The sequence below is a fragment of the Medicago sativa genome, chromosome 7 (genome assembly GCF_051527215.1).
Source record: "Medicago sativa cultivar Bolivia chromosome 7, Bolivia_mono, whole genome shotgun sequence".
NCBI lineage: Eukaryota > Viridiplantae > Streptophyta > Magnoliopsida > Fabales > Fabaceae > Medicago > Medicago sativa.
Window position 1 is genome coordinate 53,944,154 of NC_140755.1, and position 144,179 is coordinate 54,088,332.

At 34.9% G+C, this 144,179-nt stretch overlaps 8 protein-coding genes across 8 annotated transcripts; 1 reads left to right on the plus strand and 7 right to left on the minus strand.

Annotated features, from left to right (window-relative positions):
• The first annotated feature begins 12,928 nt into the window (after positions 1–12,928).
• Positions 12,929–15,240, plus strand: LOC146906793 (uncharacterized). Its single transcript, XM_085728959.1, has one exon. It carries the CDS (start codon positions 12,929–12,931, stop codon positions 14,258–14,260), a length of 1,332 nt encoding a protein of 443 aa, XP_085585085.1. The 3' UTR covers positions 14,261–15,240.
• A 2,188-nt stretch (positions 15,241–17,428) lies between these two features.
• LOC146906794 (uncharacterized) lies at positions 17,429–17,900 on the minus strand. Its single transcript, XM_085728960.1, has 2 exons — positions 17,751–17,900; positions 17,429–17,647 (listed from the first exon to the last, which is right to left on the minus strand). The coding sequence occupies exons 1-2, from the start codon at positions 17,898–17,900 to the stop codon at positions 17,429–17,431; spliced, it is 369 nt and encodes a 122-aa protein (XP_085585086.1).
• A 13,179-nt stretch (positions 17,901–31,079) lies between these two features.
• On the minus strand, positions 31,080–31,862 carry LOC146906795 (uncharacterized). The gene has a single exon (XM_085723378.1). It carries the CDS (start codon positions 31,860–31,862, stop codon positions 31,080–31,082), a length of 783 nt encoding a protein of 260 aa, XP_085579504.1.
• Positions 31,863–34,528: 2,666 nt separating this feature from the next.
• On the minus strand, positions 34,529–35,311 carry LOC146906796 (uncharacterized). The gene has a single exon (XM_085722605.1). The coding sequence runs from the start codon at positions 35,309–35,311 to the stop codon at positions 34,529–34,531; it is 783 nt and encodes a 260-aa protein (XP_085578731.1).
• Positions 35,312–37,954: 2,643 nt separating this feature from the next.
• LOC146906797 (uncharacterized) lies at positions 37,955–38,737 on the minus strand. The gene has a single exon (XM_085727153.1). It carries the CDS (start codon positions 38,735–38,737, stop codon positions 37,955–37,957), a length of 783 nt encoding a protein of 260 aa, XP_085583279.1.
• A 17,270-nt stretch (positions 38,738–56,007) lies between these two features.
• LOC146906798 (uncharacterized) lies at positions 56,008–56,832 on the minus strand. The gene has a single exon (XM_085728961.1). The coding sequence runs from the start codon at positions 56,830–56,832 to the stop codon at positions 56,008–56,010; it is 825 nt and encodes a 274-aa protein (XP_085585087.1).
• Positions 56,833–76,787: 19,955 nt separating this feature from the next.
• Positions 76,788–78,630, minus strand: LOC146906799 (beta-glucosidase 10-like; the record flags this gene model as incomplete). Its single annotated transcript, XM_085728962.1, has 4 exons — positions 76,788–77,123; positions 78,129–78,222; positions 78,333–78,435; positions 78,535–78,630. Coding segments are annotated over 4 exons (474 nt in total), but the record flags the coding sequence as incomplete, so codon positions are not given.
• Positions 78,631–78,720: 90 nt separating this feature from the next.
• Positions 78,721–93,759, minus strand: LOC146906800 (furostanol glycoside 26-O-beta-glucosidase-like). Its single transcript, XM_085730589.1, has 6 exons — positions 93,598–93,759; positions 80,208–80,285; positions 80,004–80,091; positions 79,634–79,871; positions 79,111–79,226; positions 78,721–78,985 (listed from the first exon to the last, which is right to left on the minus strand). The coding sequence occupies exons 1-6, from the start codon at positions 93,626–93,628 to the stop codon at positions 78,736–78,738; spliced, it is 801 nt and encodes a 266-aa protein (XP_085586715.1). The 5' UTR covers positions 93,629–93,759; the 3' UTR covers positions 78,721–78,735.
• Positions 93,760–144,179: the final 50,420 nt, after the last annotated feature.

The following is a 144,179-nucleotide window of genomic DNA, read 5'->3' on the forward strand; positions in this document are numbered from 1 at the left end:
TTCTCAGTATCAATGAATTGTACATCTAAAATTCCTTTTTGAACATAATCTCTGATAAAATGATGTTTGATTTCAATATGCTTAGCTCTTGAATGCAAAATTGGATTTTTAGACAAACAAATAGCAGCAGTATTATCACAATAAATGGGAATACTATTAGCAATAATCTGATAGTCTTCCAATTGATGTTTCATCCAAAGTAGTTGTGTATAACAACTTGCAGCTGAAATGTATTCTGCTTCTGCTGTAGACATAGCAATAGTTGTTTGTCTTTTGCTAGCCCAGGATATAAGATTATCACCAAGAAATTGACAATTGCCACTGGTTGACTTTCTTTCAATCCTATCACCAGCATAATCAACATCACAGAATCAAATCAACTTATAATCTGAGGATTTCCTATAGAGGAGTCCAAGATTAGTTGTTCCTTTCAGATATCTGAAGATTCTCTTAACAGTTGTTAAATGAGATTCTCTAGGATCTGATTGGAATCTTGCACACAAACATACGCTGAATAAAATATCTGGCCTAGATGCAGTGAGGTATAACAGGGAACCAATCGTACCTCCGTACAGCTTCTGATCTACCTTTGCTCCTTCATCTTCTTTGCTTAAGGTGCATGTAGGATGCATTGGAGTGTTCATCACTTTACAATCTTCAAGCTTGAACTTCTTCAAAAGCTCCTTTGTATACTTTGTTTGATGAACATAAACTCCATCTTTGCATTGATTAATTTGAATGCCAAGGAAGAACTTCAGCTCTCCCATCATGCTCATTTCAAATTCATCCTGCATTAACTTAGAAAATTCCTTGCAAAGAGATGCATTAGTAGAACCAAATATTATATCATCAACATATATTTGAACAACAAGAATATCTTTCCCAAGGGTCCTTCTGAAGAGTGTTATGTCAACCTGTCCTCTTTTAAAATCATTTTTGATTAAGAAATTACTTAGTCTATCATACCAAGCTCTGGGAGCCTGTTTCAAGCCATACAGTGATTTCTTCAGTTTATAAACATGATCAGGATGCTTAAGATCCTCAAAACCAGGAGGTTGTTTGACATATACTTCTTCTTCTATGACACCATTAAGAAATGCACTCTTGACATCCATTTGATATAATATTATGCCATGATTAACTGCATAGGAAAGAAGTAACCTGATTGCTTCCAATCTTGCAGCTGGAGCAAATGTTTCAGTATAATCAATGCCTTCTTGTTGACTGTAACCCTATGCAACAAGTCTTGCTTTGTTTCTAGTTACTTCACCTTGCTCATTCAGGTTGTTTCTGAATACCCATTTTGTTCCAATAATGTTCTTCTGAGAAGGTTTGGGTACCAGATCCCACACATAATTTCTTTGAAATTGATTCAACTCTTCTTGCATAGCTAAGATCCATCCATCATCTGAAAGTGCTTCATCAACTGTTGTAGGTTCAATCATTGATATCAGTCCAATCATTGAATCTTCTTGTCTGAAGTATGATCTTGTTCTTGGAGGACTTTCTTTGTTTCCAATGATTTAATCCTCAGGATGTGAAGACTTGTATTTGAAAGTGTTTCTGGAGGAATCAGCTTGATGTGAGCCATCTTGTGCTTCATCAGAAGCAACTTCTTCTTGAGCTCCTGATGTGGGTTCAACTTCTAGACTGTCTTCAGGTTCAACTATCTGATCAGGTTCTGGTGTATCTTCAGGAACCTGTATCTCTGCAAAACTTTCATCTTGCTCTGGAGTTTTACTTCCAGGCTCTTTTTCCTCAAATTTAACGTGCATTGATTCTTCAACACATAGTGTTTCTGAATTATACACTCTGTATGCCTTTGACCTTTCAGAATAACCTAAAAAGATTCCTCTTAGGGCCTTGGCATCAAATTTCTTTAGGTAGCGCTTATTATTCAGAATGTAACATGTACATCCAAATTGATGAAAGTAAGAGATATTGGGTTTTCTTCCTTTAAAGAGTTCATATGCTGTTTTCTCCAGGATAAGTCTGATATAGATCCTGTTCTGGACATAACATGCTGTATTCACTGCTTCTGCCCAAAAAAGTTTTGCTAAATTGTTTTCATGGATCATGGTTCTGGCCATTTCTTGTAAAGTTCTATTCTTTCTCTCTACAACCCCATTTTGTTGTGGAGTTCTAGGAGAAGAGAATTCATGGACAATTCCATGTTTTTCACAAAAAGCTTCAAATGGCTCATTTTCAAACTCTCCACCATGATCACTTCTGATTTTCAAAATCTTTGTTTCTTTTTCAGATTGTATTTGATTGCAGAAGTTACTGAATACATCATATGCATGATCTTTACTTCTCAGGAATTTCACCCAAGTCCATCTGCTATAATCATCAACAATGACTAATCCATATTTACTTCCATATAAGGATGCAGTACTAACTGGTCCAAATAAATCAATATGGAGTAGTTCTAAGGGTCTGGAGGTTGAAACAATGTCTTTAGTTTTAAAAGATGATTTCACAATCTTTCCTTTCTGGCATGCACCACAGAGTGCATCTGAATGATAATCATAACAGGAAGGCCTTTGACAAGTTGTAACTTGCTAAGCTTAGAGATTAATCTCCAGTTAGCATGTCCCAACCTTCTGTGCCACATCCATTTCTTATCATTCATTGACATAAGGCAAATGACCTTCTGGTCAACCAGTTCAGAAAAGTTGATTTTATAGACATTTTCCACTCTCTTTCCCTTTCCTTGTTGATTACAGTACAATTGGCTTTTTCAAGTAACACATCATAACCATTGTCACAGAATTGACTGATGCTCAATAGGTTATGTTCAAGCCCATCTACCAACCACACATTATTAATTGAGGTAGAGGAATTACCAATAGTTCATGTACCAATGATCTTGCCAGACTGGTTGCCTCCAAACTTCACAGTTCCTCCTTCTTTCATTGTTAGGTTAAGAAACATGGACTTCTCTCCTGTCATGTGTCTTGAGAAACCACTGTCTAGGTACCATGATTTATGCTTTGGCATTGCTCTTAGACATATCTGTATTTTTCACAAGTTTAGAGTTAGGTACCCATTGTGCTATGGGTCCTGGAAGGTTAGTACTGGAAGTTTTACTCTTCACTTCTTGTACTTTAGGTTGTGCTTTAGGTTGCCTCTGATTAACCATTACCTTAGGTTTAACACCTTTTGGTTTTAGTATTTCAGAGGTAGAAACTATTTTGTTCTTCTGAATACCAGACTTCAGGATTTTAGATTCTGGTTTCAACAGACTCTGAGGGACAGATTCTGATCTCTTCAGAATCCTGATCTTTGAAGTTTTGGATTCAGAGTTAGTCACAACCTTAGACTTAAGGTTCTTTGGTTTTGATGCAATCTTAGCCTTAGAGCCAGAAGCTTCAGGTTCTGACTGAACCACAGTTCCACCTTTTACACCTTCAGGTACAAAAACTGTTTTCAGTCCTTCCTTGATTCATTCACAACATGATTTAAGATTGTTTTCATTAGTTTTTACTTCTGAAAAACCAATTCCTCTGCCATTGTTCTTGTAAATGCTATAAATCATAGAAACAACTCTGCTTCTGTCAATGCCAGACATGATAAAATCTTCAAGAACAATCTCATGGTTGCTTAAAGGTTTTCCATTACACTTTTCTTATAGCTTCTGACACAAGAACCTGAGCTTATCTTCTTAAGTTTTACAAATGAAGTCAAAGCCTCTAAGTCCTTCTTCAGAAGCCTTTAGATCCAATAGAGTTGATTCTTGTTGTTTCATTAAATCAACATATTTTTCTTTTAGATCCTTCAACTCATTGGTTCTTACTTCAAAATGTGTAAGGAGTTCTTTAAGAGACTCAATCAACTCTTCTTTGGGAATTTTAGAATATACCTCATTTTCTTCTTCTGAATTTGATTCTGATCCAGCTTCTGAAGTTGCTGTAGCTACTAACCCAACAACTATCTTTGCACCTTCATCAACTTCCTCTTTATCAGATCCAGATTCACTTTCCAAATCATCCCAGGTGGCCATTAAACTCTGTTTAATCTGTTTCTTGAATTTTCTTGGTTTGAAAGTTGACTTCTTTGACTTGTCCTTTGACTTATCTTTCTGAAGATCAGGGCAATCAGCAATGAAATGTCCAAGCTTCTTGCAGTTGAAGCAACCCTTCTGATCTTCTCTCTTTGAGATTCTGAAGTTACTCTTTCTGGTCAGAAACTTTCTATTCTTCTTGGCCAGATACTGCAGTCTATTGGAGAGCATAACCATCTCAGCAGCATCTTCTTCAGAATCTGAACCAGATGGTTCTTCTTCTTCATATTCAACTACTTTGAGAGCTTTTGATGACTTGCCTTTGGATGGAAGAGCTATTGATTTACTCTTCTTAGTAGACTCATGTTCAGTAAGACTTAACTCATGAACTTTGAGAGAACTAACAAGATCTTCAACACTTAAAGTGTTTAAATCTTTAGCTTCCTCAATAGCAGTCACCTTTGGTCTCCATCTAGCAGGCAAGCTTCTTCGTATCTTGCTAACATGATTAGAAGCAACATAACTCTTCTTCAGTATTTGTTGTCCAGAGACTAAGGTTTGAAACCTTGAGTACATCTCCTCAATAGTTTCATCATCCTTCATCTTGAACAACTCATACTGATGTACAAGCATAAAAGCCTTTGCTTCTCTAAATTTCTTGATGCCTTCATAGTTAGCACAAAGAGAAGCGAACATTGCTTTAGCAGTTGACTTGTCACTCATCTTCACGTACTCTGCTTTAGGAATAGCAATGACAAGTGCTCCTCTGACGATATGATGCTTCTTGTAAATCTTCTTCTGAGCAGGAGTATGTTTCTTTCTATCAACAGCAGCTCCTTCTTCATCAAGAACCAAGTCACCAACTCCTTCTTCAAGTATATCCCATAGTTCTTCATCTAAACCCATGACATAGTTGTAGAAGTTAGTTTTCCACCAAGAAAATTCTTCAGGATCTCCATTGAATTTAAGAACTTTTCCAGAGTTGGACTTTTTGTTGTCACTATAATCATATGAAACAGAAGTATGATTATGACCAGATCCAGAACTAGAAGTATCACCAGACATATTTTTCTCAGATCTTTTTCTGTTACACTGTTAAGTGTTAAGACAACAGACCAAGGCTCTGATACCAATTGAAGGGGAGAAAAACACAAGAAGGAGGGTTGAATTGTGTTGGACTTTTCTTCTTTTTCTCTTAACAAATTAGGACACTTGAGTTCAGAAGCAATGTTGAGCTTCTGAAGTGAGATAATATGAGTGTATGCAGCGGAATAAAACAGAGAGAAAGAGAAGAAGAAAGACACAAGCAATTATACAGATTCCTTCCACAAACCAGAAGTAGTCCTGTCCCCCTTGCACTTCCAAGGAGAGTTCACTATAATGTAATATCTGATTACAACTGCTCACTGCTAAAACTAGCAAGAGACTTCAAATGCTCAAGCACAACTTGCAAGAGTCTTCCTATGCTCAAGAACACAATCAAGAGACTTCTATGCTCAAGCACAACTGCAAGAGACTTCTAACCAAAAAAAATTACAACGAAAAATGTTTGAGATTGAACACTTGATATACAATCAGTGGTGTTCACAATACAAATCAGATAAGACTCTTAAGACTTAAGAATTTCTAAGATATGAACTTGAAAAACAGAAATTCTAAGTGAACTTTTGGATGAGAAATGATTTCAACAGAGTTTTGACACTTTCACATTGTTGTTGAGTCTTGTATTGTTGTGTATGTTTTTCAAGTATTCACTCCTATTTATAGAGGTGTGAAATGAACGTTGTAAGTGCCAACACATCCAAAAAGAGTCGTTGTTGAAGCTTGATCTTTCACCAATGATTCTTTGCCTGATTTAGTTATTGTCCTATAAAGGATCAATTTCAAATCCATTCCAGTTGAGAGGGAACATTTCTGCAGGCTTGGTTGTATATTCATAGTTGTTATCTTGTCTTGTAGCAGAGACACAAAACAGAGTAGTGGAGAAGGTGGTTGTACAGTTCGTACATAGTACAATGTCAACGCTCTTGTTCCTTTTGCAAGCAAATGCCTTCAAATACTTTTGAAATGACCGTTGCAAAGTTCCACTTGTCTTCTGCCATCTTTAGACGAGTTTTAATCCATGAAACAACTCTTGAATCCTTGAATTCCGCAAATTCAGTTGATCTTCAACTTCTGGTGAAAATAGCTTCTGATAAGGCAGCTTCTGATGAGGCAGCTTCTGATGACGTGGCACTTCAGGACCTCTAGTCTTCAGGAGCACTAGTCTTCAGGAGCTTCTAGTCTTCAGGAGCACTTTGCCTTTAGGAGATCTTGTTGATTCCTTTGATCTTTATTTGCTCATTCAGAACCTTTGTAAGATATAAATTTTTGTCTATGGTCCTGTACACTTGAACAAATATTAGCAATTCTAATTGTCAATTTTTAATACCTTGTTATCATCAAAACTCTAAAGGTTTATTGTTAAACACATTTTGTTCCAATAGAGTGTTCCATGCTTTTACATTTCTAGAACTTGCATTGTTTCTCTATTGTCGATTGATCTTTGTCATTAGCACACTGAGGCAAAAGTGCTTGGTCCTGTGGGCCTTTTTGAAGCCTACCCTGATATTAATTGTTATGTTTATCCTTTTCTTAGCCAAATTGAGCCGGTAGGTTTAGAACTTTTTGTTCGGTGACAAACTACATTACAAGCTTAGAGACTTTTAGGACTTGTCCCATATTGTTTTTCTGAGTTAGGCATTGTAGAATGTTGCTAAATAATAAGTTTGGGGTTGCTTTTGGAATTTGCAACCAACTAAGTTTGGGGTGGGGGTACTAGAGAACTAAGAAAAAAAAGAGAAAATTGAATGAAAAAGGGACAAAACATTGAAAATCCGAGTAACCTCAAAACTCGAGTGTCCCAATTGTTATAAAATTAATCTCTAGTACCCTTACAATAATTGTTGTTCCAAATGTGAATGATGGATTGAATTTGTGCTTTAATTTCCGTAGGAGTGTCTAACTCAAATTTTGTGTAGCCTACTTATCCAAATATTATCCCACCTTCACCTAACCCCGTTATAACCCTTTAAAACCTCAAAGTGTGCATTGACATTGATTTTGATTGACGTTTAGAAACTTTTCAAGCGTATGGTAATATGTAGATAACATGTCAACTGTGTGTGAACCATTTTCATATTGTTGCGTGGAGTTGTGTATTGGTGGATGCGAACAAGTCAAACTAGCTCATCTTTACCTAGTCGGGGGATGAACTTTTTGGGTACTATCACTTGATCAGGTTATTGTTATTTTACTGTTGACTATCAATGTTGCAAATGAATTCCTTGAGGACAAGGAATGGTTCAAGTTTGGGGTTGTGATGACATGTTGTCATTACGTAATTTTTAGGACTTATTCTGATGATTTGATAGAGTTCTGAGGAAAATAGAAGGATCCAGAAATGTTAAAGAGCAAGAAAAAACCAAAGAGCTTAAAACAACAAAACGCGGCGTGATTGGTTAAATCGTGACGCGATTTTTATGGCAGAGAGGCATGCTTTTGAGTTGCTTAAATCGTGGCGCGATTACTTGTAGCGTGTCACGATTGTAAAGAAGGATTTGGAATAACTCTAAGGTTTTACGGCATAGCGACGCGATTGGAAACAGGCGTGGCGCGATTATTCACTCATAAAAATATTTCCTATTCAAACAGAAGTCAGTTTCCGAAACAAGGGTTACGATTTTGGAGAGTAAAAGTGCGATTTTGAAGGGCGATTTCATCCTCCTTTACTCAGTTCATGTATGTTTTAATTATTTCATTGATTATGCTATTTGTAAACTCGATTATGAGTAGCTAAATCTCTCAGAGATTAGGTCCGAGATGAATCTATGTAACCCTAATTGATCCATGTTGTTGTGAAACTCTATTTATTATGAATGACAATCCAGTTTCTATTCAATTCAATTGTTATTATTGCTTTTTATATCTTGATCACATATAAACCTAGTGAGATTGAATGACTACTGACCATAACTTTCAACTTAGACCTAATTGAATTGTTCTAATAAACAGGGTTAGTCTAGGAATGGATAATCGTTTGTTAGTGATATTAGGTTAACGTGCTTAAACCTTCGAAGATTATTAGACCACCTAAGGAATTAGGGACTGTAGTTTAAGAAGAGGGTCCTAACTCAAGGGATTGATTAGGACTAACTTGTTAACTATCGTGAAACTAGAGAATCATTCATAAGAATAGGTGCAATATACCAATTAGGGAAACATTAGAGGATTCGACAGACCTGATCTCATCTCTTTCCATATTTTCTTAATCAATCTTTATTTTCTGTTACTTGATTTCATAAAATCAAACCAAATCTACTGCCTAGTGGCAAAACAAAATAACCTTTACACATCCTATTTAATAACGCGATTGAATTATTGAGATTAACACAGTCCTTGTGGGAACGATATTTTTTACTACTTCGATAGTTATTGGTACACTTTCCAATTATCTATCACAAGCTTATAAGCTATTCGCTATTCAGTGCATGATGTTTGGTCTTTATTAGATAGAAACCGGTCCCCTCAGTGCACTCTAGTGATTAAAGCTTGCCTCATTAATATCATTAATATAATTTGGTTTAGAAGGAATCATATCAGATTCCAAGACAAATCTTTGTATTGGAAATCTGTTATAAGTCTCATAATTTCGCAAACGTCTATTGCTGGTAACAATACTAACAAATCTGCTAGAGGAGATATGCGGGAATTTAGCATCCTTAAGGCTCTTAAAGTTACTATCAGACCCCCTAGAGCTCCCAACATTAAGGAAGTTATTTGGTCACCTCTTATGGTATCTTGGATAAAAGTAAACACTGATTGTGCAACCACAAAGAATCCTTTGAAAGCTTCTGCATGAGGTATTTTTCGAAACTCAGAAGGCATTTGCAAATGTTTTTTTTCTCAATTCTTAGGTCCTCAAAACGCCTTGTACGTAGAGTTGATAGCTGCCATGACGACAATTGAAATTGCGCATCTCAAAGGCTTTCATAATGTATGGATTGAATTTGATTCCCAATTGGTTATTCTGGCTTCCAAATCTATTTCTGTGGTACCTTGGAATCTAAGAAATAGGTGGTATAATTGTAAAGTTAGATTAAGAAATATGAGGTTTTTTGTGTCCCATATTTATAGAGAAGGTAATGTTTATGCAGATGGCCTTGCAAACCTTGGTCTTACTTTGCCTTCCTCTGAATTATTTTGGTCAGATACTATCCCTGATTTCATTAGGGGAGAGTACACTAGGTTGGGAATGCCCAATTTCAGATTTAACACCTTTTGAAAAGGTTTTAGTATAGTCTCCATTTTCTTTTATTTTTTTACTCTTTTTTGGTTATATATTGAATGATGCTCTTTGAATCAGTTAAAAAAAAATATTCGCTATTCGTTATAAGCTCATTTTTTGGCCTTACCAAACAGACCCTTAGTCTATCAAATTTTTAACTTAACAATGATATTTTTTAACAACTAGAACCATGACCCGTGCTGACGCACGGGTCTTATTTTCATGTAGAATAAGTCATAATAAATTTAACAATAAGCCGTAAAACATAAAGAGTACAAAATTTATGATGCATTCCAAGCCATGAATCATAGGAATAGTAGAACTTTAATACTGTTAAATAATTGAAAGTACACAACCTAGGGAAAATTGTCAAGCATAAATAGTTAACAATGAAGAATATTAATTTCGGTCAATCCTTCCAAGTACACAATTTAGGATACATTGCAAAAAACTTCGTGATAAACTACATTAGAAGTTACATCAGTGTCTTCACCATTGATAAGTGTTTAAAAGTGATATATTTCATATAGGAGTTTAGGCATTTTAGTGACTTGTTTTTCAAGATTCTCCATGGAAAACTCCAAATATTATGCAAATATGTCATATATGCTTTTGAGCCTTATTCTACCCAATTTATGCAGGAAATGACAAGCAAGGTACAAGAAAGAAGATTTTGAACCAAAGGTAGGACGCTTTCGCGTCCTATGGACGCTTAAGCGTCCACAATGTCGTATGCAACTCATTGCACGCTTTAAGGACGCTTTAAGGACGCTTTTCATGATTCAAGTAGGACGCTTTCGCGTCCTCATCACGCGAAAGCGTGCAAGCTCAAGAGGCAAACCGTCCTAGGACGCTTTCTGCACGCCATTAGCACGCGAAAGCGTGCTCATCTACTTATGCCAGAAGATATTTTCACTGCATACGTGGCAGCTTGCTATTGGTCACTGGGAGATTTTTGTGAAGGACGCTTAAGCGTCCGTAGGACGCGAAAGCGTCCAACACGAGTGCAGCCCCTTTTAAATAGATTTTTTACCTCTCTTTTAGGATTAACTATTATTCCATTGTTATTTTTCATACATTCTAGAGAGAGGTTAGAGCTATTTCAAAGAGAGAAACACAAAGCAATTGGTTTAGGAGTAGATTCAATTCAAGATCGCTTTGGACACGAAGGATCTTGACATGGAATCTTCATCTTTCTTCATCTCTTGCATAGTTTACATGTCTATGTGTAGCTATCATCTACTTGTAGTATTGAGGTAATCAAACAAGCTATTATGTAATCTTTTGATCTTTTAATGTATAAGGTTCTAGCTTAATGATTCAATATTGTTGTTATTCTTGTGTTTAATGCTTTCAAAGAGATTCAAGATGATTTGGACACGAACTCTTGAATCTAGAACTAGAATAACAATCTATCTTATGTTATATCACTCTTGACAAGTTTGTAAACCTTTGATAATTACTTTTAATCAAGATTTTAATGCTTTCGAATACTTAATCAGGCTGGACACGGTCGATTAAGTTATCCGATCGACTTTGTTATCGTTTAAGGGATTTGGACACGAATGTTTAAACGATAATTTAGAAATAACGATATCGCTTTGGACACGAAGGATGTTGTAGAAATGATTGTGATAATATTGGTTATAAAGCTAGAGTCTGTTAATCGATCGAGAGATTGCTGCTGTTATGCTTGCTCGTTATCTTATACCGCAAGCGAAATAGTTCGATCTCATCTCGTTTTTACTTTTATGTCGTTTAGGAACATAGTTTTACAAACAAACAACTTATACTCGATACCTTAATGTGAACTATTGTGAAGACGCTTATGATATACGCAACTCCCTGTGGAGACGATATTAAAATACTTACTTTGTTTGATGCAAAATTACTACATCAAAATGGCGCCGTTGCCGGGGAGTAGCGGATAATTTCATAAGTATCGAAACAATTTTGTCATGTTAAGCAATTTTGCACAAAAACTGGTTCTTGTAAATTTGTTGTACATATATACACCGATACTTTCTTTAATGTTACTAATCACTTGGTCAAGTCGATGTGTCCAATCGAGAATTCAAAGGAATCTTAGAAAAGAAGGTCGTGTTGGCATCACGAATAGATTGGTCATTAAAGCTTGATGAGGCATGTGAAAGTCGTGCCACTTGCCCGTTGAACTAGAGCACAAAGAGTTTTGTGCGCACAAAGCTTTTTGATTTTTTAATTTTGACCAAGAGTAAGTGGGCGAATAGAGGAAGGTTCAAATACAACAATGCGGAGAAATGCGCGACAAGCGTTGAATCCTCTAAAGTGTACAAGGAGAAGGTGAGCGCTATCATGGCAAGAGGATTGTGAAACAAAACTTTGAGCCCGGACAAATGGTGTTACTGTGTAACTCATGATCTCGGTTAATCCTGGGAAAGTTCAAGTCTATGTGGTCTAATCCGTTTACAATCAAAGAAAAAAAGGCCTTATGGAACAGTAGTGTAGAAGTTCCAATGACAAAGTCCGACTGGACGGGGAATGGGTAAAGATTGAAGCCCTACTTCGGTGGTGAAATTGATCGGAATATGTCGACGATTTCACTAATCGAACCGTGATTTCTTCAAAGATAAAGGCGTCGAGCTCATGACGTAAAACAAGCGTTTGCTGGGAGGCACACCCAGTTTTGTAAGTATTTTTATGTTATGCATTTAGTTTTAGTCATTTAGCAATCAAAGCAAGAATTGTAAAAAGCAAAATTTTGAGCATACTTGGGAGGACGCTTTCGCGACAGGAGGTCGCTTAAGCGTCCTACGCATTGGTTTGAAAAAAAAAACATAACGTTTTCCAAGGGGATTAACTCCCCTTAACCACACACACTCACCCACTTCCCTCTCATTTTCGGTTACACAACACAAAAACAAACTTCTCACTTTTCTCTCTTCACAAACACAAACCTAATTTCATTTTGTCAAATCCAAGTCACTCACTCAAAGATTTGTGCATTCATTCTCTTTCATTTGAATCTCTTTTCACAAGATTTGACAGGTTTGTTGCTCCTTCCCATTTTCTTGCTCTTAATTAGAAAACACATACATGCTTCATGCATTTGTAGAAAGGCTAGGGTAAGGCTAGATTTTTATGATTAGAGACTGTGTACTAGGAATCTAGTGGTGAAAAGAATCAGTTTTGAATCAAATTGCCATGAACATTCAATTTTTGGAATGGTGACCCATTTTGAATCTTTTGAAAAAATTTAGGGTTTGAATGGTTCATGTGCAAATTTCTTGATCACTAGTGAGTTTTAGAGACTTAGGAAGTTTAATGTTGTCAAAAATATGCTGGATTGGTGTTGTGTTGGAATTTTGGGATGAAATTATGCAGGTGCAGATGGAGGACGCTTTTCATCAGTTCTGAGGACGCTTAAGCGTCCAAGAAGCGTGCAAATGGCAGAGTCTTCATGATAGCACGCTTTTGAGGTCGCTTAAGCGTCCCAAAAGCGTCCTCCCCCCAGTCATTTATTTTTCTGTGCTTTTCAAATCTGTTTAACTAGGTTGATTCCATTTGTGTTCTAATTGAATTTTATCATATGTGTATGGACTTTCCTGGTTGTTTTGCAGATGGCACCTAAAAACAAAACCACCGGCACCAAACGAACTAGAGGTTCCACTTCCGGAACCATTGAGCGTTCCATACCCGTACCACGTATTTTTGACCGTAACCGGTACTCTTCCGGGAAACATCTCATGAGGTACAATGAATTGAACAAGGGCACCTGGCACGAGAAAACCTTCAACATCAACCCGGCTGGCAATTATGCCCACATCCTTAACATGATAACATCTAGGAAGTGGGATAAACTTTTGACACCTGAAACCCAAATCAACCCAGACATTGTGCGAGAGTTTTACGCCAATGCTTTACCCAATTGTGAGAAAACGGATATGGATGCTAGGTTCACATACACTAGTTTTGTTAGGGGTACCAATGTGAGGTTTGACCGAGACACCATTAACACATATCTCGGTAACCCCCTAGAGCTTGACCCACCCGAGGATCCTACTATCCCCACCCTTTGTGCCTATGGAGAGATGGAGCGAGACAAAGATTACAGCTTTAGGCAAATAGCCAGAGACATACTCTTACCAGGGAAAACTTATAACAAAGGAAAAAAGAGCCACGAGTATACAACCGCTAATTTTAGGGGCATGAAACTTGAAGCTGGTATTATGTTCCAATTCTTGGTGCATAATGTCGTGCCCAGGAGTCATGTCACAACCACACCTATGGCTGCCCTACCTTTGCTTTGGCACATTATAAAAGGAGGACAAGTAGATATTGCCCGAATTATTTCTGACCAAATGAAGCATGTAGCCTTGTGTGGTTACATAGGCAAGCTCTCTAAGCTATCTTTCCCCGGATTTCTTATGGGTCTACTGAAAGACCAGGGTGTAGAAATTCCTGAGCCCCGAGTTGAAAAGATCAAAGAAATGGTTGATGATCGATACATTTTCATCCACTCCCAACGACTAGCTGGACTGTTACAACATGAGCCCGAGCCAGAGCATGCACCAGGCCAAGAAGAGGAGCACGAGATACCTCAGGAGGAGGAGCATCCGCATGATATACCACATCAGTCTGCTTCTTTTGATTTTGCAGCTTTTCAGTCCTACATGGCTCAGTACGAGCAGCGAGCCGTAGAGAGAGCTCAGAGGCAGGAACAACGGGACATTCATATGATGGACCAAACAGCTGCTGTCTTTCGCAGCAATCAGGGTATATATCAGCATCTCTTGGATCCGGCAGGTTTCACTCTCACTTCTGCAGAGTATTTGGAGTATTGCAGATGGCCTGGGGACAGGCCAATTTACCCAGGAGGGGGCAGTGGTGCAGATTTTGGTGGCACTCAGGGTGATGATCATGACATGGATGATGATGATGCGGCAAACTGACCGCATCAGCTTGTATTTTTAGTGATGCTTTGATATTTCTGCTTTGACTATTTATGTTTATGTTTTTATGTTGATGTTGGAACAATTTAAATGCTTTTGTACTTATACTTTTTGAGCACGGTTTCGAGTGTTCAACATTTTGGTTTAGTTAAATTTCATTTTGGGTTAAATAACTTAGCTTGTTGTTTGGTTTTTAACTTAGTGCTTTGGATGAAAATTTTTGTTTAATCTTGCTTGTGTTTCGTCAAAAGAAAGAGTGCTCATGAACATCAAAGTTTAAAGTGCTCCAAGGAGCCAATGTTTGAGCAAAAGCAGGTGAGTGATAATGTTATTAATTGTGAGAAAGCGCAAAGCCAAGGTATTAGTTTCCCGTTATTCTAGGTTTTTACTAAGAATTTGAAACTTGTACTTTGCACACAATGTATCTCATTTAATTCTTGTCATAAACATAAATATTTATGAACCACTTAGTACTTAGCCTAAATGTGAGGTAACTTCAAACTGTTGTATATATATGCTGGAGACCGATACTCACTGTCTAACTTGTTTTAGTTATGTTAAATCTGATAATTATTTTGAATTGTTTGAAAGCATGGAAAGGATCAAGGCACTTTTTGAATTGAGAGTAACCTACTTGACCACATAAATCCTACCTGTGAGAAGAGCGAGTATCTGATACCCCAATCTGAGCCAAATGAATCAAGTCCTCAAACATGAACTGTCAATATTCATAAGCACAATGCTTATTGAATTTGCCTGAAATTTTTCAAAAATCCAGTTCATGGTTGAATCTTATAGGACTTTGATATTTTTACTTTGTTGAACCCTTAACCTTTTTGTACTTTGTCCCTTGCCTTAGGATAGGGGAACATTCAATTAGAGTTTTGTTGTATTCAAGTTGGGGAGAAAAAGGAGGCATTATATGTCAAGTTTGTGGTGAAATTGTTAGAATAACCTGACAACATAGAATCAAAGAAAAAGTTGTACATTTGATAAAGAAAAGAAAAGAAAAGAAAAAAGAAGAAAAATAAAGTACAAAATCAAAAATAGAATAAGTTGTCAAGGTTATTAGTTTGATTGTTAATCACCAAAGGTTGTAATTATTGGTAGGGAAGATATTGGATTTCAAGTTGTATTACAAAGAATGTTCCTCTTTGATAGGCTTTCTGATCAATTGCCCCACATATGACATTTCTTTTGTAGCCCGGCCAAGTTATAACCCTTGCAAGACCTTTTGATCCATGCTTTTATGCTTTTTGAGACGATATTTGGATGGACACCTAACTTAAATAGGATGTTAGCATGATTGTTGGATGTGTGTTCATTACCTCACTTATTGTTATCATAGTATTGCATTTACTTTTAAAGAAGTGTGTTAGGTGTGGTTCATAGATAGTTATGTTTATGTTTTGAAGTTTATGATGTATAGTTTGTGCTTAGGACATATTTCGCATTCTTAGTTTGCACCTAGAGTAGCGGAGGACTTCATGCTTGCCAGCGCGATCATTTTTGAATCACCATTTGTTTAAATTTTTGTTTTGAATAGTTTGACACCATGTTAAAAACCTTGTCCAAAGCCTTGTTAGTTTCCTTTTCAATTGATTTGTTTGAGGACAAACAAAAAGCCAAGTTGGGGAGAGTTTGATAAGTGTTTAAAAGTGATATATTTCATATAGGAGTTTAGGCATTTTAGTGACTTGTTTTGCAAGATTCTCCATGGAAAACTCCAAATATTATGCAAATATGTCATATATGCTTTTGAGCCTTATTCTACCCAATTTATGCAGGAAATGACAAGCAAGGTACAAGAAAGAAGATTTTGAACCAAAGGTAGGACGCTTTCGCGTCCTATGGACGCTTTCGCGTCCTATGGACGCTTAAGCGTCCACAATGTCGTATGCAACTCATTGCACGCTTTCAGGACGCTTTAAGGACGCTTTTCATGATTCAAGTAGGACGCTTTCGCGTCCTCATCACGCGAAAGCGTGCAAGCTCAAGAGGCAAACCGTCCTAGGACGCTTTCTGCACGCCATTAGCACGCGAAAGCGTGCTCATCTACTTATGCCAGAAGATATTTTCACTGCATACGTGGCAGCTTGCTATTGGTCACTGGGAGATTTTTATGAAGGACGCTTAAGCGTCCAACACGAGTGCAGCCCCTTTTAAATAGATTTTTTACCTCTCTTTTAGGATTAACTATTATTCCATTGTTATTTTTCATACATTCTAGAGAGAGGTTAGAGCTATTTCAAAGAGAGAAACACAAAGCAATTGGTTTAGGAGTAGATTCAATTCAAGATCGCTTTGGACACGAAGGATCTTGACATGGAATCTTCATCTTTCTTCATCTCTTGCATAGTTTACATGTCTATGTGTAGCTATCATCTACTTGTAGTATTGAGGTAATCAAACAAGCTATTATGTAATCTTTTGATCTTTTAATGTATAAGGTTCTAGCTTAATGATTCAATATTGTTGTTATTCTTGTGTTTAATGCTTTCAAAGAGATTCAAGATGATTTGGACACGAACTCTTGAATCTAGAACTAGAATAACAATCTATCTTATGTTATATCACTCTTGACAAGTTTGTAAACCTTTGATAATTACTTTTAATCAAGATTTTAATGCTTTCGGATACTTAATCAGGCTGGACACGGTCGATTAAGTTATCCGATCGACTTTGTTATCGTTTAAGGGGTTTGGACACGAATGTTTAAACGATAATTTAGAAATAACGATATCGCTTTGGACACGAAGGATGTTGTAGAAATGATTGTGATAATATTGGTTATAAAGCTAGAGTCTGTTAATCGATCGAGAGATTGCCGCTGTTATGCTTGCTCGTTATCTTATACCGCAAGCGAAATAGTTCGATCTCATCTCGTTTTTACTTTTATGTCGTTTAGGAACATAGTTTTACAAACAAACAACTTATACTCGATACCTTAATGTGAACTATTGTGAAGACGCTTATGATATACGCAACTCCCTGTGGAGACGATATTAAAATACTTACTTTGTTTGATGCAAAATTACTACATCAACCATCATCATCAGATATTAATATCTTCAAACCTTCTCTTGAAGTAACCCTGGAAATTTGACGCTGACAGGAAATAAGTAGAAATATAACAATGTTTTATAATTTAATTAAAATAAAAAATCCCTACCAATAACCTTCTCCTCCTCTGTGCAACTCAATACGTCCTTTGGTGAATTTTGAGTGACCCATCATAGTTAACTTGTGCTTATGACTTATAAGCTTAAAGGGGCCATCATTGAAACCAACAACAACACTGTCAAGAACGTATGCACATCCTTCTGTCACCATTTTCTGGAATTTGGACACCAAATCTCTTCGTACAGTTGCCTGCATCCGATCACCCTAGAAAAACCCCAAAAACAAATTAAAGCACAGTTAGCAAAAATGCTTATCGAAACAATTCAGGAGCGGTTTCATAACACTTGTAAGGAGACACAAAACCAACCTTGTCATCAACCAAGAGGATGTTCATGAAAGTGATGTCGTTAGGATCCTTCTTAGATGGTATACACCATACATGAGAGACGCGCACTTTCATCTTAAGATCTCTTTTCCCACCAGTTACAGCCAAAAGGTTTGTGTAAGCGTTGGCCATAACTGCAACAGACAAAAGCAATATACGATTTCTTAATCTATGGAATGTTGCAATTGAGAATTCAGAAACATAAGTTATTACTTACAGGAAATCATCCACAACAATCACGTAAAAATGGGAAGCAGCCAATAAATACAGGTTTCCTGAATTTGTAATGTTGACTTTGCATAATCAAAGAAAATTGAAGGTGGCAGCATCAGTGGCGCATCAGAAGGGGAATGTGGAGTGCGTTATTTCACGAAACAGATTTCAATGCACACAATGAAAATGTGTTATAGTGGCTTACAAAATATCTCTTATGGTGGGAGAATTATTTCAAACGATAAATTAATGAAAAATTAGGTACGTTGGAAATTTCCTCAAGAATTATGTTAGGATTAAATACGTTGAGTTAAACGGTAATTCCATTTAAATCATGGTCCCATCGAAAAAAAAGAAAATTGTGTTATAGTGCGAAGCCAATAATTTTTACGGCGGTATACTTATTTTTAACATTAACCATTATGAAAAATTACTTGCTCTTAAATTTAATTTGAACACGGTGCTGTTTTTTTTTTATTATGCAATCTTGTGGCCTTTTTTTTTTCTAAAGAAATTTTCAACCGTGTGGTTTTAATACTATTTAATGTATAATTGATTGGTTCTAATACTAAAGAAATTGTGTTATAATGTTAATAAATATACAATTGATTGTGTGTTATTTTATTTCCATTATACAATTTTCTGTGTTATTTATTCACATTTCAAATTTGGGATGGCAATTAATATGCAATCGTGTGTTATTCTATTTCAAAAATTAAATTAATATGCAATCATCTTATAAATGGAATTTTTCAACCGTGCGTTTTTATAGCTAATAAATATACAGTTGATTGTGTGTTATTTTATTTCCATTATACAATTTTGTACGTAATTCACAGGTCTAATTTTCAAGCTCGTGTTTTTTTTTTGTTTTAATGGTATCGTGTGTTATACTATTTTCAATGTACCTAATTCACATTTCAAATTTGGGATGACAGTTAATATGCAACCGTATGTTATTTTTATAGACTAAAATTCAAATAATATGCAATCGTGTTATAATGGCGTGTATTAAGGGTGAGGAGGTCAAACCTACACATAAATGTGTTATTATGGCTTGTATTAAGGGTGAGGAGGTCAAACCTACACATAAATGCTTGAGAAAGAGCAGGAAAAATCTAGGTTAGTTTTAGAGTTAGGGTTAGCTTGACCTGACAAGCTTTAGTAAGTAAGATGAACAATATAATTTTTCAATATAGATGATTTTTATAATATTATTTTAATTTATAATTAAAGTTCAAAAGTTTAACCCCCTAACTCGTGATCCGCAAGTTGTGATTTTCTTTTGTAATATTCTTTTTGATTATTAAAAAAAAAAAACTTAATAAATCAAAAAGCAACCTCTTCTAGGGAAGCATAGCTTGAAAGAAAGAAGAGGGTCGAGTGAGGCCACCATTGCCTTAGGCCCACCCCTCCCTTTGTTTTTAAATGTGATTAAACTAATTTGTCCGCAATATAAATTAATCGATGGATATCACATGAGAAGCAAGTCTTGAAACAACATAACTTTAAATAAAATTATTTTGATGCACACATATAAACATTTAAAAGAAAAAATTACTTCGTTATAAATTGATTGAATGATTTGATATTTTACACAGATTAAGAAATTACACATTTCTTGTCTAGAAGGTGCTTGTGCTAACACTTAACTTATATATATATATATATATATATATATATATATATATATATATATATATATATATATGTTTTGCTAGGAGACACCTTTTATGAAGGTGTCTTTTAGCAAGTTATTCTATGAGCATTTGTTAAAAGACACCAACTAATTTTTATGAAGGTGTTTTTTAGCAAAGTTATAACTAAAAAATGGAAATCACACCTTGAGGTGTGAATTGCTAAAAGACACCTTCATGGGTGGCTTCTAGCAAAGTTATAACTAAAAAGTGGAAATCACACCTTGAGGTGTGGATTGTTAATATCTGATTGGCTTTTAGTGCTAGTGGGATATTGTGGGAGTAAGCCTTAATAGTCAATATGTATTGATTGAATTTAACTTTTATCATGATAATAATAATAATAATAATAATAATAATAATAATAATAATAATAATAATAATAATAATAATAATAATAATAATAATAATAATAATAATAATAATAATAATAACAACAACAACAACAACAATAATAATAATAAGAAGACATTTTGTTATTGGTTTTGTTTTGTTCCAAAATAATAAAGTCCATAGAAGTCCTAGCTCAACTGGCAAATGCCGAAATTGTAAGGCCGAATGTCGTGACCCGGGTTCGAACCCAGGACATCATAGTTGTGTGTGAGTTTAATTTCAGTGGATTAACACTTCATCTAAGACCAAAAAAAAAGTCCATAGAATAATTATTCTGTTTAATAACATGAAGTGTGACTTAATTGTGAGACCCCATTAAATATAAGGACATTATTTTTGAAGCATCTGTAGTTCAAAAAGACCTCTTAAAAATTCTTTTTAGTAGGGTGAAAAAAAATATTTGTAGAAAATTGATGATTCAAAATTTTGTATTGTTGTAGATGAAGCACATGATGAGTGAAAAAAAGGAACTAATGGCTATGTTAAGTAATAACATGAAGTGTGACTTAATTGTGAGACCCCATTAAATATAAGGACATTATTTTTGAAGCATCTGTAGTTCAAAAAGACCTCTTAAAAATTCTTTTTAGTAGGGTGAAAAAAATATTTGTGAGAAAATTGATGATTCAAAATTTTGTATTGTTGTAGATGAAGCACATGATGAGTGAAAAAAAAGGAACTAATGGCTATGTTAAGCTTTGTTGATAAAATTGGTTTAATACAAGATTAGTTTTTTGATGTGGTGCATTTTCAAGACAATCCTTCCTTTACTCTTCAGGAGGAAGTATGTGATAGTTTGTCTCTTCATAACCTCCATGTTTCTAAAATTCATTGCCAAGGGTATATGAGGCAAGAAATATGAGACGAGAATGGAATAGTTTACAAGCACTCTTTATGAAGGATTTTCCTTCCTCTTACTATATTCATTGTTTTGCTCATCAATTACAACTTGATTTAGTTAATGCATCAAGAGAAGTCAAACAGATTCATAAATTCTTTGAGAATGTGACTTTCGATGTCAATGTTGTTTGTTTTTCTACTAAGTTCCATGATGAGTTACAAGCTGTAAAATCAGAAGAAAATGCATATTTGTTGGAGATTGATAAGATTGTAACTAGGAAAGATACAAGTCAAGTTGGTACTTTGAAACAAGCTATAGATACTCGTTAGAGATCACATACAATTTTATTTTTAATTTGATAAATATATATGGAGCAACTTGCTCAGATTTAAAAAAATTTCAAATGAAGGGTAATTATTGTCCAACGTGGGGATGCTGATAGTTCTTACAATTACTTAGAGGAATTTAATTTATATTTTTCTTGCAAGAAATTATGGGGATAGAATATGTGCTTTGTCAATCCTTGTAAAAACAATCTTAAGGTGTAGGTGATACTTTTGGTTCGTTGAACAAAAAATCTTATCTAAGATTTGAGAGAAAATGGTGAGGACTTAGGATAGGTTATTTACTAGTGTGACATCTTTTGTGAAAAGTCTGATATTGACATTTATGGCCTCAATGATTTTCATTCAGCTACAAGATATGAGACAAAGTCTTGAATAGGATTAAGTCTCAATTGAGCATTGTTTAAGAGTTTAAATATCTTTTACGACAAACAATTACAAGAGGTGAACATAAGATTTAGTGGTTAAGAAATACTCCATCCGTCCTGAAATATAAGCAAAAATAAAAAAACACACTTATTAAGAAAATCAATTATTCTGCATTGATTACTCTAAATTTTATCAAATAAAATTACAATTTTCCTAATTTACCCTTAGTCACATTGAAAACAAAACCACTTCAATACCGTAAATGTTGATTCCAATACACTTAACTATTGTAAAGTGATTCCAATTCCCTTTGGATTTCAATATTGTTTGGAACTCCAACACCAATACTTCTTAAACACGCTTATTCTACTTGCAATCTTCATGCTCCATAAATGTAAAAGGGTAATTTTGGAACCCTAAAATAAAATTGGTCAATATTGATTTTTTTTGCTTATATTTTGGGACAAAAAAATTGGCTTTTTTTTGCTTATATTTCAGGACAGAGGGAGTAGATTTGTTAACTCGAAGTTATTCTCTAATCTGCTAAGGATATCTATGAAGCATTTAACATTGGTACTACAAGAAATTGGCCAATTTTCTAGAAGGGAAATCCTAGGCAAACAAGCTAAATGCCCTGGAAAGGGAAGTTTGACAAGAGTTTTGTCAGGGGCGGAATCCCTAGTAAAACAACCCATCACAATTTTAAAGTGAGGGGTTTAACTCCACTGAAGTTTAAGAGGGTGGAACCTTGTGTACAGTGATGGTCGGATTAGACAAGTGTACCAAATCGTTTACCAAGTAATAAAGTGTAAGTAGAGTATCGTATTCACATGGATTGTCGTTTCGTCCAAACAATTCGCGTTACTTATTTCTTTTGACAAAATATAAATAAAAGAGTTGAGGGTTTGAGATTCAAATTTTTATCTGTTTGCAACAGAGCAAATTACCTGTTTGGTTGCAGAAAAATAGGCAGCGACTAGGACTCTTTGAATCCCCCTATTTATTTGTTGGAATTAAATAACATTCATGTCGCGTTTAGTTATCTTAAGTAGACTATAGAAGTGATGAGGTCGTTGGGACATTCTAACCTAATCGATTCGTCAAGTTGCACCTGCTTATGACACGGTGATCCTTATGTGTGGAGCCTTACTCTCTCAGTTGATTTAGGTATATCCCTCCAATATTGATTGGCACCTGCTGGTCACACGGTGATCCTTACGTGTGATGTAACACCCCAATCTTTAATATTAGTTTATTAGTATTATTATTAGATGATATTAATATTAATATTATTAATAGTATTGATTTGCTTGATATTATTAATCTAATTATTCATATTTACTAAGAGAATGGGTAAGGGGAAAGTAGATGGATTGATTAGTCGATTAAAGAGTGAGAGAAAATAATATTTAGGAAGAAAATAGAGTTTTTTTAGGGAGAATAAGAAAGTAGAGTGTGAACGGAGGTGGATTAGTAAAATTGGGTAGAAAAGAGGTGTAGTTAGTGAGCTGAGTAGTGCTTTAATGATTTAAGCAGAGGGGAGTGTGAATAACAAGACAGTGTAGTTACAAAAAGAATAGTAACAAATTCGAGAGGTGCAGATAATAATCTGAAAAGATTAGTAACAAATTTAGCTGATGATTAAATAGATGAGAAACATTATAAAAATACGGTTAAGACAGAAAAGATTAGAGATCAAAGGAAAACTAGGGTTGTGGAGAGAAAAAGTAAGGTGGCATAGAAAGAAGAACGAGAGATTTCACCGTAGGAATTCATCAAATTCTCCAAACTAGAGGTAAGGGGGAGTCTATCTTCACCATAAGAGCTGTATGAACATATGGATAGTGAATAGTGTTGTTTCCTACTGTTTTTCATGATCTGTGAAGGGTGTTGTTTCCTATTGTTTTTCATGATCTTTTAACGAATTCATGTTAAATTCGTGCTCTAATTTGCTGCTGTGATTTTGGTTATATTAATGTCTTTGTATTCCTTATTTTCATGTCCTAAATTCGTGATTCAAGTGTAGTTATATTGTGTTTTGAAATATGTAAACAAAAGTGAGTTACTCAGATTCTAAAATTAATTATTTATATTTGTGGTTTTTGTAGTTGTTGGTTGAACGTGGTACCTTCTTTTTTCTTTGTTGTTCGTATCTGATATATATCCATCTTTGGATACAAATTCTAACCAAAATGAAAATAGGTTCAGATTTATTTAGTTAATTATTTTAGTTTAAATAGAGGTGTAGCTGTCATGTAAGCTTTCTAAATTAGGATCTTACCAATGAATGATCATGAAAGTTTGTAGGATTGGATTATAGAACCAATCAGATTGAGTGAAAGATAATTATCCTGATTAACTATTGTGCATATGCTTGTAATCCTTTTATGATGCCTTTTCTGTGGTATCTAAACAACATGTTAATGCATATTATTGTTCTTTTAAAAGGTTCTAGATTAATTTATTTTTTAAAATTCTTGCTAATGACAAAAGCTGAGTGAACGTAATATATTTATTCATTTGGATGAATTGGCTCTTTTGTAACTTTTTTGGTCATTATGTCAATTTTGTTATCTTGATGAATTATTTGATAATGTGTTTGATGTGTTTTTTTTATATTTTAAAAAAAGAGGTATAATTGATGTGTTATTTAATGATGCGAAAATGATAAAAGTATTTGAAGATGTGTTATATAAATATGTGTTATTTGAAGAGGTGTGATTTAAAGATGTGTTATATAAAGAAATGTTATTTGAAGATGTATGATTTAAAGATGTGTTATATAAAGATGTGTTATTTGAAGATGTGTGATTTAATGGTGTGTTATATAACCCTTAATAATTTTAGGGTTCTAAGGTTTTCGCGAAAAAAAGAGTTTTGAGAGTGAAGGCTTGAAAATAGAAAGTGTAGGGAGTGAAGTGAGAGGTGCGTGTTTTTGTCTAAGTGTTTTTGATGAAAACGGTTAGAATTCAGACATAGACAAAAGTAAAACACATTAATGACAAAGGAGGCGTGAGACACTACATTTGAAGCATTTTCATCATTGCCCAGCAATTAATACCCAACAGTTATAAACCACGTTAGAAAAATTATCAAAATAACTGTTTTATTAGTTGGCTAGGTGTACAAAAAGTAACTTTCACCTTTTTCACTAACAAAGCTATCAGAGTCTAGAGTCTGGAGTTCAGAGTCTGATAACTTTCAGAAGCTGAAGTTCTTCAGAGTCTCGGTTAATAGAGTCTGATAGACCTTTGCTTATGAACTTCTTAAGAGTCTGAATTCCAATTCAGGGGCAAACATTAAACAAAAACATGATGCATGTTCAAATTTTTCTTTATAAAATGAAATCTTTCCACAGTTAAAGATTTTGAAAATATATCATCTCATTGATGTTCAGTATAAATGAATTGTATATCTAAAGTACCTTTTTGAAAATAGTCTCTTATGAAATGGTGTTTAATTTCAATGTGCTTGGCTCTAGAATGTAGAATTGGATTCTTTGACAAACAAATAGCAGCAGTATTATCACAATAAACGAGAATACTGTTTTCATTAATTTTCTTTCAATCTTATCACCAGCATAATCAGTATCAATGAATCCAGCCAACTTATAATCTAAGGATTTCTTATAAAGAAGTCCAAGATTATTTGTTCCTTTCAAATATCTAAAAATTCTCTTAACAACTGTAAAATGAAATTATCAAGGATCTGGTTGAAACCTTGCACACAAACATACACTAAATAAAATATCAGGTCTAGATGCAGTTAGGTATAATAGTGAACCTATCATGCCTCTGAATAGCTTCTTCACCTACATCTGGGGGCTACTAAGCCAGGAAGGAAATTCACTATAGTAGTATCAATTTAAAGCATACATTGTTGGATATTTGTATGTTGGCCTCATTTTTGCTAAAACAAATATACATGCAAGATGTTGAATACAATGTTTCAACATGTTGGCACGGTTCATTGTGCCCTGATTATGTGCCATGATTAACGCGCACTTCATCTATTTAAGGAATCCACGCATATTTACTTGTTGGCCAAGACGCGTGCTTTTAGTCCATAATTAGCTGTGTGATTATTTCCTAAAGGAGTGACAATATTTTAGGAAACTTTGGATGTGTATTTGTGGTTTCTAAAGATGTTCCGACAATTTAGGAAACAATTGTGTTTGTTCCTGATACTTGTGAAGCAGATCAGCTCTTGGATCAGTAGTGTATCTGAAGCCCAACAAGTTTATTCAGTCCGTACTGCTTTAGAGTATTTATACAAGGACGTAAAACCTAATTCATTCATTCAAGCCGTCATCTCATATTAGTGCTTTTTAGGGTTTTGAGTCATTGTTAATTGAGAGCCTTTCCTGTATTACCTTGATGCAAGTATAGGACTGTGTTATTGAGTTGTAAGCCTGTATACTACTCCTAAGCTTTGAAGCACGGAGTTAGTTTATGTTTGAAGGTGTCTTCATCATTTTGTTTGTAATCATATAATCGCAGGGCATGTGATTGAGTGGAAGTGAGATGGGATCTCAAATCTAGAAGTTCCTAGGTTGAAGTTAGTACGGGTGGTCCTAGGTGATAAGTTGTAAACTTGGAGTTTGCTGATGACTTAAAACAAGGACTACACTAGTGGATTTCCTTCCTGGCTTGGTAGCCCCCATGGTAGGTGTGTTTATCACGAAACTGGGTTAACAAATCTCCTGTGCCATTCACTTTTCTGCCCTTTACTTTTATCTTGTTCTGTTTGGAACATTACGTAAAACATTATAGTTCTAGTGTGCCATAATTTTAATTGGTATCATTGCAGACACCCTACCTGTTTTTTGGGTGAGCTCTAGGGAAGTTACTTTCTGGCATAATGGACAAGGAAGGGGGATTTGTGAACTGACCTCCTTTGTTGGATGATTCCAACTATGACTATTGAAAATCTCGCATGAGTGCTTTCCTCAAATCCATAGATAGCAAGACCTGAAAAGTAGTTCTGAAGGGTTGGGAACATCCTGTTGTTCTTGACAAAGACGGAAACAAGACAACTGATCTGAAACCAGAAGAAGAGTGGTCCACAAATGAAGATGAATTAGCTCTTGGAAACTCCAAAGCATTGAATGCGTTGTTCAATGGGGTAGACAAGAATATGGTCAGACTGATCAAGCAATGCACTGTGGCTAAGGGTGCTTGGGAAATTCTCAAAACTGCTCACGAAGGTACAACTAATATGAAAGTTACTAGAGAAGTAGAAGAAGACCATCAGTCAACTGCAGGATGAAAAAGTTGATCATCTAGCATAAATCTTTGGTCTCAATGATGGGTAACTCAACTAAACTCCCAACTTGAGCATGTAAAGAAGCAGGTGAGAATGATGACCACGGGAACTGATGTGCTGGAAGAAATTTTAGAAGGCCAAAATAAAGGGAAACCAAAAGGTATAAGCTATGAGTATAAAGCTCTAAACAAGAAACAACAAAACATGAATTTTGCATATGCTTTAGAAGATTATGGAATTGTAAGCAAGCAAAAACAAGTTCAAGATATAAAATTTGTTGCTGCAGAAACATATGACCCCACTATAAGTAAACCAATGTTGCAACATCCAGAGGAACATCAGAGTTCTAAGAGCAAGAAGATATCTCGTCCTTGGGTTTGTCACTATTGTAGGAGAAAAGGTCATATAAGGCCGTTTTGTTTCAAGTTGTATGGATATCCTAAGCGATCTCAACAAAAACCACCTGAACCAGAAGTGAGTAATGTCAAGAAAGAGTGGAAACCAAAATGTGATAATGTTGGGTTAATAGTTCACACCTCTCTAAGAGCATCATCTATGGAAGACTGGTACTTTGACAGTGCATGCTCTAGACACATGACTGGAGTTGATAAATTTCTTGAAGATGTGAGACCTTATGCTAGCAGCTGTGTTACTTCTGGTGATGGAACTAAAGGGTATTGGTAACTTGATCAATAATGGATTTCCAAGACTTGAAAATGTGCTATTAGTGAAAGGATTAACTGCCAACTTGATTAGCATAAGTCATCTATGTGATCAAGGGATGGAATTGAATTTCAGCAAGTCTGAATGTCAGATTACTGATAAGAAAGGTGAAGTGCATATGAGAGGTACTAGGTCTAAGGACAAATGTTACTTGTGGGAACCTCAAGAAGAAGCTCACATGTCCACCTGTCTAGTGAGTAAAGAAGAAAAGGTTAAACTGTGGCACCAGAAACTTGGCCACTTAAACCTGAGAGGAATGGAGAAATCCATTTCTGTAGAAGCAATTAGAGGATTACCTAAGCTTAAAATTGTTGAAGACAACATATGTAGGGAATGTTAGATTGGTAAACAAACTCGAATGTTGCATCCGAGGTTGGAACATCTGGTAACTTCCAAGGTTCTTGAACTTCTACATATGGACTTAATGGGACCAATGCAAGTTGAGAGTATTGGTTGAAAGAGGTATGCTTTTGTAATTGATGATTGTTTCTGTAGGTTTACTTGGGTAAATTTCATTAGGGAAAAATCAGATACCTTTGATGTGTTTAAAGACCTTTGTACACAACTTCAAAGTGAAAAGGATAGTGTCATTGTAAGGATCAGGAGTGATCAAGAGTCAGAGTTTGAAAATTTTAAGTTCAATGAATTTTGCTCCTATGAAGGAATCAAGCATGAATTTTCTTCTCCTATAACACCTCATCAAAATGGTGTAGTGGAAAGGAAGAACAGAACCCTTCAAGAGTTATGCTTCATGCTAAACATCTGCCTTACCATTTTTGGGCTGAAGCAATGAACACAACCTGCTATGTGCACAATAGGGTGACCCTAAGATTTGGTACCACTACTACTCTGTATGAAATATGGAAAGGAAGAAAACCTACTGTCAAATACTTCCATGTTTTTGGAAGTAAGTGCTACATTCTGGCAGATAGAGAACACAGAAGAAAAATGGATCCCAAAAGTGATGAAGGGATATTTCTTGGATAATCTACAAACAACATCTTGATGGCGTATTTTGCAAGTGTACGAAATCGTTCAAGTAGTAAATTTAAATCGGTAAGACCGAGTGTCGAACTCGAGGATCGCGTTATACTATTGAATTGTATTTAGGACTTAATCGAACAAAAGGTTACGAAGTTGGTTTTTATCGCAATGATGAAATTTAAACAAAGTAAAGTGGTTCAAATTAATAAAAGAAAAGTGTTGGGGATGAGTTTTACTGGATGACTATTTCATGTTAACAACCTAATTATCGCTATTGAATCGACTCATCTAATTGCTACCGAATCCTCTATAAAATTTGTGCCCTAATTCCTTAGTGACAGAAACGTTAATTCTAAAATAAACACCTAATTCCTTAGTGAATTTTAAGATTAGAATTAAGCATGAACGAACAAGGATTCTCGATTGGTTCCAAGGGTTTGCATCTATTCCTAGATTACAAAGGCAAGGATTTCTTATCTCAAAGCGTTTATAAATTCCACTTCCGTTTCACAAAATAAACAGTAAATCAATTTAAAGGTGATCAATCAATAAAAGCATTAAGAACAGAGATAAGAAAAGCAATTCAATGAGTTTCATCAATAATAAGAACTAGGTCATATGACAATCATGTTCATCTAGGGTTACTCATCCCCAACAATGGAGGGTTTAGTTACACATAACAATTAAACAAGAGAAAGGGATAAAAGAAAGATTACAAGAATAATTCATGAATGATTCTTGCTCAAAATCTCCTCCAATGTTGCTCTAGATCTCTCCTTGTGTGTTTCTATGCCTTTTAATCTCCAAAAACGTGAACCCTTAATTCAGAAACACACTTTTCTATAAATAGGCCACTCAAAATCGGCTCCCGAGCCCATAAAATCGGCCACCGATGTGAAAAAACGCGTCCTGCCGAATGTGAAATCGGCGCCCGATTTGCTAAATCGATGGCCGATTTTATCAGAAGTATTTTGGCTCAAACTGCAGCAAAAATCGGTGGCCGATTTGTCCAAATCGGTGGCCGATTTTCAGTTTTTGAAAACTTCAATTTCTTCTCCTTTTGTAGCTTGTAACTCCATGAATTGCAATGAATATGACCAAAATGATATAAAAATGCCTAAGAAAAACTAAGATGACAGAGTGTCATCACAACCCCAAACTTGCATCGTTGCTTGTCCTCAAGGAACACACTAAAAATGAAAAATAACAGTAAAATAACACTTACTCCACCAAGGGTCATGTCAAAAGTTCACTTCTTTGTTAGCAATTGATGAGCTAACTTGCTTGGCAACACATCCAATCCACAACTTCTCGCAACAATATTGAAACAAGGTTCACACAGTCGACATGCAAACTAGTATATTACCAAGACTTGAAAAGTTTCTAAGCATCAATCAAAGTTAATATCATGCACACACTTTTAAGGACCTTTTCGGTTATAACGGGGCTTAGGTTCGAGGTGGGATAATTTGGAAAGTAGGCTCAAGAAAAATGACTTGGAGTTAAGCATCATCCTACGGTTCTAAAAATTGAAAAACAAAGTTTATACCACAACAATTTTCAGGGACTAGAGATCATCAACATTAAATAAAAACAACTGATCACTTGTTGCCATTATGCATTCATTCATTTTTTTTGAGCTGAATTTTTGACGTTCCATCTTATTTTCAACATGCTTTTTTGCAAAAATTTTTTTTTTATAAGACAACACAAGATGATCTTCAATTCTCTAGTACCCCTACCCCAAACTTAGAGTGTTGCTAGTTCCATGAGCAACCCCAAACTTGAATTTTTTATAACATTGAAACACAAACTATGCCTAACTCCAACAAAATTATTGGGATAATCCTATGGTCTCTAGGCTTGTAATGTGGTTCGTCACCGAAACAAGGGGTCTAATCCTAATGGCTCAACTTGGCTTAAACAAAGGAATAATTCAATATAAACTCAGGTTGGCTTCAAAGGCTCAAGGTACAAGCAATTTTCCTTAGTGTGTACACAATATAACCAATCAATAGCAGAGAAAAATGGAAAGCCCTAGAAATAGCATTCACAAGGAAACACTCATATTTGTAAAAATTGAAAAATAAAATTTGGCTATGACCTTACAAGATGAGGTTTCTGGAAGTTGTGTCTACTTAAGCATTCCGTCCGGCCGTACACTTCCCATTGAAAGATCCAATCAAGCAACCACCTCCTTTGAACTTTTGACAAACCATTGGCGGAATCTTTGTTACTAAACTGGTATATTTCAAGAAAAGTGAATTCATTAATAATAAACAAACGCATATGCATTACAAAATAGGGGAACAAATCCATAAGCACCAAGACACTACTCAAGTTTGACTCAAATACAACTGAAGCAAATTACAGAAGAAAATAACTGACATAACAAAAAAAAAACTAGAAAATTGCTTACTGACGTGGGTTGCCTCCCACGAAGCGCTTTTTTAATGTCATTAGCTTGACGCATCAACCACTGTTAAGGTGACATATATGATACAAAGAACACATCATCCTTCTTCTTCCTTTTGTTGGGTAATAACTCCATGAACATGAGCAATAGATGATGTTGCTTCCATATCATTTTCAAGTGGAGAACAATGAACAAGGCATAAATGGCATCTAGGACTTCATCAATCTCTTCCCTTTTCCCTGCCTTGTTGCTAAAAAAAATTGGAGAAATGTTTTGTTGAGGAATTTTTGGTTGGACACCTAAATCTCTCCAAAGTTGGGACTTTTGAGTTTCCTTACCAACAAGACCATCCTTAATGTTTACCGATTCCCCCTCATCTTCTTTCTTTTCCACAACACTGAATTTATCTTCAATCTTCAGCTTCTCAAACTCAACCACTTGCTCAAATAACCATTCACATTGACTCTCAAATCTTTCAATTGAACCTTGATTATTATTCATGAATTCAATCAAAATATTCTTGATGTGAAATTTCCTGTCATATGATTCGTTGGGAAGAATTTGAATAGGTAGCATTTGCTCCCAATTAATTTTTTCCATGAGAAACTCATCTTGTGCTTCCAAAACCAATAGATCTTCACCTTTTGGTGGTGGGACATAACAATCAAAAGTGTCACTCTTATGCCCTTCTATACAAAAATCAAATCTATGAGGTAAAAACCGAAGAAGGTCCTTTTCAAATGTATCTCTCATGATCTGCCCCTCCAATATACGACACTGTGCAGTTAGAAGACAAGTTTTAGTTTCTTCCGAAAGTTGTAGAAGAAGATAATCATCAAATTCTTCCATACTATGCGGTGGTTAGTTATCTCAACGGAGAAGAAAAAAATCACTAGAACTCGACATTAGAAAATTTAACAAATAAAAATAAAATAAAAACCAAAATTTTATTGCAGAGCAAAAAAATTTCAATTAAGCAAGAATAAAATTCAACAGTGATTTAGCAATCCCCGGCAACGGCGCCAAAAACTTGATGTCGTATTTCGCAAGTGTACGAAATCGTTCAAGTAGTAAATTTAAATCGGTAAGACCGAGTGTCGAACTCGAGGATCGCGTTATACTATTGAATTGTATTTAGGACTTAATCGAACAAAAGGTTACGAAGTTGGTTTTTATCGCAATGATGAAATTTAAACAAAGTAAAGTGGTTCAAATTAATAAAAGAAAAGTGTTGGGGATGAGTTTTACTGGATGACTATTTCATGTTAACAACCTAATTATCGCTATTGAATCGACTCATCTAATTGCTACCGAATCCTCTATAAAATTTGTGCCCTAATTCCTTAGTGACAGAAACGTTAATTCTAAAATAAACACCTAATTCCTTAGTGAATTTTAAGATTAGAATTAAGCATGAACGAACAAGGATTCTCGATTGGTTCCAAGGGTTTGCATCTATTCCTAGATTACAAAGGCAAGGATTTCTTATCTCAAAGCGTTTATAAATTCCACTTCCGTTTCACAAAATAAACAGTAAATCAATTTAAAGGTGATCAATCAATAAAAGCATTAAGAACAGAGATAAGAAAAGCAATTCAATGAGTTTCATCAATAATAAGAACTAGGTCATATGACAATCATGTTCATCTAGGGTTACTCATCCCCAACAATGGAGGGTTTAGTTACACATAACAATTAAACAAGAGAAAGGGATAAAAGAAAGATTACAAGAATAATTCATGAATGATTCTTGCTCAAAATCTCCTCCAATGTTGCTCTAGATCTCTCCTTGTGTGTTTCTATGCCTTTTAATCTCCAAAAACGTGAACCCTTAATTCAGAAACACACTTTTCTATAAATAGGCCACTCAAAATCGGCTCCCGAGCCCATAAAATCGGCCACCGATGTGAAAAAACGCGTCCTGCCGAATGTGAAATCGGCGCCCGATTTGCTAAATCGGTGGCCGATTTTATCAGAAGTATTTTGGCTCAAACTGCAGCAAAAATCGGTGGCCGATTTGTCCAAATCGGTGGCCGATTTGTCCAAATCGGTGGCCGATTTTCAGTTTTTGAAAACTTCAATTTCTTCTCCTTTTGTAGCTTGTAACTCCATGAATTGCAATGAATATGACCAAAATGATATAAAAATGCCTAAGAAAAACTAAGATGACAGAGTGTCATCACAACCCCAAACTTGCATCGTTGCTTGTCCTCAAGGAACACACTAAAAATGAAAAATAACAGTAAAATAACACTTACTCCACCAAGGGTCATGTCAAAAGTTCACTTCTTTGTTAGCAATTGATGAGCTAACTTGCTTGGCAACACATCCAATCCACAACTTCTCGCAACAATATTGAAACAAGGTTCACACAGTCGACATGCAAACTACTATATTACCAAGACTTGAAAAGTTTCTAAGCATCAATCAAAGTTAATATCATGCACACACTTTTAAGGACCTTTTCGGTTATAACGGGGCTTAGGTTCGAGGTGGGATAATTTGGAAAGTAGGCTCAAGAAAAATGACTTGGAGTTAAGCATCATCCTACGGTTCTAAAAATTGAAAAACAAAGTTTATACCACAACAATTTTCAGGGACTAGAGATCATCAACATTAAATATAAACAACTGATCACTTGTTGCCATTATGCATTCATTCATTTTTTTTTTGAGCTGAATTTTTGACGTTACATCTTATTTTCAACATGCTTTTTTGCAAATTTTTTTTTTTATAAGACAACACAAGATGATCTTCAATTCTCTAGTACCCCTACCCCAAACTTAGAGTGTTGCTAGTTCCATGAGCAACCCCAAACTTGAATTTTTTATAACATTGAAACACAAACTATGCCTAACTCCAACAAAATTATTGGGATAATCCTATAGTCTCTAGGCTTGTAATGTGGTTCGTCACCGAAACAAGGGGTCTAATCCTAATGGCTCAACTTGGCTTAAACAAAGGAATAATTCAATATAAACTCAGGTTGGCTTCAAAGGCTCAAGGTACAAGCAATTTTCCTTAGTGTGTACACAATATAACCAATCAATAGCAGAGAAAAATGGAAAGCCCTAGAAATAGCATTCACATGGAAACACTCATATTTGTAAAAATTGAAAAATAAAATTTGGCTATGACCTTACAAGATGAGGTTTCTGGAAGTTGTGTCTACTTAAGCATTCCGTCCGGCCGTACACTTCCCATTGAAAGATCCAATCAAGCAACCACCTCCTTTGAACTTTTGACAAACCATTGGCGGAATCTTTGTTACTAAACTGGTATATTTCAAGAAAAGTGAATTCATTAATAATAAACAAACGCATATGCATTACAAAATAGGGGAACAAATCCATAAGCACCAAGACACTACTCAAGTTTGACTCAAATACAACTGAAGCAAAGTACAGAAGAAAATAACTGACATAAAAAAAAAAAACTAGAAAATTGCTTACTAACGTGGGTTGCCTCCCACGAAGCGCTTTTTTAATGTCATTAGCTTGACGCATCAACCACTGTTAAGGTGACATATATGATACAAAGAACACATCATCCTTCTTCTTCCTTTTGTTGGGTAATAACTCCATGAACATGAGCAATAGATGATGTTGCTTCCATATCATTTTCAAGTGGAGAACAATGAACAAGGCATAAATGGCATCTAGGACTTCATCAATCTCTTCCCTTTTCCCTGCCTTGTTGCTAAAAAAAATTGGAGAAATGTTTTGTTGAGGAATTTTTGGTTGGACACCTAAATCTCTCCAAAGTTGGGACTTTTGAGTTTCCTTACCAACAAGACCATCCTTAATGTTTACCGATTCCCCCTCATCTTCTTTCTTTTCCACAACACTGAATTTATCTTCAATCTTCAGCTTCTCAAACTCAACCACTTGCTCAAATAACCATTCACATTGACTCTCAAATCTTTCAATTGAACCTTGATTATTATTCATGAATTCAATCAAAATATTCTTGATGTGAAATTTCCTGTCATATGATTCGTTGGGAAGAATTTGAATAGGTAGCATTTGCTCCCAATTAATTTTTTCCATGAGAAACTCATCTTGTGCTTCCAAAACCAATAGATCTTCACCTTTTGGTGGTGGGACATAACAATCAAAAGTGTCACTCTTATGCCCTTCTATACAAAAATCAAATCTATGAGGTAAAAACCGAAGAAGGTCCTTTTCAAATGTATCTCTCATGATCTGCCCCTCCAATATACGACATTGTGCAGTTAGAAGACAAGTTTTAGTTTCTTCCGAAAGTTGTAGAAGAAGATAATCATCAAATTCTTCCATACTATGCGGTGGTTAGTTATCTCAACGGAGAAGAAAAAAATCACTAGAACTCGACATTAGAAAATTTAACAAATAAAAATAAAATAAAAACCAAAATTTTATTGCAGAGCAAAAAAATTTCAATTAAGCAAGAATAAAATTCAACAGTGATTTAGCAATCCCCGACAACGGCGCCAAAAACTTGATGTCGTATTTCGCAAGTGTACGAAATCGTTCAAGTAGTAAATTTAAATCGGTAAGACCGAGTGTCGAACTCGAGGATCGCGTTATACTATTGAATTGTATTTAGGACTTAATCGAACAAAAGGTTACGAAGTTGGTTTTTATCGCAATGATGAAATTTAAACAAAGTAAAGTGGTTCAAATTAATAAAAGAAAAGTGTTGGGGATGAGTTTTACTGGATGACTATTTCATGTTAACAACCTAATTATCGCTATTGAATCGACTCATCTAATTGCTAACGAATCCTCTATAAAATTTGTGCCCTAATTCCTTAGTGACAGAAACGTTAATTCTAAAATAAACACCTAATTCCTTAGTGAATTTTAAGATTAGAATTAAGCATGAACGAACAAGGATTCTCGATTGGTTCCAAGGGTTTGCATCTATTCCTAGATTACAAAGGCAAGGATTTCTTATCTCAAAGCGTTTATAAATTCCACTTCCGTTTCACAAAATAAACAGTAAATCAATTTAAAGGTGATCAATCAATAAAAGCATTAAGAACAGAGATAAGAAAAGCAATTCAATGAGTTTCATCAATAATAAGAACTAGGTCATATGACAATCATGTTCATCTAGGGTTACTCATCCCCAACAATGGAGGGTTTAGTTACACATAACAATTAAACAAGAGAAAGGGATAAAAGAAAGATTACAAGAATAATTCATGAATGATTCTTGCTCAAAATCTCCTCCAATGTTGCTCTAGATCTCTCCTTGTGTGTTTCTATGCCTTTTAATCTCCAAAAACGTGAACCCTTAATTCAGAAACACACTTTTCTATAAATAGGCCACTCAAAATCGGCTCCCGAGCCCATAAAATCGGCCACCGATGTGAAAAAACGCGTCCTGCCGAATGTGAAATCGGCGTCCGATTTGCTAAATTGGTGGCCGATTTTATCAGAAGTATTTTGGCTCAAACTGCAGCAAAAATCGGTGGCCGATTTGTCCAAATCGGTGGCCGATTTTCAGTTTTTGAAAACTTCAATTTCTTCTCCTTTTGTAGCTTGTAACTCCATGAATTGCAATGAATATGACCAAAATGATATAAAAATGCCTAAGAAAAACTAAGATGACAGAGTGTCATCACAACCCCAAACTTGCATCGTTGCTTGTCCTCAAGGAACACACTAAAAATGAAAAATAACAGTAAAATAACACTTACTCCACCAAGGGTCATGTCAAAAGTTCACTTCTTTGTTAGCAATTGATGAGCTAACTTGCTTGGCAACACATCCAATCCACAACTTCTCGCAACAATATTGAAACAAGGTTCACACAGTCGACATGCAAACTACTATATTACCAAGACTTGAAAAGTTTCTAAGCATCAATCAAAGTTAATATCATGCACACACTTTTAAGGACCTTTTCGGTTATAACGGGGCTTAGGTTCGAGGTGGGATAATTTGGAAAGTAGGCTCAAGAAAAATGACTTGGAGTTAAGCATCATCCTACGGTTCTAAAAATTGAAAAACAAAGTTTATACCACAACAATTTTCAGGGACTAGAGATCATCAACATTAAATATAAACAACTGATCACTTGTTGCCATTATGCATTCATTCATTTTTTTTGAGCTGAATTTTTGACGTTCCATCTTATTTTCAACATGCTTTTTTGCAAATTTTTTTTTTATAAGACAACACAAGATGATCTTCAATTCTCTAGTACCCCTACCCCAAACTTAGAGTGTTGCTAGTTCCATGAGCAACCCCAAACTTGAATTTTTTATAACATTGAAACACAAACTATGCCTAACTCCAACAAAATTATTGGGATAATCCTATGGTCTCTAGGCTTGTAATGTGGTTCGTCACCGAAACAAGGGGTCTAATCCTAATGGCTCAACTTGGCTTAAACAAAGGAATAATTCAATATAAACTCAGGTTGGCTTCAAAGGCTCAAGGTACAAGCAATTTTCCTTAGTGTGCACACAATATAACCAATCAATAGCAGAGAAAAATGGAAAGCCCTAGAAATAGCATTCACATGGAAACACTCATATTTGTAAAAATTGAAAAATAAAATTTGGCTATGACCTTACAAGATGAGGTTTCTGGAAGTTGTGTCTACTTAAGCATTCCGTCCGGCCGTACACTTCCCATTGAAAGATCCAATCAAGCAACCACCTCCTTTGAACTTTTGACAAACCATTGGCGGAATCTTTGTTACTAAACTGGTATATTTCAAGAAAAGTGAATTCATTAATAATAAACAAATGCAGATGCATTACAAAATAGGGGAACAAATCCATAAGCACCAAGACACTACTCAAGTTTGACTCAAATACAACTGAAGCAAAGTACAGAAGAAAATAACTGACATAACAAAAAAAAAACTAGAAAATTGCTTACTGACGTGGGTTGCCTCCCACGAAGCGCTTTTTTAATGTCATTAGCTTGACGCATCAACCACTGTTAAGGTGGCATATATGATACAAAGAACACATCATCCTTCTTCTTCCTTTTGTTGGGTAATAACTCCATGAACATGAGCAATAGATGATGTTGCTTCCATATCATTTTCAAGTGGAGAACAATGAACAAGGCATAAATGGCATCTAGGACTTCATCAATCTCTTCCCTTTTCCTTGCCTTGTTGCTAAAAAAAATTGGAGAAATGTTTTGTTGAGGAATTTTTGGTTGGACACCTAAATCTCTCCAAAGTTGGGACTTTTGAGTTTCCTTACCAACAAAACCATCCTTAATGTTTACCGATTCCCCCTCATCTTCTTTCTTTTCCACAACACTGAATTTATCTTCAATCTTCAGCTTCTCAAACTCAACCAATTGCTCAAATAACCTTTCACGTTGACTCTCAAATCTTTCAATTGAACCTTGATTATTATTCATGAATTCAATCAAAATATTCTTGATGTGAAATTTCCTGTCATATGATTCGTTGGGAAGAATTTGAATAGGTAGCATTTGCTCCCAATTAATTTTTTCCATGAGAAACTCATCTTGTGCTTCCAAAACCAATAGATCTTCACCTTTTGGTGGTGGGACATAACAATCAAAAGTGTCACTCTTATGCCCTTCTATACAAAAATCAAATCTATGAGGTAAAAACCGAAGAAGGTCCTTTTCAAATATATCTCTCATGATCTGCCCCTCCAATATACGACATTGTGCAGTTAGAAGACAAGTTTTAGTTTCTTCCGAAAGTTGTAGAAGAAGATAATCATCAAATTCTTCCATACTATGCGGTGGTTAGTTATCTCAACGGAGAAGAAAAAAATCACTAGAACTCGACATTAGAAAATTTAACAAATAAAAATAAAATAAAAACAAAAATTTTATTGCAGAGTAAAAAAATTTCAATTAAGCAAGAATAAAATTCAACAGTGATTTAGCAATCCCCGGCAACGGCGCCAAAAACTTGATAGCGTATTTCGCAAGTGTACGAAATCGTTCAAGTAGTAAATTTAAATCGGTAAGACCGAGTGTCGAACTCGAGGATCGCGTTATACTATTGAATTGTATTTAGGACTTAATCGAACAAAAGGTTACGAAGTTGGTTTTTATCGCAATGATGAAATTTAAACAAAGTAAAGTGGTTCAAATTAATAAAGGAAAAGTGTTGGGGATGAGTTTTACTGGATGACTATTTCATGTTAACAACCTAATTATCGCTATTGAATCGACTCATCTAATTGCTACCGAATCCTCTATAAAATTTGTGCCCTAATTCCTTAGTGACAGAAACGTTAATTCTAAAATAAACACCTAATTCCTTAGTGAATTTTAAGATTAGAATTAAGCATGAACGAACAAGGATTCTCGATTGGTTCCAAGGGTTTGCATCTATTCCTAGATTACAAAGGCAAGGATTTCTTATCTCAAAGCGTTTATAAATTCCACTTCCGTTTCACAAAATAAACAGTAAATCAATTTAAAGGTGATCAATCAATAAAAGCATTAAGAACAGAGATAAGAAAAGCAATTCAATGAGTTTCATCAATAATAAGAACTAGGTCATATGACAATCATGTTCATCTATGGTTACTCATCCCCAACAATGGAGGGTTTAGTTACACATAACAATTAAACAAGAGAAAGGGATAAAAGAAAGATTACAAGAATAATTCATGAATGATTCTTACTCCAAATCTCCTCCAATGTTGCTCTAGATCTCTCCTTGTGTGTTTCTATGCCTTTTAATCTCCAAAAACGTGAACCCTTAATTCAGAAACGCACTTTTCTATAAATAGGCCACTCAAAATCGGCTCCCGAGCCCATAAAATCGGCCACCGATGTGAAAAAACGCGTCCTGCCGAATGTGAAATCGGCGCCCGATTTGCTAAATCGGTGGCCGATTTTATCAGAAGTATTTTGGCTCAAATTGTAGCAAAAATCGATGGCCGATTTGTCCAAATCGGTGGCCGATTTTCAGTTTTTGAAAACTTCAATTTCTTCTCCTTTTGTAGCTTGTAACTCCATGAATTGCAATGAATATGACCAAAATGATATAAAAATGCCTAACAAAAACTATGATGACAGAGTGTCATCACATCTCATATAGAGTATTCAACTCCATAACCAAGGTAGCTATGGAATTTATCAATGTTGTGATAAATGATATTTCTGAAGACATAGTTCTTGATGTTGAACCAGATGTTGAAACATCCGCACAGGAAACATATGCACCTATTACTGTGAATGAATCTGAATCTGATATAGGAGAAACTGAGCCAGATCATGTGTCAACAAGTGTCCTTTTATCAGAGTTCAGAAGAACCATCCTCAAGAACTTATTATTGGGAATCTTGATCAAGGAATCACCATAAGGAGATCCAATGAAGTGATTTCTAACACATGTTTTGTGTCCAAGTTTGAACCTAAGAATGTTAAAGAAGCTCTCACTGATGAATTCTGGATTGATGCAATGCAAGAGGAATTGAATCAGGTCAAGAGAAGTGAAGTGTGGGATTTGGTTCCAAGACTAGAAGGCATAAATGTTATTGGGACAAAATGGATTTACAAAAACTGTTGGAACAAAATGTGTTTAACATTACCCTTTTGAGTTTTGATGACAACAAGGTATTAAAAATTTTCAATTGGATATGCTAATATTTGTTCAAGTGTGCATGACCATAGACAAAAATTTAGTGTCTTTAATTCAAGAATAGGTTCTGAAGAACAAATGAGAGCAATGAAATCTACAAAAAGGAAGCATGTGTTGCAAGGAAGCATTTGAAGAAAAGTGGTTCTGAAGACAAGAGGTTCTAAAGATCATTAGAAACTGACGTCATCAGAAGCACTCTCATCAAAAGTTGTCTACCAGAAGCTGACGTCACCAGGGGTTCTGAAGATCATCAGAAGCTGTAAGACTGGAAGCTTCAAATTTTGTCAAATATTGTTATTTTCATGCCTATGTACGCAGAAGGAATGGAAGCCTGGAGCAACGGCTAATTTAGAGGAATTTGAAGGAATTGGATGCTTATCCACTGAAGAGCGAAGGAAAAAGGACAATAGTACAATTGTACAACTGCTATCTTCACTACTCTGTTTTATGTCTGCAATAGTACTAGACAACAGCTGTGACTACGTTGGTATTCCTTTATACTTGAAATGGATTTGAAATTGTTCCTTCATAGGACAATAACCAAATCAAGCAACAAATCATTGGTGATTTGATCAAGCTTCTACAACGACTCTAATTTGATGTGCTGGCAGATTTCAAACATCTATTGTCACACCTCTATATAAAGGTGTGAATACCTGAAGAATGGCAAGACTATTACAACAATTTTACTAGTGCCAAACCTCTGCTGAAATTGTTTCACAACAAAGTTCACTTAGAATTTCTTTTCAGACCTTCATATCTTAGAAATTCTAGAGTCTTAAGAGTTTGTATCTGATTTGTATTGTGAACACCACTGATTGTATATCAAGTGTTCAATCTCAAACATTTTCTTTGTAATATTGTTTGAATAGAAGTCTCTTGCAGTTGTGCTTGAGCATAAGAAGTCTCTTGATTTTGTTATTGAGCATAGGAAATCTCTTGAAGTTGTGCTTGAGTAGTTTGAAGTCTCTTGCTATTTTGAGCAGTGAGCAGTTGTAATCAGATATTGATTTTAGTGAACTCTCCTTGGAAGTGCAAGGGGGACAGGACTACTTCCAGTTTGTGGAAGGAACCTGTATAATTGCTTTGTGTCTTTCTTCTATCTATCTATCTCTCTCTCTCTCTCTCTCTCTCTCTCTCTCTCTCTCTCTAGTTATCCGCTGCAACTAATCTCTGATCACTACTTCAGAAGCTGAACTCTATCAGGTTCTGAACAGTGAATTCAGTTTTAGGAGAAGAAAAAGTAAACACAATTCAACCCCCCTTCTTGTGTTTTTCTCATCTTCAAAAACAAGTCTGATGAAAATGGAACTGTGACCAGAAACAAGGCAAGACTTGTTGCTCAGGGTTATACTCAAGTAGAGGGACTTGATTTCGATGAAACTTTTTCCCCTGGTGCTAGATTGGAATCCATAAGGTTACTTTTGGTAGTGGCTTGTATTCTAAAATTCAAACTTTTTCAGATGGATGTGAAAAGTAACTTTGTAAATGGTTACTTACATGAAGAAGTTTATGTTGAGAAGCCAAAGGGTTTTACAGATCCTAAGTTTCCTAATCATGTCTACAAGTTGAAGAAAGCTCTGTATGGGTTGAAACAAGCACCTAGGGCACGATATGAAAGACTTACTGAGTTCTAGTTAATCAAGGTTACAGAAAAGGAGGATTAGATAAAACTCTGTTTGTGAAAGAAGAAAATGGAAGACTTATGGTAGCACAAATATATGTTGATGACATTGTCTTTGGTGGAATGTCGAACCAGATGGTCCAACATTTTGTTCAACAGATGCAGTCAGAGTTTGAGATGAGTCTTGTAGGAGAATTGACTTATTTTCTTGGCCTTCAAGTCAAGTAGATGGAAGACACTATCTTTATCTCTCAGAGTAAATATTCCAAGAATATAGTGAAGAAGTTTGGTATGGAAAATACAAGTCATATAAGAACTCTAGCAGCTACTCACTTGAAGTTGTCCAAAGCTGAAAAGGGTGTTGATGTTGATCAAAGCATGTACAAGAGCATGATTGGAAGCATGTTTTATCTTACTGTAAACAGACCAGACATAACCTTTGCTGTAGTAGTGTGTGCCATATACCAAGCTGAAACAAAAATGAGTCATCATACTCAAGTGAAGAGAATATTTAAGTATATAAATAACACTACTGACTATAGAATTTTGTACTCCCATAGTGAAAATTTAATGTTAATTGGGTACTGTGATGCTGACTGGGCAGGTAGTGCAGATGATAGAAAAAATACTTCTTGAGGATGTTTTTTTTTTCTCTGGGAAATAATCTGATTTCATGGTTTAGCAAGAAACAAAACTGTATATCCCTATCCACAACTGAAGCTGAGTACATAGCAGCAAGTAGCAGTTGTTCTCAAGTGTGGATGAAGCAGATGTTGAAAGAGTATAATGTTGAACAGGATGTTCTAACATTGCATTTTGATAATTTGAGTGCAATCAATATTTCAATGAACCCTATTCAATATAGCAGGACTAAACACATTGACATACATCATCACTTTAACAGGGATCTTGTCGAGGAAAATATAGTGACTCTTGAACATGTTGCTACAAAGGAACAATTAACTGATATATTTACCAAAGCCTTAGATGCTAGGCAGTTTGAAAAGTTGAGGGGAAAGTTGGGAATTTGTCTGCATAAGGAGTTGTAGCAGTTAATTGGTTTTAGGAGTGCGTTTCACCATTCATTGTTGCACGCCAATTTAGGGCAATTATTTCTGACTTGCCTAAAACCGCCAACAACACGCAATAACCCCTACCTAATCATCATTCTCTTTATCTCTTCTCCAAAGATCAAAAACATCTTTCTTTTTCCCACTCTCGCATCTCAACCCTCTCGTATTCACATCATCATCAATGTTCTCCAAAAACACTACATCATCATGTCGAGCAAATCAAACATTCATGCATCTGAAGAAACTATTGTATCTGAACCACAAGAAATCGGTTCCTATGTCCACAAGATGATCGAACCCATCACTACGGTTCCCCCCACTAAACCTAAAAGGAAACCCTCGTCTACGACAAAGAAGAAGAAACCGTCAAAGTCAAAGAAGGGAGATTCGAAGATTCCTCTCACCATGACTGACCTCTATGTGAAGGAGAACCCGTTCGAGTCTACTGGTGTTGAAACAAATGTTGACACTTGTGTGAAAGATTCCAAGGATGTTGATGCTGAAGCAACCTCAAAGATCGCTCCTCCTACTACAATTTTTGAGTTTGAAAAAGGTAATCTTGATGAAACCCTAACTTCAGATGTTCCCGAATCTGCTAAAAAATTAGGGTTAGAGGACTTAAATGTTGCTATTGATAGTGCTGAGAATATGGATGTTGATGGTCCGAGTACTGCTGTTGAGACCAACGTTGTTGATTGTACTGCTAAAAAGTCTCTTGAGAAGACTGAAGTTCAAGAGGATGTTGGGCCGGATGTTGGAACATCCTTGGGACAACATGACAAACAGGTTGATGATACTGCAACTATTGTTGGTGATGAGTCTGGCTTTGAAACAGCTTCTGGAAAAAAATTCATTATGGTGATACTGCTGTTAATTCACCCTCAGAAGAGGCTAAAGAGACTGAAATGTGACCCAAGAAGAAGGACAATCTATTGAGAAGGAAAATGATGTGGTTGATGTTGAAGACATTGATTTTGATATTCCCCTGATCCAGACTTTTGGTGAAGGTGTTGCCAAGAGATTGAGAAGTAACAAAGGGAAATGTGTTCCCTCTGTGTCTGAAACTCCCAAAGGGAAAAGTGATACCTCTGTAACAGAAAACCCCCCAAGACAAGGACAAAGACTACCGGTGTAGGACCTAGGAAAGGGTGGAGTAAGGTGAAGGTTACTCCTGGAAGATCAAAGAAGAGGAAGGCTCTTTCCTCAAGTGACACTGAGTTTGATGTTGAGGAGGATGTTCTAAACATCACTCCCTCTATTTCCAAGAAATCTGCAGGCAAGAAGATTTCTTAGAATGTTGGCAATGTACCCATTGATAAGGTGTCTTTTCACTACCTGAAAATGATCAAAGGTGGAAATTCATCTTTCATAGGAGGCTGGCCTTGGAGAGAGAGCCGGGAAATTAGGCCTTGAAGTGTGACACTGTGTTGAAGCTAATCAAGGAAGCTGGGCTTCTGAAGACTGTCTGCAATCTTGGTGATTGTTATGAGAAGCTGGTGAAGGAGTTTTTGGTGAATATTCCTGAAGATTGTAACGCCCACTTTGATATTTAATTATTTTTATTAAGTTAGAGTCTATTTATGTGATTTATTTTAAATATGTGAGGTGTTGGTATTTTATTATGCGGCTTTATTCTATTATCTATTAGAATATGAGAATTATTAGTGTAAGTAGAATTGGAGGTTAGAATAGAAATAAGAATAAGTTATTGGGCCTAAATAGATTTATGAAGAGTGATTAGTATTATAAATAACGAAGCTTAGGTTAGAAAGAGTTTTTACGTTAAACCGCTTTTTGGAGAAAGAGGAGAATTAAGAGAGAGAGAACCCTAGGAACGAAGAACGTTGCTTTTGATTTCAGAAAAATAATCTAAGGTAAGGGTGAGACTATTTTCACTAATATTAAGTCTGTAGATCATTAGATTGCATCTAACGTGTTTTAGGATGAGTTTTGTAAGATTATGAGAATTAGGGTTTGAGTGAGAATTGATGATTAGGTGATAAAAAAAACGTTGAACTGATTTAAGGGGGGAGTCTATATTCACCGTAAGGGTTTTATGATCATATGGATAGTGAATAGTTTTGTTTTTCATTGTTTTTCATGTTCTTTTAATGGATTCATGTTCTTTTATGAGGTATTATTTACTTTGATGAAACCTAGTTCTTTCAAATTAGAGATTTTATGAGAATGAATTATTTAGTTTTATATATGAACTGTCGATATACTCTTACGTGACTATGAATTTTAGAATCGCTAATACATATATAATTGCTGGATGTTTATTTATATTAAGAGATATTCATTGCGATAATTGACACATCTTGTACTCGTGATTTCATCAAACGTGTAGTAGTCTGTGTGTAAATATACTTTGACGTTTTTGACTAATTAAGTACCAATATTTGATTGCCACTTTTATTTTAATACCTTATGTGCTCCTTGATGAATATATGCTCAATACTGTTTTGTGGGACAAATTAGTAGCGTGAATCACAACTTCTTATATGTGTGAGCCAATTAGGGTGAATCGGTCTAATTCATTTTGTTATGTCGCTAGCTATAAGGCCATGGAACAATTAGATTATGTTCCATTTTTTTAAAGAAACAATTATAAACATGATTGAATTCAATTATCTTGCTAAAGACGTGTTTTACTTTTCCAGCATGGATTAAATTTGAACTAAGAGATTATTAGTTCCAGAGGCAACTTTAATTTCTTTCCGGAAAACTAATTGATTTAATTTGACCAAATAGATAGTCATGATATTATATGTATTTGGCACCTTCACCATCATTGGAAAACCTTCATTCTCTTTGTTTTTATGTCCCGGAGATAGAAACCAAAGCCTTGTAGCATAATAATTAGGCGAGAGAAAAGATTTGGGTGACTTCTAGGGAGATACCTATTCGTTCAATTATTGGGTGTGTCGTTATAATTATTTATATGATTTTGATGAATTATTTGATGAGGTATAATTGATGAGTTAGTTAACGAAGTGTAATTTGATGAATTATTTGACTAGTTGTAATTGTGAATTATTTGATCATGTGTGCTGAATGAATTATTTGATGAATTATTTAATGAAGTGTAAATATGTGAATTATCTGAAGATGTGTTATATGAAGATGTGTGATTTAAAGATGGGTTATATAAAGATGTGATATTGTTATTTATGCACTATATGTGTTAATTATGATGCTTATGTTGATGCGATGTTTAAGATGTTGTTGATTATCATTTGATGCTGTTATGTTGTGATGCTAATATGATATGAATGTATTTACATACTGTTGAGTCTTATTTAAGATGTAAGTGTCGGTCTAAGTCAAGGAGTTATAAGATGTTCATGAAGTTCTAAGACGTAAGATGTTGAGTCCATGCATACTCATTTAAAGATGAGGGCTTATGCCCTGGAGCTTTTGCTCAATTATGTTGAGGGCTTGATGCCCTGGAGCTTTTGCTCAATTATGTTGGGGGCTTGATGCCCTGGAGCTTTTGCTCAACCACGACGATGGAGCTTTTGCTCAACCACGACGATGAGGGCTTATGCCCTTGGAGTATATTTATGCTCAACTACGATGATGAGGGCTTATGCCCTATAATGGTACCACATGCATTTGCATTTCATGTTGATTCGAGATGATTTAAGACGTTAAGAGTTGCATAGTCGAGTTTAGATGCATTGTCAAGTCAAGTTGTTAAGTTGTGATGTTTTAACGAATTACTTTGTGATGTCTTTTAATATGATGATATGTGACGATGACTGTGACTGCTATGTGATGATATTTTGCTAAGATAAATGATGATGTTTATGCATTTAATTATAGTTGTTAAATTATAAGATGTTTGTGTTGTTAAATGTAATTTATGATTTATAAGCTTAATATCATTGTTTGAGAAATCTCACCCCTTCTGCTTGAAAATGTTGCTCTTCGTATGGGTAACTTGCAGGTAATCAAGATTAGCTGCGGTCGTGGGTGACTATCTCTCACTGTGTCCTTAGGTGCTCTGATACGTAACGGGATGTGGATTTTAATACTATTTTCTGTTCCTTTAAGTATTGCTTTTGAAGTTTAAGAATTATTATTGAACTAAGATTTATGAGACTTTTATGATGAGGCCTGCGTGCCGAGACTATTTCTATTGTTAAACTAAATCCGCTACGAAGTTTTTTTAAATATTATGTTGATGAATTTTTGAAGGATAAATTATTATCTATTTTATTAAGATTTTATGATAAAGAGATGTAGCATTCCGTTTATGTGAATTACTCTGATAATTTATTATGAAATTTTCACGTTGGGAAAACGGGGTGTTACAATTGGTATCAGAGCAGGTCGGTCCGTCCGGCCAAGTAGATAAGTCGTTGTGTCGCGCCGTCATGTTTTCTAGTTAGTAGTTATGTTTTATTATGTGATCATGTCTTACTGACTAACTTTGATGTGATTTTTGTGTATTGTTTGAAGTTCTATTTTGACATATATGGTTTAAGATGCTGAAGCCAAATTAAATTCATTTTCTCTTATGCTCTGAATTTTGAGGACGAAATTATTTTAAGTTGGGGAGAGTTGTAACGCCCACTTTGATATTTAATTATTTTTATTAAGTTAGAGTCTATTTATGTGATTTATTTTAAATATGTGAGGTGTTGGTATTTTATTATGTGGCTTTATTCTATTATTTATTAGAATATGAGAATTATTAGTGTAAGTAGAATTGGAGGTTAGAATAGAAATAAGAATAAGTTATTGGGCCTAAATAGATTTAGGAAGAGTGATTAGTATTATAAATAAGGAAGCTTAGGTTAGAAAGAGTTTTTACATTAAACCGCTTTTTGGAGAAAGAGAAGAACTCAGAGAGAGAGAACCCTAGGAACGAAGAACACTGCTTTTGATTTCAGAAAAACAATCTAAGGTAAGATTGCATCTAGCGTGTTTTAGGATGAGTTTTGTAAGATTTTGAGAATTAGGGTTTGAGTGAGAATTGATGATTAGGTGATAAAAAAAACGTTGATTTGATTTAAGGGGGGAGTCTATATTCACCGTAAGGGTTTTATGAACATATGGATAGTGAAGAGTTTTGTTTTTCATTGTTTTTCATGTTCTTTTAATGGATTTATGTTCTTTTATGAGGTATTATTTACTTTGATGAAACCTAGTTCTTTCAAATTAGAGATTTTATGAGAATGAATTATTTAGTTTTATATATGAACTGTCGATATACTCTTACGTGACTATGAATTTTAGAATCGCTAATACATATATAATTGCTGGATGTTTATTTATATTAAGAGATATTCATTGCGATAATTGACACATCTTTTACTCGTGATTTCATCAAACGTGTAGTAGTCTGTGTGTAAATATACTTTGATGTTTTTGACTAATTAAGTACCAATATTTGATTGCCACTTTTATTTTAATACCTTATGTGCTCCTAGATGAATATATGCTCAATACTGTTTTGTGGGACAAATTAGTAGCGTGAATCACAACTTCTTATATGTGTGAGCCAATTAGGGTGAATCGGTCTAATTCGTTTTGTTATGTCGCTAGCTATAAGGCCATGGAACAATTAGATTATGTTCCATTTTTTTTAAAGAAACAATTATAAACATGATTGAATTCAATTATCTTGCTAAAGACGTGTTTTACTTTTCCAGCATGGATTAAATTTGAACTAAGAGATTATTAGTTCCAGGCAACTTTAATTTCTTTCCGGAAAACTAATTGATTTAATTTGACCAAATAGATAGGCATGATATTATATGTATTTGGCACCTTCACCATCATTGGAAAACCTTCATTTTCTTTGTTTTTATGTCCCGGAGATAGAAACCAAAGCCTTGTAGCATAATAATTAGGCGAGAGAAAAGATTTGGGTGACTTCTAGGGAGATACCTATTCGTTAAATTATTGGGTGTGTCGTTATAATTATTTATATGATTTTGATGAAATATTTGATGAGGTATAATTGATGAGTTAGTTAACGAAGTGTAATTTGATGAATTATTTGACTAGTTGTAATTGTGAATTATTTGATCATGTGTGTTGAATGAATTATTTGATGAATTATTTAATGAAGTGTAAATATGTGAATTATCTGAAGATGTGTTATTCGAAGATGTGTGATTTAAAGATGGGTTATATAAAGATGTGATATTGTTATTTATGCACTATATGTGTTAATTATGATGCTTATGTTGATGCGATGTTTAAGATGTTGTTGATTATCTTTTGATGCTGTTATGTTGTGATGCTGATATGATATGAATTTATTTACATACTGTTGAGTCTTATTTAAGATGTAAGTGTCAGTCTAAGTCAAGGAGTTATAAGATGTTCATGAAGTTCTAAGACGTAAGATGTTGAGTCCATGCATACTCATTTAAAGATGAGGGGTTATGCCCTGGAGCTTTTGCTCAATTATGTTGAGGGCTTGATGCCCTGGAGCTTTTGCTCAATTATGTTGAGGGCTTGATGCCCTGGAGCTTTTGCTCAATTATGTTGAGCGCTTGATGCCCTGGAGCTTTTGCTCAATTATGTTGGGGGCTTGATGCCCTGGAGGTTTTGCTCAACCACGACGATGGAGCTTTTGCTCAACCACGACGATGAGGGCTTATGCCCTAGGAGTATATTTATGCTCAACTACGATGATGAGGGCTTATGCCCTATAATGGTACCACATGCATTTGCATTTCATGTTGATTCGAGATGATTTAAGACGTTAAGAGTTGCATAGTCGAGTTTAGATGCATTGTCAAGTCAAGTTGTTAAGTTGTGATGTTTTAACGAATTACTTTGTGATGTCTTTTAATATGATGATATGTGACGATGACTGTGACTGCTATATGATGATATTTTGCTAAGATAAATGATGATGTTTATGCATTTAATTATAGTTGTTAAATTATAAGATGTTTGTGTTGTTAAATGTAATTTATGATTTATAAGCTTAATATCATTGTTTGAGAAATCTCACCCCTTCTGCTTGAAAATGTTGCTCTTCGTATGGGTAACTTGCAGGTAATCAAGATTAGCTGCGGTCGTGGGTGACTATCTCTCACTGTGTCCTTAGGTGCTCTGATACGTAACGGGATGGGGATTTTAATACTATTTTCTGTTCCTTTAAGTATTGCTTTTGAAGTTTAAGAATTATTATTGAACTAAGATTTATGAGACTTTTATGATGAGGCCTGCGTGCCGAGACTATTTCTATTGTTAAACTAAATCCGCTGCGAAGTTTTTTTAAATATTATGTTGATGAATTTTTGAAGGATAAATTATTATCTATTTTATTAAGATTTTATGATAAAGAGATGTAGCATTCCGTTTATGTGAATTACTCTGATAATTTATTATGAAATTTTCACGTTGGGAAAACGGGGTGTTACAAAGATTGTGACAACCCTCTGAGCCAAGAATTTCGGAAGGAGTTTGTCAGAGGAGAATGCGTCAACTTTTCTCCCAACATCATTAACAAGTTCTTAGGAATAGAGGAAGCTGATGTTGCTGAGCTGAAGGTGACTGACAATCAAATGTACCAGGAGATTACTGCCAACCATTTGAAGGTATGGCCTAAGAAGGGAAAGATCTCCTCTGGTAAGCTGTCTGTGAAGTATTCCATCCTCAACAGGATAAGAGATGTTAACTGGGTCCCAACCACTCATTCCTCAGACATTATAACAGGTCTGGGTAAGTTTATTTATGTTGTTGGCACTAAAGCTAAGATGGACTTTGGCATTTATATTTTTGAACAAACTGTTAAGCATGCCAAGATAGATGCTGTAAAATTTCCTTTAGCTTTCCCCACCTTGCTATGTAGCATTATTTTAGATCAACGTCATAATATTAAGACTGTTGCTGATGTTCCTAAGAAGAGGGAATCTCCTCTCACTTTGCACTACAAACTGTTAGGTAAGCATCATGTTCCAGACATTGTTGGAACATCTGGAAATGCATCTGCCACAAGTCTTATGTCTAGAAAGAAGATTGTTGCTGCTCTGAAGCATAGATGCGTAATGCTGGATGAAAGGAAGGCACAGTTTGAGCCGATGATCCATGCTTTAAAGAAATAAGATTTTACTGATGAGGGTGGCAGGCAGGAAGTGACGAAGAAGAAGCGGATGATGATGATAATGAGGATGGAGAGGAAGCTTCTGACAACAGTTCTAATGTTGCTTGATGCTTTGGACTGTTTTGTTATCTTTTTGTATTTTCTAGATTATGGTTCTTCTTTTCTTTTATGGGCTATGCCCTGGATATTTGAGCACCTAGTGTGCCTTGGTCTGTAATTCCTATGGTATTCTACACTTTATTATCTTTTAGTGCTTTCTGTGACTTATGCATGAAGAAATATTTTTTTGTCTTAAGGGCTAAAAAGGGGGAGTAAATAGATGTTAGTAGTATGCATGCTTGATGTTGTGCCTATGTTATGCCTGATGTTGAAACATCTCATCTATCTGTTTATGATCTGCTTATGAAGTTTTCCTTATGCATGCATGTATTCAGGGGGAGTTGTAGATTTTATTAGTAGTCACTCTTTGGTTGCATCTTCTAGGGGGAGTGATATTATAAAGTATGATTGGCAGTGTTAATCTATATGGCAGGATGTGTAATTGAATGTTGAAACATCCAAGTATATTTTTGCTTATGTGTATGGGAATTTATTTTTCCATTTTGGTTTTTTTTTGTCAGGCAAAGTTATTTTCGGTTTCCGCTGCTGCATGTCTCTGATACTCTTTAGTGGTACTCCACAGTTTCTTTCTTATATGCTACATTCCATTGGAAGATTTTTTTTGAAGATATAGAAATGGTTTTTAGAAGATGTATTATATTTCTTCATGTCTGTTTGATTATGTTGTTGACTGAAGATCTATATGTATGTGGTATCTCTTTAGTTATCTGTATGATGTGGTGCTTTTCTTCATGGTTGTGTGTTCACGTGGATTGAATAAATGTATGTGTGGTGTCTCTCTACTCTGACTGTATGGCCTTAGGTTGTTTTAGCCAAAAATTTGCCAAAGGGGGAGATTGTTGGATATTTGTATGTTGGCCTCATTATTGCTAAAACAAATATACATGCAAGATGTTAAATACAATGTTTCAACATATTGACACGATTCAGTGTGCCCTGATTATGTGCCATGATTAACGCGCACTTTATCTTTTTTAAGGAATCCACGCCTATTTACTTGTTGGCCAAGACGCGTACTTTTAGTCCAAAATCAGTTGTGTGATTATTTCCTAATGGAATGACAATATATTAGGAAACTTTGGATGTGTATTTGTGGTTCCTAAAGATGTTTCGACATTTTAGTAATCGATTGTGTTTGTTCCTGATTCTTGTGAAGCGGATCAGCTCTTGGATCAGTAGTGTATCTGAAACCCAACAAGTTTATTCAGCCCGTACTGCTTCACAGTATTTATGCAAGGACGAAAAAACCTAATTCATTCATTCAAGCCGTCATTGTGAATTGTGAGCCTTTCTTGTATCACTTTGATACAAGTATAGGATTGTGTTATTAAGTTGTAAGCGCGTATACTACTCCTAAGCTTTGAAGCATGGAGTTAGTGTGTGTTTGAAGGTGTTTTCATTATTTTGTTTGTAATCATATAATCACAAGGTTTGTGATTGAGTGGAAGTAAGATGGGATCTCAGATCTAGGATTTCATAGGTTGAAGTCAAAACGAGTAGGTCCAAGGTGATAAGTTGTAAACTTGGAGTTTGCTGAGGACTTAGAACAAGGACTACACTAGTGGATTTCCTTCCTGTCTTGGTAGCCCCCAGAGTAGGTGTGTTGGTCTCCGAACTGGGTTAACAAATCTCCTGAGCCATTTACTTTTCTGCCCTTTACTTTTACCTTGTTCTGTTTGTTTTTCACTAATTAAATATTTATACATTAATCTCAACATTCCACCTGTATCTCAGTGTTGGAACATTACATAAACCATTATAATTCTAGTGCACTAGAATTTCATACCTAAAAACCCTCAGTCTACTAGCTTCTCACTTAATCACTACTTGTGCAATTTCTACCTAAGACTCACCTAGTCCTAGATATGAGATCCCTTACTCACTTCTTCTTAATCACAACCCAGTGATCGTCCTAATAGCTAAAGATATTGGAGACACACTTCGTGAAAGACAGAATTCACTCTTGCTCCAAAGCTTACAAGTGATTCAAAAGTTACAACTCAAAGACAGTCCAGCTTTCGTATCAAAATGACACCCGAATGGTTCACAAATCACAAAGACTAAAACCCTAAAAGACTTCTTTTTCAATTGCGCCTTCGATGAGTAATTAGGTCTTTTGTCTCTGTTTATATAGCCTGAATGCAGAATAGGTCTGGTGCGCAAGTCTTGGCTAATGATCAGCTGAAATCTCGATATTTCATCACAAGTTATTTGAAGCAGATCGGATGTTTCCTTAAATGTTGCAACAAGATTCTTAAGGACTAAGATAAGCACAAACCACCTTCCTCTGCTTCTAGAACCACGCTATCTTGGTTAACTCTTGCCGTGATACAAATATTTATATATTCTATGAAAATCTTCACAATTAAAAGCGAATCTCCAAGAAGAAGATCAAGGCACGCTCTGATGTCGTATCAACATGTTAAGACATTATGTCTTACATCTTGCTATAACTAAAGTTTTAACAAAATGCAGTCAATACATGTCAAAAAACTAACAATCTCCCCCTTTGGCAACTTTTGGCTAAAACAACCTTTGCATTATGAACAAAAGAATGAAAGATCATAAGGTCATACCTTCTTTCTCTTTGTTATAGGAGGAACATAATTAAAAATAATTCATAGATGGACATGTTGAGACATCATCTAGCACATCAGAGGCGTTCGCAACAACGGATTAAATATGGAACCCATCCTCACAGAAAGTATTTAGGAGAAATGAACTCCACAAAGAGAAATAAATTCTCATTCATTGATCAGCCTAGGGAGAAATAAACTCCCACATGTAATGCATCGGAGGAAAAATAAATTTCTCATATCCTCAAGATGTCAGGGCATCTGGTAAGACATTAGATCACCAGAACGGACACACCCACATGCATTTCAATCAAGCACATACTAGCATATATCTATTCATGCATAAGCAGGCTAGTAACAGATAATGCTCCCCCTCAATGGTAGATCAAAATATTTATGCTCCCCCCTCAAGCAATGAATCCTTAGCAACATGCATAATGAAAATCTGCCATTATAAGCTACTCCCTATTTTTAGCCATAAATTATGACAAACTATCATGCATAAAGAGCTAAAGCAGCATATTGTTAAAGCACATAACATAAAGTATAGATATTACAGACCAGGCATTGCCCATAAATATAAAGGAGTAACAAAAGAAAAAAAATTAAAAGTCTGGACTGCCTTTCGTGTCCTCATCCTCCTCGTCACTGGTGTCCTTATCTGCAACATCCTTCGTATTGCCGTCAGTATTTTTGATGTGTAAAATCCGCAAGTGCACGGTTTTACTAGAGTAGTAAAAAAGTATCGTTCCAACTGCAAATTCATTCTCTTTTTAATTAAGATTAGCTGAAAGATTAGGGTTTTAAAAGTTGGGATTTTGATTGATATAAAATTGATAATAAAAAGAGCCTCGACATCATTGGTTTATCATAATGACAATCTTTCACAATCCAAACCTATATACTAATTTTATGTTAGACCTATTTCAAAAGACCGGTTTCTCTAAAGCATATCAAGGTTTCTCTCGAAATCAATGAGTGTGTTTCAACAACAACCACGCGTATTCTCATGGTTGATCGTTGTTGAAACCCATTAAGGACGAAACTCTAAGGTCTCAAGGTTTTCTAGACTATTCTCATGTTCCGAAAACCTTGTCTAATCTCACATGTCCAATACTAACCTTCTTCTTTTGATACTTCGGTTAGTATTTGAAATAAGAATTAAGAACGGTGAGATTAGATTAGAAAATAGGTTTACATAAAATTAGGGTTCTAGGCTTGGTTTAAATAGGATTAGGTCATTAGACTCATCCAACGATCCCAAGACAAAGAAGTCTACTCACTCATGTTCATCGTACACATAGAGGTTAAAAAGAAGAACATGAAAGTAAATAGAAAGAATAATAAAAAGCAAGAAAACAAGAACTTTGATTAATGGAAATAATTGTCACAGAAAATTCCCAAGAACAAAAGCTAAGTTAAGCCCTAAGAAAAGGGATAAACATTACATAGCAAGCAACCCAAGGGCTTTTAGGTGTGAAAAAAATAACAAAATAGCAGCCTGGAACTTGGCACGTTCGTGATCAGCTTGGCACGGATAGTGCCTGTCTTTGATACAAAACAGCAAAAAGGAGGCTAGAGGTCGCGCACGGCCGTGCTTGTGTAGGCACGGACCGTGCCAAGCTCCCTGGTCTTCAAAGGCACGTTTGAACAAAGGCGCACGACCTGGTATTTGTCAGGAATGGCCATGCCTGATATTTTTGCATATGATCTTCATATTTTTGGCCTCAATCAGCCCCAAATCATGCTCTAGATCCTTCCATTCCTTAACCATGCTCCAAAACCCCTTTCTTTTGCTCCAAGAATAAATCTTTCACAACATTTGTTCCTAAAATTAAATAACAAACAATTTGAAGCACTAAAGTTCTAGAAAGTAATTAAAAACACATAAAATCTAATAAAACTACATACTGAAAACCAACTAATTATCGACTTATAAATTTTCTTTGTCAGCATCCATACTAGCTTGTGCTGACAGACTCATGATCATCTTGTCCACACTAGCTTTCCTTTCAGTGCTGGACCAGATTGTTTCTTCCATGGTTTTGGACATTTCTTGAAGCTCAGCAAGGATACCTTCTTTTGTAGTGGAGCTGGCAGCTTCTTGTTCAGATGCTAGGACAATGTCTGGGACATGTGACCCTGTAAGAAGCTTATAGAGAAAAGTAAGAGGGGATTCCCTCTTGCTTGCAACATTAGAACTTACCAAGATTCCAAGATGTTGGTTTTGAATGATAGCACAAATGAGTGACGGAAAGGCAATGAGCATCTTTATAGCAAATGTTTGAGCATGCTTCATAGTTTGCTCAAAGACATATGAACCAAAGTTGAAGTTAGTTTTTGTTCCTACAATGTAAATAAATCTTCCCAAACCTGTAGCAAAAGTGGAGGTGGTTGGCACCCAATTCGCAACTCTTACCTTGTGGAGAACGACATACTTCACACTTAACTTGCTTGAGGCCAACTTACCTTTGATAGGCCATTTTTTGACTTGATTTGCTGTAATCTCCTTGCAAATATCATTATCGGTGATTTCCACTTTAGCATGTTCTTCCTCACTCCTGCTTAAAACTCTATTAATTATCTCAGGGGAGAATTCTACACACTTTCCTCGGACAAATACCTTTATGTACTCAGTGCTTAGGGGATTATCACAATCCTTAGGAATGTTGACTATGAATTCTTTCACCAGCATTTCATAACAATTGCCAAAGCCACTAACACTTCTTTTTAATCCAGCTTTATCAACGAGTTTCATGATTTGCTCGTGCTCTAGTGCATCTTTTCCCAATTATCTTTTCAATGCCAATCTCCTTTGACATATGTACTTCCATTTTAGAGCGTTGGACCCATGATAGAAGGATATATTATCTGTAGCTGTCTCAGGAACATTTGCTGGAATATTCTTCCCAGACGTTCTCCTTTTGGATAAGGACATGATGTCCTGAACATCGTGTTCAACATCATACTTAGAATTTGAGGACGGTACTTCCTTTCTTTTTAGAGACCTTTTATTTGTATTAGAAGGGATGACCTTACTCCAGCTTTTAGTAGGTCCCACAAGCACCTTCTTTTTAGCATCTTTAGTGGGTTGACTTTCAACCATGATACTTGCCTTTCCTATCTTTCAGTCTTTTGGCAGCAGTCATTTCAGCCAGAGGTATTTCATCTTCTTCACTTAGATTCACAACATCTTCAGCAACCTTTTCATCATCGATGGAAACACTCTTCTCTTCATCTTCAAAGCTATGAGCAGATGCAATTTTCTCAATAGAATCATCTTTTTCTTCTTCACTCTCAGAAATATTCTGCTTACTCTCAGAACCTTCTTCCTTATCACTGTCAGAAAACTGATCTTTCTTATCAATATCTGATTCATCGTCAGGTTTCTCATTGGATTCAGATGGGTCAGTCGTATGAGGACAGAGATAGTTTGGACCATAAATGTTGTTACATCAGGCACAACATCATGTTGGATAAGGTTTGTATCTTTTGGAAATGTGACATTTTCAGTAGGAGACATCACATGGTCTGATTTATCAATATTTGTGGTAGACTTATCATCTGCAAATTCTTTCAGACTACATTGACCTATGATATCATCAGGACCAGACTTAACATGTGTTATGGTGTCAGAAACAATGGGGTTAGTATAAAGACTAGTCATATTGTGTGGTTTCTATGTGACAACCTTAGGTTCAATAGTTTTAGCAATTTTAAAGGGTTCAGGAACAGATACAGAGGGGCTAGAGGTCTTACCTACAGCCAGCGGCTTGCCTCTTTTGGTTGTTGAGAATTTAGTTATGCTTTTTGTTGGGATCGGACTAGGGACCGTAGTGACAGGAACAACATCGGTGATGATCTCTGATGAGCCTTCTTTAACATTAGTTCGAGGTTTAAAGGGGGTAGAGGCTTTTTGAGGAGTAGTTTCAGATCCCTTTGATGGTCTGTCTTTTGGATCAGCAAACTTCATTTTAAAAAATGGGAAGAATACAAGATGGTTCAGATGAATTGAACAAAGCAGAGAGATGAAGATGATGCGAGTCAGTTTTATAAACGGATGAACAGAAGTTATGAGCGAATAAGTAAAGGGAAGTTGAGAGTGAGTAGTTGAATGGTTATTGAAGGTTACTGATAACTTCTTTAACTCAGTGTGCACCACTAAGGAGAGGGAAGAAAAAGTAACCGGTCTGTCTGGAATATCCATTATCAAAGTACCAATCTTCTCTAGAGGATGCTCTGAAAAATGTATATACTATGAGTTGTTTTAGTATTCTTGGCTATTCAGACTTTTCTTGTCACATAATTACTTCTTGGATAGTTCCGCCCTTTTGGAAACCCATACAATTGGTAGCGATAAGGTTTTATGTGACCATTCTTATTGCAGTATTGACATTTCCAAAAAGGAAACTTGCCATTTTTTGGGATTTTTCTATCCTTACCAGAGTGTCGAGACAAGTTGTCCGACTTTGTGACATCACACTTTTATTTCGAAGGTACAAATTTAGTGACATGAGTCTTTCCCTATTTGTTTAGATTCTGCAATTGAACCATATTCCTTAAACATTTCTAGCCCTTTTTCCATCAAGCAATATCTTATCAAGAGTAATAGACCCACTATTCATCATTCTAATGGTCTTTGTTAGGTTATCAAGTTTAGAAGACAGAAGAGTTACCTCATTTCGAAGATCGGTATTGGTTGACAATAATTAGTCCTTTTCATTTTGCAATCAGGTGATGATTCTCTTATGCTTTTCTCCTGTCTTGATCAGTTCTTCACTTCTGATGTAGAGTTCCTTGTAAGAGTTAGCTAATTCTTTGTTGGAGACTCCTTCGTTTTCATTAGGTTCATATCTTCCTGTGAGGGCTGTCACCTGATTTGAATTTTCATGTTCTTGTTTATGGGTCCTTTAGAGTTAGTCCTGAAAGGTTTAGTCTTCTTTTGTGCCTTGTGCTTGAATTTATGTGGCTTATGTTCATTTAAGACTCTAGGTTTAGCACCATTTGGTCTTAAATCCCATGAAGCTGCAATTGTTTTCCTTCTCTGATCATTAGACTTTGAAGTTCCAAACTCTGTGTTCATCAGAACCTGAGATTTAAGTTCTGGTCTCTTCAGAATCTGAATCTTTGGAGTCTTAGATTCAGAGTTGTTCACAACCTTAGACTTAGGATTCTATGACTTTGAGATGTTCACAGTCTTAGAATCAGAAGCTTCAGGTTCTGACTGCATCACAACTTCAGATTTGTCAGCTTCTAGCACAAAATATGTTTTCAAACCTTCCTTAATGCAGTCAGAACATGATTTTCGATTGACCACATTAGGTTTCCCTTCTGTGAAGCCAATTCCTCTACCACTGCTCTGGTATATGCCATAAATCATAGAAGTTATCTTACTTTTATCAATTTCAGTCATGATAAAGTCTTTAAGGACAATCTCTTGTTTACTTAAAGGTTTCTCATTACACTTATCATTCATTTTCTGAGGAAGATATTTGAGTTTTCCTTCATACCCTTCAAGAGCAAGGGCATAACTCTTATTTTCTTCTTCTAACTGTTTCACATCCAAACGAGTTTTCTCATGTTGTCTCATTAGACTAACATATTTTTCTTTTAAATCTTTCAACTATTTGGATCTGTTTTTAAAGTGACTGAGAAGCTCTTTAAGAGAATCAATAAGTTCAGATCTAGGAATTTTAAATTATACCTCATTTTCATCTTTAGAGTCTGTTCCAGACTCTACATCAGAAGTCACTGTAGCTACTGATCCCACAGCTACATTTGCTTCATCTTCAGCTTCATCTTTCTCAGACCCTGATTCATTGTCTAAATCTTCCCAAGTAGCCATTAGACTCTACTTGATATGCCTTTTAAACTTGTTGGATTTGAATTTTACTTTTTAAGATTTTTCTTTTGATTTCTCTTTCTGCAAATCAGGACAATCAGCAATGAAGTGACTAGGTTTCTTGCAGTTGAAGCATCCCTTCTGATCTTCTTTTCTTGAACCTTTGTAACCACTGTCTCTCCTCAAGAACTTCTTGTTCTTCCTAGCCAGATATTGAAGTCTATTGGAGAGCATAACAATCTCTTCAACATCAGGATCTTCTTCAGAACCCCCAACAGGAGATTCATCTTTAGATTCATTAGCTTTGAAAGCTTTTGAAGACTTTCCTTTAGACTTTAGTGCAATTGATTTTGGCTTTCTAACAGGTTCTTGTTCATTTAGCCACATCTCATGACATTTGAGAGATCTTATAAGATCTTCAACACTTAGAGTATTTAGATCTTTAGCTTCCTCAATAGTTGTCACGTTAGGTCTCCACTTAGCAGGTAAGCTCCTTAGAATCTTGTTTGCGTGATCGGAAGATACATAACTTTTCTTCAAAATCTAAACCCCAGAGACTAGTGTCTGAAACCTTGAGTACATAATCTCAATGTATTAATCCTCTTTCATCTTGAACAATTCATACTGATGAACCAACATAGTAGCTTTAGCCTCATTGAATTTCTTCTTACCTTCATAGTTTGAACACAAAGAAGAAAACATTGCTTTAGCCGTAGATTTATCACTCATCTTCAAGTACTCTTTGTGAGGCAGAGCAGCAACAAGAATGTCTCTGATCTTGTGATGTTTCATGTACATCTTCTTCTGATCAGCAATGTGTTTCTTCCTATCAACAACAACACTTTCTTCATCTAACTTCAAATCTCCAACACCATCTTCAAGGACATTCCATAATTCTTCACCTAAGCCCATGATATGACTATATATTTTGGTTTTCCACCAAGAGAATATATCAGGATCACTAATGAACATTGGAGGCTTACTTGAACCAGATGACTTGTCATCTGTACCATAATCATATGATACAGTAGCACTAGAAGCACCAGGACCACTACCACCAATAGAAATGTTTTTCTCATATCTTTTCTGTTACAGGGTTAAGTGCTAAGACAACATAACCAGAGCTCTGGTACCAACTGAAGGTGAAAAAAACACAAGAAGGGGGTTGAATTGTGTTCGTTTTTTATTCTTTTTAAACTAATTCCAGAGTTTGATAGAGTTTAGAATCTGGAGCAATGTTCAGAGTCTAATGCAGCAGATAAAGTAAAGATAGAGAGAGAAGAGAAAGACACAAAACAATTATCCTGGTTCCTTCCACAATCCGGAAGTTGTCCAGTCTCCCATGCACTTCCAAGGAGATTTCAATATAATCCAATTTAATTACAAATGGTCAAGCACACAAGCAAGAGACTTCAAATACTTAAGCACAAAAGTAAGAGATTCCCTATGCTCAAGCACAAAATAAAAAGAGACTTCTAAACAAACAAATTACTCATGCGTATCGGATATGGAAAGTGTACCAAATCGTTTACCAAGTAATAAAGTGATAGGTAGAGTATCGTATCCACAGGGATTGTCGTTTCGTCCAAACAATTCGCGTTACTTATTTTGTAGGTTGCCGGTGTAAAATTTAGGTTGCAATTTTTATTTGTTTGCAACAGAGCAAGTTTACCTGTTTTTGGTTACACAAAAGTAAGCAGCGGTTGGGATTCTTCGAATCCCCTCTGTATATTTATTGTTGGATAATAAGTAAAAGTATGTCACATTTATTTATCTTAGGTAGACTATACAGGTGATGAGGCCGTTGGGATTCTCCTAATTAGGTAAGGCACCAACCTGACTCAATGGGATTTAACACTGAGTACCTACTTAGGCTTTTCCCTCCGATGGCTAACTGCACATGTTGATCTCACGGTGATCCTTGCGTGCGGGGTCTCGCTAATTCAAAGGTAATTATAACATAAACTTTATATTCGCTTTCCAGTGTTTCCCAAGGAAATGAAGGCCAAGGTTCCCTTAGGCCTGCCCATCTATGAATCTTAGGACACTCATAGCACACTCTCTCTACGCTTTCTTAGTAGTTCTACAAACGGGAAACCCTAATTTAGGTCTACCGTACTAAAGGTTTCAAGAGAATGATTCTACTAGGTTATACCTTTAAGTCGGACAGCTAGGTATTTGTTTCCCTAATTACTAACCAGTTAATTCCTAGGTTCGGTGAGGCACCATCCGACCCAATGAATTCTAGCCAATGGGTACCTATGCGTAAGGTCAACAATTATTCCAGTATCTTTGGCTAATTATTAATCACTTACTTCCTAGGCAGATAGTTATCAGTAGAGGGATATAAATATCAAGATATAAGCATACGTTTAGTGATATCAATATTAGGCCCTGTCACAACCTAAGTACCTAATCTACGGTTGCACCTCTCACAGAAATAAAACTACTTCCTAATAAAACTTAATAGTGAACAAAAGAATATATAAAATAAACGACATATTAGATAAATAAATAAATATCCAACAAAAATATACAGAGGTTCATCTTAGAACTCTAACCTAAAAAGATTTAGTTACACATGGTAACTAAAAACAAATTAATATAGATAAAAACATACCGTAGAAAATCAAGGAGAAGATAGAAACTCGCCCGAAGCTCCAAAATCGCATTCCTCTTGAACTGCCACAGTTATGAACGAGAAATTCCAAATGAGGAAGGCTGGTATTTATAGTGAGAGTTTCTACCTGCGTTTGGGCTAAAAGTGCAGGCTTTACCCAAAACAGAAGCAGGAAAAGACATTTGCGCCTCGACTTTTTGCATGCACGGGGCGCATAGAAAATGCACGGGACGCATGAGAATGCACCCCTTGCATTCCCTATGTGCATGGGAAATTCCCTAGGTGCATGGTTTGTTAAATCATGCCCTAGGCATTTTTCTCAAGCCCTAAGTGCATGGTGTCTTTCTTCCAGGCCCAATCTCCGATTTTTCGTCGTTTTTAGGTCTTCGTCTTCATATAACTTGCCTCGGTACTTTGGGAACAAAATTCCTCCCATTTGTAAGTCTTTTGAGGCCTATTGAATCTTCTTTCTTGTTTCTTGAATCTTCACATTTCTTTGGATGTTCTTGATTTGCCGATTTGCATGATTTCTTCGTGAATTACTTCAAAAACCCCCTAAAATTGCTATGTTTCGGGAAATTTGAATTACAAACTCAAATATAGAAAACATTACAAAAGTCCCGAAATCATAGGCAATCGTTCTAATACTCCTCCATTTTGCTTCGAAATCCTACTAAAATAAATTGAAAAACATGCTAAGAATAACGTAAGATGACCTGTCATCAATTACACAAAAATAAGTTTGGTTTGAACACTTGATATACAATTAGTGGTGTTCACAATACAAAACAAATCTGACTCTTAAGACTCTAGAATTTCTAAGATATCAAAGTTGTTAAGAAATTCTAAGTAATTGATGCGCAACAATTTCAGCAGAGTTTTGACAGAGTTTAAATGTTGTAGAGTCTCTAATAATCTTCATGTCTTCATTCATTTATATATAGGTATGAAGGAGATGTTGTAGAGGTGCCAGCACATCAAAGAGTCGTTGTATAAGATTGTTCAATCACCAATGATTTGTTGCTTGATTTGGATAATGTCCTAGCAAGGACTAATTTGAAAACCATTTCGTGTATGGAGAATTAACCAGCAGAGACACAGTTGTAGCAGTACTATGCATGGACAATAATGAAGTAATGGGGTAGTGGTTTTACAATTATACTATTGTCCTTTCTCTTACCTTCTTCAGTGGATAAGCATTCAATGCCTTTTCCTCTAAAATAGTCGTTGCTCCAGTCTTCTATTCCTTCTGCAAACTTGTGTTTTCAAATAACCAATATAACTGACTTGATTCTTCACTTCAGACTTAGAAGGTATTCAGACTTTGGTGACTTCAGACTCTGACTGTCAGCTTCTGATGGTCTTCAGACTCTGATGTCTTCAGACTCTGACTTACAACAAAGCTTCTCTAGTAAATTCTTTTGCTCTCAATTGTTCCTCCAAAACCAATGCCTTGTTTAAAGACTTATAAATTTTAGTTTATGGTCCTACATACTTGAACAAATATTAGCATATCCAATTGAACTTTTAATATCTTGTTATCATCAAAACTTAAGATGACAATGTTAATCATATTTTGTTCCAACATATACCTTTCAGGACTAACCATAAATGACCCATAAAGATATTGTTACCTAACACTGAAATTTTTAATGCTGCATATATGCTTAAGAGGAAAGGAAAAGCAGAGATCATGATACCTGGACAGTGGTTGCTCACGACACATGACAAGATAAAAGTCTATGTTCCTAACCCTCACAATGAAAGAGGGAGGAACTGTGGGATTTGGAGGAAGCCAGACTGGCAAGATCATTGGTATTGGAACTATTAGTAACTCTTCTATCTCTATTAATAATGTGTGGTTTGTTGATGGACTTATGGACCAGGAACCAGGAAATCTCAACATAGAGACGGTAGAAAAGGCAAAGTTTTGTCATCGAGTACTCCTCATCTGCCCCTGGCAGCGGCCATAAGATGTTAGGCCTCCTACCATGACCCTTACAGGTCCCGTTGGATGTACAAGTGAACATATACTCCAAACCTGGAGGTAAGGGCTTTGTCCAAAAAAACCCCTAGAAGAAAGGAATGTTGTCGACATTCATAAGGGTCCTTTCACAATCACCGGGCTGTTTGCGATCGAAAAGGTCCTTAAAGACGGAAAAGATCTCCTCCATCGAGAAACCATTACTGGCCAATACTGTCAACATAAGCTCGAAATATTTGGCCCCGTCGAACCCATGGGCAGCTGCTTTTCTGAGAATGAGCTTTATCTCATCCAGGTTGGGTTGATCTCCTTGAAGCATCTGAGCCGCCGATCCACGCTGTATACTGCATAGCTGCTATGAGAGATTTGCCGCATGACTTTACGTTTTCCCTCGCTAGGCCAATGGTCAATGAGATACCATAAGAAATTTCGTGTAGAGCCCTGAGTACCGCATTCTCACGGGAAGGCTTCTGAAGGTATTAGAAGTCATCTCGAACCGGAGAAGGTTCTCATCTCTGAACACTACTATTTTCTTGATGATTACGAGCAAGTAGTCTTCTAAAAGGCTTTCCATTATTGTGGAATTCTGTTTTCGTCGTTCACCAAAGCAGAATGCAGGGTCTTTCAAGAAGAAAGGGTGAAATCAAGAATGAACGTGCAACTGAGCTTTATAAGTAATGAGATAGTTGATAGGAGAGAAAACATTTCATTTCCCCGTAATTAATAACCGCTGAATGGTTTAATAGTTGGTGGAGATAGTGGGAAAGTTGGAATTCTCAAGGGAAACCGATCGACAAAAAGGAGGCGCTATAATGACGTGAAAGTTGGGAAAACATGCGAAAATGGAGATGAAAGGATATCGGGGGGACACATGGCGTTTTGGGGTAAATGGAAAGGTTCCATTAACTTTTCAACTACAGAAGTGGTGGCGCACAAAATCTTGAAAGTCATGATTGACATGACATCATGCTTTGAAATAGTTAAGAGTTTTTCAAAAATGCCAATTCTCTCCATCGAATATATTCAGTTGAAAATGGCATTTTTGGGAGGCAATTTGTTAGCCTGTATTTTCAAAATGCTCATTTAATGCGGTCAAAAATAGTTGACTTTTATCTTTGCATGAATCGAAGTTCTTTCCTCCAACTTGAGGAGTTCGACGAGATGTGGACTTAGCTTAAAAAGGTCTAAAAGCCTTAGAGTTCGACAAGACGTGAGTGAAGGATGCGATAACGTCGAAGCCAAGCAATAGGCGGGAAGATTTCGAATTTCAAAGAGAAGTGGTTTCCTCAATATAAACGTGGGAGACAAGCGGTTGTCTACGTGGGAGTTCACATTCATCAAGTTCATATGTTGGTTGTGAACTCTTTTTCTTGAAAACAAATGCAAAACATGTCATAGGATTTCTAGTTTGATCATGCTTGTAATAATCAAAACCAACCCGTATTGTTTACCAAAAACACCGGTAAACACAATGATGATTAAAATATCTTGTATTTAGTGACGATGATTATAATAAAGTTGTATCAAGTGACGACGATTGCTACCACATGCATATAGAGTTGTGTCTATGGGCATAACGTACATTTGATAATTGGTTAAACGTGCCATATTTGACTATGTGCATTGGTGAAACTTGGTGATTTATGTACTTGGTGAAATTTGGTGAATATGTGAAGATGTGAAATTGTGCTTGTGTAGCTTCATGCTTGCATGCCTGATGTTTAATAATGATGTGGAGTTGTTGTAAATGATTTAATTAAGTTTTTGTTAATCATTTGAAATTAAATATGTCGTTTTACTTTCATTTGATTATATTTTATTTGTGGAATGTTATCTAACGCCAGTGGTCATTTGGTTAACCACCTGCCTATTTGTATGAATGGGTAGATGGCTTGCAGGATTAGTTGCTTTGCTTGTGAGTATGCTTGAGGCAAGCTTTTGAGCTACCTCGTCTCTTTGCTTTGGAGTCTTAGTTTAGGGCTCTGATTAGTGTAACACCCTAAACACTAAAAGCGATAAATTACGCAAATGATACGACATATCAAGAATTTAGATGTTACATCTTCAAATAAATCACCAATATAAATTCTCATCTCAACAACTGAGTCGTAAAAATAACAAAATAGTCATAAGACTTCAAACATAAAGATGTCCTAATCAGATCCGACACACTCGACTCCGAAAAAGCAAATGAACGAGGTAGCTCCAAGCTATCCTCAAGCAACTCACCAAAGCAATTTATTCATGCACACTGTCTACCCATCCATACGGATAAGGAAGGCAGACAACCAAATCCTTATTGGGGGTTAGTTCATAATTCATAATCAAAGATAATAATGAAAATAAATGACACAATTAAATTCAATTGATTTAAGCAACTCAACTACATTAATACTCCACAAGTATACCAATACATACATTCACCACATATTCATAGGTTAATCAAGTTTCACCAATACACGTATACACCAATTCATATTGTCAAATATGACTCGACTCACCAAATCATAATGTACGCAATGTTCTAGACTCTTCTTGATGCATGTGGTACCATATGAGATAATTTTACCGTTAATGAATCCACCGACATAATAATCACCCGCATTTATGTCATGCAAAAGCTATGTAATAATCACCCCGCAGTTACATACTTCAAGATCACCTCATATGACTATGAATGCATGGACTTCAAGTAAGGATTCGACAATTCATTAATTCACCACCATAAATATTAACATAATAATCACCCCACATTTATGTTATTCACCAACAATTGCACTATCAAATACTTACATCCATACAATCAACAAGTCATTATCAAAATCATCTATTCATAAACACCATAAGAATTAACATCAACATCATCAACAACATTTAACACCTCAAACTAACCATAAGGTTTTAATTCGCCTATTACATAAAAACGGACATTTAGTCACAACAAGACATTCATCAATTTCAAACACCCAATCCTTCACACTTCATTCACATTAAATCTTACTAACATGAATTCAAAGTCTACTAAGAGTATTCCGACCATAAGACATTAGTTTGACAAAGTTCGGCTAAGTTTATGAAAACTAGCATTCTCCGACAAATCTATCAAAACCAAAGTAAACGAATTCAAACACCTCAACCGAGTATACACACAAATTACATATAAGTGTAGTAGTGTGTACACATACGTTTCATAGGCCAATGCCGACAAACACCAAAATTCTCTAAGTTTGTATCGCGTCTTTCATTTTCTAAGTTAGTCAACAAAACAAATAAAACATGTTCGAATACCTCAACTAAGTATACACACAAGTCACATGTGAGTGCAGCAGCGTATACATATATGTTTCATAGGCCAATTCATCACAATCCCAAAGTTTCACAAAGTTCATATCATTTTGTCGTTTTTCAAAGAATTCAAGTTTTCAAAACAAAACCAAGTTACACCACTCAAGAAAGTCCAATTATGCATGAATACATTAGGTTTAGGTGTTTAGGAACCATTGACATGCTTAGTAGTACACAAAAACAAAAAGAAACGAGGCTTCCGGGCACTTTAGGACTGACACGGTCGTGTCATGAGTGCACACGGCCGTGTCACCTAACCAAAAGGTTCACACACGGTCGTGTCAACTAGACACACGGCCGTGTCACCTATGCAGAACAACAGAAACACGTTTTTGCGTTTTCGCGCGTAAAATCTTGTTTGCAAATCCGATTTCGATTCTGTTTTGCCTATGCGTTCCTTACACTAAACTCTATTGTAACACCCCGTTCTCCCAAGAACGTAATATTAATATAATAAATCAGAGTAATCCACAAAACGAAGTGTCACACTGCTTCTCATAAATTCATAAGATAGAAAGTATTCCATTTATTCAACAACGTGAAAATCTCTTTTATAATTGCAGTGGAAAATTTCTTTTAAACATAATTCAACTTCAACAAGTACTTCAACAAGTTCTTGGCACAAAGGCCTCAACGAAATAATATTGTCATCAACAACGAACACAACATAATCTTTTATAAAATTGATACAAAATGAATGAAATAACAACAAAAGCGTATCCCATCCCGTTACGTATCAGAGCCTACGACACTTGAGCCAGACAATCCTACTAATCATCAGTACCTGCAAGTTACCCATACGAAGAGCAACATTTTCAAGCAGAAGGGGTGAGAATCACAATCAAATAATAATATATATATATAATTCATCAATTTAATGAAAACATCAACATCAACATGTCTGAAACAAACAACAACATTTCATTATCCACAATGACACCAGCAACTCAACCGACACCGACAACTTCGACAATGCAACGACTACAACAACTAATGCAATATGCATGTGGTACCATTTTACGAGCGTTGAATGACAAGCATTCCAGGGCATGAGCCCTCAGCAATTTGGATGGTTAAAGCATCCCAGGGCATAAGCCCTCAACAGATGAATGATAAACATTCTAGGGCATAAGCCCTCAACAGGTGAATGATAAACATTCCAGGGCATAAGCCCTCAACAGGTCATGAGTATGAAAATGGACTCACTTTGTGTATAACAACATACAACTTAACAACCACTACGACAACATCAATTGTGCCTAATCATTTATGACACACTCCGCAACTTAGTCAACAACAACTCAACAACACCAAACAACGGAAATCAACAACATAGCATATATATAAATCAATTACATTCATCTCAAAGTCCAAAACATCCTCTAAAAGCAATCAAGTTTAATCGGTAGGACATAAGCCAAATACTCATAAAACACCTAAACTAAATCCCTAATACTTAAGTTTGAGGTTGGGAAACCAACCATAAGTTTTTGGACTAACTTGAGATTAGTTATGCTAAGTTTTCTTAAAGTTTTCTGAAGACCCACTTGGACTATTTTTATCATAACTCAAAATTTAAAAATCTTTTCCACGCCAAACCAAGACCATTATAAAGCTAACTTAATTATCTTCAACTTTCATGTTTACACCGAAAGCTAATTCAAAACAGAAACGGGTGAAAAAGTGAGTGTTTTCCAGTTTTTGCTGACAGAAAATCGGTGGCCGAATTTGACCATTCGGGGCCCAATTTTTGTCGAACTAAAGCTGGAAAATCAGCTCAGAATTTGGGGCCCGATTTCGGCAGTTCGAGGCCCGATTTTGGACGTCACAGCTTATGGGAAAGACCAGTTTTCACTCCAAAAGCCCAATTTTTGATCACCCAAACCCCCAAATGATTTGCAACAATGTTTATAGGTTCTATGGGTAACATATCAGTCAAAACAACATAGAAAACATGCATTCTTAACATAATTCATTTCATTATAGCAACGTAACATAACTTTCTAACCCTAAATCAAGAACATCACCATTTTCAATTAAATTTCAGAAATCATACAATATTATTAGAGAAAGATCATCCCACCCTTACTTTAATTGAAGATTCTACAGCAAAAATGGGTTATCCCTCTTCTCCTACCATCTTCTAAGTTTTCTCCTCTTTCTCTCCAAAAGCCAAAGTTTCAACGTGAAAAAAAAATGTTTTGTCTGACTTCTATTACTGACTTTTCTATTCTCCTTCCAAAAGTGTAACTCCCTCTTCTAATTTCCCTTAACTCCTCTTAATTCACTTAATTCTAATTAAAACCCACTTAACTCCAAATAATTCTTATTCTTCCTATTTTAATAAATAATAACAATTATCATATAAATGAATACACCACACCACAAATCACATAAATAAAATAAAATAAAATAAAATACTTAAAATCAACCAACAAATAAATAAATAACAACTAGGGCGTTACCATATTCTACCGGAAAAATAATGTTTTCCCCATCCCAAAATAGCTTACTCAAAATCACTTATAACCACTTATTTTTCCAAAATCACTTAAACTAGCTTTTCGTATAAAAACCCAAGTTTCTTCCCAAAACCTATCACAACCAAGACTTATAATCAAAAACAAAAATTTATCTAACCTATCTCAACCAACAATATCAACAATTCACCACAAATCATCAATAATCTCAATTCACCATTAATGACCCATTTTCTTCAAAACTCATTAAAACAACAACAACTTAATCATAACTTCATTAATAGCAACACCCAAGGTATAAATTATCATCAACAACACCAACTTCATTTTTACCAAGTTAAGCAAAAATCATCAAAATAACTTATCAACAACAACAACTATGTGTTTTCAGCACATAATACATCAATTTCATGAAGTTTATCATACTCTTAAATTCACAAGAATTAAGAGCACGAATTTCATCATTGAAAACCTCAAAAAGTCACAATTATCACAAAAGCACTTAAACACATAAGTGAAATTAAGAGATTATAGCTTAATTAGTGAAAAGAGACTATCCCCCTTACATCTAATCTTCAAGAATCCAATTCATAGCTTCAACTTAGCTCCTAGCCACCAACCCCAAGCTTTCTCTCTCTAGTTCTTCTTTACTCTTCAAGATCCCCTTTTTCTCTATACCTCTATGTCAAAATGTTTTGTAAAAGTGTGTGAATGAAAGTAATGACCTAATTTCTCATAAGACTAGTGTTTATATAGTCACTACACAAATGTGATCAATCTCTAGTTGTCTAAATGGGCTCAATATTCTTACCAACTAATTCACTGAGTTACTACACTCTTAAACCGCTAAATTAACGAATAATTACCGCCTCTAATTAATTAACACAACTCACTAGTAACTTAGTAAAATAGTCATTCCCACTTAAAACACTATAAATAATTCTCGTAACCAAAAGAATATTTTACCCTTGCTTACCAAATGACCAAAATGCCCTTAAGTCTAAAATGACTAAAATACCCTTCTTAAGCCAAAATCTACTAATCCCAAGTAAAATAAACACCGAGACAAATAATCACATACAAACACATATAAACACATATAATAAATAATTAAAATAATTCTAGCGAAAAACGGGCTGTTACAATTAGGGTGTCGGTCTCTTGTCGTTTATTTTCACGTTTTGATGAGATTATCACTCAGTATGTTGAGATTTTAGATTTATATTTGGTGATGTATTATGATATATGTGGCATGACTAATTTGGAGATTTGTATTATACGTTGATGAGATTTTATGATATTATTCTGCTGCGAGTTTGAAAAATTAATTATGCATGTTTTGGATTTATTGAAGATGTGACATCTAAATTCTTTATATGATTGTATCATTTGTGTGACTTACCGCTTTAAGGGTTTAGGGTGTTACATACATCGGCCGTAAATGGAAGCACAAAGGTTCTCATTTCTGGTCGTGTCATTGCAGCGGTTATTGTCGAAGCGATTGTGGAAGCGGTTACTCCCATTTCCGTCGAAATCGGCATGGCTGCCCCCGCGGCCGTTGATACACTAACACCCATTGAAAGGGTAGATACCTGTGTAAATTGTGTTTGTGAAGAGGATTGTGATGATTGTGATGACGCAGAAGCACAACTACTGGTGGATTAAGTCATTACTTTCAAAGTTTTACCACCTCTTAAATGCATGCACAAATCAAGAGTTTTTCTAGAGAAAAAGTTTACTAAAAATAGTTTCTAATTTTCCAAAAACGGTTTTCACGAGAAAAGCTTTAAAAATTGTTTGAAAAAACGAAAGTTATTTTCAAAATTTGCACAAACAAGGTTCCACTGGGCGTTCAATTTGTTTACCGGTGTTTTTGGTAAACAAGAAGGATTGGTTTTGGTTATTACAAGAAGGATGAAACCAAAAATCCTAGAACATGTTGTACAAAGTTTTCAGAAAAAAAAATGTGTGCGTTCATCAAATTCATAGGTTGCTTTATGAACAAGATGAGTCTGTATGGTGTCTTTTGACAGAAAAAAGGTTTGAAATAAAAGGAAACGCAGTAAATGCAAAATAAAGGCTAAAAGTTTAAAATGCAGAAACTTAAAGAAAAGATAGATTGCATTCAATTAAAATAAAGGTGGTTCGACAAATCATTTTACATACATTCTATATAACTCTTTTCTCTCGCGTCGGTACCTCGAGTGTTTTAGAATTTCTATAAGTAATTTGCGATCCGTTTTCCATATGGAAAACTACTATTTATACATAGCAAAATAACTGGAAAAAGCCTAACTCCACGATCAACACTTCTTTCATGTGGACAACCGCTTGTCTCCAACATTTCTATTGAGGAAACCGCTTCTCTTTGAAATTCAAAATCTTCCCGCCTCAACAGTAATTGCTTAGCTTTAACGAGCTTGCCTTCTTGGCTTCATCTTGTTGAACTCTGGGACTTTTAGACCATTTTATGTGCTAGGTCTAAATCTCGTCGAAATACTCAAGTTGAAAGGGAAAAACTTTGATTCCTGCAAAGATAACAATCAACCAGTGTTAACTGCATTACATGAGCATGTTGAAATTAGAGGCTAACAGGGGCCCAAACCAAACCCTAAGTCAAGCATTAACAAAACCTATAATAAGGAAGACCAGGTCTTTTTTTAACAAGGTCTCCTATAATATGAACAGGAGGTGAAGACCACCAAACATAACCAATAACTGAGAGACCTGCAAATGTGAGAGATCAAAAAATGAAAAGAGCTCAGTTTCAAAAGACAGTTTTCCCATCTATTTTTCAACTGCCAGGGAACTATATGAGGGGATTTGAAAGCTAGGGTTGCAAGGTTGGAGTTACTCACCCTCACATAACATTCAAAGTACATATTTCCCAAAGAAATTTTATGTAACAATTTTGATTCAAAGTTTATTTTGGAAAACTTCAAAAATTTAATTTCGGTTTGTTTTAGATTTCCAGAAACTCATGCACACATTTCCAAATTTAAAACCGAAAATATGAAAGATTATTTGTTAGTGTTACTTTTTGTTGATCTAGAAAACTATATAAATAAATAAAAACACAATTTTTTTACAAAAAATAAATAAAAACACTTAACAGTACAAAAAACCATTATTTGGAAGTTATTCCTCCTCCTGAAATTAACAACGCTGCTTCAGAATCCAAATCTAATTCCTATCTGTCTAGACCTCCCCATCTTCAGTGGGGATGCTAAGCAATATTCTCGGTGGAAAAACAAATTGTATAGTCATGTCATAACTCTTGATGAAGAACTATGGGGTATAATTGAATATGGTTGTAGCATTCTAGTCAATGCAGATGGAGCCACTTTAAAAAGAAAAAGTTTGACAAAGGAGTAGAAAAAGCTTTAGAAGAAACATCATAAAGCTTGTAGTATCATGGTGAATAATCTTCCCTTCCCTAAGTATACTAAAATTGTTGAGAAATCTATTGCTAAGGGTATATTGATTCCCTCTGCTCCACATATGACGGAAATCAACAAGTGAATGAAGTCAAGGAAAATCTTCTAGTCCAACAATACGAACTATTCAAAATGAAGGATGATGAAGATATTGAAACTATGGTTTCAAGGTTTCAAACACTTGTCTCTAGTTGACATGTGCTAAGCAAAAGCTACACTACAACAAATCATGTAAAGAAGATTTTAAGGAGTCATCCTGTTAGATGGAGAACCAAGGTAACTATTATTCAAGAAGCTAAAGATTTGAATACTATGGGTGTGGAAACCCTGATAAGTTAAGTGAAAAATCATGAGATAGAGTTATTAGAGGATGATCCTTCTAGAAAAATCAAGTAAATTTCTCTTAAATCAAAGGGCAAAATAGTCAAAGCTCTGCAAGCTATAGAGTTTGAAGAAGACACTCCAGATGATGAGACTATAGATGGATCTGATGAGGATGAGGTGACATTCTTGTCTAAGAGGCTTCAACACATGTATAAGAAGAAAAGAAGAACAATGGTGCCATAGGATCCAGCTTCAGGGAAAATAAGGATGGCACTAAGGTTTGCTTCATCTGCAAAAAGCTTGGAAACTTTGTAGTTGAATGTCTTGTGCTTCAAAAGGAGAAACCTAAGAAGGAAATTGCCAAGAAGGAAGCATTTAAGAATAACGTCAAGAAAAGTATCATGGTAACATGGGAAGATCTGGAATCTGGATGTTGACTGATGTTGAAGAGGAATCAAATCTTGCTATGATGGACCTTGCATCGATCATCTGAATCTCATTCTAACTTTGAAAATGACAATGGTGTATTTGTTGGAACAAAATATGTTTAACATTGAACCTTGAGAGTTTTGATGATAACAAGGTATTAAAAATTGTCAATTGGACTAGCTAATATGTGTTCAAGTGTACAGGACCATAGACAAAATTTACATCTTAAATAGGTTCTGGATGAACAAAAGAGAGCTAAGAAATCAACAAAAAGGAAGCTTAAAGCGTCTGAAGAGAAGTGCTCCTGAAGTCAAAAGTGCTCCTGAAGTGATGACGACATCAGAAGCTGAAGTTCATCAGAAGCAAGTTCATCAGAAGCAACCTCATAAGAAGCTGAAAATCACCAGAAGCTGCAGTTCATTAGAAGATGCAAGACTTAAAGTTTTCAAAAGCTGTTCAATGGATTTAAAGTCGTCTAAGCATTGCAGAAGACTGGGAATGTGAAGCAACGATCGTTTTGAATAGATTTGAAGGCATTGGATGCTAATCTTCAAAAAGCGTTGACAAAGTACAATTGTACGAAGTGTACAACCACTACATCCACTACTCTGCAGTGTCCCTGCTACAAGACAAGAAAACAGCTCTGAATTACAGCTCTGCCTGTAACGATGTTCCTTCACAATAGGAATGGATTACTAATTGATCCTTCACAGGACAACAACCATATCAGGCAAAAGATCATTGGTGATTGATCAAAACTTCAAACGACTCTTTTTGATGTGCTGGCAATTTCACAACGTCTCTTTCACACCTGTATATAAAGGAGTGAAGACTTAGAGATTGGTAGAGACTCAACAACAATTTACAAGTGCTAAAACTCTGCTGAAATTGTTCTGCATTCAAAGTTCACTTAGAATTTCTGTTTTCAAGTTCATATCTTAGAAATTCTAGAGTCTGTATCTGATTTGTTTTGTGAACACCACTGATTGTATATCAAGTGTTCAACCTCAAACATTTTTCTTTGTAATCTTGTTTGATTAGAATTCTCTTGCAGTTGTGCTTGAGCAATAAAAGTCTCTTGATTGTGTTCAGGAGCATAGGAAGCCTCTTGCTTGTGTGCTTGAGCAATTTGAAGTCTCTTGCTAAGTTTAGCAGTGAGCAGTTGTAATCAGATATTACATTTTAGTGAACTCTCCTTGGAAATGCAAGGGGGACAGGATTACTTCCGGTTTGTGGAAGGAACCTGTATAATTGCTTTGTGTCTTTCTTCCTTCTCTCTCTCTGTTGTTATCCGCTGCATATTAGTTCTGAACTTCACTTCAGAATCAGTTCTCACTTTGCTTCTGATTAGTGTTTTCAGCTTAGGAGAAAACGAAGAAAAAGCTAACACAATTCAACCCCCCTTTCTTGTGTTTTTCTCACCTTCAGTATTTTCTGAACTTACCCGTGAAGAGTATTTACTGCCATTAAAGATTTGCAGAGCAATTTTCATATCAAATTAAGAAGAATAACTATTTGTGTCCATGTGTGTTTCCCTTCTAGTTAGCGGTGGTTGTTGTCTCCTCGCAAAGTCTTTGTGACTTACCCTTTCATATTCTATTATTTTTCAGATTCACAAGTAGCTGAGTATCATATGCTAGCAGACCTAAAGTTTAGAAGTTTCACTCTTTTTTGCAGGCCTTCTTGATTGACAGTTCTTTTGTTTATGTATTTATGTGAGTCGGTGATGTACCGGAAACTATTTGGAAGTCTAGAAATATAATATTTTCAATTGTATAATCATCTAGTTATATCATTTTGGAATTCTCGCTAATGATATAGGTTTATGAACATGAATATGATTTTGGAAACGCTGAAAATACAGAGGTTACTTTGTCGAAATTTAAGTAAATGTTAATTTGTAGTGAAAGTTAGTTCAGAAATTGCTTATTTATTGTTTGGCAAGTTTGGTGATTAGGCTTGCTGATACATCACAGACTAGTTCATGCGCCAGTCACGATTGTAAATTTTGGGTCGTGACACAAACAAAGAAAGTCAATGTATCTAAATATCACATAGTTCACATAACAAGCTAAACTCACATTTCACAAACATTTTCTCCAGGGGTTTGAAACTTTTTTGGGGCTATTTAATCTAATGATCATTGGACCAATTTATTTATTTTCAAGTCATCATTATTAACACATTTCTCATGGAAATATCTTCACTAATATAAATTCAACATATAGATGTGAAACTGTTAAAAACTTTCAAACAAAAAATGAAATAAACAACATATTAGTCAGTCATTGGACTGAATACTGTGTTTTATTTATAACAAAAAACAAACAATACAATATAAATAATCATACTTCAACTGAGAATTGCTCCTTCTTTTCCAAGATGAGGCCAATTACAAAAAGAACATTTATTGATCCAAATCGTGGGTCAAATACTTTTTGTACCATTTAGCTGTGTCTTTTGGTATACGTTTGAGACAATCATTAAAATCGACATGATAAAGCCCCATATTTTTAGAATATCCATCGTTAAAATCAAACGTATCAAATGCTGCCCATGCAAAGTATCCATGAACATTTACGCCATCACTGTCAATGTAAAAATATAATTGCATTAAATATATGTTTCCTTTGGAAACAAAGTTATAGAAGCATGCTATTTAACAATAGATTTGTTTCATAACTTTGAATTTGTCGCCTTTCGATATTAGATATGTTTCGAACTAAAATTATAAATATTAAAAGATGCAACTTCTTCAAAGTGAACAATACATTTTACGAGTCAAAACCATGATTATTAGAAAGAGATTAAAATTTCTGCTCTAAAGATTCTTATATATAAAGATGATTAAATGTTTAAATATAAAGTTTTATATTATTCATGTGTAGTCATTAAAATACACTTTAATTTAACTTGTTATATTTTCATTATTTTCTTTTTGAAATTAATTTTTTTTTTTCCGGTTACCATTTTTTTCCGATTACCATGTTATATGTCTAAAGTTTCCACCGTTGTTTAACATTGACTAATCTCTATCCTATCAAGAAATCAGTGGAGGACACAAGATGTATTCTCCCCTCTGAAGTGAATTTTCCTCATACACAAGAATCAAAGATCGAACTCATACACAATAGCTAAGGTCCCAAATCTCTTAACACTTGGACCAATCTATTGTTGGTTTAAAGGTACTTGATTATATTCATACTAAACAACCGAAAAAAAATATAGTTACTAGTTTTTTTGATTTTTTTTAACTCTACATTAGTTGAGAAGAACAATATTAGACATGTTTGCAGTAGACACACTACAAAATAAATAGATCTTAGAAAAGTAACAGAGGAATGTTAGCAACATACATTTTAACACACCCTTTTCAACACATTATTTTTGATTGGTTAAAACTCACATTGGTCCAACCAAATTTATATAGGTCCCACATAATTTGGTTGGACCCATGTGAATTTTAACCAATCAAAGAGATTGTATTGAAAAGTGTCTGTTAAAATGTGTGTTGCTAGCATTTCTCAAATTGACATTAGATAATACCTTTTCAAATTCTAAGGATGTGAAAAGAAAAAAAAACAACAACTTACTCAATTGCTGATTTGGTAGCGTTTATATGTGCAGTAATGAAAGCAGTTCGATGTTCGTCATTCAATGGATTTGGAATTTTGATCGAAGGAATTCCTACAAAGAGAGGATTTCACAACAAAAAAAAAGTTATTGATCTCTTTTGTGGCATAAATTATAGATATTTTGGTTATAATGATGTAAATATGATCAAAATGAAAACCAACCATTTTCAGTGATGTAGATTTTAGGATTTTTGTACTTTTTGTTAATGTAGAGTAAGAAATTATATAATCCTTCGGGATAGACATATCTACCACCATATTGATCCTACAAAATATCAACGGTGAACAAAAGGTAATAGTATAGTAATTAAGTTATCCCATTAACATATATCATTCTTCCAAATTTGTATCATTATTTGCTCACCAAGTAACCAAGAGTTTTTCCTTCTGCATTGATAACTACAGTAATGAAACAATAACAATGAGTTAGACAACGATTAATTATTTTAATGTCTTGTATTCCCTTACATATCAAATAAGTAAAATTTGAATGGTAGAATTTATGTTGTCAACTTCAATGACCCTTTTTCATGGTGATGCCTTTGTATACCAATTATTTTATTTTTTAAAAAGTATAATTTATTTTGAATAAAAATTTACCTTCTGAATTAGCTAAGGCGTCAAAATATCCACTAGTAACCTTGGTTCTATTTGGTTCATGTCTAGCAAAGTGAGAAGTATAATAATTGATTCCAATAAAGTCTATGCTTCCTTTCAACAATTCTTTCTCGTATTTAGTGAATTTCGGTAGTCTTTTCCCCACTAGCTTTCTCATTATTTGTGGATAATCCCCATGGAACAATGGCTCTAAAACCCTGTAGAAACGCGAGTGGTTTATTGACCATAATAAAATTATACATAGAATTGAAGAAGCAAAAGACCAAACAACTGATAAAACACCAAATGTGAGTGGTTTATATTGTAACTATAAAGCACTAACCATCCCCATTTAAAATCTGTTAATCTTTGAGCAGCATCCACATCCTCTGGTTTGGAACTGTAAGGAACATATGATCCTGATGAAATAATAAGTCCGATTTCACCCTCTTGAATTGCCTATATAAAAAGTTTAATGAAAAATGACGATACGTTATTTTCTCCTAAAAATTCTCCTTATTTTATAAACTAGTTTGATTAATGTTGATAATTGTTAATGTCAATTTTGTTGATTTTACTAAATTAGTGTCAAAATCAATACTACGATCTTTATTATCGAGGATTTAGAATCCCTTCAGTCATATTGTGATTCTCAATTTATAATATAGAGACACACACACTTTGATATAATGTTTATGTTTAAAAGCAACTTTTTAATTTTTAGGTTCATTCAATAAATAATGTATGTGATCTATAATATAGACCACATAAATCATTTATTGAATGAACTATAAAGTAAAAAGTTGATTTTTAATTGTGACTGGAAGAGTATATATGTAACATAAAATTTCAAAAATATGTCTTACTTGGAATTCAGACTTGTATAACTTTGAAGCTATAGCATGGGCGATGAGTAAGATATGAAGTTTAGTATATACTTCCGTACATATTTTAGTAGTTTGGCATGATTCCGTAGACCAATTACCAACATTGTACACAGATTCAAACACAACTTGGACTTCTGGCTCGTTAATTGTGGCCCAATGTTTCACTCGATCACCATATGTTTTGAATAGAAGTTCACTGTAATCCTTGAAATGTTTCCTAAAAATTGATTTTTATATAAACAATGTAAGCATGCATGAAGAAATTCTATAAGTTTGATGGACTAATTTAAGGTTGAATTAATTTATTGAAAATAAATTATCAAGATGAGATTATATGTAGGAAATTTACACGTTAGATTGATTTGAGAAGCCACCAAACTTTTTTTGAAGAGCTAAGGGAAAGTCAAGGTGCAGGATAGTCACAAAAGGTTCAATACCTACACAGTCAAATGGATCATGTAAAGCAAGAAAATAAAAATTGTTGCAATAATATTAAACATACTTCTTGTTGAATCTAGTTATTGCAATGAATATTGGATTATTCTATTCATACCATTGTTGAGTAACTCGTTGATCAAGTTGTTGTAGAAGTTGATACCTTCTTTGTTTATACCTCCTTTCAAGGTTCCATCTATACAATTGGTTGTTGAATGTAAAGATAAAGATAAGTATATTAAATATGGTAAGAAAGAATATATTGTACAATCAATGGTTATGCATATGTAATATACTTTAAGGAATATTTATCGACAATATAAATTATTGCATAATGAAGAGTATATAGAAGATCCTACATAGTATTCTAAAGTAACTTGTATTTCAAGTAATATGTAGTAGCTAGTTATTCTCTAAGATACATATACATTAGCTTATCCTGCAGCTTCAATACATGTATATATACCTGCTGTAACAACTTTTCTATCAATGAGAATTCAGTTTCACTATTCTAGTGTGTTCCATAATATGGTATCATGCGCCTTCTCCCATGAGGGAAAGGTAGTTACAATCCTCAACGGTCTCTAACCGTTTTTCTCCGCTGTGTTTTCTTCTCCGATCATCTTCATTGATCGTTTCTCTGCTTGATTCATGGTGCTAGATTCTTCTCTTTGCACATTGATCTTCATCGTTTGATGAATACTCTGTTTTTTGGTTCGATTGAATTCTTTTTCCATCTCACCTTTCTTCTTGTTCTTCTTTCTTGATTCCTATTCTTTCTTGTTGTGATTGATTCACTAGTTTCTCACTGTGATTTCAATCCTTCCTTTGTTCTGTATCCTTGCATTTCTTCATCTTCATTGCTATTTTCGCAATTTTTCACCATCTTCATGGCTCCTCGAAACAATTCTCCTGATACTGAATCAGTCTTCTTTGTGCATCCAAGTGAAGGTCCTAATTCACTTTCTATTAATCCTAAGCTTATTGGTCCTAATTACATTGCTTGGAATCGCACGATTAAGCATGCATTGGGAACGAAGAACAAATTAGGGTTCATTGATGGATCTATTCCATCTCCAGATGTTGATGATTTGAATCGCGCGGCTTGGGAACGATGCAATCATTTGGTGCAATCTTGGCTCATTAATTCTGTTTCTGATTCCATTGCACAAACTATTGTTTTCTATGATACTGCATTTGATGTTTGGCGTGATTTGCAAGAAAGGTTCTCTAAGGTTGATCGCATTCGCATTGCCAATCTTCGTTCTACTATTAACAATCTCAAGAAAGGTTCTAAGTCTACGTTAGATTACTTCACTGAGATGAAGACTCTTTGGGAAGAGTTGGCTTCTCACAGACCTATCCCTAATTGTTCATGCATTCACACATGTCGTTGTGAAGCTTCAAGAGTTGCTAAAACTCATAGAAATGAGGACCAAATCATGCAGTTTCTCATAGGTCTCAATGACCAATTTGCAATTGTCAAGACACAAGTGTTACTTCTTGATCCTCTTCCTTCATTGAACAAAGTGTATTCACTGGTTTTTCAAGAAAGCAACAATGCTTCTCTTTCTTCTTTAAGTGTGTCTGATGATTCTTCTGTGCAAATCAATGCTTCTGAGGCTAAAAAATTTCCAGGTCGTGGAAAGAATCCATCCCAATCTAAGCCTACTAGATTCTGCACCTTTTGTAACAGAACTAATCACATTGTGGATTTTTTTTACTTAAAGCATGGTTTTCCCAATAAAACTCAACCCAGAGTTAATGTTACTACTAATGAGGATGTTGATGCTGGAAATTCCTCCTCTATTGGTTCTGGTTCTTCTACAGGTTCCTCTACTGGTTTTACTCAAGAGCAGTTGGTTCAACTTGCATCATTGTTACAACAAGCAAACTTGGTTGTTCCAGCATCACCACCACCTCAAGCCACTTCTAATCACATTGCAGCTACCCCTTTGATATCCATCACATCTCTGCACCTGAGTCTTCCTCATCAGGTATAAAATCTAAACCCTCCTTCTGGTTACTTGACTCAGGGGCTAATGAACATATTTCCTGTGATCTTTCTTCTTTCAGTTCTTTCTATAGAATTTCACCTGTTTATGTTTCTTTACCAAATAAAACTTGTGTTCTTGTTCAGTATGCTGGTACTGTCCCTTTCACTTCCTCATTTTATCTTAGTCGTGTTTTATATTCTCCAGCTTTTACTCATAATCTCATTTCTGTTGCTAAATTGTGTGAATCCTTGTCATATTCTTTACTCTTCACTTCTACTCATTGCATCATACAGGACAAAATGTCTTTGAAGATGATTGGTTTGGCTAAGCAACAGGGTGGCTTATACAAATACAATCCATCTCCTTGCTCTTCAAATTCTGCTTTTAGTAATGTTTCAAATAAAATTTGTAATGTTGTTGCAGCTATTTCCTAGAAACTCCTCTATCAATTTGCAAGGATTCTCTGATGCAGATTGGGCAGGATGCCTTGACACCAGAAGATCTATTTCTGGTCAGTGTTTTTTCTTGGGCAATTCTCTCATTTCATGGAGGACAAAGAAACAAATTACTGTTTCTAGATCTTCTTCAGAAGCATAGTATAGAGCTTTGGCATCTGCCACATGTGAACTCCAATGGATTCTTTACTTGGTTCAGGACCTCCACATTTCAAGCACCAAACTACCTGTCCTTTACTGTGACAATCAGAGTGCCCTACATATAGCTGCCAATCCTGTTTTCCATGAACGTACGAAACATTTGGATATTGATTGCCATATTATCAGAGAGAAGTTACAAGCAGGCACTCTCAAGTTACTCCCAGTCTCTTCTCAGGATCAACTAGCTGACTTTTTCACTAAGGCTTTGCTTCCTAAACCATTCAATATTCTCTTGTCCAAGATGGGACTGATAAACATTTATCAGCCTCCATCTTGTGGGGGGCTATTGCATAATGAAGAGTATATAGAAGATCCTACATAGTATTCTAAAGTAACTTGTATTTCAAGTAATATGTAATAGCTAGTTATTCTCTAAGATACATATACATTAGCTTATCCTGCAGCTTCAATACATGTATATATACCTGCTGTAACAACTTTTCTATCAATGAGAATTCAGTTTCACTATTCTAGTGTGTTCCATAATATAAATTGTTGTCTGTTTCACGTCATATCATTTAATAAAACAGACATCAACATAGTGATATGTGATTCGAGTAATGATTTGGTAAACTATTTTGTATTTTCTTTGAATATCCATCAAATTATATACAATATATAAACTTATGTATATTAAAAAATATTATAATTTTATTCCATAAACTTGTTTTTAGGTTTCACCCAAGTATTTTTCATTTCATCTTATCCCTCAAGTTAAAAAGGTTTGACATTTTCGTTAGCATTTTGTTTGATTCAATGTACTCTTTTCTTATGCGTTTAAATTTATGCTTATTAGAGAAACCACATCCCTGCCACCCATATGGATGGTATAAATGGGTCCCACATAATACATTATATTACTTCACACTTCCCAATTATTTAAACCACTCAACTACATTTTTTAAATATCCATACTACTCCTCCAAAACTCTAAAATAGGTCCCACTTATCTTACAATATACTATTAATTAAAAGAAATAAAACTCAAAAGTATTACAAAATCTGACAATTACAGGAAAAGGAACGTAGTAATGCATTGCTACCATGGATAGTTTAACTACTCAATTCCAAAGCCAATTATCCATGATGTTATGACACAAGAGCATTGGTTAGTGTGATACCACCCATATGGACAGGCGATGTGTATGCTCTTAGGTTAATGACTCCATAACTTTCTTTAATTCTTCCCCAGATTATAGATCTAGGGTTTCATTCACCAAGCCTTTCTTCCTTGAGCCAAAGAATTACCACTAAATATAAAAGAAAATGATATGCAAAAACAAAATATAACATCCAATGCTACTATGAAAATGGAAAATTTGTACAACAAATGTGGGAAAAGTTTTCCAACAATCAATGTTATATTTGGTCACATTGCTTGCTACTCTGAGAAATACAAAGTAACCAATAGTCAGCGATATATACTAAGACTTCTATTCAAAGACATACTATAGTAAAGAAAACGAAGTCAAGAATATTAGCAATAACAACTATGTACCATCCACCATCTTTCAATAAGTGAAATTAGAAAACTATTATCCATCATCTCTTTTTTCTCTTCATTAGGGAAATCTTATACTAAAATTGTCTTCCACAAAAATTAATGAATGTACTATGGCACTCCCTTAACGATTCATTTGGTGCACTTAATAGAGAAACATGATCAGATAAAATTATCCGCTTAAATCTGTTGATCGGTGGACCAATAGAATAATCATACATTATTGCTATTAGTAATCCTATCCTGACAAGACTTTCTTAGCATGTGTGCACCAAAAAAATGATAGGATAAATGTTTATCTTGTCACGATACTATCTTATCATATCCTTATACAACTTATCATATTTTGTCTATATCCTATCTTTCACACTAAATGAACCTTGAAATTATTTTTTTTTTCATTACATTGGCAATAAATAAGTTTCCTTTGGATACTATAACCAGATACTCTTCCGTTTCAAAATACATGTCGCAATTTTGCAATGTTCACTGATAGATCTCTGGCAAGTGCACCAAATACTATCGAAGTAGTAAAAATATCGATCCCACGAGGACTGTTTTTAACTTCAATAATTCAATTTCGTTATATAATTAGGATGTGTAAAGTTTATTTTTAGTTTGCCACTAGGCAGAAGATTTGGTTTGATTTTATGAAATCAAATAAAAGAGAATAAAGATTTGATTAAGAAAATATGGAGAGAAAGATGAGATCAGATCCGTCGAATCCTCTAAGTTCCCCTAATTGGTCTACTGCACCTATTTGTTATGAATCCTTTTCTAATTTACGATGATTAACAAAATAGCCCTAATCAATCCCTTGAGTTAGGACCCTCTTCTTAAACTACAGCCCCTAATTCCTTAGGTGGTCTAATAATTCTTGAAGGTTTTACCGAACGTTAACCTATTATCACTAACAAACGATTATCTATTCCTAGACTAACCCTGTTTATTAGAACAATTCAATTAGGTCTAAGTTGAAAGCCATGGTCAGTGGTCATTCATTCTCACGAAATCAAGTTATATGTGATCAAGATATAAAAAGCATTAAGAACAATTGAATTGAATAAACTAGAATTGAATTCATAAACAAAATAGAGTTTCACAGCAACATGTGTCAATTAGGGTTACAAAGATTCATCTCGGATCTAATCTCTAAGAGATTTAGCTACTCATAATCGAGTTTACAAATAGCATAATCAATGAAATAATTAAAACATACATGAATTGGTAAAAGGTTGAAGAAATCGCCCTTCTAGCCGTCTCCGATGTCTCAAAATTGCACTTTGCTCTCCAAAATCGTAACCCTTTTTCTTCTGGCTGAGTGCAGTATTTATAGAAGTCATGGGCCTGACCCGTCAAAATCGCGTCGCGCCATGTATATAGGCGTGCAGCGATTTCCCTCAAACAGGGAGGATGTAATTTTGCTTCAAAAATCGCAGCACGGCTTGAAATTGGCGTGGCACGATTTCCTTCGAACAGACTTCAATATTTGAGCTTTTTGCACTCCAGAACAGTATAAATTGCATGAGAACTCTATCAAAATGTCACAATAAGTCCTAAAAATTACGTAATGACAGCATGTCATCACAACCCCAAACTTAAACCATTCCTTGTCCTCAAGGAATTTGCTTGCAACAGTGACAAACGACAGTAAAATAACAGTTACCTGACAAAACGATAGTACCCAAAAGTTCATTCTCCTTCTAGCTAAAGATGAGCTAGTTTGACTTGTTCGCATCCACCAGTTCACAACTCCACACATTCAAATTGAAATAGGGTTCTACCAGTCGACATGCAGGTCTACATATTACCATACGCTTGAAAAGTTTCTAAACATCAATCAAAGTCAATATCATTACACACTTTTGAGGTCTTTAGGGTTATAACGGGGCTTAGGTGAAAGGTGGGATATATTTGGATAAGTAGGCTACACAAAATTTGAGTTAGGCATTCCTACGGAAGTTAAAGCACAAAATTCAATCCTTCATTCATTCACCTTGTGGAAATACAATCAATGCAAAGGTACTAGAGAACATTTTTAACATTTAGGGACAATCGAGTTTGAAGTTACTCGGATTTTCAATGTTTTGTCCCTTTTTCATCATTCAATTTCTTTTTTTTTTTTGATACACCATTTTTGTGTGTATTTTGCATGACAATTTCCTATTTCTTTCATTTTTGTTCTCTTATTCTCTAGTACCCCCACCCCAAACTTAGTTGGTTGCAAATTCCAATAGCAACCCCAAACTTAATCTTTAGCAACATTCTACAATGCCTTAACTCAGAAAATACATTAAGGGGCAAGTCCTAAAAGTCTCTAGGCTTGTAATGTAGTTTGTCACCGAACAAAAAGTTCTAATCCTACCGGCTCACAATTGGTTAAGAAAGGATAAATTCAACAAATTAAAACAGGGTAGGCTTCAAAAAGGCTCACAGGACCAAGCACTTTTGCCTCAGTGTGTAATTGACAAAGACCAATCAATAATAGAGAAACAATGCAAGTTCTAGAAATGTAGTTGCATGGAAAACTAATATAAATATAAGTAAATTGAAAAACAAATTTGGCAATGAACCTTATGGCTGAGATTTCTGGGAGTATGTGACTACCTAGCAACGCCGTACACTTCGCCTTTGAATCAAGTCACCCCTCCTTTAGAACTTTTGGAATACCGTTTCATCGAACAACTGTTACTAAACTGGAATAGGTCACATGAAGCAAAACAAATTCATTAATAATAACAAGTGCAGGAGCAATTACAATAGGGAAATAAGTTCAATGGACTTCGACATAAAAAAAAAATAATAAAGAAAGTACATCAAAAGAAAAATGACTGAAAATAAAATACAAAGCAGAAAATGCTAATCCATCAGTAGATCAGCCCATGTTCACATCATCATCCGAGTGTCCAGCCCCCGGTGTCCTTAATCCTTCAAAGATGCCATCCCCTTGATCTTGCTCGGTGACATTGAAATCATCAGTGATTTCCCTCCTCATGCGCAGACCATACTCTTCTTGATGTGTAAAATATTGCTCCATGCGCTCACGGGAGCCTCCAAACCTCTCATAAGACCCACTAATCGGACCCATATGCAATTGAGCCTCCGCAGCAAACGCAGCTGAGAACCTAGGACGGTTCACCCACAGCTGGTCCGAAGTCTCATTCATCCAATTAGCTTGCACATGCATGAATTCCTCAAGCTTTGGGTGAAGAGGAGCATAACCCCCTTGGCTACTACTCCCTCCTTGCTCCATTTGTTGTTGCCTTGCTGCCTCCCTCTCTCTCTCCTTCATATAGCCTTCATATTTCTTCACAAATCCATCCATTACCGAGTCCGTGATTGGCTTCATATTGCTGGTGTTGAGATCACTATCATAAGCCGGCACAAGCTCTTGCTCACACAACCAATTAATTAGACTTCCATGCCCCAATTGTGTGGTGTTTCCGGTTGCTAGATCATGAAGGCTATTGGCCAAGAGGCGGCCAATATCTATAGGGTGCTCCTTGATGATGGCGTAGGCAGCAAGCACCCTCTTGAGAGGAATTTCAGAAGTGCAAGATGCACTCTCAAGAGTCTGGACCAAATAGGACACCCACGCCTTGGGTACCGGCAACATCTCCACATAGGTAAGCATCCGGGACCTTTTCCAAGTCGACCCAGGCCTACACATTGTGGTTATGATCTCATCAAAGGTATCCTCCGTAATGGCAAATCTCTCCCTCCTCAATTTTTCAACCCAACACTCCTCCGGTGCTTGAACATTCAGCCATGCATTGAGAGCATCTGGGCTGAAATCAATATACTTTCCTCGAACAAAAGATTGAAAGGGTGTATCGGACACCCTTGCATTTGCAAAGAATTCGACGATCACCGTTTTGTTGTTTGCTTCGTCGATCATATCATTCAACCTCGTCCACCCCCTCCTTCGTAATTCAGACTCAAAGAAAGGATACTTCACAAGCTTTGTGAAATCAAACTTCCTTTCCCCTATGACTTCGAAACTCTTCATAGATTGATGGAACTCTTGGGCTTGGTCATTGATGAAATGGATGGCATTTTCGGGTGGTTCGGATGCGCCACGAGGGTGTTTGGATTTGCTTGTGGATGGTTTTGGGTTGGTGGTTTTCTTTGAGCGGGTGTTTCTTTGGTTGGAGGCCATTTGTGGTTTAGGAAGATGGTGGAAGGGAAGTTTTGTGAAGTTTGGGAAAGTTGGGAATGGTGGTGGTCTGATGGTGGTTTGGATTGATGAATTGGTGATAGGATTGTGGGTAGATGATGTTTAGGAAGTGAAAAAGGAGATGAAGATGAGAAAAATTCGTGAATGGAAGTTTAGGGAAGTTTTGGTAGAGAAAGGTAGGAAGAATGGAATGAAAATGATGATGAACAGTGAGGTTTTTATAGGGCTATTTGGGCAAAATCGCGGCACGCCAATATATAGGCGCGGCGCGATTTTGAGTCTAACGGGCAATAACGGGCAAATTTGTAACGGCTAGTAACGGCTATAAGTTCCAACGGCTATTTTTTTTCACATAACAGCCAAAATCGCGCCGCGGTGGATACTAGGCGTGCCGCGATTTTGGCGAAACAGGGGGTCACCTTTGCTGCTTCTGAAAATCGCGCTGCGGCCATATATAGGCGCGGCGCGATTTTGAATGTACAGGGAGCATTCTTTGCTTCCTCAGGCCAAAAAAAAAATTTTGTTTTCTTGAAAAATGCCTGAGTTCATTGAATCTTTGAAAAACTTTTGAGGAGAGAATCATGCAAGACATCAGTACCTTGCATGATTTTCTAGGCAAGAGGTATCCTTGAACAAATTTCTAAAACTTTCCTGCCTTGTATTAAAAGAAAAGAAAAATATTTTTGTGTTTTTGTTTTTGAAAGCAATAAAATCATACCTGAAAAATAAATAGTGGGTTGCCTCCCACCCAGCGCTTCTTTACCGTCACTAGCTTGACTGATGACTATCCCTAAGGATCAGTTGATGTCTCTCCCTCTTCATTGTTTGGGAGTCCTCCTTTACGGTACCGTTTCAACTTTTGTTCATTACCCTTGAAAGTTCCTTGTGCACCAGACTTCCTTAGATCCACAGTTTCATCAAAAGCCTTGTTCCTTACCACCCCTTTGTCATAGTACCTCCTAACTCTTTCTATAGTTTCAGAGAAGATAGAAAGTATACACCATTGAAAAGTAGCCGGCCCATTACGCATTTCAAAGGGGATCTTCTTATAAGCAAATACACCACAAGGATTAGTAAAAGTAGTCTTAGGCATATTGTTCCAAGTTCCCAATCCCCCATACTTGTTGTCAAGGATGTCTCCTGATGATTGTTGTTGCATAAGTTCTGTGCTTGCTTCAAGTTGCTTGACACACTCTGTCACCCCCACATCTTCAACCACTTCCTTACTTTCAATAGGCTTAACAATTTCTCCTTCCATAGGTTGAATAGGTTGAGATTCAAGGGAGTTCTCTTCGACTGTTTCTTCAACAACGTCAATCCGGTAACACTTGTGGTTCTCATCTTGGTTCTTCATTGCCTCAAAGATATTGAAAACTACCTGCTCCTTATGGAACCTCAACATTAACTCTCCACGTTCAACATCAATCAAAGCACGACCAGTTGCAAGGAAAGGTCTTCCTAGAATGAGTGGCATGTCTTCATCTTCAGCCATATCTAAGACCACAAAATCTGCTGGGAACACCAAGTCATTAACCTTGACTAGCACATCTTCAAGTATACCGAAAGGATAAGAGATTGACCGATCAGCTAAAGTAATGGTCATTCTTGTTGGTTTTGGTTCCCCACACTTAAGCTTCTTCATCATTGAAAGAGGCATCAGGTTTATACTTGCTCCCAAATCACATAAAGCTCTCCCAAATCACATAAAGCACCAGGATCCTTCAGCTTAGGTGGCAGCTTCTTTTGAAGAATAGCACTACAATTCTCAGAAAGTGCTATGTTCTCATCATCCTTAGGCTTCCTTCGTTTGGTTAACAAGTCTTTCATGAACTTAGCATATAACGGCATTTGATCAAGAGCTTCGCCGAAAGGAATATTCACCTGAAGTTGTGAGAAAAGTTGCATGAACTTCTTGAATTGACCTTCATCCTTTTCTTTCTTCTTTGAAAGGTGAGGGTATGGAAGCTTCACATATGATGGAATAACCTGTGGTTTGTCTCCATCCTTCAATATTTGACTCTTCGTCTTCCTCAAGATTGAATCTTCATCAATTAACTTCTCACTTTTTTCTCCCTCTATTTTTTTCTTCCTTTCGTTTTCAACTACTCCATGATCATTTTCTTTTTCAACTACACCCTCATCATTTTTTTCAACTACTTCATTTTCCTCCACCTCAACTACATCATCAACCTTCTTTGGAGCTTTTGGAACTAAAGGTGTCAAAACCTTTTTGCTCCTCAATTCAATAGCATTACAAGACTCATTCTTAGGGTTGTCTTTAGTGTTACCTGAGAATCCGTCTTTGTTTTGTTCAGCCAATTGCTTAGCTAATTGCCCCAGTTGAGTTTCAAGCATCTTCCTAGAAGCTTCATTGTTCTTTCTTTCAGCTTCTTGACTCTTCTTCATCTCTTCAAAGTTGCCTTGAGTCATCTTCATGAAGTTCATCATAGTTTCCTCAAGAGCTGATGGCTTCCTTTGTTGCTGTTGAGGATGAGTGAGCATCTGAGAGTTCAAAGCATTGTTATTTGAGTAGCTTAGATTTGGATGCTTATTGATGCCTGAATTGTAGTATTGATTCTGCCTTTGATAACCTCCCATGAAGTTAGCTTCTTCACCTGATCCTTCTGGAACACATTCACCGTTGGGATGTTCTTCACCACATAAGTCACACTTGACTGCAGCTACTTGTTGTTGCTGCCAAAGTGAAGCCTTGAAACTCCTTAGTTAGAGCTTCGATTTGTTTGTTCATAGCTGCTTGGTTAGCAAGGATAGCAGTTTGCTCACTTACCCCAAACACTCCTCTTTCTTTCTTCTTAGCTTGATCACGATACTCATTGCCAGCCATGTTTTCAATTAGAGCTTGAACTTCATGATCAGTTTTGCTCTTGAGACTACCTCCCGCGGAAGCATCTAAGAACATTCTAGTGTTTGGTGTTACCCCCTCAGTGAAGATTTGGAGGTATTGCTTCTCGGTGAACTCATGATTCGGGCATCTCTTAAGAAGTAAGTTAAATCGCTCCCAAGCATCATACAATGATTCACCTTCTCCTTGCTTGAAGTTAGAGATCTCTATCTTCTTTTCCCAATATTTAGACATAGGGAAATATTTCTCCAAGAACTTCAGCTCTAACTCTTCCCAAGTTTGGACAGTCCCGTTTGGTATTGTTAGCAACCAATCTTTTGCTCTTCCCGTCAAGGTGAAAGGAAATAGCCTTAGTTTCTTTTGTGCTTCAGTCACGGTGGCTGGTTGCACACAAAACTCGCAAGTTTCAGCAAAGCGGCTCAAGTGTTCATGAGGACTCATAGCTTCAGTCCCATCGAATTGCTTGTCCCTCAAACCGTTGAGGACAGTTGTCTTGATGTCGAAAGCTACGGGGTTAGCTGGTTGAAAAGTATGGGTCAGTTGACCGCGATGAGTGGCTAACCCGTAGTCTCCTAGCTTAGGTCTCGGTGGTACAACTCCTTCTCCTTCCATAGTTGCAGATTTAGGAGAAGAGATCGTTTCAGATTCAGTTGAGAGTGGCTCCGGTATTTGTTCTCGAACACCCGGTGGAACGGACTGAGCTAACCTTTGCGACCGGACAGCTTTCCGAAGTGCTCTAGCAGTCCTTTCAATTTCCGGATCGTACTCTAAGTCGTCTGAGCTCTGTTTACCTCGCATAAACAGCAAAATACCTTAGTAGCACTGCACAACGCAAAGTAATCAAGTGAATATGAAAGCAGAAAAATAAAAATTAAAAACAGAAAATTAAATTGCAAAAACCCTAAATTATAACGTAATTGCCTTGTTGAAATAATTCAACAGTCCCCGGCAACGGCGCCAAAAACTTGATAGATCTCTGGCAAGTGCACCAAATACTATCGAAGTAGTAAAAATATCGATCCCACGAGGACTGTTTTTAACTTCAATAATTCAATTTCGTTATATAATTAGGATGTGTAAAGTTTATTTTTAGTTTGCCACTAGGCAGAAGATTTGGTTTGATTTTATGAAATCAAATAAAAGAGAATAAAGATTTGATTAAGAAAATATGGAGAGAAAGATGAGATCAGATCCGTCGAATCCTCTAAGTTCCCCTAATTGGTCTACTGCACCTATTTGTTATGAATCCTTTTCTAATTTACGATGATTAACAAAATAGCCCTAATCAATCCCTTGAGTTAGGACCCTCTTCTTAAACTACAGCCCCTAATTCCTTAGGTGGTCTAATAATTCTTGAAGGTTTTACCGAACGTTAACCTATTATCACTAACAAACGATTATCTATTCCTAGACTAACCCTGTTTATTAGAACAATTCAATTAGGTCTAAGTTGAAAGCCATGGTCAGTGGTCATTCATTCTCACGAAATCAAGTTATATGTGATCAAGATATAAAAAGCATTAAGAACAATTGAATTGAATAAACTAGAATTGAATTCATAAACAAAATAGAGTTTCACAGCAACATGTGTCAATTAGGGTTACAAAGATTCATCTCGGATCTAATCTCTAAGAGATTTAGCTACTCATAATCGAGTTTACAAATAGCATAATCAATGAAATAATTAAAACATACATGAATTGGTAAAAGGTTGAAGAAATCGCCCTTCTAGCCGTCTCCGATGTCTCAAAATTGCACTTTGCTCTCCAAAATCGTAACCCTTTTTCTTCTGGCTGAGTGCAGTATTTATAGAAGTCATGGGCCTGACCCGTCAAAATCGCGCCGCACCATGTATATAGGCGTGCCGCGATTTCCCTCAAACAGGGAGGATGTAATTTTGCTTCAAAAATCGCAGCACGGCTTGAAATTGGCGTGGCGCGATTTCCTTCGAACAGACTTCAATATTTGAGCTTTTTGCACTCCAGAACAGTATAAATTGCATGAGAACTCTATCAAAATGTCACAATAAGTCCTAAAAATTACATAATGACAGCATGTCATCATTCACTATTCCCATGACTTACTTTGACCATGTTTTTTAACTAATATATAAATAAAATATTAGCATGTAAGATGTTTAATTTGTCTCAATAAATATTTTCAATATATTAATTTTTTATAATTTTTTACTTTAGATAATTGAAGATATTAACAGTCAAAGTTGTACATTGACATATGTGAAGTGGTTGACTGCGACATGTATTTTGAAAAGGAGCGAGTATTATATTAGAGTATGGTAGTTCAAAACTTTTACCTGGTATTACTCTATTCCAACATATGGACATTCTGTAAGAATTTACTCCGAGATTTTTCAAATGTTGTACGTCCTCCTACAAAATCATTCAAATTAAAACAAATTAAATACATTACAAAATTAATTCTTACATATGTAATTTGTACCGTCAAATAAGAGTCACTAGAGTTTTGATCCCGGTAATTGGTAATCGTTTGAAACAAACATTACAACTACTAATCACTTTTACTGTGGCCATTGAGCTCTTTTTTTTTTTTTTCCTGCTGAAGTGGCATAGTTTTGGTGATGTGGCAATGCTTATTGCATTTCTTTGTTGTTAACTCACGTTTATATGAATGGACAAAAATGCCTTTATACCTCAAATAAAAAATGAAATTATCGAATTACCCTTCTTCATCATCATCTCCATTTATGATTCTTCAACCAAAAACTCAAACGCTTTAACTAAAAGCCATAAATTAATAAAAAAAAATGCAAACATGCCTTAAACTAAAATTATTCCATTTCCAATTAAATCAAAATAAAACTCAACATTTATTTTATTACAAACTTCTCACAAATCTCTCAAATCTTCCGATCATAGATTCATCCAAAACAAATCCATCTTCTCCGTCTAAATCACCATATTCATTGGCGATGTCTTTAATGAACCAAAATCGACAACAGTCTTCATTCTACACTCTTTTCTCTCTTCGTGCCTCACTCATAACCCTAGAAACCCTGCCCCTCTTTCATTCATCTATCTTTCCCTCAAAAACTCAACCCCCATATCTCTATCACCACCCCCATTCCTAAAAAACTAACCTAACTCTTTGTTAGAGAAGATGGATTTCAAGCAAAGTGGTTTTCTCACTATGGTTCTTGATGAGTCAATAATTAGTGTTTTTAAGTGGTTATTTTGAGTCTATTTTATTTAGATTTTATGTATTTTTATTTACTTTCTAGAACTATTTTACTTCAATTTGTTGTTATTTAATTTCAGGAACAAATATGGTGAAAAATTGAGTCTTGGAGCAAAAAAAGGGTTTTAGTGCATAATTGAGCAAAAGAATGGATTAAGATGCATGATTAAAGCTTGTTTGAGAAGAAAGCTACAAAGAGCGAAATTCTGCCATATTTATGTGCTGATTTGGTGCAAATTTATGTGCAGATACAATTATATGTTCTGATTTGGTGTAAATTTATATGTCGATTTAGTACAAATCTATGTCCCGATTTAGTGCAATTTTATGCAGCTCCCTTAGCTATAAATAGAGGAGCCATCAGACTTGTATAATCACCTTGGTTCTTAGGAATTTTCTATGACAACTATTTCTATTAATCAAAGTCATCATCTCTTGTTCTTGGAAATTAATAATGACAATTGTTTCCTTTGAATAAAAGTTCATCTTTATTTTATTTCATGTTCTTCTTCTTCTTCTCTTCTGTCTACAATGAACATGAGTGTTTTGGGATTGTTGGATGAGTCTAATGACCTAATCCCTATCAAACCAAGCCTCGAACCCTAATTTTATGTAAATCTATTTTCTAATCTATTTCACTATTTTTATAATGAAATAACAAGTATTAATCGATGGACCGAAAGATGAAATCCACCTTCAATCTAGGGTCACAAAAACACGTCAATAATATTATGATTATTATTATTGTCAAAAATAAAAAAAGTACAATGAATTTTTTTTTCTTTCTATTCATATAAATACGAGATCAACTATGCATTTAATAAAATAACAACTCTTAAAAAAAATCTAATAAAATTACATACAAATGAAAATCTTAAATTAACCTTACTTTTTTTTGAAGGATTAAATTAACCTTACTTATTACTATATTTCACAAGTTTTTTTTTAAGGAAATATTTCACAAGTTGTTATCAATCTAATTTCGTCCATTTCATGTGCCAATATGAATTAGAATTTTAAAATTTAAATTTTCTTTTAATTACTATATTTCAGGTTATCATTCTAATTATATTTCACATCTCTTCTTTAATTTCCTCGCTTCTCTCTCTCTCTCCCAACCTTTTCTTTTTTTATTTCATCTCTCACACATTCTACTTTTTTATCTTTTCACTATTTATATTTTTTTATTAAAAAATGTTTATCGTTTCACTCTTTCTCCCTCATGTTCTCTTTTTCTGATTCCATTTTTACAATTTTTTTCATTTTATATGTTTACTTGCTTTCGCTCTTTTTTCTGGTGCTTCTATATGTAAAATACACAATAAATGTTTATCACTGCTATATAAAAAATACATGGCATAATTTTTTTTTTAACCAAAAAAAGAGGAGCAGCAAAGATCTGCTACCTCAAAATATTATATAAAGAGAGAAAAATACAAATGAGGGGGCCATAAAACCAAAACCTCCTAAAAGATAACGAATCTGAAGATGGGTAACCCAAGTCTATCATTAACATAAAAGCTTTGAATGGATTCAGGAACCTCCATCCATACAGTGAGGCCTTGGATACAAAGACCTATTGATGCAAGCCTATCAGCACAGTTGTTGCCTTCCCTAAAAATGTGAGTGATAACATAGTTCATTTGGCGAAGGGTAAGAAGACAATTCTTCCATCTGTTTCTTAGCTCATAAGGAACCAAATTGATATTTTTGGAGGCTAACACCACTAGTTGGGAGTCAGTTTCAATCCAAAGCTTACTCCAACCTCTATGGTGAGCAATCTCTATTGCCCTCATGACTGTAGAGAGTTTAGCAAAGAATGCATTACCTCTTCCCAAGTTTTCTGCGAAGCAAGTTAAGAAGATAGAGTCAGAGTTCCTGAAAATGCCTCCACATGATGAAATGCTTTGACTGGAAGAGCCATCTGTGTTGCATTTGATCCAGTCAGTGATAGGTGGAGACCAAATGACTTCTTTGATGATAGGGGCTTTGGGAGGTCTAATCTTGATGTTGAACTTCTTCAGGAGAGTAAAGTCTCTGATAGATGAAGTAGAGGCTTTAGAAGTGTTGTTTCCAGAAAAAGCTACTGCAGATATGATGCTATTGACTGCCAGCATCCAATTGAGCTTTTTATCATTGAATCTACATTGATTCCTATAGTACCATATAGTACTGATGATGTTGATGATAGATGCTTGGACAACAATCTTACTCTGAGGGGACCAACCTCTCTCACAGATGGTCCAAATGTCTGGGATAGACTGGAACTGCAGAGGAGAATCTAAAATAGAAGCTAGCCAACACCACAACTTATAAGCAAACATACATTCAAAAAACAGATGAAAAGTAGTTTCAATGTGTTGACCACATAAGGAGCACATGGAAGGGAAATGTAAACCTCTCTCAGCAAGCTTCTCATCAGTTGGAATCTTATCATGGATAAGTCTCCAAGCTATAATTGATTTTGATGGGGGAATGTCTTTGCACCAGATGTATGCAGACCATTGTACCTTAGTTGCCTTTTGTCTTTTAAAATCATATGACTCTTTTAAACTTAGCTCACCATTTGGATTATGTTTCCAAATTAGTTTGTCTTCACAATCTTCAGCAGGAATGATTACTTTACTATCAAGCAATCACAAATCAGGATGCACAGTCAAGATATCATTAGGGATAAGCCAATGATTGTTACTGATATAATCTTTCACATAAGCTAGATAATTTATATTATCATGAGGGGTTAAATTCAAAGAATCAATTAGAGGTTCACCATATCAGTTGTCCTCCCAAAAAAGTACGTTTCTACCATTACCAATCAACCACCTTGAATTATCCATCACATTGACATACTCATTTTTGATACCAGTCCAGATAGATAAGTATATGTGATATGTTATGGCTTTGCTACCTCTAATTACTCTAGCTTTGAGAATTCTGGCCCAATCTTCTTGAGAGTGCAATAGGTCCCAACACAGCTTCAAATTAAAGGATTCATTCAAGCAAATCAGAGATCTAATCCCTAATCCACCTTCATTCAAAGGTTTACAAACCTTTTTCCAAGCCACAATCACTAGCTTCCTTTTAGTAATTTCCCCACTCTAAAGAAAGTTCCTCATCCATTTTTCAATGGTTTTCAACAATGAAACTGGCCAAGAATAGAGGGACATAGAGTTTGTAAGCATGCTAAGAATCACTGATTTCAACAGTTGAGCTCTACCTGCAATGGATAATAATGATGCTTTCCATGCTGCCAGCTTTGCTTTCACCCTATCTGCTATAGGTTGGAGATAGGAAACTTTAGGTCTTCCTTTGAAAATAGGGACCCCAAGGTAGTTGAAAGGCAAAGTGCCAACTTCAAATCCTAAAAGATCAATTATGTTTTGCAATCTTCTCTGAGATATACCTCCAGCAAAAATGGTAGACTTTCTGGCACTAATAAATTGTCCAGCACAGTTAGCATATCTTGTAAAAAGATGTTTCAAAGCCTCCAATCCTTCAAAATTCCCTTTGCAATAAATCATAATATCATCTGCATAAAAGCAATGAGATGGTATTTGAGTATTCCTGGCACCTGAAATGAGCTTTACCTTGCCATCCTCAACAAGTTTGTTGATGCCCCTACTCAAAACTTCTTCAGCTAAACAAAATAAGAGAGGAGACAACGGGTCCCCCTATCTTACCCCTCTAGAACAATTAAAGTAACCCTGTTGCACACCATTAACTGAAATAGAGAGAGATGCTGAAGATAAAATTGTAGAAATCCAATGACAGAAAGTGTGATTGAAACCATAACAACTGAGAACTTTCAAGAGAAAACCCCAATCTAATGTGTCAAAAGCTTTAGTGATATCAATCTTCAAAGCTAAGTTACCACCATAAGCCTTTTTATCTAGTAAATTAACAGCTTTAGAAGCAAGACATAAACAATCTTTAATGTTTCTACCTTTGATGAAGCCTTTTTGATTGTTAGACACAATAGAGGGAAGAATGGATGACAATCTGTCTGCAATAATTTTTGATATAACCTTGAATTTGAAATTTGCCATAGCAATTGGTCTATAGTACTCCACCCTGTCTGCATTTGGATGCTTGGGAATGAGGATCAAGGTGTTAGCGTTGAAGTTTGGAAGGATCCAACCTGTTTTGAAAAATTGCAGAGTTGCTTTAAGGAAATCATTTTGAATTATGTCCCAGTAGGTTTGAAAAAAGAACGCTCCAAACCCATCAGGTCCAGGTGCCCCATCCTTATTAAGATTGAAAACCGCAGCTTTCATCTCTGCTTGAGTAGGTAGCATAGTGAGTAAGTTATTAGTATTGTCATCAATGAGCTTTGGGATAACTTCCTCCACAAGTACCTGTTCCTGCAAAAAATTGTTAGTACAAAATAAATTTTTAAAATACTCAACAATATGATCAGAGATTTGTTGTTTGTCACTTATCAAATCCTCACCAACCCTCAAACTAGAAATTAATTTAGTCTTGTTTTTGATTTGAGAGAGTCTGTGAAAATAACCAGTGTTTCTATCACCATCCAAATGCCACCTAACTTTGGCTTTTTCTCTCCAGAAGCTTTCTTGTCTTTCTAAGGCTTGGTTCAGGCTTTGTTGTGCAGATTTTTCAAGGTTAAGGAGGTTAATAGTAGGGCCAGAGGTTTGGATTTTGTTTTGGATTAGGTTAAGAACAGTCTTAGAATTCTGAACATATTGGTGCACGTTCCCAAAAATTTCTTTGTTCCACACTTTGAGTTTTGATTTCAAGAGCTTCAGTTTTTTCGATAAGATCAGCATGGGGCAGCCAACAACATTAGCTTGCCAGGAAGAAGAGATGAGCTCTTTACAGTCACTATGTAGATACCACATTTGAAGGAATTTGAAAGATGAAGCAAAGCTAGTTTCAGAGGTTTCGAAGTTTAAAAGCAAAGGGTAGTGATTGGATTTGGTTTTGATTAGGGTTGAACAAGAGACTGAAACACACATATCAAGCATAGCTTGATTACAAACTGATCTATCAAGTCTTCTTTGTGTATGTCTTCTTCCTCTTCTGCCATTATTCCAAGTAAAATGAGCTCCCCTAGTAAGTAAATGCAACAATTCAAAAGCATCTGTCCAATTTTGGAAATCTATCATGGGTGGTCTAGCTGGAGAGAAATGACCCTGATGCTCATGAGTTCCTAAAACAGTGTTAAAGTCACCAATGAAGTTCCAGGGTAATTGATGTTGGGTTTGCATATTGTTAAGGGCGGACCATAAATTCTTTCTTTGGACATTGGAGGTTGAAGCATAAATGGCTGTAATGGCAAAAAGTTTATTCAGGTCACAATGAGAAAAAGCAACAGATTGGTCATCAATATGGATAATGGTGGGGTCAAGGTTAATGTTGCAGAAACACCAAAGGTTGGGTGAAAGGTTAAATCTACTATTTGAGGCAAACAGTTTAAGATTGAGTCTAGTGAACCAGTTTCTAGGAGTGTTAGTAAAATCCATCCAAGGTTCAGATATAAATACAAAATCAGGTTTGTTATTAATAATAAGGTTTTTTAAAGCCAATCTAGAAGGGGCATTGGCAAAACCCTTTATATTCCAGTAAAGGCATCTCATTTGAAAGGTTTTGGGTTAGGAACCTTAGACCTGGTTTGATAGATACTTTTTGCAGCCTTCACTTTGTTTAGTTGTTTGGTTTTTCTGCTTTGAACTATTTGAAAAGGAACAATTGCAGTACCTGGGACCACTTCAGGTTCCTTCTCCAAGTGTTGCAATAAAGTGACTTCTGCATCCTCATCTTCTAGAATGTTAGCCCATGATAAACGTTAAATAAAACACAGAAAAAATGTACTACCTTTGTTTCAAAATATATGTCGTAATTGTACAATATGCACTATTCACATGGCTTACTTTGACCATATTTTTTAACTAATATATAAATACAAATGTTAGCATGTAAGATGTTGTTTGATTTGTCTCGATGAATAAATTCAAAATATCAAATTTTTATAACTTTTTATTATATAATTAAATATATTAATGGTCAAAGTTGTGTATTGACATGTGCGTAATGATTGATTATGACATGTATTTTGAAACGGATGGAGTATGTCACTGAAATTCTTTAAAAAACGGCATAAATATTTGTCATTGATAAATATTAAAAAAAATATAGGAAAAATGTTTGTCACTGATATATAAATAATAGAGTAAATTACACTTCTCTTCCCCTCAAAGATGTTTGAATTACACTCTTCTACACTCTTATGTTAAAATATACACTCCTCTCCCGTGAAAAATAAATTTTGTACTCCCCTCCCCTATAAGATGTTTGAATTACAACCGCCTCCCGTAATAATTAAATATGCACTACATTTTAATCTATTTTAACATAAATAAATATTTTTATGATATATGCTATTTTGAACCACCATTTAAAAAAAAACTCATTTTTTATAATTTAAATGTCAATGATAATTAAATTTAAATATTTTGCAATTAATTTTATATTATAGAGTTTAAAATAAACTTTTAAATAACCATACTCTATCGTCTTTATTAACTTTTCACATATTTTAATTTTATTTAGAGTTGTTTCATATTTTATAATAGGGTTTAAAAGTATATGTTAATGAAATTTTGAATAAAATATAGCAAAAAATATGTATTCAAATTTTGATTATATTAAAATAGACCCGCGATACTAGTTTTTTTTCAAAGTGTGATAGATTATTATTTTTTTGCTAGAATATTAGAAATAAAAGAAATTATTGAAGGAGTAAAGTGTAGATTTTGACATAAGAGGGGAGGGGAATGTAATTCAAGCTTCTCTTAGAGAAGGGAAGTGAAATGTTTTCTAATATGTTTTGAATAAGAGAGGGAGAGAGTGAATATTTTAACATAAGAGGTGAGAGGAGTGTAATTCAAACATCTTTCAAGAAAAAGGGGTGTAATTTACTCTAAATAATATAAGATAACTATTTGCCACTAATAGCAGTAGAAAGCATGGGATGAATAATTCTAACTGATCCACGAAAAAATTGAGATAAATGTTTGTTATCTCTTATTACTTAAAGTTAACCCGTAAGCACTATTTTGCCTTAGATTTATCCTAATTTTTCTGCTTAATTTTACTATATTAACCCTATCTATTCTATTATCTCTTATTACTTAAAGTTAACCCGTAAGCAATATTTTTCTCTCTCTTATTACTTAATGTTAACCCGTAAGCAATATTTTGCACTAGATTTACCCTAATTTCTCTGCTTAATTTTACTATATTAACCCTATCTCTTCTATTATCTCTTATTATTACTTAAAGTTAACCCGTAAGCAATATTTTGTCCTAGATTTACCCTAATTTCTCTGCTTAATTTTACTATATTAACCCTATCTCTTCTATTATCTCTTATTACTTAAAGTTAACCCGTAAGCAATATTTTGCCCTAGATTTACCCTAATTTCTCTGCTTAATTTTACTATATTAACTCTATCTCTTCTATTATCTCTTATTACTTAAAGTTAACCCGTAAGCAATATTTTACCCTAATTTCTCTGCTCAATTTTACTATATTTACCCTATCTCTTCTATTATCTCTTATTACTTGAATTAACCCGTAAGCAATATTTTGCTCTATATTTACCCTAATTTCTCTGCTTAATTTTACTATCTTAATCCTATCTCTTCTATTATCTCTTATTACTTAAAGTTAACCCGTAAGCAATATTTTGCCATCTCTTATTACTTAAAGTTAACCCATAAACAATATTTTGCCCTAGATTTACCCTAATTTCTCTGCTTAATTTTACTATATTAACCCTATCTCTTCTATTATCTCTTATCACTTATTACTTAAAGTTAACCCGTAAGCAATATTTTGCCCTAGATTTACCCTAATTTCTCTGCTTAATTTTACTATATTAACCCTATCTCTTATTAATAAAGCTTAACCCGTCTCGCTATTATGTTAGTCAAATTATGTTCCTAATTTCAATGATAATCGCATTTATTGTTCATTTCAATTAAAAGATCAAAATCTGTGTCGGATCGATGTCATGTTACAATATCAAGGTCGATGTCATGGACATAATATGATATGGTACAGTACCAATGTCTATGATAATTAATATTATGAATTTAATTAGAACAATTATGACATTCAACTAAACTATTTTGTTACTGTCAAATATTACCTTTGATAGCACGGGTTGATGTTCTAGTTGTTATATTTAAAAAATATATAAAACAAATATTTGTCATTCATTTATACATAAATACATAGAAAAAAGTTGTCATCAATAAAGATAGAAAAATCACGGGACAAATAGTTGTCAATAAGAAATATTGAAAAAATACGAGACAGTACTTGTTATTGGTACATACACAATTGGATAAATATTTGTTATTGGGAGTTTTTTTAACTTAGTTTAGAAATAATATTTTGCTAGGGCAAATAGGAGAACAATGCAGCCGCCACTAAAGGTAGGGGTTCATACTATAGGTTGGTCTTCACAAGAGAGGAGGGTTTCATTGGATGTAGATCACATGATCATTAAAGTAAAAATAAAATTGTAACCCTTACATTAGATCAAAATCAAAGGTTCCAAGTATTGGTGGACAAGATGAGTCGATCCTACCGGAACATGACTAAAGCGTTAGAAAAATTGAAATGTAAGTGGTAGTGTGTTGGTCCATGGTTTGGACGAGTACATAGAGATGGTTTTGAAAAAGAATTCTGCTCTTTACCCAAACAGTTTTACTCGTTCCCAAAATAAATGTTCATATTGCCTCTGCGTAAGTTAAGTTACGTTAGTACAAAAAATTGTGTGACTTAAGTCACGCACCATGAGTTAAGTCACGCAGCGTGAGTTAAGTCACGCTAGTGTTAAACTGAGCGTGAGTTAACTCATGCTAGTTTTATGCATTCCACAACATTTTCACTTTATCACTGCCACCTTCTTTTATAATTAAAATAATTCATTTTGTCTATCACCCTTCTTTCATCTTCTACCCCAACAACAACACCCCCTTCTTCCATATGCAATTTCCTCAAGTTCTTCTTCCAATTCTCTCTGTTATGTGGCTATGGATTTTAGAGGGTTTTCAATTCTTTCTTCAATTAACGTGGCAATCGTTAATAGCATACAGTATAAAACCCAGTTTCACGGCAGAGAAGTATAAAATAATTCATAGCTTAAGAGAAATATTCCTTTGAGTTAACTCACAGCCGTTTAAGAGAAATACATATTTTTACTATTGCAACAAATTAATCAGGACATTGGAGTTTATCTTTTATTCCCATTGGTTTTGTTGTCCCTTGCATCTGCTGAATCGATAGCTCTAAACATGACTTCGTCCACAATTCCACACAAATTTAATGTATGTTGGAGTAGTAAAGTAAAAATATGGATGAAACAGAACCAGCGTGAGTTAACTCACGCTGGGTTTTTGTGTTTTTTTTTTTGCGTGACTTAAGTCACGCAGCGTGAGCTAACTCACGCAAATTTAACACTAGCGTGAGTTAACTCACGCTGTGTGAGTTAACATGCGTAGGGGTATTTTGGACATTTACTTTGGGAATGAGCAAAACCGTTTGGGTAAAGAGCAGAATTCTTTGAAAAATGTTGTTTCTATATCAAAGAAAGCTAAGAAACACCACAAATTGACAATTTTAACCTCATCGGCAGTTAACTGCCGATGGAATTCGGGGTTAAATTTGTCATTTTATGATGTTTCTTAGCTTTATGTGAAGTGTCAAAAGCAATTTTCGATGGTTTTAGGTAGGTTTAGATGGACGGGCTTGGATCGAAATTTATGGCCTATCGATATCCAATACCGACCGAGCCCAACATCTAATAGACCATTTGTATTTTTATTTTGATTATTACTTTTTATATCTTATCCATTTACTTTTTCTGAGAAAGTTTCGGAGCAATATGATCAAGTAGCCCAAAAACTGGATTTTCGACTTGGACATGGCGGGAACAACTAACAATGTCCTAAACCATAAGGATGGGGTTAGGATTATTAATATGGTCCTTAAATTGGCTGTCCATGTTACGAACATGCTCAATATTTGTGCTAATACAATTCAGATTATACAATTTGAACTGTTTTCTCTTGAAATCTTGGCACGAGAGGGGTGTTTAGGTGGTTTACGGATTTTATAATCCGAAAAAAGCAAGGAACACACCCTATTTTTTAAGGTGTTCGGATTATAAAATTCGAATTGGTGAAAACCTCATTTTTCCACCTGAAATTAGGGGGAAAGCTCATTTCGAATTATAAAATCCAAAAATTTCATGGGCATTTTCGTAAAAAAAAAAAAAATAGGGCGTGAAAGAAGGTCATAGGAATGAAAAAGTAGTAGTCTTTTATTTTTTACCTCTAGTTTGTTTTTACACTTGTTAATTTATTGCGTTTTTTGCATAGAACAAATGCAAGCCCTAATCATTAGATCCATTCACACACCTTCATTATGATCCATTCATTCACTTTACGAGATTGAGTGAAAGAGAAAACTCGTTGGAACCCTAATTCCCTTGTACCACCATTGTTCTCTCTCTCTCTCTCTCTATCTCTCTCTCTCCCTCTCCCTCTCCCTCTCTCTCGAACCCTAATTCCCTTGTACAACCATTGTTAGCCATTAACCCTCTCTCTCTCACACACATTTTGAAACCCTAAAAGAAAAGAATGCATGTCTTAAAGTTGAAGACTGAAATCTTGGAAATGTAATATGATAATACCTATGACATGGATGATGAATGATGTAATTGGACTTCTCTATGCCAACTAAATTCTGGTTGGGCTAAATCATAAAATGATTAAATGGTGTATTTTGGATTTTTAATCCAACTTAAGTCTTGTATGGTTTGGCAAAAAATATAGGTCTAACTTGTTTATATATCATTAGTTAAACTTAAATTTATGGGGAAAAAGTCCAAAATTGGCTCATACCGGTTATTTGTTGTCGTTAAAAAATATTGAAAATGGTGTTGAACCCATTCATAATACTCGCTTAATTCTTTTATATGTGACTTGCTAAAACTGTTGTGTCAATTGGGTAATATTGGGCCTTACTTCTCACTCGTCGACTGATTAGGATTGACTCTTTGGACCCAAACTCACCCATAACCGACCGTTGTCCGCCCCAGTAAAATTAGTGTAACTGGTCGAATTTAATAGCTACTTTTACATATATAATCAACTGTTGTACGTCGCTATAAAATAATTGTAACTTATCGGTAGAATTTGTTACCAATATATATATATATATATAAGTAGGTGGGGGGGTGTCTAAAGGGGAGAGAAACATTTCTAGGATCCATTGGTCAGATGTTTGTTAGCTTAAGAATGAAGGAGGGTTGGGTATTACATATTTAAGATTGGTTAATCTTGCCCTTTTAGGGAGGTGGCGTTGGAGGCTGTTCACAGGAGGGGAGGCTTTGTGGAAAGATATTATTGGAGAAAGATGTTTAATCAGGGGGGTTGGTTTAAGAGGTGTCTCAAACAGTTGGAAGGAGATCTCCTTTTTGGGAACAAGTCAGTCTAACTCTCCTGATTGGTTCTCTGATAGTATCCTCAAGAAGATTTGAGATGGTCTATCTACATATTTGAGATTTAGCAAGTCTTCAGAGGCTTATATTTGAATTAGGTGGGGGAAAAATGAGAGGTTAGGTTTCTTATTAATCTGACAAACTATTGTGTGGTCCTTGTGAAGATCCTAAAATGCTCACATCTTATGGAGGAAGGAGACGTATGTGCTCCAGTTAGTGGATTTGGTTAATTTTACCTCTTGGAAGTGGTTTTTAGGAAACCATTATGGTCACACATGTTCCTTCTATGCGTGGGATCATGAACTCATTATGTGCTGGCGTCGATAGTGTTTTGTGACATATTTGTCTAGGGGTTGGTTGATTGAGAGGTTCTATTTGCGGTCTTCCTCTTGTTCGGATGTGGTTGGGTGTTCTTGTTAGGAGTGTAGTTGGTTTTCTAGTGTTTTAGTTTTCACTATTATTTTTCTACGACAGGGGATTCTTTGTTCTTGTTATTGTTTTCCCTACTTCTTGTACTCAATCTTTATATATGTTTGTACTCTTGTAGGAGATTTCTCCTATTTATATATAATATATATTTGTCATTCAATAATAATAATAATAATAATAATAATAATAATAATAATAATAAGGGAAATGTTAACGAGTGCCCTCAGGACACTCTTTAAGCACTTTAAATAGCAAGTTTTTAATGAAAAATTGTATATTGAATGCATTGGAAATTGTAACAGTTGACTTTTCAAAAGAATAATTACTAATTTTAGGATGCTTAAAGAGTGCTCCGGGGGCACTCGTTAACAAGACCCTAATAATAATAATAATAATAAAATCTTCTATTTTTGACAAGAGCTAGTATATATCTAGGCCTACGACTTTTTGGCATGTACTTGAGCGGCTGAAGTTCCAGCACCAAACAAAAAGCCACGTGGAAATGATACCCGGTTTGGAAAGCTTGATGAATTTACAAATTTTAATATAGAGTCATGTGCATTAGTCAGTAGCTCCTTCTCCAATCTGTATTATTCTAATCTCATATATAAGATGAAAAAGAAAGTCAAACAAAGTCGATGTATTTAGTTAAAAATTTGAACTAAGTACATCAATTTTATTTGATTTTTGTTCCTCTTATATTTGAGTTCGGTAGAAGTATTAATTAAACAAACATGTTAAATATGTAATGAAGTTACTATGACTCGATATTACGTGCCTATGGCTATGTAATGAAGTTACTATGACTCGATATTACGTGCCTATGGCTGAAACCAATAACTACCTGTGAAGTAGATAAGTCACTTTCAGATGGTTTCTGCGAGGGAAGTAGAAGTATTCCTGCAATATTAACATTAAAATACACTTTGCATTAATCTATTCGTCGTAAGTTATAAGTCACGTTGCAGAAAATAATTTGTCTCAAATTAGAAATCATTTGACTATATAATGAAACATTATTGTTTCCTCAACCTACACTTTCGTTTGTTCATAGGTAAAAGTTACTCTTTAAAGTTTAAAACAAATGATGATTCTTTTTTGAGTATTCGATGTTTTCTCTTACCTAATATATCATTCTCTCTCATCAAAATACACCAAAATCATCAAATTAAATTCAAATCCCCAAGCATATGCTAAATGTATATTGTTAAAATAATGATTTGAAGCCAAATGCATAATCTGTAAAAAGTCATTAATGTTAAGAGATCTCCATTTATATATTTCCAGAAAATTATTCCTAGTTTGTAGTTTGTGCTGCTCCTTTGTTATGATGGTCTTCAAACATTTGGTTTATTTTGGAGTTAAAAGACTTTTTAGAATATTTAGTTGTTAATGTCACAGATTATTTTAAATTTGAGGTTACATATTTTTAGATTTTCCTTGATTCACAATGCAATTTGTACATAAGTTTTAAATTTGAGAGGGATATTTGCATATAAGTTTTAAATTTAAGGAGAATATATGTTAAGTTTTAAATTTGAGTGGGATATCCTTTATATCTAATCCTAGCAAACATGCTTACCCTAATTGCCAAACCCTAATCCTAATTTTTTGGCTCCAAATCGTTCCAGCCGTTAGATGAATCTATGTTGATCTCCAAATAATCTATATGTTCCAATAAACACTTTTTTCAATTTTAAGTCAAAAGTGCATTGGTAACATACACTTCACACCAATATTCTACTCGACTTTCCAATATTCTCCTATCAAGGCACTCTCTCTCTCTCTCTCTCTCTCTCTCTCTCTCTCTCTCTCTCTGTGTGTGTGTGTGTTCAGCACTGCTTGCTTTCTCTCTTCCTCAACCTTCACTTTCTCTTCCCGTAAAAAAAAACCTTCACTTTCTCTCTCTATGAACATAGCTTCTTCCTCTTCTCCAAACCCATAATTTATCTCTCTCTCTCTCTCTCATGTGAGCTCTTGATTTCCCCTTCACCATTTTTGCCTTTTTTTACAGTAGGTTTGATTTGTGGTTTCTTGGTATGGTTTCTTGAACCCTTCTTCATCTTCCTTTCCTCACATTCTTCCCCTACCCCCGTATCACCACCATCACCTGCCGTATCACCACCATCACCTTCTTCCTTTCCAACTCTTTATTTGATGGATATTCAAGTATTTGAGTTCTCTTGAGGTTGAAGATAACAAGGATGTTTGATTCTTTATCTGATTCACCCACCAGTGTCAGAGTGGTAACGAAGTGTGTTTGATTTCATTGTATATTTGCTAGCTAAATACTAATATTACTATTTTTTCTTTTCCACTGCAGGTTGAAGAATTCAGGTGGTGGTTGTGGTTATGAAAACATACCAATGCCTCTTCTGCTGCTATCATCTATATTTGAGTTTTTTTTAGCTTTTATTTGTCACAACTATTGTTTTGTGTGTGATTCTTTATCTGATTCATTCGTTGGAGGTCTGAATGTGACAATTATTATTTTTTACCATGATTCTCTCTAATAAAGATATTTGTCTTGAATTTGGAACTCGATTATTTTTTACATATGACAAGTGCTATTGAATTTCAAGGTTTTGTAATCGGCTATTAGTTACCATTGTTTATTTCTCTATATGGTTTTTGTTTAAATGATTGAATTTTATTAACGACATTGTGTTTGTATCGCTTTGGGAGGATGTAATACATATGGAAAGTAGTACAAAAATGTGTTTTATTTGGTTTACAATGAGCCATTTTTAATTCAAGCTTGAGGAGCTTATGCGGCATCACAAAAATAAGCCATTGATGTTGTTTTTATAAAACTACCAACTATTTTGATGTGTGTTAAAACTTGATATTCTCTTTCCAAGTTCATTATTAATGCCTCCTCATAATTTTTCTCTCAGTAAAGGTGTTCTAGGAAGCATGTCCTATAGTGAAAGACACAACTCAGAAATTGAGTTTACGTGCCAATCTGAAAATTTATTATATATGTTTCTCGATAAATAATATGTTACTCATTGTTTCTATTTTTCCCTCTTTAGGATCAATAGAATTCGTGTTGTTCAAAGCAGGTTTGGCATCAATGTAAGTATGTCTATTTATCTTTATGTAGCCTATATCTGACGAAGTTCTCATCTGTTGGACATAAACTGAATGTGCAGCTTTGAAAATTACAGTAATTTGATTAACATCTGATTATAGGTCTTACTATAAAGTGTTTTTGTTTGGATTGCAAAAATTTAATTCTATATATCGACTGAATCCTTTGTTTATGTAACTTATCTCAGTCAAGTGACGTTTCATGGCAAGAAAGTACTGGTACTAATATTTGATTGACTTTTATGGTTATGAAAGGAATTCACTTCACTCTTGAATAGCAACATTTCTTTAATCTATTTGATGTCAGAGCATCCTAGACGACACGACGGAGATCACTCACAACTGCACTATTCTTCGTTACCTGCAAGTTACTCATACGAAGAGCAACATTTTCAAGCAAAAGGGGTGAGATTTCACATTCATTAATAGCAAGAAACAATTCATAAAGAATAATCAACAACATATATTTAACATTAATATACTCACTTAACATCATTTAATAAGGATAAAGCATCCTACAACATCTTAAACATCAACAACATATATAGTCATCATTATATAACATCAATTAATATCATCCATTAATTTCAGTACAACAACAACATCATCAAGAACAGCAACAACATCTTAAGCAATCATCATTCATTTCATGTTATGACGACTCTACAATGCAACAACAACTCCTCATCTTAAACAACAACATCTTAGACAACTTCAATATGCATGTGGTACCATCAGGGCATTAAGCCCCCATCTCTAAGGTCATAAAAGGATCTGTCGGGCATTAAGCCCCCATCTCTGACTATGCTATGCAACGACACGACTCTAAAGCAACAACTTCATCTTTAATGACAAATTCATTAACAAATTATTCACAAGGAATTCTATACATCAAATTCATTCATATCAAATCAAGTTAGATTCGTCACAACATATATTAAATACCTATAAACACCTTAATTAACTCATAGTACTCAAGCTTTGAAGTTTGGAGACAATCTATAAGTTTTGGGTTAGTTTTCATAAAATTTAACTAAGACTTCCTTAGAGTATTTTTATCATATCTTAAGATCTAAAAATTAAATTCAAGTCAGCCCAACGCCATTAGGAATCTAACTCAATTATCTACAACTTCTATGTTTACACCGAAAGCTAATTCAAAATAGAAACGGTTGAAAAAGACGCAAGAATGCAAAATAGGAACTGGTTTTTCCGAGACCTACTTGGACTATTTTTATCATAACATAAGATTCAAAAAACATTTTCGAGTCACTCCAAAGTCATTAGAAAGCTAACTCAATTATCTACAACTTCTATGTTTACATCAAAAGCCAGTTCTAAACAAAAATGTATGGAAAAGACGCAAGAACGCGAAACAGAAAATGATGTCACTGGGCAATTTCGCTGATAGCGAAAATTCTGGCTAATAGCAAAAATGCTAACTCTCTGATAGCGAATTTCTGGCATTTTTTCATCTACTGTTACGATTTTAACACCATTTTCACCCCAAAAATACAATTTCTGATCCCCTAACACCCATAAACAATAGGGAACTCAATCCATGTCTGTTTTACCACCTAAACATCAATTAAACACAACAGTTCATGAGAATTCATACACTTTCTATAATCTTTATTGATTTAAACCTAACTTCAACTTCTCTAAAACCTACAACAACTGATTAACCTAATTCCCAAATTCTAAACTACCACAATTGACCAAACTTCATGAATCAAAACTTGATACTAATGAGAGTTAGCCTCACCCTTACCTTAGATTATTTTTCTGAATTCCAACGGCTGCGTTCTTCGTTTTTAGGGTTCTCTCTGACTCCTCCTCTTTTCTCCTCTTTTCTCCAATTGTATGTGTTATTATTTACTTTCTCTATAACTGACTCTTAACCCTTTCTCTAATTGCTCTTCTCCCTAAAAACTGCTCTCTTTCCTAATAATTAATTATTTCTAATAATAATACTCCTCCCCCACATAATAATTATATTAATACTTATAATATCAACTATTAATATATATTCCATCAAAATATATATAATAAATCATAAAATATTCTACTAAAATGCAATAAATCAATTAAATAATAAATATTAAAAGTAGGGCGTTACAACTCTCCCCCACTTAGAATATTTACGTCCTCGTAAATGTACCTTGTTCAAACAATTCTGGGTAAGACTCTCGCATCTTACTCTCCAATTCCCACGTCAAACTTTCACCAGCTGCTCCTTCCCAAACGACCTTCACAAGAAATATTTCCTTGCCTCTAAGCCTCTTCACTTCACGACCTTCTATTCTCACCAGTAAGGTCTCGATGGTAAGGTTGTCCCTTACTTGCACATCATCTCTTGGAATCAAATGGGATGGATCCGACACGTACTTCCGAAGCTGCGACACATGAAACACCTCATGCAAGTTCGAAAGATGTGGTGGCAAACCCACCATATAAGCAACCGTTCCAATCCTTTCTGAAATCTGATTCGGACCAATAAACCTCGGAGTCAACTTCTTTGATTTCAATGCACGTCCAACACCTGTCACAGGAGTGAATCTCAAAAACACATGGTCTCCTTCCTGAAACTTAAGATCCTTCCTGCGCTTATCATGATAACTCTTCTGTTTATCTTGCGACTCCTTCATCTTCTCTCTAATTAGATTTACCTTTTCGGTAGTCTGTTGGACAATTTTTGGTCCCAACTCCACACTCTCACCGGAATCAAACCAACACAACGGAGTTCTGCATCTCCAACCATACAAGGCTTCGAAAGGTGCCATTCCAATACTGGAATGGTAACTGTTGTCGTACGTGAACTCTATCAGCGGTAGATAACTATCCCAAGTTCCACCTTGCCCAAGTACACAAACTCTCAATAGATCCTCCAGCGACTGAATCGTTCTTTCCGACTGTCCGTCTGTCTGCGGATGGTATGCCGAACTCAACTTCAAATTAGTACCCAAAGCCTCATGCAAACTCTTCCAGAATCTAGACGTAAACCTCGGATCTCTGTCTGACACAATGCTCAATGGGACACCGTGCAGCTTCACAACATTTCGAATATAAATCTCTGCCAACTGAGACACATGAAAGGTAATATTAATCGGAATGAAATGAGCCGACTTCGTCAATCTATCAACAATCACCCAAATCGCATCATATCCTCTTGGAGTATTGGGCAAACTTGTCACAAAATCCATGGATATACTATCCCATTTCCACTCTGGAATATCTAGCGGTGTCAACAACCCAGCCAGTTTCTGATGCTTAACTTTCGACTTCTGACAAGTCAAACATGAATATAGAAATTGTGCCACGTTGCGTTTCAAACCAGACCACCAAAACATCTTCAAATCATGATACATTTTCGTAGCTCCTGGATGAATACTCAAACTACTTCTATGGCCCTCCTCAAGGTTCATCTTCTTCATCTCATCATTATCAGGAATACAAATTCTTCCTCGAAACCTCAACACTCCTTGATCATCAACCTTAAAATCACTGTCTACAGCAGGATTGTTTGCAACCATTAAATCTACTAACTTTACATCTATTTTCTGAGCCTCCTTGATACCATTCAAAAATTCACTGTTGATCTTCAACATTCCAAATTTCACACTTTGTGGCAACACTTCACAAACTAAACTCAAGTCTCTGAACTGTTCAAGCAATTCCATCTCTTTAACCATCATCGCCGACAAGTGTAAAGTCCTTCTACTCAAAGCATCTGCAACAACATTAGCCTTCCCCGGATGGTAATTCAACCCAAAATCATAGTCTTTTAGTAACTCAAGCTATCTCCTCTGCCTCATGTTCAACTCCTTCTGATCAAACAAGTATTTTAGACTCTTATGATCACTAAACACTTCGAATCTGGCACCATAAAGGTAATGTCTCCAAATCTTAAGTACAAAAACAACTGCAGCCAACTCAAGATCATGAGTAGGGTAATTACGTTCATGAATCTTCAACTGCCTTGATGCATACGCCAATACTTTACCATCTTGCATAAGTACACCACCTAAACCCAACTTGGATGCATCGCAATAAACAACAAAAGGTTCGTCAGACTTTGGCAAGATCAAAACTGGAGCCGTCGTCAATTTCCGTTTCAATTCATCAAAGCTACTTTCGCACTGACCATCCCACACAAAAGCTCTACCTTTACAGGTCAACTAGGTTAACGGGAGTGCTAACTTGGAAAACCCCTCAACAAACCTTCGATAATAACCTGCTAGACCCAAAAAGTTTCTAACTTCGGTAACTGACTTTGGAGTCTCCCATCGTGATACTACATCAACCTTAGATGGATCCACTGCAATACCACTACTAGAGATAATATGGCCAAGAAAACTTACTTCTTTCAACCAGAATTCACACTTTGACAACTTGGCATATAATTTCTTTTCTTTCAATACTTGCAAAACGATCTTCAAATGCTCAGCATGTTCTTCTTCAGACTTAGAGTATATCAGAATATCATCTATGAATACAACCACAAAACGATCCAAATAGTCATGAAAAATACGATTCATGTACTCCATAAACACACCTGGTGCGTTAGAAACTCCGAAAGGCATTACAGAATATTCATAATGTCCGTAACGTGTCCTAAAGGTCGTCTTCTAAATATCATCATCTTTCACCTTAATCTGGTGATAACCTGACCTCAAATCAATCTTGCTAAATACACGTGCACCCACTAGCTGATCCATCAAATCATCAATTCTTGGAAGGGGATACCTATTCTTTATCGTTACCTTATTCAACTGACGATAGTCAATGCACAATCTCATACTTCCGTCTTTCTTCTTAACTAGCAACACCGGCGCTCCCCAAGGTGACACACTTGGCCTTATAAACTTCTTATCAAGCAAATCTTCTAACTGTTTCTTTAATTCTGCTAGCTCCGAAGCTGACATACGATAAGGAGTCATAGACACAGGCTTCGTACCTGGAACAAGATCAATAGAAAATTCAACTTCTCTCTCTGGCGGCACATCAGGAATCTCATCAGGGAAAACTTCTAGGAAGTCGTACACAACCTGTAACTTATCAATTACTGCTTGATTCTCAACAAATAAGGACGCCAACAAGGAAAACATCAAAATTCCATCACGTTCTAACTGCTTCAGCTGCTTAGTAGTCAAAACTCAACTTCACTCTCCTCTTCAGCAGAAGAAAGTGCACCGTGTTATAAAAACAATTAATATGAACATGGTTATACTCCAACCAGTTCATACTAGGGATTGCACAACAAACAACAAACAACAATTAGGACAACATAATGACAATATAACATCTGTCATACGACACTGCGTGACTCAACTACTTGGCCGGACGGACCGACCTGCTCTGATACCAATTGTAACACCCCGTTTTCCCAATATAAATAAATATAAAGAATATCAGAGTTTTCTCATCAGTAACGGAGCATCACATTCATCATACAACATTACCCACAATTATAATAATAGACAATACTATTTATTAAAAGAACCAGCCTTTGTAAAAAAAATCCAATAATCGTATGCAGCGGAATAGTTTTACATCATCTTATAAAATCCTTGGCACTAAAAGGCCACAACTTAACATCTTAAAATAGTCTTCGTGAAATTAATCCAACAATAATAAAAAGAAATACGTAACAAGGAAAACAATGCATCAAACAAATCCCCATCCCGTTACGTATCAGAGCATCCTAGACGACACGACGGAGATCACTCACAACTGCACTATTCTTCGTTACCTGCAAGTTACTCATACGAAGAGCAACATTTTCAAGCAAAAGGGGTGAGATTTCACATTCATTAATAGCAAGAAACAATTCATAAAGAATAATCAACAACATATATTTAACATTAATATACTCACTTAACATCATTTAATAAGGATAAAGCATCCTACAATATCTTAAACATCAACAACATATATAGTCATCATTATATAACATCAATTAATATCATCCATTAATGTCAGCACAACAACAACATCATCAAGAACAGCAACAACATCTTAAGCAATCATCATTCATTTCATGTTATGACGACTCTACAATGCAACAACAACTCCTCATCTTAAACAACAACATCTTAGACAACTTCAATATGCATGTGGTACCATCAGGGCATTAAGCCCCCATCTCTAAGGTCATAAAAGGACCTGTCGGGCATTAAGCCCCCATCTCTAAGGTCATAAAAGGACCTGTCGGGCATTAAGCCCCCATCTCTGACTATGCTATGCAACGACACGACTCTAAAGCAACAACTTCATCTTTAATGACAAATTCATTAACAAATTATTCACAAGGAATTCTATAAATCAAATTCATTCATATCAAATCAAGTTAGATTCATCACAACATAGATTAAATACCTATAAACACCTTAATTAACTCATAGTACTCAAGCTTTGAAGTTTGGAGACAATCTATAAGTTTTGGGTTAGTTTTCATAAAATTTAACTAAGACTTCCTTAGAGTATTTTTATCATATCTTAAGATCTAAAAATCAAATTCAAGTCAGCCCAACGCCATTAGGAATCTAACTCAATTATCTACAACTTCTATGTTTACACCGAAAGCTAATTCAAAATAGAAACGGTTGAAAAAGACGCAAGAATGCAAAATAGGAACTGGTTTTTCCGAGACCTACTTGGACTATTTTTATCATAACATAAGATTCAAAAAACATTTTCGAGTCACTCCAAAGCCATTAGAAAGCTAACTCAATTATCTACAACTTCTATGTTTACATCAAAAGCCAGTTCTAAACAAAAATGTATGGAAAAGACGCAAGAACGCGAAACAGAAAATGATGTCACTGGGCAATTTCGCTGATAGCGAAAATTCAGGCTAATAGCAAAAATGCTAACTCTCTGATAGCGAATTTCTGACATTTTTTCATCTACTGTTACGATTTTAACACCATTTTCACCCCAAAAATCCAATTTCTGATCCCCCAACACCCATAAACAATAGGGAACTCAATCTATGTCTGTTTTACCACCTAAACATCAATTAAACACAACAGTTCATGAGAATTCATACACTTTCTATAATCTTTATTAATTTAAACCTTACTTCAACTTCTCTAAAACCTACAACAACTGATTAACCTAATTCCCAAATTCTAAACTACCACAATTGACCAAACTTCATGAATCAAAACTTGATACTAATGAGAGTTAGCCTCACCCTTACCTTAGATTATTTTTCTGAATTACAACGGCTGCGTTCTTCGTTCTTAGGGTTCTCTCTGACTCCTCCTCTTTTCTCCTCTTTTCTCCAATTGTACGTGTTATTATTTTCTTTCTCTATAACTGACTCTTAACCCTTTCTCTAATTGCTCTTCTCCCTAAAAACTACTCTCTTCCCTAATAATTATTTATTTCTAATAATAATACTCCTCCTCCACATAATAATGATATTAATACTTATAATATCAACTATTAATATATATTCCATCAAAATATATAATAAATCATAAAATATTCTACTAAAATGCAATAAATCAATTAAATAATAAATATTAAAAGTAGGGCGTTACAGAGTGCACTTGAATAAAGGAATAACAACTATGCATTTGAGATTGTACAGATCAATGATATTAGTAGATGTTCTCAATGTAAGCCAACTGACATTTTCTTTCAAGCATGCTTTCCCTGCTCATTGTTAAATGTGCCTAAAAACTTTTTTGGTGTATGTTTATGTTTTAAAACATTATAACCTAAGCCACAAACTAAATAATGCTTTGTTTCATTTGTGTTGATCGAGTCCAAGATGTTATACCCTAATTTTGGACCTAAAAATACTTGTTCAATTCTTCTTTTCTTGCATTTCAAGTCATTTGATTTGTCTCTGATCAATTACATCTTTCTCTGCATTTTATTTCAATATTACTTGCAAAATTCACATAAAAGGGTATTTTAGTCATTTCCTATGTTAAAATTTCTTTCAATCTTTTAAAAATTGTTTGAGTCCTTTCAACTAGTTTGAATAAGTCCTTATCTCAATTCTATGTCAAAATCCATTTCAAAAATTGCATTTGAAGTCATTGTGAGTCAGTGTAGCCCCTAAGGGCATTTTAGTCTTTTCATGTGTAAAAACCCTGTTTAATTTCTAAAAATTGTCTCTGAGTCTTTTAATTTGCTTGTATAAGTTCTTGCTTTAATTCCATGTCAAAAATCCATTTCTAAAAATGCATTTGCGTCATTTTAGGTCAATTTAGTCCCTAGGGGCATTTTAGTCATTTCACATGAAATCTCTGATTCATTTTAATCTACTTTGTTGTTTTTAATCGTCTCGCTTTACGTTAATTTTCAATTTACGTTTTCATTTCAATTTTAGTTTTAATTTTCATTTTGGTCCTCGTACTTTTGTTATTTGCATTTTAATCCTTTTTAAGTTTGTTAGAGTCAAAGTCAAGGTTTGTTACAAGTCAAGTGCCACGTGGCATCACATCATTGGTCCAGGCTTACCACATCACTTATAAAAGTCCAAGTCAAGGTCAAAGTCTCATTCAACTAATCATTTTTTTTCCACCAATTATTCTCAATCATTTTTTTCCACAAAAATCCACAAAATCACAAAAAACATTCTCTTTTTTCCCTCTTTCTCCTCCACCGTAACTAACTCTCACCACCACTTCTACCACCCTAACAAACCCTTCCTCCACCACCTTCAACCATCCTAACAACCAAAAACCACCCTAACAAACTCCTTCACCACCTCTAATCTCCAAAACCGCCACAACCTTCTCCAAATCGCCACCATTATCATCAACATTCACCACCAAAATTCACCCCAATCTCCACCGTGAGTAGTGCACGATTTACACACGAATTCATCGAGCAACATCACTGAATCGGAATCCGGTAAGAAGGAATCCAGAATCGAGTCCAAGAAAGAAGAAGCTGAACCGAATCCTTGAAGCAAAGAAACTGAGTTCAAGGTCGACGAGGACGGAATCAACATCGAACCTACGTCAAAACGGAACAGCGAACGAAGGAAAGCACGAATTCCCGTCCAGTAACGAAGGCGGCAAGCAAGCAGGTCGAACCAATTTGTCGTTACCGCGCTTCCTACTCTCTCTGATTTGAACAAAGGTACCTGGATTTCTTCCCTTTCTCTGCTGCGTATGTTTGTTGCTCATTCACGGTTTGCAATGTTTGTTTTGAAAATAGAAGCTTAGATCTAGGATATGTTAAACCTGTTTGCGAAGTTTGGTTTGTGAATTCGTGCTCTATACCGAAAAAGATGTTCAAATACGTATTTAATTTTAAAAATGGTGGAGTTTCGAAATTCCGACGCGGTGGTGCCACCGCCGGCCACCACGTCGGAAGAAGGCCATGGGGGCGCTGCAATTTGTTTTAAGAAAGATGAAGAAGGAACATTGTGTTTGTTTCCTTCAGGAAATTAATATATACTTCTTTCACTTGACCCATGGTTTTGACCCATACCCACCAACCCATATCCATGATCCATGAAACATAAGCCCAATGATTGTCTTGTGCCATGCCTGGACACGTTTTGCTATATACACCACCCTTGCCTGTGCGTTTGGACTGGCTTCTTGCTGTTTACACCCCCGTTTGATCAATTCTTGTACTAAAACTTTCTAAAAATTTTGCGATGTTTGTGTCTTGTTAATTCTAATTGTTTTTAGCATTGATACATGATTAATTTGGATCTAAAAAATATGTGAAGATATATTGATTTTTTTCCAATTCATTGATTTTCATTTTTGTTAAAGTGTTGAGAAAAAACTCCAAATTAATCATGTATTTCTTGCATAGCCTTTTCTTGTGTGTGTTTCTTGAATTTGTGCATACTAAATTTCACCTCCAAAGCATGAAAAATGTATGTGAGTTTCATTCTTGCTTGCTTGTTAAATTTGCACTTGAGTCTTGATAAAAATGTGGGAATAAATGTGATAACTATGCTTATAGGAATCATTGTGAATTTTGTGAAATATTAGTCCTCTTGATTCTTGTATCATGACTGAAAATTTGGCTATGGTATTGAATCATCGGATTCATATTTTACAAAATTCATAATGATCTATTTTAAGCATATTGGTTATATTGATTTCTTGCATTTTAATCTTTCTTTTGCCGTAAATTCTTGGTTTCAAAGTGTGCCAAAATATATGCTCATAATCCTTTGGTTACTTCCATCTCATCGCTTTATTTGTCCTATGATTTTACCCTTTTAAAAAATATCTAAAAAGTGTCAAGTTTCAATGTATCTTCTTTTGCTTACTTTACTTGCTTCATCTTTTGCTATTATGTCATTTGTGCTACTAACCCTTTCATTTCATGTTTCATTCATCCATGAGCATCCCATCTCCCTCTTATATTCTTAGCCTTTATTTTCTTATATTTTAAATTTCATGCAAAAATTAGAATGTAAAACTTAGGAATTTTGTAATATTTTTTCTTATGCCTTTAAATTTCTTGCAAGACCATAGAATGTATCTAGGCCAATGATGTAAAGGACAATGGACTCTAATGATGTACACCGACACAAGCACCGACACATGCACACACATCACATAGATAGTTTTAGATGTATGAATATGCATGTTTAGATGTATGTTTAGGATTGTATGCTTAGATGAATGCTTAGGCTTTACACTTAGAAAAATCAACTTTCAAAAAAAAAACTTGAATAACATCACTCAAATATTTTTCTTAATAAACCTTGGGATCAAAATCCCATTGATTTTCCTTTCATTTTCTTAATCAAAACTTTAATGAATTTTAACTATACTTAGACCACATTTTCCAAAATAACTAATCAAACCTCACTTTTTTCTTCAATCTCATGCCTTTAAGGCCTCTCAATCTCCATTCTTCAAACTCCAATTTTCAAACTTAAAATCAACCAACAAAAACAAAAACATTTTTGGAAGAGAACTACGGTGGATTTGATCCCTTAAACGGGTACGTAGGCAAGGAATCAAAAATTCCTTCAATTCAAATAAAATAAAAATTCCAACACATTATTCTCCCTCCAATTCTTCACTTAGAATACCTTTAGGCTTAATATCACTTTCAAAATAGCATTTAAAAATAAAGCGCGCGCGTAGAAATTAAAGACGGTTCCTATAGGTTACTATAGTCGTTATGGGTGCCTAACACCTTCCCGTAGCGAAAACAACTCCCGGACCTCGATTCTCAAGGGTTTTGCTTACTTTTTCCCTTCCCAAGAAAAAATAAGATATCACCGGTTAAAAAAGGTTCAAACGTAATCAATGTTTGACACCCGAAAACCAAGATAAAACACAAGACATGACTGCATAACAGGCTGCTGCGAAAAATGTGATTCATGAAACACAATACCAACAGAAGCAAATATACGAAATTATGAAGCTTTTATCAATTTTTATGGCATTCAACCGTGAAAAGATGTTGCATCTACATTGCTTAATTTAAAAGGTTTTTCTCATATGTTGAAGATGGTGGAGTGAGGCATTGATGAGAAGGTCATGCTTTGACAGGTTTCTAAATTTCTTTTGGTTAAATTTTCTTCTTAGACTTCTATTGGTTTCTTTCTCATCTATTTTGCTATAGTAGAAATTAGAATTAGTTGGATTTCTTCTTCATGTTCTCTTTTTATTGATTCTTTTTTTTCTCTCTTATCTCACCAATTATAGCTACATGCTCATGAAGTGCTGTTGTGAAAATAAGTTAATTTTAATTTTTTAAATATTTTATTGTCTGTGTCTGCTATTGCATATGTATATAGTTGTAAAATATCTCTCTATTATCCTTCTTATAAATATTTAATTATGTCTATGATTGCCTTACATACTGTCTCAAACCACGAAGATCAAACTGCCTTATATTTTGCTTCTTATAATCAAGCCTAGGAGTTAGTGGAGGATACTAAGGTGTTGGTGTGGCGTTGGTGATTGATCCGTTTGAGTTCGCTGGCTTTTTTGTTTTATGAATGGCGGTGGAACCCAAAAGAGTGCCTTTTGCGGTAAAGGGGAAGTTTTTTGCGACTTCAGGTTGAGGTTGGGGTATGTGGCGTCTGCTGTTTCTGTTTGTCAGTGCTGCCAGTTTATATTTCAGCCTCAATTATGTTCAGTTGCGACTTCTGCTGTTTCTGTTTCTACAATTTACGGTGCTATTTCTATTTTTTGCTTCCTCCATGCGGTCTGTTTGCTGTCAGCAGGCTTTTTATTATGTATTTTGGGAGGATTATAGGGGTTTGGATTTCCGGTTTTCCGGTATATCGGTGCCTTTTGAATTTTCCTTTTCGTGCACGTGAGCTTTAGCTGTGCATCTTGCACACTTTTGCTGTTAATAATATTTGCTGATTCCAAAAAAAAGAGTCTAATTATTGGTTGAAAAAGTTCAAGTAGTATCGTTAGGCCAATGTCAACCTATTACATGAATATGTTTTGTTTAATCTCAATGCCTCTTGAAAAAAAATTCTTTTGATTCAAAGTTGTTGAACCAAACGCATAAGATTCTTAGTGACAAAATATGCTTACTCATATTGTGTATGACATGATCATAATGTGTCCTGACTGATTCCTATTGGTTGTTCCCGTCTTTTTGCAGGTAAGTTTAGTCTGTAAGTGATATTATAAGCCATGTACGCTTTGTGCAGATGCAACCAAGTGACACACGCACCGATGATGTTCTTTTGCTGCTAATCCGTTCGGTGAACTGAAAGGCATAATGTTAATTGGTAAGTTCAAGTTTGATTGGCGTATTTTAAGTTGAAGCCTTTTCCTGTTTAATTATGTTTGATAATATAAATGTTCTGGCCTCACAAACTGTTTATTTTTTTAATTTGGAAACAGATAATTGAAAAACTAAGTGACCATATGCTGATGTCTTTATTCGGAGGCTATATAACTGCAGTGTTAATGCATTATGTTATGATTCATTATGAAAGGCAGATGATTACCATTATTATGTGTCGTTTTTTAGTTGATGTATTTTTGAAGGTACCTTAATTAACAATTGTGTATCCAATGTCGTGGCCGAGTGAGTGTACTTTTGTCTAACTCAAAATAACTTATTTGTGATGTTTTCTCAAATAACATTTTTTTTGAGAGAAAATAGCTTATAGCTTTTCATTATTAATCAATGTCAAAATACAAAGAGGTACATCATTAAAAACTTGGGGACTAGCTAAGAATAAAGCCTCTCTAGCAAGAGTATGAGCGACCTCATTCGCTTGTCTCCGATTAAACTCCACCTTAGAGTTTTCGAAATAAACATTGCGGCATCTTTTGCATTCCTCCAATATTGCTCCAAATTCAGAAACATTTACGTTATTAGCTATATATGACCCGTGCGGCAGTACGGGTAGACGATCTAGTTTGTTATACAGCTTCCCAAATCCATGACCCTTTCCCTTCTTCTCATTCTGAGCCTTGTAATGATTAACCTTAGCCCTCCCGGCGTCATCAAACATACGACACTTATGCACCAAAGTGCCAAAGTCACGGATCTCCTGAATACACATGTACTGATAGATGTCGGGCCTCAAACCGCTTTCAAACTTCACACACTTGGAAACCATTTCATCCTCCGCATTGATGTACAGACAAACCCTCGAAAGCACTTCAAACTTTGCAGCATACTCGGCCACTGAACGGTTCTCTTGCTTCAAGTTCAAGAATTCCACTTCTTTCATAGTCCTTAAATCCTCAGGAAAGTACTTCCTCAAAAACTCAGTCTTGAACCTAGCCCAAGTCACAGCTCCACCAGCCTCAAGCCTTCCCTTAGCATTGGTCCACCAATACTCAGCCTCCTCAGCAAGCATGTGAGTAGCCATCCTGACCTTCTGGTCCTCACTAGTCACCATAGCACGAAAGATCCTCTCCATGGCCTGCATCCATGTCTGAGCTCCATCCGGGTCATACCTACCCTTGAACGTCGGCGGGCTGTTTCGCAAGAAACGATCAAGCCTCCGCTCCTCAGCCTCTCCAGGATCACGATGACCAACCACAGCCTGCTCATTGGCCTGAGCCAACACCTGGGCCATCGAAGCCAAAGTGTGTGCAATCGCCGCATCATCTCTACCACCAGCCATCTCACTTCTACACAAAACCAACCAACAAATAAGAACAACAACACAACAAACAAGTACCGAAGGTAATCCATTACCATTCGTGCACAACAAGAAAGAATCAACGCATACTAGTCCGGACAAGGACTGACCACGGCTCTGATACCAACTTGTAACACCCTAATTCTATTAAAGCAATAAAACATGCGAATATAGCAAATATTCAAGAATTAGACGCTACGTGTAAACAAAAAAATCAACAGCGTGCATATATATATATAAGAGCTCATCAGTCACAGCAGATATAACCATACATCTCCAAATCAAAACAATACATATACCATGGTCAAACATCAACATAAAATCCTCCAAAGTCTCAACAATGAGTACATCTCAATAAAATCAACCAAAAGTAAAGGGACACCGACTCGACCTAATCAGAGCCCTAAATTATAACTCCAAAGTGATAGTGGAGGCTAACTCCAGCTATCCAAGCACTCACCGCAAGCGGACTACTCCTGCACAGCGTCTACCCATCCATACAGACAGGTAGGCGGTCAAAACCACTGGAGGTTAGTATTACATCAATCATAATCAATATATAAAAACTTGATTTAGATAGAACAGTTCAATTCTCAATAAATCATCATGAACATTTAACCTCCACATCCACATTCATATAACAACCTCATTCATTACAATTATATGATCATTTAGCACACTCATCATCAACATCCATCATTTAATACAACAATTAAGACTCATGCAATGTGATATGCCTAAACTCGACACATACATGCAAGTGTTACCAAATCACCTCAAGGTCGTCACCTTCGATGCAACAAAAACATCGTAATCACCTCAATTGGATATAAAATCTGCCACCATCAGTCATGAATGCATGAACATATGACTCGACTACAATGCATATGTTCACGCAAACAAATCACCTCACCATCACCAACATTTAGTATATATGCAATCGACAACAATTCACCATCACTTGACATATATACAATCACCAACAACATTCATAATTCAATCAACCTATAGTTATCACATATATACGTCATCAATCATCTCCACGTAAATTATATCAACTATCCAAAAGGATTCATAAGTCAATCGGCTCTTAAAAACATTTCCAACAAATTTCGTCTCTAAAATCACAACTTTAGAAATAATTGAGCATTTAAGCCAAAACAAAGTAAACAAATTCCATTGCCTCAACTAAGTATACCTCTAGGCCACATGTGGGGGCAGTAGAGGATACTTTGGCGTTTCACCGGCCAAACACGGCGAAATCATGAAAATCACAAAGTTCGTCTCACCGAACACTTTTCAAGTAATTTTCCATTTCCTAAGCAAAACAAGTTAGACCCAACACATCACAGTTTGAAAACCATAATTGGGCTCATAGAACCCAAGTTTGAAAGTAGGAAACAATCCATAAGGTTTGGGTCGACTTAAAAGTGGTTATGCGGAGTTTTCGGAAAATTTCTCTAAGACATCCCTAGAGTGTTTTCCTCATAACTTAAAATCCAACAATCAATTTCAAGCCAAACCAACGCCATTGGAAAGATAACAAGATTATCTAAAACTTTCATGTTTACACCAAAAACAAATCAAAGCAGAAACGAGGGAAAAAGACGCAAGAACGCGAAATAGGGGGTGTTGCCCTGTGTAACTCGCCGTTGCGAGTAACTTTACTCGCGAGGCGAGCAAGCCACATGAAGCCCCTCTTGCTCGCGTCCAACTCGCCTCCAGCTCGCTGTGACAAGTTGTGACAGTAAGCTCTCCGGGAAAAACCCCATTTTCACCCCAAAACCCCAATTTTGACTTCCCAATGCCCAAATTTGATCCCATGGTTTGTCTAAATGATTCCAAACATGAAAAGACACTCAAATTGATATGAAATTTGACCCAAAACATTCTCCCAACAAAATTCACCATTTGACCCATTTTCATAAAACTTCAAAAATAAGCAACACAAATCATCACAAGCTCAAAAATTATGGTTACCCAAGGTTCCATTCATCAACAACAACACCTCACAACATCAACAACAACAATCAATCATGAATTCATCATCAATTTATCAACCACAACATTATTCATCATCAATTTCACTCAAGAACATGTTATATGCATATAAACCCATTTTGTCATGCAAATTTAACAACAACAACACAATTATCGTTCAATTCATGCATAGAATCATGTCCTCAAATTCAAGCACGAATTTCTACTTCTAAAAATCACTTAATCAAAGAATTAGGGGAGAACAAAACTATTAATTATACTTGAATTCTAACCCCCTTACCTTAATCATTCTCAACACCAACTAAGACTTCACTTTAGCTCCCAAAGCTTCAATCTCTTGCTCCCTCTAGCCTCTTCTAGATCCTCCTCTTCAAACCCTTATCTTCTTTCTATCTCTATATCTTCTCAATTGCAAAATGTTGGTGAAAAACCCTACTTCTCTACTAACAAGAGTTTATATAGGTTCACCTAATTGGGCTTAACTCACAATGCCTTAATGGGCCTAACCCATTTCAATTCTTACCCAAATGTTACTACTCACTTAACGGTAAAATGTAATAGCAACGGTCAACTACCGGTAAATAAATAATTATTATACTCTCTCTAGTGACTTAGTAAAATAACCACTCTCACTAAGCACTAAAAACAATTCTTATCATAATTACAAAATTACCCCCACTCATAAAATGACCAAAATGCCCTTAAGCCCAAAATGACTAAAATACCCTTCTAACACTGAATTCTACAAATTCCGATCAAAACACACACAGAGGCAAATAATCGCATATGAGCACATGTCACACATAAATAAACAATTAAATAAATAATGAAATAAAACTGACTAAAAATCGGGCTGTTACAACTCTCCCCCACTAAAAAGAATTTTCGCCCTCGAAAATTACCTGAAGGAAACAACTCTGGATACGAAACCCTTATCCTACTCACCGACTCCCAAGTGGCACTCTCACCAGTCGGTCCAACCCAAATCACTTTAACCAAAACAATTTCCTTGCCACGGAAACGCTTCACTTCACGATCCTCAATCCTAACTAGCCAAGTCTCAACGGTCAAATTATCCCTTACTTCCAAATCATCCACTCGAATCACATGAGACACATCATACACGTACTTCCGCAACTGAGACACATGAAACACATCGTGAAGATTAGACAAAGAGGGTGGTAATGCAATCCGATACGCTACAACCCCGACCTTCTCAATAATCTCAAACGGTCCAACAAAACGAGGAGTCAACTTCCGACACTTCAAAGCACGAGCAACACCGGTTACAGGATTCACCCTCAAAAACACATGATCACCAACCTGAAACTCAATATCCTTCCTCCTCTTATCATGATAACTTTTCTGCCTACTCTGAGACGCTCTCATCTTCTCTTGAATCATCTTAACCTTTTCCGTAGTTTCTTGCACAACTTCCGGTCCTAACAAAGCACTTTCACCTGACTCATACCAACACACCGGAGTTCTACACCTTCTACCATACAAAGCCTCAAACGGTGCCATGCCGATACTAGAATGAAAACTGTTGTTGTAGGTAAACTCAATGAACGGTAAACATTCGACCCAACTGACACCTTGTTCCAAAACACAAGCTCTCAACAAATCTTTCAAACTCTGAATAGTCCTCTCCGTCTAGCCATGAGTCTGGGGATGATAAGCAGAACTCAACCTCAACTTAGTTCCCAAAGCAACTTGAAAACTCTCCCAAAACTTAGAAGTAAACCTCGGATCCCGATCCGACACAATACTAGAAGGAATGTCATGCAATCTAACAATCTGCTCAATGTAGATCTCAGCCAACTTCGCCACAGACATACCGGTCTTAGTAGGAACAAAATGTGCCGATTTCGTCAACCGATCAACAATCACCCAAATCGAATCAAAACCCTTCACAGTCTTCGGCAAAGCTCCAACAAAATCCATAGAGATATTATCCCACTTCCACTCTGGAACAAACAACGGTTGCATCAAACCCGACGGCTTCTGATGTTCAATCTTAGACTTCTGACAAACCAAACAAGCATAAACAAACTCTGCAATCTCCTTCTTCATTCCAGGCCACCAAAACAACCTCTTCAAATCTCAATACATCTTAGTCGCTCCTGGATGAATACTCAAACTACTTCTGTGACCTTCTTCCAAAATCCGTCTCTTAAACTCAAGAACATCTGGTACACAAACATGATCACGAAACATCAAAACACCATTCTCATCCAATCTAAAGTCTCCACCCTTGCCTTGATTAACCAACACCACACGATCTACAAGTTCCAAATCTTCCTTCTGACCATTCTTTATCTCTTCCAAAATATTACTCGTCAACTTCAACATGCCCAACCTCACACCATCCGGCGTCAACTCGCTAACCAAACTCAAATCTCGAAACTGCTCAATCAACTCCAATTCTTTAACCATCAAAGCAGACATATGCTATGACTTCCTACTCAAAGCATCAGCAACAACATTCGCTTTTCCAGGGTGATAGCTCAACTGAAAATCAAAATCCTTAAGACACTTCAACCATCTCCTCTGCCTCATATTCAACTCCTTCTGGTCAAACAAGTACTTCAAACTCTTGTGATCACTGAACACTTCAAACTTAGAACCATACAGATAATGCGTCCAAATCTTCAACACATACACAACAGCTGCCAATTCCAAATTGTGAGTCGGACAATTCTTCTCATGCACTTTCAACTGCCTCGAAGCATAAGCCACAACCTGACGATTCTGCATAAGCACACCACCAAGACCCATCTTAGAAGCATCACAATACACAACAAGCGATTTCGTCGGATTCGGCAAAATCAACACTGGAGCTGAAGTCAACCTCTTCTTCAACTCTTGGAAACTCTTCTCACACTTAGCATCCCAAATATAAGCTTGTCCTTTCCGAGTCAACTGCGTCAATGGCAACGTCAACTTAGAGAATCCCTCAATGAACCTCCAATAATAACCTGCCAAACCAAGAAAGCTTCTAACTTCAAAAACAGACTTAGGTGATTCCCATTGCAACACTGCATCAACTTTCGACGGATCCACGGCAATACCACCTTTAGAAATCACATGACCAAGGAAACTCACTTCACGCAACCAAAATTCACACTTCGACAACTTAGCAAACAACTTCTTCTCCTTCAAAACTCCCAACACAATCCTCAAATGCTCGGCATGCTCTTCTTCCAACTTCGAATACACCAAAATATCATCGATAAACACCACCACAAAACGGTCCAGAAAAGGATGAAATATTCTATTCATATATTCCATAAAGACACCTGGCGCATTAGACACTCCAAATGGCATCACAGAATACTCATAGTGTCCACACCTCGTTCGGAACGCAGTTTTGGATATATCTTCCGCCTTTACTCTAATATGATGATATCCTGATCTCAAATTAATCTTGCGAAACACTTCCGCACCAACCAACTGATCCATCAAATCATCAATCCTCGGAAGTGGATATCGATTCTTGATTGTCACTTTGTTCAACTGTCGATAATCCACACACAACCTAATGCTTCCATCCTTCTTCTTAACTAGCAATACAGGAGCACCCCACGGAGAAACACTCGGCCTAATAAACTGCTTCTCGAGCAACTCTTCCAACTGCTTCTTCAATTCACCCAACTCTGATGCAGACATCCGATACGGCGCAATCGAAATTGGACTCGTTCCTGGTACCAAATCAATTGCAAACTCAACTTCCCTCTCCGGCGGTAACTCGGTAATGTCATCCGGAAAAACTTCTGGAAACTCTTGCACTACCGGCAAATCACCAACTCCTTTCTCACTACTTTCCTTCAAGGAAGCAAACATCATGAACACATGAGCTTCACCGTCCAAAGACTTCTTCACTTGCTCCGCGGTTAAGAACTTCTCACCCATCTCCGCTATCGGCTTAGAAAACGTTACACTCTTGGTCAAACAATTAATGTTAACACCAAAAGTCAACATCCAATCCATACCAAAAATCATGTCCATATGCTTCAACGGAAGACACACAAGATCCAACTCAAAATCCACGTTATCAAAACTAACAGGGCACTTAGCACACACTAAGGAAGTAATCACTGAACCACTAGCTGGGGGTGTCGATAACCATCCCTCGAGACAACAGAGTCACAACCAAACTCAAACCCTCAAAACAACTAACCGCGATAAAAGAATGAGTAGCACCAGTATCAATAATTGCAATCAAATGAGTACTATTGATAAAACACATACCTAGGATGAGATTATCCGGATGCTCCACCTCTTCTGCATTTAATGCAAACACCTTCCCCGCCGCCTTCTTTGGCTTGGTACACTTAGTACTGATATGCCCTTTCTCGCCACAATTGTAGCAAGTAATCTCCTTGCACTCAAAAGCCTTGTGACCTGCTTCCACACTTGTAGCAACTCTCTCCCTTCTTGCAATCATTAGAGTAATGACCCAAGATTCCACACTTGTAGCATCTCACCTCAGCAACATTCGACTTAGAGCCTCCACCAAATTCTTTCTTCTTTCCTTTGTCCTTGCTATACGGCTTCCCAAATCCATGACCCTTTCCCTTCTTCTCATTCTGAGCCTTGTAATGATTAACCTTAGCCCTCCCGACGTCATCAAACATACGACACTTATGCACCAAAGTGTCAAAGTCACGGATCTTCTGAATACACATGTACTGATAGATGTCGGGCCTCAAACCGCTTTCGAACTTCACACACTTGGAAATCATAGCATCCTCCGCAATGATGTACAGACAAACCCTCGAAAGCTCTTCAAACTTTGCCGCATACTCGGCCACTGAACGGTTCTCTTGCTTCATGTTCAAGAATTCCACTTCTTTCTTAGTCCTCAAATCCTCAGGAAAGGCATGGGAGGATGAGGGAGAGGCGTGGGGTTGGAGGAGAAGACTTTGGGCATGGGAGGAAGACTTGTTAGGGGAGTGTAGGGCTTTACTTCATAATGTTGTTGTGCAGTCTAATGTTCCTGACATGTGGCAGTGGGACTCAAATCCCCACGAAGGCTATATAGTGAGAGACGCATATCAGGCACTGACATCCATGGAAGCACCCATTGTCGAAGGAGGAGAAGAGCTCATTTGGCACAATCAGGTTCCGTTGAAGGTTTCCATTCTTGCCTGGCGTTTGTTGAAGGACAGGTTACCAACCCGAAGTAATCTTCAAAGGTGCGGTATCCTTGCGACTACAGATACCACTTGTTTATCAGGTTGTGGCATGGAAGAAACCGTCTCCCATATTTTCCTCCATTGTGAAGTTTTTGGTTCCTTATGGCAGCACATCGGGTCGTGGATCGGCATGTCTGGAGTTCATCCTCAAAATATTAGTGAGCATTTTCTTCAATTCACTCATTCTATAGGACACTCGAAGGCGCGTCGGTCATTTTTACAACTAATATGGCTACTATGTGTTTGGTTGATTTGGAATGAACGTAATAATAGGTTGTTTAAGAACATAGAGACACCGATTATACAACTGTTAGAAAAAGCAAAATATCATTCGTTATGGTGGTTAAAAGCAAATAACACCATTTTTGTGTACGGTTCCCAAAGATGGTGGTCGGACCCTTTACTTTGTTTGGGTTTCGACTGATTTTGTCTGTAAATATGTTGTAAACATTTCTTTTTCAGGGTGAGTTTTCTCTAGTACATCTTGTACTGAGAATTTTTCATCGCCGCTGTTAATATAATCCATTTTGATCTCTTAAAAAAAATTACTTTCCTTAACTTCCGAAACAAATATTAAAGGATAATGATTGAGTTTTCGAAACCATTCCAAAACTTCTGGCTTATAAAAAGCAAAAGATCAATTATTTATAAATATAAATCGCAATCAATATCATTAAAATTGTTTCGGATCTCTCTTACGCTATATCTATATCGCATATCAAGTAATTAACATATCCTATATGATTTCTATGAAAATTACTCAAACTAATTGGCGTGTGCAAGATATCTTTGATTGAATCAAATTCAGGTCAAAGAAAGATGAAAACAATTTTTCATAACTGCACACAAATCAATATTAATAACCTTTTGAATCAATTTCACAAATTAGTATCAAATGGTCAAAACACTACTATTGCCGTAAAAGGATATATGCATTCAATTGAATTGTTTAGGTTTCCAAAACACAATAGAATCGTAACAATTAATTCCTCAACCAATACAATTCAAAATTTGTGATCAACATGTTACTCTAATTACCAGTTCAAAACTGACTTCTCCCGAACATGCTAATCACTCATAACAATTTTTGAATTAAATAGCCTTTAACAATTAAAGATTTTTATTTGGAATCAGTATGGCTTTTATCTCTTCGTGTCAAAATATTTTTTATTTAAAAATAAAATAAATTCTGATCAAATAAAGAAACGATTCCATGATTTTCGATCAAATCAAATATCACGGTTTAAAGAATGTCAACAACATTTGTTGAATTCTATTTAACTAGTATAGTGACCCGTGCCAAGCACGGGGAAATAAAAAACTTTTTTGATCAAATGTATAGATTTTATATTATGTTATCTTAAAGTTATAAGTGTGGTTATAATTCAAATTTGATATGGAAAAAATATCATCTTAATTTTGTTAATTTTGTATATATTTTGAAATATCTAAACATTACACATAACGATTAAAGTATTTGGATTTATACTTATACTAATTATTTGTAGTATAAGATGTACTAATTGTTAAACTTAGCATATGTAATATTTTTGCAAAATTACACCGACGTACTGTATATTATTATTTGTTGACATAATGTATTTTATTAATCATAAAAACTAAAAAATTTGTATTTTTTTATATAATAGTCAGTGTAAGATGTATACACCTAGTCTGTGAGTGAACCCGTTAAATTTTTTACGGGTGTGTATAAATATAGTTTGGGCTACAGAAACGCCGATTGTTATTTGCTTTTATTTTTTACAAAACCAATTGTCTAATGTAAATATTAGACATGGCAACGGGGCGGATCGGAGGCGGGTTTGAGTATCCCCGTCCCTGCCCCCGCCCCCGTCCCCAAACCATATCGGGGGTAAAAATTGAACACCCAACCCCGCCCCCAATGGACGGGTCTCCCAGCCCTGCCCCCACCCCCACATGTGAAAACTTTATTTTTTATAAAATATTTTAAAAAAAATCATATTTTCTCATTTTTTCATAGCAACAAAAACACAATAATTATATTAATAATTTTCTATCTAATAAACTTATTTCAAAAGAGCAAAATAATTATTATAAATATGTTTCTAAAGAGTAATAATATATTAAAATAGGTTGGTGCTTATGGAAATAAGATTATAAAATTTAATAAACAAAATTTTAAAAAGCGGGTGCGGGGCGGGGGTGTAAGCATCCCCCGCACCCAGCCCCGCCCCCGTACTAAAACTCCAAATTTCCCCCACACCCTCACCCGCACCCGGTTAAATCGGATTTTTCCCGTTAAATTCGGTGCGGGGGCGGTCGGGTCTGGCGGGGGCGGGGTTTGTTGTCATGTCTAGTAAATATTGTATTTTAGGGTAACAACGATGTAAAAAAAAAGTTCCGCGTATTGTTATACCTGAAAAGTGCATCAATTAAAAGTCAATGGTAGGAGGATCTGCTTATATAGAAATTGTATGTCCTGTAATGACCAGTACGCCTTACAAAGAAATTTAAAAAAATCACTTCCAAACAATACGCAACTTTAGTTTTCTAAATTATAGCAACAACAATTCTAAAACATAATCAATGATCATACTTTTTGAAAAAACTTCACGATACACAACATTTATGGTCTCCTTGCAAACATTATTATCTTCCAAGATGAGCAACTTCAAACCTTTTCTAGAATTAACTCGAGAGACAGCGACATAGAGTTGTCCATCCGTGAACACGGGTTAGGAAGATAAACTCCCACTCGAGATAAAGATTGACCCTGACTTTTATTTATTGTCATTGCAAAACAAAGTGTCAATGGAAATTGTCTGTGCCTGAATTTGAAGGGTAGTCTTGAATCACTTAGAATAAGATTCATCCATTCGTGGGAATGAATACCCTGGTACCTGCCCTTTTTCCTGTTATTACGGTAGCAGCTATCGTGCTCTTCCCTAGATGTGTAACAGTCAGCCTCGTACCATTACACAGTCCATTGGCCTGATCGATGTTTCTCAATGATAAGCTAGTGTGATACACATGCTAAGCACGGGAAATTAACGTACTTATTTTTTTTTACTCAAGGAATTAACGTATTTATTAATGTTTTATAAAATACTATTTTAAATTGAAAACTAATTTAAATTAATATAAATCAATATAAATTATTTGATAGTATTTAAATTATTTGATATATAAATCAATATAAATTTAAAATAACTTTAATATAAATTATAAAGTTTTTTGACAAAAACTATAACTTGTAATATTGGTAGTTTTTGTAAAAAATATTATATAGTTGTATTAAGATATTTACTTTTACAAATATAAAGTATATATATGTAGTTTACAACTATATATATATTTTTTAAACTAATACTTTTATCGTAACTAATAAATTGTTTCGGGGGTTGAGTAGTTCAAATGATTTGAGTTAAGGAATAAGGAGTTGAAGGTACTGGGTCAAACTCAAACGAAAGAGTAAATATTAATCTAACAACTAATTACTAACTTTTGTCATGAGAATAAGGACAATTGTTTGAATCTCTCCAACATGATAATATTTACCCCAAGAATATATTACATTGACATTTAAAAAAATAAATATTTACTATTGTCAAATTCACCTTTTGAAAATGGTTTTTCCTATAAGGTCTATGGTAGCCCATGTTCCTATTATGATTAGCAAGTCTTTAAAGATATAGATACACACTTCGAACCCGTACCGAATGTAGAAATATATTAATATGTAACATGCAAGTCTCTAAATATTATCCATACTTTTGAGATATTTTGTAACTTTTAGTCACTGTAATCATTAACCTAGTTTGAAATTGACTAATTACCTTACAAAGAGGTCAATTTGATATCAAATATGGTGTTGGGTGTTTTCCTACCTCAAATGGATTAGATTGATAAAAATTGATGGATATGAATTTCTAGCAGTAGGGGTGGGTTTAGGTTTGAGGATGAAATTTCTCCAAGACTTTATTTACCCTTCAATAGATATATTTTCAAGCTCAACTACCTTATTGTCTCATCCATTTCAACACTTCTTTTACCTCGTGTTCTTGAATCTGATGATAGTAGTTATAGTTTATATCCTCCTCTCTGATGTTTATCATGTTCGGGTATATATATATATATATATATATATATATATATATATATATATATATATATATATATATATATCACAACCTTTATTAAATAAGTTTTAAAAATACTACTTCTATTTACCTTTTATATCTCTTTCCTGAACAATAAATTTACCATCTTCCTTTTTAATACACTTCACTCTATCCATATATGTTTTCTTTCTTAGTTGCCCCTTAGCAAGAATATATATATATAAACTTTTCTCTCTCATTGATGTGTAAGGTTTGGTATGACCCATCAAAAGCTTGTGTTCTTACTGCGTTCAATGCATTCTTAGACCCTTTCTTAACTCTCTTATAATTTTCCTAAATATTTGTACATGAACACATATACCACACTTTAAAACATCCCCTTTTGATTCTCACTGTAATTTGAACATGTTAGTGCCACCAAGATTCTTTACTCCTAGCTAGTTCCAAAACCTATTAATTCTTCTGGTGTTTTTTTTTTGCTACTTTTCTAATCTCATACGTCATCTTGTTCCACGTATCATTTTCGCTTCTATGTAGCTTGACGTAGCCTTCCTTTAAAATATTTTGTAGAAAAACACTTTGTGTTTTCATCCTTTAAGTGCCACCATTTGATCCTTGTATCCCAATTGTGGTATCTCCTCTTCTCTCTTCTCTTAACCCTTGCATCAATAACCAATACTATATGTTGGATAGTCAAACTCTCTGTAGGTAAAACTTTAAGTTCAAACAAATCATTCTAACATAATTACTAATAAGAAATAAATCTATTTGAAAACATGACATCTCACTCTTGTATGTAATAAGACTCCTTTTTGTTTTCATAAAGTAAGATTAAAAGACAACAAAAAATATAGGATGGATTTACCCTATGCATTTATCTCCGCGAAGCTATACCCTCATTCACATCTTCAAAACTTATCAAACACTCCTTACATGCCCATTTAGATCCCCTTCTAGAAAAATATTTTCTTCTTGTAGTATGTCTTGAATTAAGTCTTTCAAATCCTTCCAAAATTTTATATTAGGATATTCTTCCAACCCTACCTAAGGTTCATAAACACTAATAATAATAAAGTTGTCTTATATCCTTTCAAAAAATATTTAAAGATGTCTTATTCAACTACAAATTTGTGGGCTACAATCCAATCTCCTATCCTCTTTACATCTACAATATCCTTTTTCCATTATTTATCCACAATAATGCCTACACCGTTTCTTGATCTAACTTTTCCAGTGTACCAATGCTTAAATCTTGAACTATCTAATTCTTTCACCTTTTCAGCCAGCCCTTTAGTTTCTTGTTGGCACATAAAATTAATCTTCCTCCTAGTCACAACGTCAACTATTTTCATATATTTTCAAGTAAGGGTGCCATTATTCCATGTTCTAAAACAGGTTCTGCTCTCATGAACTAACTTTTTTACTCACATTCATTCAGAAAGATGTATCCACCCTTGCTCATTTAACATTGTACTTGAGTTATACAACGCGTTTCTTCTATGAACTGACCTAGTGTTCACACTGTTAATACGTAGTCCATGTCATAGAGATTCAAAGTGTTTAAATTATATTCAAGTGTTCAAATTTAAACATTAGAATCTGGTCCAAGTCTTGAAGTTTTTATAATATAGAATGTCATTTAATTATATATATTTTTAAGATTTTTTTTAAAAAAGTTATGTGTAGTTATTTATTGATCCAACCTAACGAAACTTCATTGCATCGGGTAATAGATTACAATGAAAACCGATCCATCCTGTGATCACCTATAGGCGTGGATGCAACAACATGTATAAAACACCAAGTATATATAATCACAAATGGTTTGACCAATTTTCTAAACTTGCAATTCTACAGTTATCTTATAGATATCTTTCACATGTAAGTATTTTTAGAAAAAATTTGGTGTGATTATAGTCACACCAAACCATATGGTGCATCCGCCCATGGACACACACACACACACACTCATAAGAATGATATAAAATATCATAATTTTTTTTAAAAATCAACAAATAATATATTAATGTGATACATTTGTAAATGTTTGGTCTGGTGGTAAAAAGATAGATCTTGGACATTAAAGAGAAATCAACAAATTATATCAACTTGTGATAAAATGAAATAGACTGGTTTTCCCTTTTTATTTTAATAATACTTAATATTTTAATCTATTAATGTATAATTATAGTTATAAAAAATTGAATTTTTTATTTATTATTATAGTTATAATTATTAAAATTTGACAATAATGAGAATGTCCTTATTTGAAAAACATCATTACTCGTTAAGGAAAGTATTCATTAAAATTAATATTTATTGAAAATATTACAATTTGATAATATCATTTAAATTGCTTATGATTCTCTTAGATATTTGTCTTCCTTCATAGGTTTCTTTTAATATGAAAAAAATATTATATAACTATAATATTTAAAATCTTAACAAATTTAAAAATAAATATCAAAATCATTTTAACCATGTACCTTAGATTAAAAATGATTTGAATTTTAGAAAAATCAAAATATTTTTATTTATACTTGTTCAACAGATAAAATGGTAATGCCTATTGAATGGTGAATATTTCCTCATTAACGGTCTAAGACAATGGTAATGCCTATTGAATGGTGAATATTTCCTCATTAAATGTCCATTAAAACAATGGTTCCTTATAAATTTTGGTACTTGAAAAAAAAATTAAACTAATAAAAAAATATTAATGTAAAATATATACCTAGAATGATACATATATCGATTAATTTAGGATTTATATTATAAAAAATACTTTGAAGGGTGAATATTTTGAATCGTAGGATAATCTGTTTAGGATATAAAAGGGTGAGGTTTATTTGGTTCTTATAACAAACAACAAATGTCTATGTTTTTTTTGTCGATGATAAATTTAATCTCGTTTTTTTTATAAAAAACATACCATCTTCTATTTTATTTATTAAAATTAAAATATTAACAGTGTCTGAAAATATATGTAACACTTCAACCGCATTAAAAGTTTTGATCAATAATAATGTCTATTGAATAGTAAATATTTATTCATTAATCGTTTCCTTGGAAAAAAATATTAGCTTTAAAAGTTGTGGTTAACAATAATGCAATAATTGCGCTTTAATTTTTTTAAAGGAATTGTGCTCATTGTGATTTAACTTAAAATGCAAAGTTATATGGGTATATTTTAATTGCTAAATGGATAGCACGACCATGAGAAAAAAAGGACATTTAACGTGTACCATATATCCTAAATGGATTATCAATATCATTATGAATAAAACAGTTCAACATAAATAGATAGTCCATTTTAATTGAACATAAAACTCATTTTGCTCTTGACTTATAAAAAAAAATCAACATAAAACGGTTCAATATAAACGGTTCAATAACTTCTTTTTGACAAAAAAACGGTTCAATAACATTTTTTTATTGAAGGATTGTATTTTATATTGTTTTATTTTAATGATATTATTTTTCTCATTTCTATGAAGATTATTACCATCGGATGAAACAAAATGGTATGGGAAAAAAAAAATCAATCTTGATAATTTTTATTAGATGGAACAGTTTTCAATTTTAAAGTCAAATATTAGTAAAAAACTAAAATTGAAAATCATTAAAAAATCTAAAATTCAACAAAAAAAATTGAATAAATCACCAATAATGTAAACTACTAAAAAGTTCAAAATTTAAAAATCAAAACTGCAAGCCAAATTTTATTGATTCATTAAAACCATTTCTAAAGATTTATAAAGTTTGTCTCTATTCATGTTCCACACAAAATCATAGGCGAACGATTTGAACCACGATGTTTCATGTCTCTTAAAAAGAAGATCTATAATTGTATTTTGGTGCTCATTAATTTCGTTGAATAACAAATTACAAAGAAGCAAATAACAAATTTCTATAATATACAATAAGATCTTATCAATATTATAATATTAAGAAAAAACTCATAATGAACATATGACAATTCTTACAACATTTTTTCGTAGATGCACATCAAAGTTGAAAGTACAACATAATCATTAATCTATAGAAAAACTACTATTTGGAATGTGAAATATCTATCATTTACAAAAACAGATTATATCTCTAAAACTAATTAGATGAATAGTTGTACAAAAGAATAATCATTGCTTAATAAACTAATAAAATACATCCATTATAATCAAAGTGTTTAATCCAATTTCTTCAAAGTTCACACCATATATTGATTCTTTCATCACATTCAACGTTTGAGATCCACTTCTGCAACAACTAAATAGAAAGTGAATAAACATCAAGAATAGTTGACAAAGAAAAACAGAGAGAAGTTTGTTTAATTGTTGTACCTAAGAAAAAATATTAGAAATTGATTCAGTCTTAAGAATTAGATCTAAGAAGAAAAAAAATGAGAATAAGAAGTAAAAATGAATAAAATAAAAGAATGACCTCGAGAAAATTTTCAAAAATTTAGTATGAATCTCGAAATTGAGTGAGAATGTTGAAAGCAAAAAGCACAATGTATAGTAGTGATATGAAAATTGTGAGTTGTAACTTAAAATGGTGTAAAAAGTGTGAGCTTCAAACACAATATTTATAGCCAACATGTATGAAGCAATCACAAAAAAAAATTCATGGATGTAGTAATTGACAATTAAATGGTACATTAATTATCAACAATTTGTACGATTAAATTAGAAAGAAAAAAATACTCATGATTTTTTTAGGGGAAACAAATACTCATGAGGTACATCTTTATTAAAAAAAATACTCATGATGTACATATCTATTTAATTTTTTTATTTAAATGTGTAAAAAATTGTAAATGTGTTCAAAAACCAAATGTATATATACATCAAAAAAAAAAAACAAATGTATACTTTTTTTTTTCATGAATGTAGAAAATAATTTGACTAATATTAGTTAATTGTGAAAACGACCTCTTACATATGATCTTTCCCTTTTTTTTTTTTTTTGAGGGGAAAGTTTTTCCTTATTATTAAGGAAAATCAAATCATATTGTGTTTAATTGTTTTAATGCCACTTTGAATGAAATATCTTTGACATAATTACAACTAAATCAATTGTTTCACATCATTTGTAAAAAAAATAATTTGTCCAACATCATCATTATTATTATTACAAAAATAAAAATTAAGAAATGTATAACATTATTTGTTTTGTTTTGAATAAACACTATTATACGGTATTATTACTATACAATATACATTTGAAAATAGAAACAAAAGTATATTATCTTAAAAAAGAACATGTTAATTCAAATTATATAAAAAATTAATGGTTATTACCAAATCTAATTAAAATTATTTTAAAAAGTTACACTCTTATCAAATCATATTTTTATTATTTTACATACATCAATTATTTATCTCTTTAACATTTAAATAATTATTCCATTATTTGTTTTATTTTAATCTCTGCATTCAAATATTTTAATTTAAATTATTTGATTAAAATTTGTATTTTTTGAATTCAAAATGATTGATTTCTAAAATTTAATCTCAAATTTGTATTTTTTTTGGTTTAAGGCTAATTTTTTTTAGGGAATGTTTAACGTTTATTTTAGCAAGTCCATTAAATAGAATCAACTGAAATCATATTTTTGATATTTTTTTTGCCAATCACCCATTTATGATTTTAATTCCAATTAAATACATCCAATTCCAATTTTTTTCCATCCTAAAATAAAGTATCCGATTTTTTTTCTTTCATAAAATGAACATTGAACAATTGAACGAAATTCATTAAAAAAATTTGGTGAAATCTGTTTATCGGTTTTTGCGATTTTAGAGGAAAGGTCTTGAAATATTTTTTTTTTTAGCTATTAAGCAATTCCGTTTTTTTTTTGGTTTAAGGCTTACTTTATTTTTTTTAGGGAAGGTTCAACGTTTATTTTAGCAAGACCATTAAATAGAATCAACTGAAATTATATTTTCGATATTCTTTAATGATACATTTTCAATTCCAATTACATACCTCCAATTCCAATTTTTTTTTATGTCCTAAAATAAAGTATCCGTTTTTTTTTCCTTCCTACAATAAATAATTCAACGGAATTCATTAAAAAAAATGGTGGATCACGGTCACTATACTTGGCACGGGGATTATTACGATTTAACAATTATATTATGAGAAAAACAATGAAAGTAGAATTCATTAATAAAATCGTTTTTTTAACCATTAATAAAATCTATATAATATGCGATGTCATTTTTTTAGACCAATTATATTATTATATTATATCATATTATATCAAATGGGACCTTGAGAATACCATTAATATTATGGAACAACATTAATATGGAACAACATTAATAAAATCCATATATCATATTATACCATTAATAAAATCTTGTTAGCAAATGCTTGAGAATAGAAGAACATTAGAGTGCCACATGTCATTAGTTGAAGGAAATTGAAAACAATGAAATAAGGTGACACTTGTCAAGAATAGAATAGAAGAAAAACATTTTCATAAAGGGCCATGAAACAGGTCGTAAATTTATATTATATAGATTCAAAGATTCATGAATCTGTCATAGTAGCTATGGAATTTATCCGTATGTACTATTCCCAGAAACATAACAAGAATAACAATTATTCACTAGAACAGAGACAATATCAACATGTTTAAATTGAATCGTATTCAATAAAAAATTTGCGCTCAAAACGACAAACAAAATTTAGCACATAATTCTTTCTTGTTAATTTACATAATGTTCAAAACACATAAATCAACAATACTATTCATATTCATATCAACATATAAACATCAAAACGATTTGAATTTAATGATTCAATCATAACCAAAAGCTCTGATACCGGATTTTAAGAGGGGTTTTTTCAAAATTTTAATCCTTTTGCGCAAGAAATCTCATTATACGGATCTTGATTAAATTATTAATCACAAATCAAACACATACTTAAACAATTTAAGGATTCACGTGTTTACCTCTTGAAAAGCAGAACCTTTGTAGTAGAATCATTTCTGAGCAAAGCAAAGCAGCGATGCCTCTACTCAGTCCACGCGAACAGAACTTCTCCGATGACCGGTGCTAGCCAATTCCAATGGAGAGAGACTAGGTTTAGAGAGTGGCGGCTAGGGTTTCTATCTTTTAGAATTAGGTTAAGTGTTTCAACCAAAAATATTAGTAATGCTTCAGCACAAGGGTTATATTTTTATAGAACCACTTGTGTGGTCATCAAGCCAATCACTTGAATACACCACACCTTATGGTGGACCGCGTTTCTCTATTTTTCGTAAATTAAATAATAAAATCATATTTAATTATTTAATTACTAATAAGTCTTACTTATTATTTTATAAATAAGTCTTACTTAATTATTTCTCTCATCTATCTGTCCTCTGTGTGTGACCCTATAGGTTCTCATAACGTTGACAATAATATTAAATCACATATTTAATATTATAAACAGTGAGCGGTATCTAGCAACACATCACTGCTACCCAAGAGACGAGAATGTCATGTGATCTGACGAAACCTTTCTGTAATAATGATCATGTGTATAATTACTTTTTTGCCGTCATGTCTATATTGAACACAAGGCATAGACAGTGTCATCCTTGTCTAGTTCAATATTGGGCCCGTAGACATTTCTCCTGTTATGTAGGAGGGGCAAATTCCATCTAGGTCACTCATGTCCCTCTGCATGATTCATGGAGTACCCATCAACCAACTTTATAGTCATCCTGTTACGGACAACGTTTGAATGGTGACAAAGCACTCGACTCCAACATCTAGGGTACATAGTGGTTTCAAGTCGAAGGGTGGAATACACCACTATCACTATGAGAATATCTTATGACACTTTTCATAACTTTTACTATGTAGTATTCTCATGGCGGGTCAATCCAATATAAATATTACTCCTAATATTTATATCTATGTGAAGACTTGATAACTCTTTATCCATGATCAGTGAGATGTGATCATCAGTCTACCCACATAATAGTCTCTATGCTTTAATGATATTCCACTTCTCAATAATGCTTGACTATGGATACTTTAAGAATAGTTTCCTTATGTTTAACGGGGTCTCACAATTAAGTTATACTTAATGTTCCATTAAACGGACTAACTATTCTAGGGACTTTATTATTTTGAAACAAAACAAAATCAATAAAGAAATGCCTTATTATTATATATTCATAATATATACTTATATCAATATCATGATACAAAGCCAAACAATATAAATATAGATTAGCTATTAGGGCTTACTCCAACAATTATTGGAAATGAGTTGTTTAAAAATCCCTAGAAGGGGTTTTACTCAAATGCCTCAGTGAAACTGAAGCATATTTAGCAATTTTTGATATTCATAGTGGTGCATGTGGATCTCATCAAGAAGGTCATAAGATGAAATAGTTTCTATTTCGACAAGGTATGTACTGGCCAACTATGTTAAAAGATTGCATAGAGTTTGCAAAAAGTTGTCAAGAATGTCAACTACATGCAGGAATCCAACATGTGCCTGCTAGTTAATTACATTCGATTGTAAAGCCTTAGCCATTTAGAGAATGGGCTCTAGACGTAATTGGTGAAATTAAGCCAGGTTCATCAGCAAGGCACAAATACATATAGGTTGGGATAGATTATTTCACCAAATGGGTAGAAGCCATCCCATTAAGAGAAGTTACTCAAGACGTGGTCATTAGTTTCATTCAAAATCATATTTTGCGTAGATTTGGAATTCCAGAAACTATCACCACTGATCAACGATCAGTTTTTACAGGTCAAAAAATGGTACAATTTGCTAACCAAACAGGTTTCAAATTGTTAACTTTAACACCATATTAGGCTCAAGCAAATGATCAAGTCGAAGCAGCCAACAAAAACCTTATCACTTTGATTAAAAAGAAGATAAAGGAAAGTCCAAAAGGTTGGCACGACATCCCTGATCAAGTTCTATGGGCTTACAGAACTTCCCATAGAGAGTCAACTAAAACTACTCCTTTTAGGCTTACATTTGGACATGATGTTGTGTTACCTGCAAAAAAAATTCTTCAATCAACTAGAGTTCAAAGACAACATGAAATTCCTGTTGACCATTATTGGAATATGGTTTTAGACGAATTGATTGATTTAGATGAAGAAAGGTTAAAAGCATTAAACATCCTTATGAGGAAAAAAGAGAGAATAACCAAATTTTATAACAAAAAGGTCAAATCAAAAACTTTTGATGTAAATGACTTGGTTTGGAAA

Excerpts from the sequence above, each read along its gene's own strand:
- LOC146906793 (XM_085728959.1), top strand. The coding sequence starts at position 12,929 with ATGGCACCTAAAAACAAAACCACCGGCACCAAACGAACTAGAGGTTCC.
- LOC146906794 (XM_085728960.1), bottom strand. The coding sequence starts at position 17,900 with ATGGCCAACGCTTACACAAACCTTTTGGCTGTAACTGGTGGGAAAAGA. Across the intron at positions 17,648-17,750 it reads TCCTCTTGGTTGATGACAAG|GGTGATCGGATGCAGGCAAC; the intron begins GTTGGTTTTGTG and ends GGGTTTTTCTAG.
- LOC146906795 (XM_085723378.1), bottom strand. The coding sequence starts at position 31,862 with ATGGAAGAATTTGATGATTATCTTCTTCTACAACTTTCGGAAGAAACT.
- LOC146906796 (XM_085722605.1), bottom strand. The coding sequence starts at position 35,311 with ATGGAAGAATTTGATGATTATCTTCTTCTACAACTTTCGGAAGAAACT.
- LOC146906797 (XM_085727153.1), bottom strand. The coding sequence starts at position 38,737 with ATGGAAGAATTTGATGATTATCTTCTTCTACAACTTTCGGAAGAAACT.
- LOC146906798 (XM_085728961.1), bottom strand. The coding sequence starts at position 56,832 with ATGAAACTCGTTGATAAAGCTGGATTAAAAAGAAGTGTTAGTGGCTTT.
- LOC146906800 (XM_085730589.1), bottom strand. The coding sequence starts at position 93,628 with ATGTCCATATGTTGGAATAGAGTAATACCAG. Across the intron at positions 80,286-93,597 it reads TTGGAATAGAGTAATACCAG|ATGGAACCTTGAAAGGAGGT; the intron begins GTAAAAGTTTTG and ends CCAATTGTATAG. Across the intron at positions 78,986-79,110 it reads ACAGATTTTAAATGGGGATG|GGTTTTAGAGCCATTGTTCC; the intron begins GTTAGTGCTTTA and ends GCGTTTCTACAG.